We start from the raw sequence: 144,179 nt of genomic DNA on the forward strand, positions 1-144,179 counted from the left end.
AGGGGGTGAAATAGGGGAGAGAGAGGTGCGAGCAAGAGAGACAGGTGAGAGAGGGGGCAAGCGAGAGGGAGAGAGGTGCACGTGTGAGTGAGAGAGGGGACGGAAATGAGAGAGACGGTCTATAGGTGCGAGAGAGAGAGTGTGAGAAGGGGACGAGGGAGACAGAGAGAGAAATATAGATAGAGAGGGGGGAGAGCGAGATAGGTAGAGATAGATGGCGAGTTGAAAATGTGTTCATGGAAAAGCGCAGCAGGTCAGGCAGCATCCAAGGAACAGGAGATTCGACGTTTCGGGCATAAGCTCATGCCCAAAACATCGAATCTCCTGTTCCTTTGATGCTGCCTGACCTGCTGCGCTTTTCCAGCAACACATTTTTCAGCTCTGATCTCCAGCATCTGCAGACTTCACTTTCTCCTCAGAGATAGATGGCGAGGCAGAGAGAGAGGGACACGAGGGTGAGGCACACGAGAGAGAGAGAGAGAGTCAGGTGAGAGAGAGGGATGAGGTGGAGAGTGTGTGAGGGGTTTGGGGCGAGAGTGAATGAGGGGAATAGAGATCGAGAAAGAGGGTGGGGGTGATAGAGAGAGAGAGAGAGAGAAGGGTTGAAAGAGGGGATAGAGAAAAAGAGACAGAGCCTCAGAGAGAGACTGAGAGTTAGAGAGACGGATAGAGAGACAGAGAAAGAGAGAGAGAGATGTCTCAGTGAGGACCAGTGCAGCGGAGATGAGAGCACAAGATGGTGGGAATGAAGCCTAGAATGTTGCTGTTCATTGCCCAGCTCAGTGTCTATGTCCTGTCTTCTGGGTCTGAATACAGAAGGCCACTAACTCCTCCCTGTGCTGTTTACTGTGAGTGATCTTACCAGCTGCAGGATTTACTGAAGGCTCCAGATGTCCCTCTCCATCTCTCTATGGCTGACCAACTGTCTTTGATGCGGTTATGGACGAGACAGGAGTTAGGAATTCGGCTGAGACAGGAAATTCCTGAGTACTTACAGGAGACAGAGAAATAGACAGAATGGAAAACTAGACTGATGTAGTGAGGGTTACACATGGAGGATGGCACTGAGTCTCACAGAGATCTCGAAAATCCCAGTCTCCATTCCTGGCCTGTGCTGTTGCTCCTCACCGGAGTGGAGGATGCTGTTGTCTCAGGATCTGGAGTAACTGCAAGAGTGAGAGACACTGACAGAGGCAGCAATTAGACCCACACAGTGAGGGATACCACATGGAGAGAGACTGAGTGATATCAGCAGAGTGCAGGAAGGTATCAGGATCACCCAATGGTCATGGTGAAAGGGGTTTGATTCATGGTGCACTGGGATCAGTACTCACTGACCGGTGAGCTATGAGTGGGACAGCTGATGGCCTCGTGCTATTCTCACCCGACTGTTCATCCAGAAGTTATTGCCGGTGTCCAGTACACCCATCTAACTGCCTCATATCCTTTCAGGAAGGAAATCTGTTATAGGCAGCGGGTCTGGCCTACATATAATCCAGACCCAGAGCAATGGGGTTGACTCTCAATTGTCCCCGAAACGATCCAGGAAGCCACTCAGCTCAAGGGCAGCTCGGGGTGGGGAATACACACTGGCCAGTAGGAGACAGCAATATCTCACGAGAGAATTAGAAACAACCCTGCTGGGAGCAGTGTCCTGGCCAGTCACGGCTTATGTACAGGGCTGTATACTGACAGAGAGGATGCAGAGAGTTCAGGTGAAAGGAGCTTTCCAAATCCAAACAGAAAATGACGATGTAGCTGAAGACAGGCAGAAAGGAACAGGAAGACACAGAGTTTAACTGAAACTGTACATCAGTGAATTGGACTGTGACAATAAATTGTGGAAAGAATCAATTGTGATGTTTTTTTTGGAATGGACAAAGTCTCTGCAATAAGGTGGCTGGACTGTGGCTTAGAGATAAATGAGATTTAGTGGTGACAGGGTGAACAAAAGGTGGAACATGAATATTCTACTGTACACCTCCTTGAGGAGTCTCAGGGAGTGCAGGATGGGTAACCCTGACAGTACTGGGTAATAAAGGCATTACAGAGAAAGTATTTGGCCTCAGATAATGAAGCTGAATCAGCCTGAACGCAGAATCTGGGGAACATGTCACAAAACCACAACCAGGAGAACAGTTTTGATGCTGCCGAACAGCATTTCATTGTTCAACACTGTTACACATTCCAATGAATTCCTGTGTAATGCAAAGGCACTGCGATAATTTTGGGAGAGTTCAGTCTTTGTATAATCTGGGACAGTCACATCGGCAACAGCGATGTTCTCCAAACTCCTCTTTGTTTGTGTCGGTGTTTCTTTAAATAACACATTGTGCAATTGGCCAGGGACGTGACTATCTCAGATCGACCGTTGGGTGATGACGCTGAGTGAAGGAGGAATGTCACACTGAGATATCCTCTGGGAAATTGTAGTATTGTGGAATTCTGTGAGATGATGCATTGTTAAAGTGACCCTAAAGCACACCCTACAATCACAACCAAAGCAATTGACATGTGCTGAGGGGAGAACTGACCAAGGTAAAGAGGGGAAACAGTGAAGTGTATGGCTGGTAATGGATAGTGGTAAACATTTACAGTCATAGAGATGCACAGCACAGAAACAGAGCCTTACGTTCCAACCCATCCACACCACCCAGATATCCTAACATAATCTCGTCACATCTGCCAGTGATTGTTCTATACCCATCCAGATGCCTTTTAAATGCAGTAATTGTACCAGATTCCACCACTTCCTCTGGCAGGTCATTCCATACACGCAACACCCTCTACATCAAAACGTTGTCCCTTACATTCCTTTTATCTCTTTCCCTCTCACCCTAAGCCCTCCAGTTCTGGACTACCCCACCCCAGGGAAAGAGACCATGTCTGTTAATCCTAACTATGCCTCTCATGGTTTTATAAGCCTCCTTATGGGTTCCCCCTCAGCCTCAGACATTCCAGGGAAAACAGGCCCAACCCATTTAACCTCTCCCTGTAGCTCAAATCCTCCAATCCTGGCAGCATCTTTGTAAATCTTTTCTGAACCCTTTCAATTTACACAATATCCTTTCGATAGGGAGGAGACAACAATTGCACGCAATATTCCAAAAGTGGCTTATCCAATGTGCTGTACAGCCAGACAATGACCTCCCAACTCCTCTACTCAATGCTCTGATCAGTAAACACAAGCATACCAAACACCTTCTACACTATCCTATCGAGCCACAATTCTGCTTTCAAGGAATAATGACCCTGCAATCTCAGGTCTCTTTATTCAGAAACACTCCTTGGGACCTTAACATTAAGTATATTAGTCCCACGAAGCGTTGCTTTTCCAAACTTCAGCACATCCCATTTGTCTAAATTAAACTCCATCTGCCACTCTTCAGCCCATTGGCCCAACTGATCTAGTTCCAGTTATAATGTGAAGTAACATATTTTACTGTCCACTGTACCTCCAATTTTGGTGTCATCTGCAAACTTACTAACTATACCTGCTATGTTCACATCCAAATCATTTATATCATTAATGGAAAGTAGTGGATGCCGCACAGATCCTTGCGGCACACCACTGCTCACAAGCCTCCAGTCTGAAATGCAACCCTCCACCACCACCCTCGGTCTTCTCCCTTTAAGCCAGTTTTGTATCCAAATGGCTGGTTTTCCCTGTTTTCCATGAGATCTATCCTTGCTAACCAAGCTCCCGTGTGCAAACATTTCGTCTACCTTACTGAAGTCCATATCACTCACATCCACCCCTCTGCCCTCATCAATCTTTTTGTTCCTTCTTCAAAAAAAACTCAATATCTTGAGACATGATTTCCCACACACAAAGAAATGCTGATTATACCCAATTAGACAGTGCATTTCTAAACACATGTAACTCCTGTCCCTCATGTATCTGGCCTTCAACGTGCCCACGACTGACGTCAGGTGAACCGGTCTGTAGTTCCCTGGCTTTTCCTTACCCCCCTTCTTAAATAGTGGCACCACGTTTGCCAACCTCCAGTCTTCCGCCACCTCACCCGTGACTATCGATGATACAAATATCTCAGCAAGAGGCCCAGCAATCACTTCTCTCGCTTCCCACAGAGTTCTCAGGTACACCTGACCAGGTCCTCAGGGTTTATCCACCTTTAACCTTTCCAAGACATCCAGCGCCTCCTCCTCTGTAATATCGACATTTTGCAAGGAGACATCATCTATTTCCCAATGCAGTTTCCCAAACCATCATCCTGTTCTATATCTTCCATGTCCTTCTCTACAGGAACTACTTGTTCAGTATCTCCCCCATCACCTGCAGCTCCACGTGCAGACTGTCTTGATCTTTGAGGGGCCCTATTCACTCCCCAGTGAATCTTTTGTCCTTTTTGCATTTGTAAAAACACTCGGGATTCTCCCTAAACCTATTTGCCAAAGCAACCTCATGTCCACTTTATGGCGTCATCATTTCCCTCTGTCCCTGCACAACAAAAAAATCTCCCCCTCCCTGACTGATCCCTACACAACACTACAATCACCTCCTCCCTGACTGATCCCTACCCAACACTGCAGTCTCCCCCTCCCTGACTGATCCCTACACAACACTGTAATCTCCCCCTCCCTGACTGATATCTACCCAACACTGCACTCTCCCCCTCCCTGACTGATCCCTACCCAACACTGCACACACCCTCTCCCGGACTGATCCCTACCCAACACTACAATCTCCCCCTCCCTGACTGATCCCTACCCAACATTACAATCACCCCTCCCTGAATGATCCCTCCCCAACACAGCAATCTCCCCCTCCCTGACTGATCCCTACCCAACACTACAATCACCCCCTCCCTGACTGATCCGTACCCAACACTGTAATCACCCCCTCCCTGACTGATCCCTACCCAACACTACACTTATCCCCTCCCTGACTGATCCCAACCCAAGACTACAATCACCCCCTCCCTGACTGATCCCTACCCAACACTGCAATCTCCCCCACCCTGACTGATCCCTACCCAACATTGTAATCACCCCCTCCCTGACTGATACTTACCAAAAACAGCAATATCCCCCTCCCTGACAGATCCCTACACAACACTGCACTCACCCCCTCCCTGACTGATCCCTACCCAACACTGTAATCTCCCCCTCCCTGACTGATCCCTACCCAACACTGCACTCACCCTCTCCCTGACTGATCCCTAACCAACACTGCACTCATCCCCTCCCTGACTGATCCCTACCCAACACTGTAATCTCCCCCTCCCTGACTGATCCCTACCCAACACTGCACTCACCCTCTCCCTGACTGATCCCTACCCAACACTGCACTCACCCCCTCCCTGACTGATACCTACCCAACACTGTAATCTCCCCCTCCCTGACTGATCCCTACCCAATACTGTAATCTCCCCCTCCCTGACTGATCCCTACTCAACACTGCACTCACCCCCTGCCTGACTGATCCCTACCCAAAACTGCAATCTCCCCCTCCCTGACTGATCCCTACCCAACACTGCACTCACCCTCGCCCTGACTGATCCCTACCCAACACTGCAATCTCCCCCTCCCTGACTGATCCCCACCCAACACTGCACTCACCCCATCCCTGACTGATCCCTACCCAAAACTGCAATCTCCCCCTCCCTGACTGATTCCTACCCAACACTGCACAAACCCTCTCCCTGACTGATCCCTAGCCAACACTACAATCACCCCCTCCCTGAATGATCCCTACCCAACACAGCAATCTCCCCCTCCCTGACTGATCCCTACCCAACACTGCAACCACCCCCTCCCTGACTGATCCCTACCCAACACTACAATCACCCCCTCCCTGACTGATCCCTACCCAACACTGCAATCTCCCCCACCCTGACTGATCCCTACCCAACACAGCAATCACCCCCTCCCTGACTGATACTTACCAAAAACAGCAATATTCCCCTACCTGACTGATCCCTACACAACACTGCACTCACCCCCTCCCTGACTGATCCCTACCCAACACTGTAATCTCCCCCTCCCTGACTGATCCCTACCCAACACTGCACTCACCCCGTCCCTGACTGATCCCTACCCAACACTGCAATCTCCCCCTCCCTGACTGATCCCTACCCAACACTGCAATCTCCCCCTCCCTGACTGATCCCTACCCAACACTGCACTCACGCTCTCCCTGACTGATCCCTACCCAACACTGCATTCACCCCCTCCCTGACTGATCCCTACCCAACACTGTAATCTCCCCCTCCCTGACTGAACCCTACCCAACACTGTAATCTCCCCCTCCCTGACTGTTTCATACCCAACACTACAATCTCCCCTCTTTGACTGATCCCTACCCAACACTGCAATCTCCCCCTCCCTGACTGATCCCTACCCAACACTGCAATCACCCCCTCCCTGATTGATCCCTACCCAACACTTCAATCTCCACCTCCCTGACTGATCTCTACCCAACACAGCAATCTTCCCCTCCCTGACTGATCTCAACCCAACACTGCACTCACACCCTCCCTGACTGATCCCTACCCAACACTGCACTCACCCCCTCCCTGACTGATCCCTACTCAACACTGTAATCTAACCCACCCTGACTGATCCCTACCCAACACTACAATCACCCCCTCCCTGACTGATCCCTACCCAACACTGCACTCACCCCCTCCCTGACTGATCCCTACTCAACACTGTAATCTAACCCACCCTGACTGATCCCTACCCAACACTACAATCTCCCCCTCCCTGACTGATCCCTACCCAACACTGCAATCTCCCCCTCCCTGACTGATCCCTAACCAACACTACAATCACCCCCTCCCTGACTGATCCCTACCCAACACTGCAATCGCCCCCACCCTGACTGATCCCTACCCAACACTGCAATCACCCCCTCCCTGACTGATACTTACCAAAAGCAGCAATATCCCCCTCCCTGACTGACCCCTACACAACACTGCACTCACCCCCTCCCTGACTGATCCCTACCCAACACTGTAAGCTCCCCCTCCCTGACTGATCCCTACCCAACACTGCACTCACCCCGTCCCTGACTGATCCCTACCCAACACTGCAATCTCCCCCTCCCTGACTGATCCCTTCCCAACACTGCACTCACCCTCTCCCTGACTGATCCCTACCCAACACTGCACTCACCCCCTCCCTGACTGATCCCTACCCAACACTGTAATCTCCCCCTCCCTGACTGATCCCTACTCAACACTGCACTCACCCCCTCCCTGACTGATCCCTACCCAACACTGTAATCTCCCCCTCCCTGACTGATCCCTACCCAACACTGTAATCACCCCCTCATTGACTGATCCCTACCCAACACTGCACTCACCCCCTCCCTGACTGATCCCTACCCAAAACTGCAATCTCCCCCTCCCTGACTGATCCCTACCCAACACTGCACCCTCCCTCTCCCTGACTGATCCCTACCCAACACTGTAATCTCCCCCTCCCTGACTGATCCCTACCCAACACTGCACTCACCCCGTCCCTGACTGATCCCTACCCAACACTGTAATCTCCCCCTCCCTGACTGATCCCTACCCAACACTGCACTCACCCCCTCCCTGACTGATCCCTACCCAACACTGCAATCTCCCCCACCCTGACTGATCCGTACCCAACACTGCACTCACCCCCTCCCTGACTGATACTTACCAAAAACAGCAATATCCCCCTCCCTGACTGATCCCTACCCAACACTGCAATCACCCCCTCCCTGACTGATACCTACCCAATACTTTAATCTCCCCCTCCCTGACTGATCCCTACACAACACTTCAATCTCCCCCTCCCTGACTGATACCTACCTAACACTGCACTCACCCCCTCCCTGACTGATCCCTACTGAACACTGTAATCACCCCCTCCCTGACTGATCCCTACCCAACATTGCAATCTCCCCCTCCCTGACTGATTCCTACCCAACACTACAATCTCCCCTCTTTGACTGATCCCCACCCAACACTGCAATCTCCCCCTCCCTGACTGATCCCTACCCAACACTGCACTCACCCCCTCCCTGACTGATCCCTACCCAACACTTCAATCTCCACCTCCCTGACTGATCTCTACCCAACACAGCAATCTTCCCCTCCCTGACTGATCTCAACCCAACACTGCACTCACCCCCTCCCTGACTGATCCCTACCCAACACTGCAATCTCCCCCTCCCTGACTGATCCCTACCCAACACTGCACTCACCCTCTCCCTGACTGATCCCTACTCAACACTGTAATCTACCCCACCCTGACTGATCCCGACCCAACACTACAATCTCCCCCTCCCTGACTGATCCCTACCCAACACTGCACTCACCCCCTCCCTGACTGATCCCTACCCAACACTGCAATCTCCCCCTCCCTGACTGATCCCTACCTAACACTGCACTCACCCCCTCCCTGACTGATCCCTACTCAACACTGTAATCACCCCCTCCCTGACTGATCCCTGCTCAACACTGTGTCCTCCCCCACCCTGACTGATCCCTACCCAACACTACAATCTCCCCCTCCCTGACTGATACCTACCCAACACTGCACTCACCCCCTCCCTGACTTATCCCTACCCAACAATGTAACCTCCCCTCCCTGACTGATCCCTACCCAACACTGCACTCACCCCCTCCCTGACTGATCCCTACCCAACACTGCTATCTCCCCCTCCCTGACTGATTCCTACCCAACACTGCACTCAGCCCCTCCCTGACTGATTCCTACACAACACTGCAAACTCCCACTCCCGGACTGATCCCTACCCAACACTGCAATCTCTCCCTCCCTGTCTGATCTCTACCCAACACTGCAATCTCCCCCTCCCTGACTGATTCCTACACAACACTGCAATCTCCCCCTCCCTGACTGATCCCTACCCAAAACTGCAATCTCCCCCTCCCTGACTGATCCCTACCCAACACTGCACTCAGCCCATCCCTGACTGATTCCTCCACAACACTGCAATCACCCCCTCCCTGACTGATACCTACCCAACACTGCAATCTCCCCCTCCCTGACTGATCCCTACACAACACTGCACTCACCCCCTCCCTGACTGATCCCTACCCAACACTGCAATCTCCCCCCCTGACTGATCCCTATCCAACACTGCAATCTCCCACTCCCTGACTGATCCCTTCCCAACACTGCAATCACCCCCTCCCTGACTGATACTTACCAAAAACAGCAATATCCCCCTCCCTGACTGATCCCTACAAAACACTGCACTCACCCCCTCCCTGACTGATCCCTACCCAACACTGTAATCTCCCCCTCCCTGACTGATCCCTACCCAACACTGCAATCTCCCCCTCCCTGACTGATCCCTACCCAACACTGCACTCACCCTCTCCCTGACTGATCCCTACCCAACACTGCACTCACCCCCTCCCTGACTGATCCCTACCCAACACTGTAATCTCCCACTCCCTGACTGATCCCTACCCAACACTGCACTCACCCCTCTCCCTGGCTGATCCCTACCCAACACTGCACTCACCCCCTCCCTGACTGATCCCTACCCAACACTGTAATCTCCCCCTCCCTGACTGATACCTACCCAACACTGCACTCACCCCCTCCCTGACCGATCCCTACCCAACACTGTAATCTCCCCCTCCCTGACTGATCCCTACCCAACACTGTAATCTCCCCCTCCCTGACTGATCCCTACCCAACACTGCACTCACCCCTCCCTGACTGATCCCTACCCAACACTGCAATCTCCACCTCACTGACTAATCCCTACCAAAACACTGCAATCTCCCCCTCTCTGACTGATCCCTACCCAACACTGTAATCACCCCCTCCCTGTCTGATCCCTAACTAAAACTGCAGTCTCCCCCTCCCTGAATGATCCCTACGCAACACTGCAGTTTTCTCCTCCCTGACTGATCCCTACCCAACACTGTAAACTCCCCTCCCTGACTGATCCCTACACAACACTGCACTCACCCCCTCCCTGACTGATCCTCCCCAACACTGCGCTCACCCCCGTCCTGACTGATCCCAACCCAACAGTGCCCCCCCTCTCTGACTGATCCTAACCCAACACTGCAATCTCCCCCTCCCTGAATGATCCCTGCACAACAATAAATCACCCCCTCCCTGACTAATCTCCATCCAACTCTTCAATCTGCCTCTCCTTAGCTAGTCCCCCACCCTGGCTCATCTCTTTCCAACACTCTCCCTCCCTGACTGATCCCCACCCAACAAAGCAATCTCCCCCTCACTGACCCACCTCTCCCAGATCAGGTCAGTGAGATGGAAATATGAATATTTAAGCCTTTCCTTTGTGTATTTGACTGTGACAACATTGAGAGAACACGATGTGCTGTAAATCTCCAAACGGTTAGATGGAGACACTTCGAGGAAGCTTTCTTCCAGATCTAAGTCCTTTCTCAAACTAATCTGTGATATTTACTTGAGAACCGAATTAGTGAAATTCACTTTGAACCCTTTCTGTGCCTTGCTTCAGTTAACTGGGAACACTGATAATCTGGGCCGTACTGTTCCTGGGAATTTTGATGGGAGCCAGATTAAATGGAGATTGCTGGGTCCCATTCCTTCACATGGTAGAGATAAAGTGTCACAAGTGAACATTGAGATGCTGGTGGTGTTGTCCAGTTACTTCCATAAACAAGGTAAACAACCCAACCAGAGTGTTTGGAGTTGAGGAGACACTGGGGGAGCACTTTGGAACCAGTGGCCATAGTTCTATTAATATTGTAACCATTGTGGAGTAAGACAACATGGTCCCCAGGTGCTAGATCTACATTGGGGCACGGCACATTCTGACGGAATTAGACAACAGCTTGCAGGGGTTGGTTTGAGAAGTTCTTTGCAGGCAAAGGGACCTCTGGCAAATGGAAGTTCTTTAACTGTGGGATAGCTCCAGTTCAAGATCTGTCCGTTCCTGTGAGTGTGAAGAGTAAGGTTGGCAGGAATAAGGAACCCTTGATGGCAACAGACATTGCGGCTTGAAACAGAAAAAAAACAAGCATGGGTCAGATACAGGCAGCTGGGGTCAAGGGAATCCCTGGGGATACAGGAGTTTACTGAATAAGGGAATCAGGAGGGCAGATGACTTTGGCTGAGAAGATTTGGGTGAATCCAAAGAGATTCTTGCAGTATATTAATGGAAAAAGAATAACTAGACAGTGACTCGGACCCTTCAAGGACCAAAGCGGCCATGTATGTGCAGAATCGCAGGAGTTATTTCACCTCTGTGTTGACCTTGGGGAAGGACACAAAGGTTTGGGAACTTGGGGAAGTTAGTGATGATCTCTTGTGAACAATCCATATCACAGGAGAGGAAGTGTTGAATGCATTAGAATGTATGAAGGTGGATTAATATCCTGGTCCTGACCAAATATATCCAACAACACTGCAAGGGACGAGGGAAGAAATTGTGGGGACCCTGGCTGATCTTTTTGCATCACCGTTAGGCACGGGTGAGGTCCCGGAAGATTGGAGGGAAGCAACAATTGCGCCCTTATTCGAGAAGGGCTGCAAAGCAAAACCTGGGAAATACAAATCAGTAAGGCGAACATCCATGGTAAGTTAGTTACTTGAGAAGATTCTGAGATATTAGATATATATGCATTTGGAAATATAGCTTTTGATTGGTAGTAGTCAGCATAGCCTTGTGTGTGGGAGACCATGCCTTACAAATTTGTTAGCGTTCTTTGATGAAGTGATCAGGAAGTTTGATGAGGGGAGGCCAGTACATGTAGACTCTACAGATTTCAGGAAGGCCTTTGATAAGGTTCCACATGGTACATTGCTCTGGAAGGTTAGATCACATGGAATCCAGGGGGCGTTGGCTCTGTAGGGATTCTATGATATCACTTATCAGCCATATGACAATCGGTTTGACCAATATGCAAAGTGGCTTTCGCTCAAACAGCAGGCTACTCTGACAAGAAACATAACCAGCTTTTAAAATGAGGTTTGTAATTCATTGTATAAGCTTCTTGCCATTCAAAAGACTGGGAGGGGGAGGGGGAATGGGGGAAATGTTGCAGCCTCCTTGCTAAAACACAAATAGACAGCCAAGTGATGCTGGGTATATTGGACAAGTTATACACCCAACTCACAAAAGCCAGACAGCAGCCAGATGGTTATCCCATCAGCATAATGTCAAAGGCAACAGTTCCCCTGGGCAGACATATCCCTAACAACGTCAGCACCAAACCAAGGAGGGCCCAGACAGGAAGGCACCGGGGCCTGCGACACAAACAAACTAACAGGAACAAGCCATCCAAATGATTAGCAAAGCTTCAAACTATTAACGGATTCTCCGAATTGGCCAGAACGATAGAAAGTTCTGGGAAACCATACAGAAATGAACAAAACCAGGGATCACCTGCAGACTGATCTCTTGAATTTTCTGGAGGCTTTCTGAGGTGACCAACATGGCAAGGAACAGAGACCGGCTGACTATCCAGAGAGAGGGAGAGAGAGAGGGAGAGAAACAAGCTGAAGCAAACCCCAGGAGCATGGGAGAGAGGGAGTGTGAAAAACCATTGAGAGAGAGAGATAGCTGGAACAAACTGGAATACTGAGTGTCCCCCCTTCGGTCTGTCCATGCTTCAACGCCTGTTTGTCTCAGTCTGATTTCCCCTTCTCTCTTTGTTCTTCTCTCTCCCTGTCTGTCTCTTTCTCTCAATCTGCCTTTCTCTCACACCCTCCCTCTCACTGTCTGTCTCTGCCCCATCTTTCTCTCATCTCCCTTCTCCATCCCCACTCTCTCTACCTATCTCTCTCTTTTTCTCACCCTCCCTTTCTCTTTTACTTTATTTCAGACCTGAAACAATTTTGAAGCCCCTAAAAACATTTGCCCCTCATTTTCACTGTCCTCCTAAATTTATCCCCTTCCCCAAATACCTTCCCTCCCAAATACCTACCTCACCAAATGGGCCCCCCTCAAACATTTCACTGCCCCCAACATTGCTGTGAGCCCCACTCCCTGGGGCAGAGGGAAATGGGTGGAAAAGTGTGGTGCTGGAAAAGCCCAGCAGGTCAGGCCTGACCCATCGACTCTCCACACTTTGTAACTCTGACTCTCCAACAGCTGCAGTCCTCAATTTCTCACACCGGTAAATGAGTCTGGGTTGACTGTCTGGCCTGTGACTATTTTAATGTACAACAAGATCCCAGTCGCAGAATTACAGAAGGCTTGGAGTCCTTTCTGCCAATCATCCCCCGCTCCCCCATTAAATGATCCTGGTCCTGTTCAGGATCCTCAGGATTGGCCCCTGAATGGCCTCATTGACTATCCTTCGTGTGGAGACCTCTTCTCCACCCTGTCTCAGACTTTGCATCACGTGCTATCCCTCCCTCCATCTCTCTCTGACAACAGCCCCTCCTTTCTTCACCAACCCCAAAACCCCACCAAACACTCCCCCTGTCTCTGGCTGGCCCACTCCCCCCGTGTCTCCCACTCTCCCCCTTCCCATGCAGACTCACAGCCCCTGGGCTGGAGGACATAGTGTAGAGACTAACTCGCCTTTTGACTGACTGCTGTAATGAACAGCAAGATCGCACTCTAAACCCATCGCCAGTCGTACACACTGTCCTTCTCCCTCAATATATATACTTCTCACTCTCTCTCTCTATCTCCCTGTCTTCTCACTCTATCCTTTTCTCACTCTACCTCCTTGACTCTTCCTGCTGATCTCTACCTCTCCACTTTCTCCATCTCCACTCTCTCCATGTCTCTCTCTCTTTTTGTCACTCTCCCTTTCTCTTTCTCTGTTTCTCTATTTCAGACGCACTCAGAGTGGTACTTCATGTTCCTCCCCTACTGTGGGGGTAAAACCTGAGAGAGATCAGGCACTAAGGGAAAGTCTTCCCAATGCCCCTTCCCCCCAGTCACTGGGACAGAGCAGAGGGGTCCAGGGAGAAAGAGGGAGAGAAACTACAGGAGAGAAAGAAAGATGGACGGGCAGACAGTGAGAGAGAGGGAGAGAACAAGAGAAAGACAGGCAGGCAGTGGGTGGGGGGAGGGTAGGGGAGAGGAAGTGAGAAGAACTGAGAGAGAGCAGAAGAGAGAACGACAGAGAGAGAGAGAGGGATAGAAACCCCAGGAAGAGAAATACAATGTCAGACAGATACAAGGTAAAAATGGGGAGAGAAAGACAGGGAGAGACGTTCAGGCAGACAGCAAGACAGAAATCCCAGGGAGAGAGAGAGGACAGGCAGAGAGAGGAGTTGCAACAGCAGAGAGATAGAGCTGAGAGAGTGGGGTGTTGATGGGGGCTTATGTGATGTGGCTAGAGTGATGTACAGACAGGAATAGCAAGATCCCACAGAGCTGAGAGACAGATGCAGAGAGAGATGAGCAAGGTGTTAGTTTTGTGAAAGACTGAATGATTAAGCATTCCTGAAAAATCTAGTGAGGTGACAAAGGGTGAAGGGAATCTACTGGGAAATGGAAACAGGACAGAGATGTGAAGGATGTTGAGAGATAGGGATTGAAGGAAAGATGTGGGAGAGAGATCTGGGAACACAGAAATAGACATGAGAGCAGCAGAGAGAGAGAGGGAAGCAGTGAGATCTGTGGGATCAGACCCCTCTCTAGCATTTTGCTCCTTTTTCTCTCCCCGTTCCCACAGACAGCCTGAATCCCAAAATTCATGTGTGTGTGTGTGTGTGTGTATGTGTATGTGTATGTGTATGTGTCTGTGTGTGTGTGTATATATATATGTGTGTGTGTGTGTGTGTGTGTGTGTGTGTGTGTGTGTGTGTGTGTGTGTATGTGTGCGCGCGCGCTCTGATGATTCCTCATGGCAGAATTCTCTGTCTCTGTACTGTCCGGGTTGCAGCTCCCGAATCAAATGTTGAATCATCCACGATCCTATTGAATAGCAGAGCAGGCTCGTGGAGCTGAATGGTCTCCTTCTGTTCCTATTTCGGATGGTCTTATGTTCTGAGTGCTATCTCCCAGCTCTTGGCCCCCACACTGGAGGTTATGACTATACAAGGGTCTGATCTGTAGAGTGCTGCACTGTTCTGTGAGTCACGGAGGGAACTAGCCAGGTTTGGATTGGAGTTGCAGCCTCTCAGTGAGAAGTGAAATCTCCTCGAGGTTCCCCTCAGTCTCTCACTATAAAGTGGAGCAGGCCAATCCCGGGGAAGCAAACAACAGGCCAGGTCTGCTATGTCCTCCAGATCCATTTCAGAAGGCACATGGGAGGGGCTTGTTTCCTTCATCAACTTCCCGTGCTCTCCCTTCTGAGTTTAGGGTGGGGGCCGAATGGCCTTGCTCCTGGCTCCTATTGAGGTGCAGGCTGGCAATGATTGGGTTATACAGGGCATGCCCCTGGAGTGAGGTCCGTTAGCTCAGTTGGCTGGGCGGTTAGCTTACCACACTAGCTAGAGTTACTGTGAAGGACTCTCCTTCCCTCCCTCCCCCCTCAGCTGGGGTATGGTGACCTTCTGAATAAAACACCACCAGACACCGCTCTGTAATGAGGAGCTGTCCCATGGTCTGGTAAGACTACGGTGACATTACATTGGTTTGTACCTGGAGCACTGTGTGCAGGACTAGTCACTGCATTGCCAGAGGGATGTTAGTGGGTGGGGAAGGTTTACTGGATGAATCCCCACTGGAATGAACAGCACTCTCTTTCCCCCAGTTAAGTCACTCTTGCAGCCTTTGTGTCTTTGGAGACACACGGACCAATTCACCTGAAACAGCAGCTGGGTTTTATATTCATGGGCACCTGATAAGATTGGTTAGTTTACACACACACACACACACACACACACACACACACACACACACACACTCACACACACATACACTCTCTCTCTCACACACACATACACTCTGTCTCTCACACACTCACAGACACTCTCTCTCACACGCACACATACTATCTGTCTCTCACACACAGACATTCTCTCTCACACACATACACACAGACAGACTCACAGATACACGATCCCTCAAACAAACACACACACTCTCACACGCACACACACTGACACACACTCGCTCACACACTCAGACGCTCTCTGTCACACACACACATAAATGCACAGTTACTCTCTCTCATACACACATACACACGCAGACACACGCTCCCTCAAACACATATAGACACACTCTCTCACACACACACATGGACACACTCTCTCTCACACACACACATAAAAACACAGTTACACTCTCTCTCACACATACGTACACACGTAGACACGCTCCCTCAAATACACATAGACACACTCTCTCACACACACACATGGACACACACATTCTCTCTCTCACACATATACACTGACACACAATCTCTCTCACACACAGACGCTCTCTCACACACACACATAAACACACAGTTACACTCTCTCTCTCACACATACACACGCAGACACATGCTCCCTCAAATACACATAGACACACTCTCTCTCACACACACTGGCACACACACTCTCCCACACACACAGACACACTCACTCTCTCACACACATGCACACACACTCTCTCACACACATACGCACTCTTTCTCACACAAGATACACTCTCATACACACACATAGACACACAGACACATACACACATAGACACACAGACACATAGACACACAGACACATTCTCTCTCACATACACAGACACACTCTCACACACACATACACACAGATACACTCTCCCTCATACACATAAACACTCTCTCATACACACTCTCACTCACACACATGCACACAGAGACACACACACCCTCAAAAACACACACAGCCACACACTCTCACATGAACATGCACTTTCTCTCTCACGCAAACATATACAGACACACAGAAATACACATGCTTCCACTCTTTCACACACACAACCACGGGCAATCTCTCTCTCTCTCTCTCTCTCTGTTTCTCTGTCATACACACAGCTGTAAAGGCATGGTTGAGGTATTGATAAAGAAATGATTTCTCTGAGGACTGAACCCTGATCTCACATGGTGACTGCTCCACGGAGACAGACAGCAGCTACAGAGACTTGTTGGATCTTGCCCCACCTCTTGCATCGGCAGCATTAGTCTGTTTGGGTGCCTGCATTTCTTAAAAGTCTCCAAGCAACAAGTAACAATAGATTGATGAACGTTTTCCTCCAAACCATGTTTCAGACACATCCTGCTGTTATTTTTCACTGATTGTTTAAAATGATCTGAATCTTCTGAAATGGGGAGTGGCTTCCATTTCAAGTTACAGCACCAGAGTGCCTCGGGGCCCCTGAGGAAATGATCAGGGAATTGCATCTGTTCCTTTCTATCCTCGGCACTCTGTACCTCAGAAAGTGCTCCCTCAGTACCACAGATAGTTCTCCCTCTATACCTCAGAGAGTGCTCCCCAATACCTCAGAAAGTGCTCCCTCAGTACATCAAAAAGTGCTCCCCAATACCTCAAAAAGTGCTCCCTCAATACCTCAGACAGTGCTCCCTCAATACTTCAGATAGTGGTCCCTCTATACCTCTGAAATTGCTCCCTCAGTACCTCAGAAAGTGCTCCCTCAGTACCTCAGAAAGTGCTCCCACCATGTCTAAGAAAGTTCTCCCTCAATATCTCAGACAGTGCTCCAGCAGTACCTCAGAAATTGCTCCCTCAATACCTCAGATTGTTCTCCCTCAATAACTCAGATAGTTTTCCCTCAATACCTCAGATAATGCTCCCTCAATACCTCAGAACGTGCTTCCTCAATACCCACGTAGTTCTCCCTCAATACCTCACATAGTGCTCCCTCAAAACCACAGACAGTGCTCCCTCAATACCACAGATAGTTCTCCCTCAGTACCTCAGGATGTGCTCCCTCAATACCTGAGGTAGTTCTCCCTCAATAACTCAGATATTACTCCCTTAATACCTCAGACAGTGCTCCCTCAATATCTCAGAAAGTGCTCCCTCAGTACCTCAGAAAGTGCTCCCTCAGTACCTCAGACAGTGCTCCCTCAGTACCTCAGAAAGTGCTCCCTCAGTACCTCAGACAGTGCTCCCTCAGTACCTCAGAAAATACCCCCCCAATATCTAAGAAAGCACCACTTTGTTGGGTTTAACCCCCAAAGTCCCTCAGACAGTAGCTCCACAAAACATTCACACCCTCAACACTTCAGGGCTCAGCCCAGCTCCCCCCTCAGACTGTGTTCAAACCCCTTCAGACGATAAGGACCCACATCCACCCCTGTCCAAGATTGGAGCCCATGTTCCCAGAAGATGACTTGTCTCTCTGGATTAATTTTAGAATTCCTACAGTGTAGAAGCAAGCCATTCCGTCCATTGGCCCCACACTGACTGTCTGAACAGCATCCCACCCAGACTCACATCCTCTACTCTATCCCTGTAATGCTGCATTTCCCATGGCATCTTTGGACTGTGAGAGGAAAGTGGAGCACCCGGAGGAAACCCGCACAGGTACAGAGAGAATGTGTAAACTCTACACAGACAGTCACCGGGAGTTAGAATCAAACCACTGAGGCACCGTGCTGTCCTCTCTCCCTGATTGTCATCTCATCTAACCTTTTACTAATCAGTCTCCCATGTGAAACCTTCTCATCTGTCTCCTTGGTCATCCCTTCAAAAGCTCCATCAAGTTGGACACATCATTTCCACAAACAAAGCCAAGCTGACCATCCCTAATCAATTCTTGCTTTTCCAAATGTATGTAAGTTGTCTCTCAGAATGCCCTCCAACAGCTGACCCACCACTGCCATCAGGCTCACAGCTCCATAGTACAATGGCTGTTCCTTGCAGCCTTACTTCAATAATGGCCCATCATTAACCACCCTCCAGTCTTCAGGCACCTCACCCGTTGTCACTGATCGGTCCATCTGACAAGGCCATCTCCATCCTTCTGTAACCTAAGGCTATCCTCCTCAGTATTTATCACCCAACCAATCTTCATATCATTCATGAACCCAATGATTAACCCTCCACCATTCAAACCTACATCTTTTCTATCAGCCACATCAGCAAGACCCCAACAGTGAGACATGAACGGACAGAGATTTCTCATTGGGCCATCACTGTCTGCTTCCTGCCACTCAGCATTCTGCGCCAAATTCCTTGGATCTTGAGTTTTTATGTTCACTATCAGTTTCCGGTATGGATCCTGATAAAAGCCTCACTGACCTCCAAGCAGGCGACAGGAAAGTATTGCCCTTATTTACACACCTGGTCACCTCCTTAAACAGTGCAATCCCATTGGTCAGACCTGACCTCCCCTTAACAGAACCATTCTGACTGTTCTTCCTGAACCTCCAGTCTCTTTAAATGCTGATTAATTTATCTCCCAAAATTGCTTCCAACAGACGTCCCACCCACGATATTAGCCTGACCGGCCTGGAGCTGCCTGGTATATCCCATGCTCCCTCTTGAATAACAGTACCACATGGTCAGTCTGCAGACACCCCTCCTGTGGCCAGAGAGGATTTGGAAATGTTTGCTCGTGTACCTGCTACTTCCTCCATCACCTCATTCGGTAAACTGAGACACATTTCCACCGTCTTTGGAGATTTATTGGGTTGTAAGAAGGCCAGACCACTCAGAACCATCTCTCTCTATATATATGTTTACTCATTTAATTATATCACAGAGCATCTCCACGATTTATTATCAACCCTGTCCCAGTGAGCACTGACAAAATGCATCCATTCACTACACCCTCTGGGTCCATGCACAGACTCTCGCTGTCTTCCACAGCCTACTCTTTCTCTCATTATCAATTCATCCTTAATGTCACTGTAAGGAACTTTCAGGTTTTTATTTCCACTCTTAGCCCTCCTCTCTCCCAGGCAATTACCCTGCGATACGGTTTGGAGGAGTGTGGGATGTCATTCTGGAAGTGGATGAACATTGGGAAGCTCAGAGATAAGGAACACACGCCTGTGCTGAGTGTGGGGCAGTGGGATCCATTTGGGATGAGCAGACGGAAGCTGAGCAATAAACCTCAGCCCTGCAGCATGAAAATATCCCTTTGAGCTGGCAGGTCAGTCACGTGAAACGAACCCTCCAACCCTGGGAAAAGAGGATGTAACCTCTTCAAGTTCAAAAACCAAATGAAGACGGTCTGTTTGAACACAGTCTCTGGAATCTGGACACGGGAATCATTGCTGAGCAGGGTCTGTAGGACGCAGAAGCAGAAATGTACTGAACAATTCCCGATATTGCTCGTAGACCACAAGACATGGGAGCAGAAATTAGGCCATTCAGCCCATCTGACAGTGTGGCACTCACTCAGTACTGACTCTCTTACAATGCAGGTATCCCCCAGCCTGATGCGCTGACAGTGCAGCACTCCCTCAGTACTGACCCTCTGACAGTGCAGCACGCCCTCAGTACTGACCCTCTGACTGTGCTGCACTCCGTCCACACTGACCCTCTGACAATGCTGCACTCCCTCCACAGTGACCCTCTGACAATGGTGCAATCCCTCCATATTGACCCACTGACAGTGCAGCTCTCCCTCAGAACTGACTCTGACAGTGCAGCTCTCCTTCCGTACTGACCCTCTGACAGTGCAGCACTCCCTCAGTACTGAACTTTGGATAGTGCATGCTCCCTCAGTGTTGAGCCTCCGACAGTACAGCACTCCCTCAGTGTTGACCCTCCGACAGTGCAGCACTACCTCATTGTTGACCCTCCGACAGTGCAGCACTCCCTCAGTACTGACCCTCCGACAGTGCAGCACTCCCTCAGTACTGACCCTCCGACAGTGCAGCACTCCCTCAGTACTGACCCTCCAACAGTGCAGTACTCCCTCAGCACTGACCCTCTTTTTTCTATTTCATGTAGTGTTGTGGAAATTTAGAGTCATAGGGTTTGCAGATTCTGAGGAAGCATGAGCGAGACACACAGTCCAAGCCCTGTCTGAAATTCTCTGTAATAGACTATTCAGAGGCACAGAGTCACAGAGATACACAGCATGGAAACAGTCCCTCCTGTCCAACGCGACCATACCAACCAGATATTCTCATCTCATTTCATTCCATTTGCTAGCACTTGGCTGATATCCCTCTAAACCCTTCCTATTCACATACTCATCCTGATGGCTTTCAAATGTTACAATTGTACCAGCCCCCATCACTTCCTCTGGCAGCTACCTGCATGCCCTTGAATAAGTGCTCAAACATTCATACTGTCGATACAAACTCCAATAAACACCAACCTACGAAAGGCTATCATTGTCATCTTCAACCCACCCTTTGCTTCATCGTTATGCTGATTGCAGCACAGGTACAGAAACAGTCTTAGTGACCATCCACCGTCACCCGGTAATAAACTTATTTTCAAATGGGGCTTGCATGTGATTCCCACCCCCTCTAATAGTTACCTGGAAGGTGGGGGTGAGCTGTACTCTCCTTACTGCAGTCCTTGGGTGTCCCACAGTGATGTCAGGGAGGGAGCTCCAGGATTTTGACCTGAACCATGTAAAGAGCTCTCTTCCTGGAGTGCCTTTTTAAAGTTGGGAAGTTAGTATAGACCAGGAGGACCCGAGAGCTGCTGTCCTGTCAGAGAGAGAGGCCTGGTGGGTCACACACCTCAGGTGAGGGGCGAGGTTGAGAAGCTGGGGCCTTCATGGTAATTTCAGACATGATAGAGATTGAGCCAACAGTGTTGGCATCACGAGCCTGTTAGCTGAGATAACTGACCCCCCTTTGTAGCCGAGGAGTTCAATCCCTTGAACAGAGCAAGCTTGAGAATTCAACACTAAAACCAATCTGTACGGACCCGCTGGAGACCTGAAACATCAATACAGAGATTGCTGAAGAAGCTAAGCATGTCCGGCAGCATCTCTGATGGGAGAGGGAAAAAGAGACAGAGAGAGAGTTCACCTTTCAATCCAGTGATTTCTGCGGGAAAGTTCCTTCAGAACAGACCGTTTTGAGGAAGGGTCCCTTGAAATGTGAATTGTTCCTCTCTCTCCTCACCGTTGTTACTGAATATCCCCAGCCATCTGTTTGCTTGAGAATTTGATCTGAGCTGATCCAAGCGTCACTGAGTCATTCAGTCTGTGCTCAATGCCCTGAGGCTGCTTCTGCTGAAAGTTGACAAACAGGTTTACGAGGTGTTTTGGGGATAAACATACTGGGGGATGGTTTCTAAGGTATTGAGGGAGCACTATCTGTCAGTACAGGGTGCAGATGGTCGAAAGGTACAGATACACTTCATAGAACATAGAACAGTCCAGCACAGAACAGGCCCTTCAGCCCACGATGTTGTGCCGACCATTGATCTTATTGGAACATAAACCTAATGTACAAACCCTCAAAATGTCTGTGACCATATGCATGCCCAGCAGTCTCTTAAATGTCCCCAATGACCTCGCTTCCACAACTGCTGCTGGCAACGCATTCCATGCTCTCACAACTCTCTGTGTAAAGAACCCGCCTCTGACATCCCCTCTATACTTTCCGCCAACCAGCTTAAAATTACGACCCCTCGTGTTAACAATTTCTGCCCCGGGAAAAAGTCTCTGTGTGGGTGGTAGTGAGGGTCAGGCTGGGGGCGGTGTGTGGACAGCAGTGAGGGTCAGGCTGGGTGCGGTGTGTAGGTGGGAGTGAGGGTCAGGCTGGGGGCGGTGTGTGGGTCGTAGTGAGGGTCAGGCTGGGGGTGGTGTGTGGTTGGTAGAGAGGGTCAGGCTGGGGGCGGTGTGTGGGTGGTAGTGAGGGTCAGGGTGGGGGCGGTGTGTGGGTGGCAGTGAGGGTCAGGCTGGGTGCGGTGTGTGGGTGGTAGTGAGGGTCAGGCTGGGGGCGGTGAGTGGACGGCAGTGAGGGTCAGGCTGGGGGCGTGTGTGGGTGGTAGTGAGGGTCAGGCTGGGTGCGCTGTGTGGGTGGTAGTGAGGGTCAGGCTGGGGACGGTGTGTGGGAGGCAGTGAGGGTCAGGCTGGGGGCGGTGTGTGGGTGGTAGAGTGGGTCAGGCTGGGGGCGGTGTGTGGGTGGTAGTGAGGGTCAGGCTGGGTGCGGTGTGTGGGTGGCAGTGAGAGTCAGGCTGGGTGCGGTGTGTGGGTGGTAGTGAGGGTCAGGTTGGGTGCGATGTGTGGGTGGTAGTGAGGGTCAGGTTGGGTTCGGTGTGTGGGTGGTAGTGAGGGTCAGGCTCGGGACGGTGTGTGGGAGGCAGTGAGGGTCAGGCTGGGTGCGGTGTGTGGGTGGTAGTGAGGGTCAGGCTGGGTGCGGTGTGTGGGTGGCAGTGAGGGTCAGGCTGGGTGCGGTGTGTGGGTGGCAGTGAGGGTCAGGCTGGGGGCGGTGTGTGGGTGGTAGTGAGGGTCAGGCTGGGTGCGCTGTGTGAGTGGTAGTGAGGGTCAGGCTGGGGACGCTGTGTGAGTGGTAGTGAGGGTCAGGCTGGGGGCGGTGTGTGGCTGGTAGTGAGGGTCAGGCTGAGTGCGGTGAGTGGGTGGTAGTGAGGGTCAGGCTGGGTGCGCTGTGTGAGTGGTAGTGAGGGTCAGGCTGGGGACGCTGTGTGAGTGGTAGTGAGGGTCAGGCTGGGTGCGGTGTGTGAGTGGTAGTGAGGGTCAGGCTGGGGACGGTGTGTGGGTGACGGTGAGGGTCAGGCTGGTTGCGGTGTGTGGCTGGTAGTGAGGGTCAGGCTGGGTGCGGTGTGTGGGTGGTGGTGAGGGTCAGGCTTGGGGCGGTGTGTGGGTGGTGGTGAGGGTCAGGCTGGGGGCGGTGTGTGGGTGGTGGTGAGGGTCAGGCTGGGGGCGGTGTGTGGGTGGTAGTGAGGGTCAGGCTGGGTGCGGTGTGTGGGTGGTAGTGAGTGCTAGGCTGGGGGCAGTGTGTGGGAGGCAGTGAGGGTCAGGTTGGGTGCGGTGTGTGGGTGGCATTGAGGGTCAGGTTGGGGGCGGTGTGTGGACGGCAGTGAGGGTCAGACTGGGTGCGGTGTGTGGATGGCAGTGAGGGTCAGGCTGGGGGCGGTGTGTGGATGGCAATGAGGGTCAGGCTGGGTGCGGTGAGTGGGTGGTAGTGAGGGTCAGGCTGGGTGCGGTGAGTGGGTGGTAGTGAGGGTCAGGCTGGGGGCGGTGAGTGAACGGTAGTGAGTGTCAGTCTGGGTGCGATGTGTAGATGGCAGTGTGGGTCAGGTTGGGTGCGGTGTGTGGGTGGTAGTTAGCGTCAGGCTGGGGACGGTGTGCTGGAGGCAGTGAGGGTCAGGCTGGGGGCTGTGTGTGGGTGGTAGAGAGGGTCAGGCTGGGGGCGGTGTGTGGGTGGTAGTGAGGGTCAGGCTGGGGGCGGTGTATGGACGGCGGTGAGGGTCAGGCTGGGGACGGTGTGTGGGAGGCAGTGAGGGTCAGGCTGGGGGCGGTGTGTGGGACGCAGTGAGGGTCAGGCTGGGTGCGGTGTATGGACGGTAGTGAGGGTCAGGCTGGGGACGGTGTGTGGGAGGCAGTGAGGGTCAGGCTGGGGGCGGTGTGTGGGAGGCAGTGAGGGTCAGGCTGGGGGCTGTGTGTGGGTGGTAGAGTGGGTCAGGCTGGGGGCGGTGTGTGGGTCGTAGTGAGGGTCAGGCTGGGGGCGGTGTGTGGGTCGTAGTGAGGGTCAGGCTGGGGGCGGTGTGTGGGGGTAGTGAGAGTCAGGCTCGGGACGGTGTGTGGGAGGCAGTGAGGGTCAGGCTCGGGACGGTGTGTGGGAGGCAGTGAGGGTCAGGCTCGGGACGGTGTGTGGGTGGTAGTGAGGGGCAGGCTGGGGGGCGGTGTGTGAGTGGCAGTGAGGGTCAGGCTGGGTGCGGTGTGTGGGTGGCAGTGAGGGTCAGGCTGGGTGCGGTGTGTGGGTGGCAGTGAGGGTCAGGCTGGGTGCGGTGTGTGGCTGGTAGTGAGGGTCAGGCTGGGTGCGGTGAGTGGGTGGTAGTGTGGGTCAGGCTGGGTGCGGTGAGTGGGTGGTAGTGAGGGTCAGGCTGGGTGCGGTGAGTGGGTGGTAGTGAGGGTCAGGCTGGGGGCGCTGTGTGAGTGGTAGTGAGCGTCAGGCTGGGGACGCTGTGTGAGTGGTAGTGAGGGTCAGGCTGTGTGCGGTGTGTGGGTGGTAGTGAGGGTCATGCTGGGGCGGTGAGTGGACGGCAGTGAGGGTCAGGCTGGGGGCGGTGTGTGGGTGGTAGTGAGGGTCAGGCTGGGCACTCCGTGGCAATGAATTCCACAGGCCCACCTCCGTCTGGCTGAAGAAATGTCTCCGCATTTCTGTTCTGAATTGACCCCCTCTAATTCTAAGGGTGTGTCCACGGGTCCTAGTCTCCTCACCTAACAGAAACAATTTCCTAGTATCCACCCTTTCCAAGCCATGTGGCCTGTCATATCCCGATATTAATTGTCTCGAGGTTTACAGCACAGAAAAAGGCTCTGTGGGCCGTTGAGTCTATTTCAGTTCAGAAAACTATCACCAAACTATCCTAATCCATTTTCCAATACACAGTCATTCGCATCATCTATCATGGCATCGCAAGCGTGCACCTAAATACATCCCAAATATTTTCGGGATTTCTGTGTCTCCCACCCTGACAGACAGTGAGGTTTAGTGCAACTGGTGCTCGATGATGCCATCACCCACAGGAACACAGAGCAGCTGGGTCTGTGCAAACCAGAGATTGCCCCCACATTGGGAAGGATGGCAGGGTCCCCGAGAGGGGGCATAAGAGATTTACCAGGATGGTTCAAGGAATGGGAGATTTTAGTAGTGTGTTTTGGATTTTTTTTACACTATTCATTTTTATGATATTGGTGATTTTAATACTTAGAGAATATCCATCTACAATAGATGGACTCTCCTTTCTAACCTCTCCCCTTGCCTGGGCTGTGGTAACCTTCAGGTTAAACCCACCACCAGCCATCTCGCCCTAATGAGAGAGCAGCCCTATGGTCTGGGAGGACAATGCTGCCTTTCCCTTTTACACAGTGATGCCACTGTACCCCGGGGGTGGGGAGAGGGAATGCTGAAGGTGGGGGATGGGACACCACTCAGGCACAGTGCTTTGTGCTGGAGGATGGTCACTTTCTTTAATATTGTTGGGGGCTGCACTGATGCAGGCAAGTGGAGAATGTTCCAACACAATCCTGATGTGTACCTTATAGACAGCAAACAGACATTGGGGGAATCCGGGGTTTGGGGAAACTGAGCAGAGGAAATTGTGGCTGCGCTGTGAAAGAGGGGTTTAGAAATGATACAGGTTATAATAATAAACCTTTCACCCATCGGCTCATTATACAAGGATTACAGGACACATTGAATGTTTGGGCAAATCTATTGAGAGAATGGGATGATTCAAAGGAGAACTTTTATGCAGTAAATGGGATTGAGCTGGAACACAATCCTCACACACAATGTGAATATCCAGCTCCTGATGAATGCAGTAATTCTGTCAGGGTTTGGCATTACAGTGACTGAGATTCCCATCTGAATGTCCACCTGTAGTATCCTGTAACACAAGTTTATAAAATCCATCACTGTCAGTTCAGATTAGAAACTCGCACCACCCCCTCCTCCTGGCCCAGGATGACTGGACACATTACCCCTTGTGGAGGGCAGCAGTCAGTTCAGGGGGAAATCTATGTGAGTTTCTAGGAGTTTCCAACTTGGGACTTTATGTGACTGAACAGGGCAGATCTTTGACACATGGGAGAGAATGTTCCAAGAGTCAGTGAGATGTGGAGAGCAGGATTTGCTGCTTTTTTAAATTCTGTGCTGCCGCTGTGCCTCATCAATAAGACATGGGGGTTGAAAGGCTCATGCAGCTCGATGGGCAAGTGGCCTCCATTCTGACCAATGTGCAGCAAGCTCCTCTTCGTCCTCCCATAGAGCAACACTGCACGCTTCCCACTGCCCAGGACAACCAGTTAACGTTTAGAAGAATTGGGTGGAATCTGTCAGAAAAGGCATAACTGTAAAGTTCTAAGAGGATTGGTAAGTATGAGAGATGCACAGGAGAAGGGGGCAACAAGTTGCCAGATGGAGTATAATTTGGGAAAATGGGAAGTTGGTCATTTTGGAGGGGATGGTAAGAGAACAGAGTACTATTGACATGGTGGGAACTGTGGAAAGCTGCACCACAAAGGGACCAGGGGGGTCATTGTGCAGGAAACACAGAAAGCTAGCAGATTCTGGGTCAGTCAAGGAATCAAGGGCTCTGTTTCAGATTCATCAAGTTTAAGGCAACACCGACACGGGTGAGGGGTTTCAGTAGCAATGGGACTGGGGTGAGGTGGAGACAAGCAACATTTTAAAGATTGGAATTCCTGGTGTTTGTTATTGTGTAGAATCTGATCAGAAGGTCACCTTGGGGTTACAGATATAACAGCAATGTTGTAAAGAGTGTAGTTCTACCTCAGACTGCACCCAGCGAGAGGGAGGGGCTCAGCAGTAAGGGAAATTAATTTCTAATAGCATCTGAAGGCAACGGGTTTAACCATTACAATGTTTCATTGGAGAAAATGCAGCCAATCGAGTAGTGGGAATGTGGTCAGCAGTTTGATAACTGAATAACAGTGGAATAATGGAGAGGGATGATGGGGAGGGAGAGCTGGGCATTGTCAGTGTACATGTGAAACCTAACACGGTGCTTTTGGACGATATCACCTCCTGGCAGTGTGTAGGTGAGAAAAAGGAGGGGCCAAGGATAGATCCTTAGATTCCCTACAGTGTGGAAACAGTCCCTTCAGCCCCACATGTCCACACTGACCCTCCGAAGAGGAACCCACCCAGACACATTCCCCTACATTTACCCCTGATTAATGCACCTAACATGACAGGCAATTTAGCATGGCCATTTCACCTAACCTGCACATCTTTGGTCTGTGGGAAGAAACCGGAGCACCCGGAGGAAACCCACGCAGACACAGGGAGGATGTGCAAACTCCACACACACAGTTGCCGAGTCTGGAATCGAACCTTGGTCCCTGCTGTGAGGCAGCAGTGCTCACCACTGAGCCACCGTGCTGGCCAACCCTTGAGGGACACCACATACAGGGATTTCAGAAAGGAAATCAGAGAGGGTATCACAGCTACAGAAGTTACTATTGTCGAGGAGGGTCTGCCTACTGAGTCAGTATGGGTGGAAATTAGGAACGGTAAGGGAGCAGTTACCTCATTGGGCCCCCCCCAAACGGCAGCAGGGAGACTGAGGAAAGCATAGATCGGCAGATTTTGGAAAAGTGTGAATGGAGTAGGGTTGTTGTAATGGGTGACTTTAACTTGCCCAATATTGATTGGAACGTCCTTCGAGCAGATGGTTTGGAAGGAGCTCTTTTTGTAAGGTGTGTTCAGGAGGGTTTCCTAACTCAGTACATTAAAGCGGCCGACGCGGGGAGAGGCCATTGGTGGGCCGACGAGGGGAGAGGGGATTTGGTGCTCGGCAATGAGCCTGGGCAGGTGTCAGATCTTGTGGTGGGAGAGCATTTTGGTGATAGTGACCACAACTGCCTCGCATTGTACATAGCTATGGAGAAGGAGAGAAGCATGTACAATGGGAGGGTATTTAATTGGGGAAAAGGATACTATGATACTATCAGACGTGGGTTAGGAAGCATGGACTGGGAGCAATTTTTCCATAGAAAGGGCACTATAGACATGTGGAGACGGTTTAAGGAACAGTTGTTGCGACTGATGCATAAATATGTTCCTCTGAGATAGGCAAGAAGGGGTAAGATAAAGGAACCTTGGATGACGAGAGCGGAGGAGCTTCTCGTCAAAATAAAGAAGGCCACTTACGTAAGGTGGAGGAAGCTAAGGTCTTGCTCAGCTCTAGAGGATTACAGGCAGGCGGGTAAGGAGCTCAAAAATGGTCTGAGGAGAGCCAGGAGGGAGCACGAGAAAGGCTTGGCAGGAAGGATTAGGGAGAATCCAAAGGCATTTTACACGTATGTGAGGAATAAGAGAATGATCAAATAAGGAGGAGAACCGATCAGGGATAGCATAGGGAACTTGTGTGTAGAGGCTGAGGGGGTACGGGGAGCCCTAAATGGGTTTTTTGCTTCTGTCTTTACTAAAGAAAAGGACCTTGTAGTGAATGAAACCATTGAGGAGCAGGTAAGCATGCTGGATCAGATAGAGATTGAGGAAGCTGATGTGCTGAAATTTTTGACGAATGTTAAGATTGACAAGTCTCCAGGGGCAGACCAGATTTGTCCTCGGCTGCTTTAGGAAGAGAGAAATGTGACGGCTTCGCCGCTTGCGAAGATCTTTGCATCCTCGCTCTCCACTGGAGTCGTACCTGAGGACTGGAGGGAGGCAAATGTAATTCCTCTCTTCAACAAAGGAAATAGGGAAATCCCCAGCAATTACAGACCAGTCAGTCTCACGTCTGTCGTCTGCAAGGTGTTAGAAAGGATTCTGAGGGATAGGATATATGACCCACTGGAAGAGCGTGGTTTGATTAAATGCAGCCAACACGGCTTTGTGAGGGACAGGTCATGCCTCACAAATCTTATTGAGTTCTTTGAGGATGTTACTAGACAAGTTGATGAGGGTCGAGCGTTGGATGCTGTGTATCTGGACTTCAATAAGGCATTTGATAAGGTTCCCCATGGTAGGCTCATTCAGAAGGTCAGGAGGAATGGGATACAGGGAAATGTAACTGTCTGGATACAGAATTAGCCGGTCGACAGAAGACGGCGAGTGGTAGTGGAAGGAAAGTATTCTGCCTGGAAGTCAGTGGTGAGTGGTGGGCTCTGCCCTTGGGCCTCTACTCTTTTTTTTAACTTTGATTAATGACTTGGATGAGGGGATTGAAGGATGGGTCAGCAAGTTTGCAGACAACACAAAGGTTGGAGGTGTCGTTGACAGTGTAGAGGGCTGTTGTAAGCTGCAGCGGGACATTGACAGGATGCAGAGATGGGCTGAGAGGTGGCAGATGGTGTTCAACCTGGATAAATGCGAAGTGATGCATTTTGGAAAGTCGAATTTGAAAGCTGAGTACAGGATTAAGGCAGTGCGAAGGAACAGAGAGATCTTGGTGTGCACGTACATAGATCCCTTAAAATGGCCACCCAAGTAGACAGGGTTGTGAAGAAAGCATTTCGTGTTTTGGCTTTCATTAACAGGGGGATTGAGTTTAAGAGCCGTGAGATATTGTTGCAGCTCCACAAAACGTTGGTTCGAACGCACTTGGAATACTGTGTCCAGTTCTGGTCACCCTATTATAGGAAAGATGTGGATGCTTTGGAGAGGGTTCAGAGGAGGTTTACCAGGATGCTGCCTGGAATAGGTGGCTTATCTAACAAAGAGAGGTTGACTGAGCTTGGACTTTTTTCATTGGAAAAAAGAAGAAAGTGAGGGGACCTAATTGAGTTATACAAGATAATGAGAGGCATAGATAGAGTCGATAGCCAGGGACTATATCACAGTGCAGAAATGACTAACACAAGGGGTCACAGTTTTAAGCTGGTTGGAGGAAAGTCTAGAGGGGATGTCAGAGGTGGGTTCTTTACACAGAGAGTTCTGCGAGCATGGAATGCATTGCCAGCAGCAGTTGTGGAAGCGAAGTTGGGAACATTTAAGGGACTGCTGGATATGTATATGGTCACAGACATTTGAGGGTCCGTACATTAGGTTTACCTTACATGAGGATCAATGCTCAGCACAACATCCTGGGCTGAAGGGCCTGTTCTGTGCTGTACTGTTCTATGTTCTATGATCTATGAAGTGTATCTGTACCTTTGGACTATCTGCACCCTGTACTGACAGATAGTGCTCCCTCAATACCTTAGGAACCATCCCCTCAGTAAGTGTATCCCCAAAGCCCCTCGAGAAAACATCATACCCTCAACATCTCAGAAAGTAAACCTGTTGTCCCCTTGGACCGTGATCATTCCCAAACCTGTTCTCACTGCGATGACCCACAGCCTCCCCCCACGGCCCAGAACATTATTTGAGTCTCTGGATTGATCATTCGGCCCATCAGGTTCACACTGAACCTCGTCAGAGCATCCTATTCCCCCCTCCGCCCACCGCATCCCCCAACACCCCGCCCCATCCCAGGAACCCTTCATTCCTCTGGCTAATCCACCTAGCCTACACATCTTTGGACAGTGACACGGGGAGAATGTGCCAACTCCACACAGACAGTCGCCCGAGGCTGGAATCGAACCCGGGTGGGGTGAGGCAACACTGAGCTCCCCTGACAATCCCACCATCTCCTCCACATTGATGACCGTTTGATGTGTATACCCGGGGAGTATCTAACTTGTCTAGTGTTTATTTAAGAAAGATTATAGATAAGGGCAATGTCTCCACCAGCTCAAGGTGCTTGATCCCCCTCGAAAAAATATTTATATCAATTTCAAAAAGAGACTTTATTCACAAAAAGAACTCTCCGTACAAACACAGTCACTACAGTTCGGTTCTGTACAGTCTGTACAACAAGTCTTTGCCATGACATATACACTCCCCTTGGCTGATTAACTGAAATGTTAGGTCTGTGCTGTTCCTTCTGAATTAACATCACAAAGTTACATTGATAAGGATCTTTGTGAAGTGCCTGTGTTCTGTATCTGTTCTCCCATGTAGCCCGCCCTCCGAATACAACACCTTATAAAGCTTTAAACCTGTTTGTCAACTTTCAGCAGAAGCAGCCTCAGGGCATTGAGCACAGACTGAATGACTCAGTGACGCTTGGATCAGCTCAGATCAAATTCTCAAGCAAACAGATGGCTGGGGATATTCAGCAGCAACGGTGAGGAGAGAGAGGAACAATTCACATTTCAAGTGACCCTTCCTCAAAACGGTCTGTTCTGAAGGAGCTTTCCCGCAGAAATCACTGGATTGAAAGGTGAACTCTGTCTGTCTCTTTCTCCCTCTCCCATCAGAGATGCTGCCGGACATGCTTAGCTTCTTCAGCAATCTCTGTATTGATGCTTCAGGTCTCCAGTGCATCCGTACAGATTGGTTTTAGTGTTGAATTCTCAAGCTTGCTCTGTTCAAGGGATTGAACCCCTCTGCTACAAAGGGGGGTCAGTTATCTCAGCTAACTGGTTCGTGATGCCAACACTGTTGGTTCAATCTCTATCATGTCTGAAATTACCATGAAGGCCCCAACTTCTCAACTTCGCCCCTCACCTGAGGTGTGTGACCCACCAGGCCTCTCTCTCTGACAGGACAGCAGCTCTCGGGTCCTCCTGGTCTATACTAACTTCCCAACTTTAAAAAGGTACTCCAGGAAGAGAGCTCTTTACAGTGTATAGGTCAAAATCCTGGAGCTCCCTCCCTGACATCACTGTGGGACACCCAGGGACTGCAGTAAGGAGAGTACAGCTCACCCCCACCTTCCAGGTAACTATTAGAGGGTGTGGGAATCACATGCAAGCCCCATTTGAAAATAAGTTTATTACAGGGTGACGGTGGATGGTGACTAAGACTGTTTCTGTACCTGTGCTGAAATCAGCATAACGATGAAGCAAAGGGTGGGTTGAAGATGTCATTCATAGCCTTTCGTAGGTTGGTGTTTATTGGAGTTTGTATCGACAGTATGAATGTTTGAGCACTTATTCAAGGGCATGCAGGTAGCTGCCAGAGAAAATGATGGGGGCTGGTACAATTGTGACATTTAAAAGGCATCAGGATGAGTATGTGAATAGGAAGGGTTTAGAGGGATATCAGCCAAGTGCTAGCAAATGGAACGAAATGAGATGAGAATATCTGGTTGGTATGGTCACGTTGGACAGGAAGGACTGTTTCCAAGCTGTGTATCTCTGTGACTCTGTGCCTCTGAATAGTCTATTACAGAGAGTTTCAGACAGGGCTTGGACTGTGTGTCTCGCTCATGCTTCCTCAGAATCTGCAAACCCTATGACTCTAAATTTCCACAACACTACATGAAATAGAAAAAAGAGGGTCAGTGCTGAGGGAGTGCTGCACTGTCGGAGGGTCAGTACTGAGGGAGTGCTGCACTGTCGGAGGGTCAGTACTGAGGGAGTGCTGCACTGTTGGAGGGTCAACAATGAGGTAGTGCTGCACTGTCGGAGGGTCAACACTGAGGGAGTGCTGTACTGTCAGAGGGTCAGTACTGAGGGAGCATGCACTATCCAAAGTTCAGTACTGAGGGAGTGCTGCACTGTCAGAGGGTCAGTACGGAAGGAGAGCTGCACTGTCAGAGTCAGTTCTGAGGGAGAGCTGCACTGTCAGAGGTATTTTCATGAGATTGGGCCACACTGTCGGAGGGTCAGTACAGGGTCACTTCCACACTGTCAGAGAGTCAGTACTGAGGGAGTGCATCACTATCAGAGGATCAGTGTGGAGGGAGTGCAGCATTGTCAGAGGGTCAGTGTGGAGGGAGTGCAGCATTGTCAGAGGGTCAGAGTGGAGGAAGCGCAGCATTGACAGGGGGTCAGTGTGGAGAGAGTGCAGCATTGTCAGAGGGTCAGTGTGGAGGGAGTGCTGCATTGTCAGAGGATCTGTGTGGAGGCAGTGCAGCATTGTCAGAGGGTCAGAGTGGAGGGAGCGCAGCATTGACAGGGGGTCAGTGTGGAGAGAGTGCAGCATTGTCAGAGGGTCAATGTGGAGGGAGTGCTGCATTGTCAGAGGATCTGTGTGGAGGCAGTGCAGCATTGTCAGAAGTTCAGTGTGGGGGGAGTGCAGAATTGTCAGAGGAGCAGTGTGGGGGAGTGCAGCATTGTCAGAGGGTCAGTGTGGGGGAGTGCAGCATTGTCAGAGGATCTGTGTGGAGGCAGTGCAGCATTGTCAGAAGGTCAGTGTGGGGGGAGTGCAGCATTGTCAGAGGGTCAGTGTGGAGGGAGTGCAGCACTGTCAGGGGGTCAGTGTGGAGGGAGTGCAGCACTGTCAGGGTGTCAGTGTGGAGGGAGTGCAGCACTGTCAGGGGGTCAGAGTGGAGGGAGTGCAGCACTGTCAGGGGGTCAGTGTGGAGGGAGTGCAGCACTGTCAGGGGGTCAGTGTGGAGGGAGTGCAGCACTGTCAGGGGGTCAGTGTGGAGGGAGTGCAGCACTGTCAGGGGGTCAGTGTGGAGGGAGCGCAGCACTGTCAGGGGGTCAGTGTGGAGGGAGTGCAGCACTGTCAGGGGGTCAGTGTGGAGGGAGTGCAGCACTGTCAGGGGGTCAGTGTGGAGGGAGTGCAGCATTGTCAGACGGTCAGTGTGGAGGGAGTGCAGCATTGTCAGTGTATCAGTACTGAGGGAGTGCAGCATTGTCAGTGTATCAGTACTGAGGGAGTGCAGCATTGTCAGAGAGTCAGGACGGGGGATTGTTATGCAGTGAGAGAGTCAGTAATGATGAAGTGCGCACTCTCTGAGGGTCAGTGCTAATGGATGGCCATGCTGTCAGAGTGTCGCACTGTGAGAGGGTTACTCCTGATGGAGCGCCACACTCTGAGGTGGTTAGTACTGAGGGATCACTGAGCTGTGAGGGGGTCAGTACTGATGGAGCGCCACACTATGTGTCGGACAGTCAGTACTGAGTAATTGCCGCATTGCCAGAGGGTCAGTACTGAGGGGGTGATGGACTGTCAAAGGGTCATTACTGAGGGAGCACTACACGGTCAGTGTGTCAGATCTGAGGGAGTGTTGTTTCAGAGGGTCAGTACTGAGGCAGTGCTGCACTGTCAGAGGGTCAGTGTGGAGGGAGTGCTGCACTGTCAGAGGGTCAGTGTGGAGGGAGTGCTGCACTGTTAGAAGGTCAGTGTGGAGGGAGTGCAGTAGTGTCAGAAGGTCAGTGTGGAGGGAGTGCAGCACTGTCAGAAGGTCAGTGTGGAGGGAGTGCAGCACTGTCAGAGCGTCAGTGTGGAGGGAGTGCTGCACTGTCAAAGGGTCTGAACTTGGGAGAGCTGCACTGAGAGAGGGTCAGTACTGAGGGACTGCTGCAATGTCAGAGGGTCAGTGTGGAGGGAGTGCAGCATTGTCAGAGGGTCAGTGTGGAGGGAGTGCAGCATTGTCAGAGGAGCAGTGTGGGGGAGTGCAGCATTGTCAGAGGGTCAGTGTGGGGGAGTGCAGCATTGTCAGAGGATCTGTGTGGAGGCAGTGCAGCATTGTCAGAAGGTCAGTGTGGGGGGAGTGCAGCATTGTCAGAGGGTCAGTGTGGAGGGAGTGCAGCACTGTCAGGGGGTCAGTGTGGAGGGAGTGCAGCACTGTCAGGGTGTCAGTGTGGAGGGAGTGCAGCACTGTCAGGGGGTCAGAGTGGAGGGAGTGCAGCACTGTCAGGGGGTCAGTGTGGAGGGAGTGCAGCACTGTCAGGGGGTCAGTGTGGAGGGAGTGCAGCACTGTCAGGGGGTCAGTGTGGAGGGAGTGCAGCACTGTCAGGGGGTCAGTGTGGAGGGAGCGCAGCACTGTCAGGGGGTCAGTGTGGAGGGAGTGCAGCACTGTCAGGGGGTCAGTGTGGAGGGAGTGCAGCACTGTCAGGGGGTCAGTGTGGAGGAGTGCAGCATTGTCATTGTATCAGTACTGAGGGAGTGCACCATTGTCAGAGGGTCAGTGTGGAGGGAGTGCAGCATTGTCAGAGGGTCAGTACTGAGGGAGTGCTGCACTGTCAGAGGGTCAGTACTGAGGGAGTGCTGCACTGTGAGAGGGTCAGTATTGAGGGAATGCTGCACTGTAAGAGGGTCAGTCCAGAGAGAGTGCTACACTCAGGTTCAGTACTGATGCAGTGCTGCACTGTCAGATGATCTGTACTGTGGGAGAGCTGCACTGTCGAAGGGTCAGTACTGAGGGAGAGCTGCAATGTTGGAGGGTAAATACTGAGGGAGAGCTGCACTGTCGAAGGGTCAGTACTGAGGGAGAGCGGCGCTGTTAGAGGGTCAGTACTGGGGGAGAGCTGCACTGTCGGAGGGTCAGTACTGAGGGGTTGCTGGATTGTCAGAGTGTCAATTCTGATCGACCGCTGCACTGTCTAAGGTATTGTCCTGAGACTGGGCCACACTGTCGGAGGGTCAGTACAGGGTCACTTCCACACTGTCAGAGAGTCAGTACTGAGGGAGTGCATCACTATCAGAGGATCAGTGTGGAGGAAGTGCAGCATTGTCAGACGGTCAGTGTGGAGGGAGTGCAGCATTGTCAGAGGATCAGTGTGGAGGGAGTGCAGCACTGTCAGGGGGTCAGTGTGGAGGGAGTCCAGCATTGTCAGAGGGTCAGTGTGGAGGGAGTGCAGCATTATCAGAGGGTCAGGGTGGAGGGAGTGGGGCATTGTCAGAGGATCAGTGTGGAGGGAGTGCAGCATTGTCAGTGTATCAGTACTGAGGGAGTGCAGCATTGTCAGAGAGTCAGGGCGGGGGATTGTTATGCAGTGAGAGAGTCAGTAAAGATGAAGTGCGCACTCTCTGAGGGTCAGTGCGAATGGATGGCCATGCTGTCAGAGTGTCGCACTGTGAGAGGGTTACTACTGAGGGAGCGCCACCCTCTGAGGTGGTTAGTACTGAGTGATCACCGCGCTGTGAGGGTGTCAGTACTGATGGAGCGCCACACTGTGTCGGACAGTCAGTACTGAGTGATTGCCGCATTGCCAGAGGGTCAGTACTGAGAGGGTGATGGACAGTCAAAGGGTCATTACTGAGGGAGCGCTACACGGTCAGTGTGTCAGTTCTGAGGGAGTGTTGTTTCAGAGGGTCAGTACTGAGGGAGTGCTGCACTGTCAGAGGGTCAGTGTGGAGGGAGTGCTGCACTGTCAGAGGGTCAGTACTGAGGGAGGGCTGCACTGTCAGAGAGTCAGTATGGAGGGAGTGCACCATTGTCAGAGGATCAGTGTAGAGGGAGTGCAGCATTGTCAGAGGATCAGTACTGAGGCATTGCTGCACTGTCAGAGGGTCAGTGTGGAGGGAGTGCAGCATTTTCAGAGGTTCAGTGTGGAGGGAGTGCAGCAGTGTCAGAGGATCAGTACTGAGGGAGTGCTGCAGTGTCAGAGGATCAGTACAGAGAAAGTGCTACACTATCAAACGGTCAGTACTGAGGGAGTGCCGCACTGTCAGTGGGTCAGTACTGAGGGAGTGCAGCATTGTCAGTGGGTCAGTACTGAGGGAGTGCTGCACTGTCAGAGGGTCAATACTGAGGAAGTGCTGCACTGTCAGCGCATCAGGCTGGGGGATACCTGCATTGTAAGAGAGTCAGTACTGAGTGAGTGCCACACTATCAGATGCCCTGAATGGCCTAATTTCTGCTCCCATGTCTTGTGGTCTACGAGGAATATCTGGAATTGTTCAGTACATTTCTGCTTCTGCGTCCTACAGACCCTGCTCAGCAATGATTCCCGTGTCCAGATTCCAGAGACTGTGTTCAAACAGACCATCTTCATTTGGTTTTTGAACTTGAAGAGGTTACATCCTCTTTTCCCAGGGTTGGAGGGTTCGTTTCACGTGACTGACCTGCCAGCTCAAAGGGATATTTTCATGCTGCAGGGCTGAGGTTCAATCCTCAGCTTCCGTCTGCTCATCCCAAATGGATCCCACTGCCCCACATTCAGCACAGTCGTGTGTTCCTTATTTCTGAGCTTCCCAATGTTCATCCACTTCCAGAATGATATCCCACACTCCTCCAAACCGTATCGCAGGGTAATTGCCTGGGAGAGAGGAGGGCTAAGAGTGGAAATAAAAATCTGAAAGGACTTTACCGTGACATTAAGGATGAATTGATAATGAGAGAAAGAGTAGGTTGTGGAAGACAGTGAGAGTTTGTGCATGGACCCAGAGGGTGTAGTGAATGGATGCACTTTGTCAGTGCTCACTGGGACAGGGTTGATAATAAATCGTGGAGATGCTCTGTGATATAATTAAATGAATAAGCATATATATAGAGAGAGAGATGGTTCTGAGTGGTCTGGCCTTCTTACAACCCAATAAATCTCCAAAGACGGGGGAAATGTGTCTCAGTTTACCGAATGAGGTGATGGAGGAAGTAGCAGGTACACGAGCAAACATTTTCAAATCCCCTCTGGCCACAGGAGAGTTGTCTGCAGACTGACCATGTGTTACTGTTATTCAAGAAGGAGCATGAGATATACCAGGCAGCTCCAGGCCGGTCAGGCTAATATCGTGGGTGGGACGTCTGTTGGAAGCAATTTTGGGAGATAGAATTAATCAGCATTTAAAGAGACTGGAGTTCAGGAAGAACAGTCAGAATGGTTCTGTTAAGGGGAGGTCAGGTCTGACCAATGGGATTGCACTGTTTAAGGAGGTGACCAGGTGTGTAAATAAGGGCAATACTTTCCTGTCGCCTGCTTGGAGGTCAGTCAGGCTTTTATCAGGATCCATACCGGAATCTGATAGTGAACATAAAAACTCAAGATCCAAGGAATTTGGCGCAGAATGCTGAGTGGCAGGAAGCAGACAGTGACGGCCCAATGAGAAATCTCTGTCCGTTCATGTCTCACTGTTGGGGTCTTGCTGATGTGGTTGATAGAAAAGATTTAGGTTTGAATGGTGGATGGTTAATCATTGGGTTCATGAATGATGGGAAGATTGGTTGGGTGATAAATACTGAGGAGGATAGCCTTAGGTTACAGAAGGATGGAGATGGCCTTGTCAGATGGACTGGTCAGTGACAACGGGTGAGGTGCCTGAAGACTGGAGGGTGGTTAATGATGGGCCATTATTGAAGTAAGGCTGCAAGGTACAGCCATTGTACTATGGAGCTGTGAGCCTGATGGCAGTGGTGGGTCAGCTGTTGGAGGGCATTCTGAGAGACAACTTACATACATTTGGAAAAGCAAGAATTGATTAGGGATGGTCAGCTTGGCTTTGTTTGTGGAAATCATGTGTCCAACTGTTTTAATGTACAGCAAGATCCCAGTCCCAGAATTACAGAATTCTGTGTCCGGATGACTCTCTGTATGGAGTTTACACATTCTCTCTCTATCTGTGTGCGTTTACACCGGGTGCTCCACTTTCCTCCCACAGCCTAAAGATGCCATGGGAAATGCAGCATTACAGGGATACAGTAGAGGATGTGAGTCTGGGTGAGATGCTGTTCAGACAGTCAGTGTGGGGTCAATGGACAGAATGGCTTGCTTCTACACTGTAGGAATTCTAAAATTAATCCACAGAGACAAGTCATGTTCTGGGAACCTGGGCACCAATCTTGGACAGGGGTGGATGTCGGTCCTTACAGTCTGAAGGGGTTTGAACACAGTCTGAGGCGGGAGCTGGGCTGAGCCCTGAAGTGTTGAGGATGTGAATGTTTTGTGGAGCTACTGTCTGAGGGGCTTTGGGGGTTAAACACAACAAAGTGGTGCTTTCTTAGATATTGAGGGAGCACTTTCTGAGGTATTGAGGGAGCACTTTCTGAGGTATTGAGGGAGCACTTTCTGAGGTATTGAGGGAGCACTTTCTGAGGTATTGAGGGAGCACTGTCTGAGGTATTAAGGGAGTAATATCTGAGTTATTGAGGGAGAACTATCTCAGGTATTGAGGGAGCACATCCTGAGGTACTGAGGGAGAACTAAGCAAGGTATTGAGGGAGAAAAATCTGAGGTATTGAGCGAACACTTTCTCAGGTACTGAGGGAGTACTATCTGATGTATTGAGGGAGCACTTTCTGAGGTACTGAGGGAGCACATTCTGAGGTATTGAGGGAGCAATTTCTGAGGTATTGAGGGAGCACATTCTGAGGTATTGAGGGAGCACATTCTGAGGTATTGAGGGAGCACATTCTGTGGTATTGAGGGAGCACTATCTGTGGTATTGAGGGAGCACTATCTGAGGTATTGAGGGAGCACTGTGAGGTATTGAGGGAGAACTACGTGTGTATTGAGGGAGCATTATCTGAGGTATTGAGGGAGAACTATCTGAGATATTGAGGGAATACTGTCTGAGGTATTGAGGGAGCACTATCTGAGGTATTGAGGGAGCACTATGTGAGGTATTGAGGGAGAACTACGTGGGTATTGAGGGAGCATTATCTGAGGTATTGAGGGAGAACTATCTGAGATATTGAGGGAATACTGTCTGAGGTATTGAGGGAGAAATATCTGAGGTATTGAGGGAGCAATGTCTGAGGTATTGAGGGAGCACTTTCTGAGGTATTGAGGGAGCACTTACTTAGATATTGAGGGAGCACTTTCTGAGATATTGAGGGAGAACTTTCTTAGACATGGAGGGAGCACTTTCTGAGGTACTGAGAGAGCACTTACTTAGATATTGATGGAGCACTTTCTGAGATATTGGGGGAGAACTTTCTTAGATAGTGAGGGAGCACTTACTGAGGTACTGAGGGAGCACTTACTGAGGTACTGAGGGAGCACTTACTGAGGTACTGAGGGAGCAATTTCAGAGGTATACAGGGAGCACTATCTGAGGTATTGAGGGAGCACTTTTGGAAGTACTGAGGGAGAACTATTTGAGGTATTGAGGGAGATCTATTTGAGGTATTGAGGGAGCACTTTCAGAGGTATTGAGGGAGCACTTTCAGAGGTATTGAGGGAGCACTTTCTGATGTACTGAGGGAGCACTTTCTGAGGTATTGGGGAGCACTGTCTGAGGTATAGAGGGAGAACAATCTGAAGTACTGAGGTCGCACTATCTTGTGGTACAGAGTGCAGAGGATAGAAAGGAACAGATGCAATTCCCTGATCATTTCCTCAGGGTCCCCGAGGCACTCTGGTGTTGTAATTTGAAATGGAAGCCACTCCCCATTTCAGAAGATTCAGATCATTTTAAACATTCAATGAAAAATAACAGCAGGATGTGTCTGAAACATGGTTTGGAGGAAAACGTTCATCAATCTATTGTTACTTGTTGCTTGGAGACGTTTTAGAAAAGCAGGCACCTAAACAAACTAATGCTGTCGATGCAAGAGGTGGGGCACAGGAAGATCCAACAAGTCTCTGTAGCTGCTGTCTGTCTCCCTGGAGCAGTCACCATGTGAGATCAGGGTTCAGTCCTCAGAGAGATCATTTCTCCAGCAATACCTCAACCATGTCTTTACAGCCGTGTGTGTGTTTGTGAGAGAGAGAGAGAGAGAGAGAGAGACTGCCCGTGTTTGTGTGTGAAAGAGTGGAAGCATGTGTATCTCTGTGTGTCTGTATATGTGTGCGTGAGAGAGAAAGTGCATGTTCATGTGAGTGTGTGTGGCTGTGTGTGTGTTTGAGGGGGTGTGTGTCTCTGTGTGCATGTGTGTGAGGGAGAGTGTATCTGTGTGAGAGAGAGAATGTGTCTGTGTGTCTGTGTCTGTGTGTCTATGTCTGTGTATGAGAGTGTGTATGTGTGTGAGAGAGTGTGTGTGCATGTGTGTGTGAGAGTGAGTGTGTCTGTGTGTGAGAGAGTGTGTGTGTGTCAGTGTGTGTGTGAGAGAGTGTGTCTATATGTATTTGAGGGAGCATGTGTCTGCGTGTGTATGTGTGAGAGAGAGAGTGTAACTGTGTGTTTATGTGTGTGTGTGTGAGAGAGAGCGTCTGTGTGTGAGAGAGATTGTGTGTCAGTGTATATGTGTGAGAGAGCGAATGTGTGTGTCCATGTGTGTGAGAGAGAGTGTGTGTCTATATGTGTTTGAGGGAGCGTGTGTCTGCGTGCGTATGTGTGTATGAGAGAGAGTAACTGTGCGTTTACGTGTGTGTGTGACAGAGAGCGTCTGAGTGTGTGAGCGAGTGTGTGTCAGTGTGTGTGTGTTTGAGGGATCGTGTGTCTGTGAGTCTGTCTGTGTGTATGTGTGTGAGAGAGAATGTCTGTGTGAGAGAGACAGAGAGTATGTGTGCGTGTGAGAGAGATTGTCTCTCACACACTCACAGACAGAGTGTATGTGTGTGTGTGAGAGAGAGTGTCTGCGTAAGGGTAAGTGGGTGTGTGAGAGAATGGGAGTGTGACTGTGTGAGAGAGTGTGTGTGTCTGTGTGAGAGAGAGTGTGTGTCTGTGTGTGCGTGAGAGAGTGTGTATGTGTGTGTGAGAGTGTGTGTGTGTGTGTGTGTGTCTGTGTGTGTGTGCATGTAAACTAACCAATCTTATCAGGTGCCCATGAATATAAAACCCAGCTGCTGTTTCAGGTGAATTGGTCCGTGTGTCTCCAAAAACACAAAGGCTGCAAGAGTGAATTAACTGGGGGAAAGAGAGTGCTGTTCATTCCAGTGGGGATTCATCCAGTAAACCTTCCCCACACACTAACATCCCTCTGGCAATGCAGTGACTAGTCCTGCACACAGTACTCCAGGTACAAACCAATGTAATGTCACCGTAGTCTTACCAGACCATGGGACAGCTCCTCATTACAGAGCGGTGTCTGGTGGTGTTTTATTCAGAGGGTCACCATATCCCAGCTGAGGGGGGAGGGAGGGAAGGAGAGTCCTTCACAGTAACTCTAGCTAGTGTGGTAAGCTAACCGCCCAGCCAACTGAGCTAACGGACCTCACTCCAGGGGCATGCCCTGTATAACCCAATCATTGCCAGCCTGCACTTCAATAGGAGCCAGGAGCAAGGCCATTCGGCCCCCACCCTAACCCAGAAGGGAGAGTACGGGAAGCTGATGAAGGAAACAAGCCCCTCCCATGTGGCCTTCTGAAATGGAGCTGGAGGACATGGCAGACCTGGCCTGCTGTTTGCTTCCCCGGGATTGGCCTGCTCCACTTTATAGTGAGAGACTGAGGGGAACCTCGAGGAGATTTCACTTCTCACTGAGAGGCTGCAACTCCAATCCAAACCAGGCTGGTTCCCTCCGAGACTCACAGAAGAGTGCAGCACTCTACAGATCAGGCCCTTGTATAGGCATAACCTCCAGTGAGGGGGCCAAGAGCTGGGAGATAGCGCTAAGAACATAAGACCATCCGAAATAGGAACAGGAGGAGACCATCAGCCCCACGAGCCTGCTCTGCTATTCAATAGGATCGTGGATGATTCAACATTTGTTTCGGGAGCTGCAACCCGGACAGTACAGAGACAGAGAATTCTGCCATGAGGAATCATCAGACGAAAGCGTGCGAGCGCGCGCACACACACACACACACACACACACACACACACACACACACACACACACACACACACATGAATTGTGGGATTCAAGCTGTCTGTGGGAACGGGGAGAGACAAAGGAGCAAAATGCTAGAGAGGGGTCTGATCCCACAGATTTCACTGCTTCCCTCTCTCTCTCTGCAGCTCTCATGTCTATTTCTGTGTTCCCAGTTCTCTCTCCCACATCTTTCCTTCAATCCCGATCTCTCAACATCTCTTCACACGAAGGATAATCAATGAGGCCATTCTGGGGCCAATCCTGAGGATCCTGAACAGGACCAGGATCATTTAATGGGGGAGCGGGGGATGATGGGCAGAAAGGACTCCAAGCCTTCTGTAATTCTGGGACTGGGATCTTGCTGTACATTAAAACAGTCACAGGCCAGACAGTCAACCCAGACTCATTTACCAGTGTGAGAAAGTGAGGACTGCAGCTGTTGGAGAGTCAGAGTTACAAAGTGTGGAGAGTCGATGGTTCAGGCCTGACCTGCTGGGCTTTTCCAGCACCACACTTTTCCACCCATTTCCCTCTGCCCCAGGGAGTGGGGCTCACAGCAATGTTGGGGACAGTGAAATGTTTGAGGGTGGCACATTTGCTGAGGTAGGTATTTGGGAGGGAAGGTATTTGGGGAAGGGGATAAATTTAGGAGGACAGTGAAAAGGAGGGGCAAATGTTTTTAGGGGGTTCAAAATTATTTCAGGTCTGAAATAAAGAAAAAGAGAAAGGGAGGGTGAGAAAAAGAGAGAGACAGGTAGAGAGAGTGGGGATGGAGAAGGGGGATGAGAGAAAGATGGCGCAGAGACAGACAGTGAGAGGGACGGTGTGAGAGAAAGGCAGATTGAGAGAAAGAGACAGACAGGGAGAGAGAAGAACAAAGAGAGAAAGGGAAATCAGACTGAGACAAACAGGTGTTGAAGCATGGACAGACTGAAAGGGGTGACACTCAGTATTCCAGTTGGTTCCAGCTATCTCTCTCTCAATGGTTTTTCACACTCCCTCTCTCCCATGCTCCTGGGGTTTGCTTCAGCTTGTTTCTCTCCCTCTCTCTCTGGATGGTCAGCCGGTCTCTGTCCCTTGCCATGTTGGTCACCTCAGAAAGCCTCCAGAAAATTCAAGAGATCAGTCTGCAGGTGATCCCTGGTGTTGTTCATTTCTGGATGGTTTCCCAGAACTTTCTATTGTTCTGGCCAATTCGGAGAATCCGTTAATAGTTTGAAGCATTGCTGATCATTAGGATGGCTTGTTGTTGTTAGTTTCTTTGTGTCGCAGGCCCCGGTGCCTTCCTGTCTGGGCCCTCCTTGGTTTGGTGCTGACGTTGTTAGGGATATGTCTGCCCAGGGGAACTGTTGCCTTTGACATTATGCTGATGGGATAACCATCTGGCTGCTGTCTGGCTTTTGTGAGTTGGGTGTATAACTTGTCCAATATACCCAGCATCTCTTGGCTGTCTATTTGTGTTTTAGTAAGGAGGCCGCAACATTTCACCCATTCCCCCTCCCCCACCCAGTCTTTTGAATGGAAAGAAGCTTATACAATGAATTACAAACCTAATTTTAAAAGCTGGTTATGTTTGTTGTCAGAGTAGCCTGCTGTTTGAGCGAAAGCCGTTTTGTATATTGGTCAAACCGATTGTCATATGGCTGATAAGTGATATCATAGAATCCCTACAGAGCAGAAACAGGCCCTTCAGCCCATCGAATCCACAATGACCCTCTGAATAGAATCCAACTCCGATCCATCCCCTGATGATATCCCTGAAACCCTGCATTTCCCATGGCTATTCCAGCTAACCTGAATATCCATCGATACTATGGGCAAACTGTCAAAAATGTACACCATTGAACAGTGGGAGAAAACCGATGCAGATGCAGGGAGAATGTACAAACTTCACACAGACAGTTGCTCAAGAGTGGAATCAAACCCAGGTCTCTGGCGCTGTGAGGTAACAGTGCTCACCACTGAGTAACTGTGGCACTCCTAACTGTTTTGACCATTGAGCCACCATGCCACCCCAACTGAGTTTGTACGTTCTCCCTGTGTCTGCGTGGGTTCCTCTGGGTGCTCCGGTTTTCTCCCACAACCCAAAGATGTGCAGGTTAGGTAAATTGGCCATGCTCAATTGCCTATATTGTTCATGGATGTGTAAGTGCGTTCCATTAGTCAGGGGTAAATGTAGAGTAATAGGGTAAGGGAATGAGTTTGGTTAGAATAATCTTCAGAGGGCCAGTGGGCTTGTTGGGCCGAAGGGCCTGTTTCCACAGAGGAGGGATTCTATGATTCTATGACCGCTGAGACCCACCACTAGTCACAGGCCTTCAGTCAGACTGTTACCCTCTGCTTCCTCCCATCAAGCCTATTGTGTACCCAGTTTGCCAACGCCCCCTGGATTCCATGTGATCTAACCTTCCAGAGCAAGGTACCATGTGGAACCTTATCAAAGGCCTTCCTGAAATCTGTAGAGTCTACATGTACTGGCCTCCCCTCATCAAACTTCCTGATCACTTCATCAAACAACGCTAACAAATTTGTAAGGCATGGTCTCCCACACACAAGGCTATGCTGACTACTCCCAATCAAAAGCTATATTTCCAAATGCATATATATCTAATATCTCAGAATCTTCTCAAGTAACTAACTTACCATGGATGTTCGCCTTACTGATTTGTATTTCCCAGGTTTTTCTTTGCAGCCCTTCTCGAATAAGGGCGCAATTGTTGCTTCCCTCCAATCTTCCGGGACCTCACCCGTGCCTAACGGTGATGCAAAAAGATCAGCCAGGGACCCCACAATTTCTTCCCTCGTCCCTTGCAGTGTTGTTGGATATATTTGGTCCGGACCAGGAGATTTATCCACCTTCATACATTCTAATGCATTCAACACTTCCTCTCCTGTGATATGGATTGTTCGCAAGAGATCATCATTAACTTCCCCAAGTTCCCAAGCCTTTGTGTCCTTCCCCAAGGTCAACACAGAGGTGAAATAACTCCTGCGATTCTGCACATACATGTCCACTTTGGTCCTTGAAGGGTCCGAGTCTCTGTCTAGTTATTCTTTTTCCATTAATATACTGCAAGAATCTCTTTGGATTCACCCACATCTTCTCAGCCAAAGTCATCTGCCCTCCTGATTCCCTTATTCAGTAAACTCCTGTATCCCCAGGGATTCCCTTGACCCCAGCTGCCTGTATCTGACCCATGCTTGTTTTTTTTTCTGTTTCAAGCCGCAATGTCTGTTGCCATCAAGGGTTCCTTATTCCTGCCAACCTTACTCTTCACACTCACAGGAACGGACTGGTCTTGAACTGGAGCTATCCCACAGTTAAAGAACTTCCACTTGCCAGAGGTCCCTTTGCCTGCAAAGAACTTCTCAAACCAATCCCTGCAAGCTGCTGTCTAATTCCGTCAGAATATGCTGTGCCCCAATGTAGATCTAGCACCTGGGGAACATGTTGTCTTACTCCACAGTGGTTACAATATTAATAGAATTATGGCCACTGGTTCCAAAGTGCTCCCCCAGTGTCTCCTCAACTCCAAACACTCTGGTTGGGTTGTTTACCTTGTTTATGGAAGTAACTGGACAACACCACCAGCATCTCAATGTGCACTTGTGACACTTTATCTCTTCCATGTGAAGGAATGGGACCCAGCAATCTCCATTTAATCTGGCTCCCATCAAAATTCCCAGGAACAGTACGGCCCAGATTATCAGTGTTCCCAGTTAACTGAAGCAAGGCACAGAAAGGGTTCAAAGTGAATTTCACTGAAACGGTTCTCAAGTAAATATCACAGATTAGTTTGAGAAAGGACTTAGATCTGGAAGAAAGCTTCCTCCAAGTGTCTCCATCTAACCGTTTGGAGATTTACAGCACATCGTGTTCTCTCAATGTTGTCACAGTCAAATACACAAAGGATAGGCTTAAATATTCATATTTCCATCTCACTGACCTGATCTGGGAGAGGTGGGTCAGTGAGGGGGAGATTGCTTTGTTGGGTGGGGATCAGTCAGGGAGGGAGAGTGTTGGAAAGAGATGAGCCAGGGTGGGGGACTAGCTAAGGAGGGGCAGATTGAAGAGTTGGATGGAGATTAGTCAGGGAGGGGGTGATTTATTGTTGTGCAGGGATCATTCAGGGAGGGGGAGATTGCAGTGTTGGGTTAGGATCAGTCAGAGAGGGGGGCACTGTTGGGTTGGGATCAGTCAGGACGGGGGTGAGCGCAGTGTTGGGGAGGATCAGTCAGGGAGGGGGTGAGTGCAGTGTTGTGTAGGGATCAGTCAGGGAGGGGGTGAGTGCAGTGTTGTGTAGGGATCAGTCAGGGAGGGGGAGTTTACAGTGTTGGGTAGGGATCAGTCAGGGAGGGGGAGATTACAGTGTTGCGTAGGGATCAGTCAGGGAGGGGGAGACTGCAGTTTTAGTTAGGGATCAGTCAGGGAGGGGGTGATTACAGTGTTGGGTAGGGATCAGTCAGAGAGGGGGAGATTGCAGTGTTGGGTAGGGATCAGTCAGAGAGGGGGAGATTGCAGTGTTTTGGTAGGGATTAGTCAGTGAGGTGGAGATTGCAGTGTTGGGTAGGGATGAGTCAGGGAGGGGGAGATTACATTGTTGGGTAGGCATCAGTCAGGGAGGGGGAGATTGTAGTGTTGGTTTGGGATCATTCGGGGAGGGAGAGATTGTAGTGTTGGGTAGGAATCAGTCAGGGAGGGGGATATTGCAGTGTTGGGTAGGAATCAGTCAGGGAGGGGGAGATTGCAATGTTGGGTAGGGATCAGTCAGGGAGGGGGTGAGTGCAGTGTTGGGTAGGTATCAGTCAGGGAGGGGGAGATTGCAGTGTGGGGTAGGGATCAGTCAGGGAGGGGGAGATTACAGTGTTGGGTAGGGATCAGTCAGGGAGGGGGTGATTGTAGTGTTGGGTAGGTATCAGTCAGGGAGGGGGATATTGCAGTGTTGGGTAGGTATCAGTCAGGGAGGGGGTGAGTGCAGTGTAGGGTAGGGATCAGTCAGGGAGGGGGAGATTGTAGTGTTGGGTAGGTATCAGTCAGGGAGGGGGATATTGCAGTGTTGGGTAGGGATCAGTCAGGGAGGGGGTGAGTGCAGTGTTGGGTAGGGATCAGTCAGGGAGGGGGAGATTGTAGTGTTGGGTAGGGATCAGTCACGGAGGGGGAGATTGCAGTGTTGGGTAGGTATCAGTCAGGGAGGGGGAGATTGCAGTGTTGGGTAGGGATCAGTCAGGGAGGGGGTGAGTGCAGTGTTGGGTAGGTATCAGTCACGGAGGGGGAGATTGTAGTGTTGGGTCGGGATCATTCGGGGAGGGAGAGATTGTCGTGTTGGGTACGGATCAGTCAGGGAGGGGGAGATTGTAGTGTTGGGTAGGAATCAGTCAGGGAGGGGGAGATTGCAATGTTGGGTAGGAATCAGTCAGGGAGGGGGAGGTTACAGTGTTGGGTAGGGATCAGTCAGGGAGGGGGTGAGTGCAGTGTTGGGTAGGTATCAGTCAGGGAGGGGAGATTGTAGTGTTGGGTTGGGATCAGTCAAGGAGGGGGAGATTGCAGTGTTGGGTAGGTATCAGTCAGGGAGGGGGAGATTGTAGTGTTGCGTAGGGATCAGTCAGGGAGGGGGTGAGTGCAGTTTTGGGTAGGCATCAGTCAGGGAGGGGGAGATTGCAGTGTTGGGTAGGGATCAGTCAGGGAGGGGGAGATTACAGTGTTGGGTAGGGATCAGTCAGGGAGGGGGTGATTGTAGTGTTGGGTAGGCATCAGTCAGGGAGGGGGAGATTGCAGTGTTGGGTTGGGATCAGTCAGGGAGGGGGAGATTACAGTGTTGGGTAGGGATCAGTCAGGGAGGGGGAGATTGCAGTGTTGGGTTGGGATCAGTCAGGGAGGGGGAGATTACAGTGTTGGGTAGGGATCAGTCAGGGAGGGGGAGATTGCAGTGTTGGGTAGGGATCAGTCAGGGAGGGGGAGATTGTAGTGTTGGGTAGGGATCAGTCAGGGAGGGGGTGAGTGTAGTGTTGGGTAGGGATCAGTCAGGTTGGGGGAGATTGTAGTGTTGGGTAGGGATCAGTCAGGGAGGGGGAGATTGTAGTGTTGGGTAAGGATCAGTCAGGGAGGGGGTGAGTGTAGTGTTGGGTAGATATCAGTCGGGAGGGGGTGATTTTTCTTGTGCAGGGACAGAGGGAAATGATGAGGGCAAAAAGTGGACATGAGATTGCTTTGGCAAATAGGTTTAGGGAGAATCCAGAGTGTTTTTACAAATGCAAAAAGGACAAAAGGTTCACTGGGGAGTGAATAGGGCCCCTCAAAGATCAAGACAGTCTGCACGTGGAGCTGCAGGTGATGGGGGAGATACTGAACGAGTATTTCCTGTAGAGAAGGACATGGAAGATATAGAACAGGATGATGGTTTGGGAAAATGCATTGGGAAATAGATTATGTCTCCTTGCAAAATGTCGATATTACAGAGGAGGAGGTGCTGGATGTCTTGGAAAGGTTAAAGGTGGATAAACCCTGAGGACCTGATCAGGTGTACCTGAGAACTCTGTGGGAAGCGAGAGAAGTGATTGCTGGGCCTCTTGTTGAGATATTTGTATCATCGATAGTCACGGGTGAGGTGGCGGAAGACTGGAGGTTGGCAAACGTGGTGCCACTATTTAAGAAGGGGGGTAAGGAAAAGGCAGGGAACTACAGACCTGTTCACCTGACGTCAGTCGTGGGCACGTTGAAGGCCAGATACATGAGGGACAGGAGTTACATGTGTTTAGAAATGCACTGTCTAATTGGGGATAATCAGCATTTCTTTCTGTGTGGGAAATCATGTCTCAAGATATTGAGTTTTTTTTTGAAGAAGGAACAAAAAGATTGATGAGGGCAGAGCGGTGGATGTGAGTGATATGGACTTCAGTGAGGTAGACGAAATGTTTGCACACGGGAGCTTGGTTAGCAAGGATAGATCTCATGGAAAACAGGGAAAACCAGCCATTTGGATACAAAACTGGCTCTAAGGGAGAAGACCGAGGGTGGTTGCATTTCAGACTGGAGGCTTGTGAGCAGTGGTGTGCCGCAAGGATCTGTGCGGCATCCACTACTTTCCATTAATGATATAAATGATTTGGATGTGAACATAGCAGGTATAGTTAGTAAGTTTGCAGATGACACCAAAATTGGAGGTACAGTGGACAGTAAAATATGTTACTTCACATTACAACGGGAACTAGATCAGTTGGGCCAATGGGCTGAAGAGTGGCAGATGGAGTTTAATTTAGACAAATGGGATGTGCTGAATTTTGGAAAAGCAACGCTTCGTGGGACTAATACACTTAATGTTAAGGTCCCAAGGAGTGTTTCTGAATAAAGAGACCTGAGATTGCAGGTTCATTATTCCTTGAAAGCAGAATTGTGAGTCGATAGGATAGTGAAGAAGGTGTTTGGTATGCTTGTGTTTACTGATCAGAGCATTGAGGAGAGGAGTTGGGAGGTCATTGTCTGGCTGTACAGGACATTGGATAAGCCACTTTTGGAATATTGCGTGCAATTGTTGTCTCCTCCCTATCGAAAGGATATTGTGTAAATTGAAAGGGTTCAGAAAAGATTTACAAAGATGCTGCCAGGATTGGAGGATTTGAGCTACAGGGAGAGGTTAAATGGGTTGGGCCTGTTTTCCCTGGAATGTCTGAGGCTGAGGGGGAACCCATAAGGAGGCTTATAAAACCATGAGAGGCATAGTTAGGATTAACAAACATGGTCTCTTTCCCTGGGGTGGGGTAGTCCAGAACTGGAGGGCTTAGGATGAGAGGGGAAAGAGATAAAAGGAATGTAAGGGACAATGTTTTGATGTAGAGGGTGTTGCGTGTATGGAATGAGCTGCCAGAGGAAGTGGTGGAGTCTGGTACAACTACTGCATTTAAAAGGCACCTGGATGGGTATACGAACAGGAAGGGTTGAGGGGGATTTGAGCCAAGTACTGGCAGATGTGACGAGATTATGTTAGGATATGTGGGTGGTGTGGATGAGTTGGAAGGTAAGGCTCTGTTTCTGTGCTGTACATCTCTATGACTGTAAATGTTTACCACTATCCATTACCAGCCATACACTTCACTGTTTCCCTCTTTACCTTGGTCAGTTCTCCCCTCAGCACATGTCAATGGCTTTGGTTGTGATTGTAGGGTGTGCTTTAGGGTCACTTTAAAAATCCATCATCTCACAGAATTCCACTACACTACAATTTCCCAGAGGATATCTCAGTGTGGCATTCCTCCTTCACTCAGCGTCATCACCCAACGGTCGATCTGAGACAGTTACGTCCCTGGCCATTTACACAATGTGTTATTTAAAGAAACACCAACACAAACAAAGAGGAGTTTGGAGAACATCACTGTTGCTGATGTGACTGTCCGAGATTATACAAAGACTGAACTCTCCCAAAATTATCGCAGTGCCTTTGCATTACACAGGAATTCATTGGAATGTGTAACAGTGTTGAACAATGAAATGCTGTTCGGCAGCATCCAAACTGTTCTCCTGGTTGTGGTTTTGTGACACGTTACCCAGAATTTGTATTCAGGCTGATTCGGCTGCATTATCTGAGGCCAAATACTTTCTCTGTAATGTCTTTATTACCCAGTACTGTCAGGGTTACCCATCCTGCACTCCCTGAGACTCCTCAAGGAGGTGGACAGTAGAATATTCATGTTCCACCTTTTGTTCACCCTGTCACCACTAAATCTCATTTATCTCTGTGCCACAGTCCAGCCACCTTATTGCAGAGACTTTGTCCGTTCCAAAAAAAGAACATTACAATTGATTCTTTCCACAATTTCTTGTCACAGTCCAATTCACTGATGGACAGTTTCAGTTAAACTCGGCATCTTCCTGTTCCTTTCTGCTTGTCTTCAGCTACATCGCCATTTTCTGTTTGGATTTGGAAAGCCCCTATCACCTGAACTCTCTGCATCCTCTCTGTCAGTATACAGCCCTGTACATAAGCCGTGACTGGCCAGGACGCTGCTCCCAGCAGGGTTGTTTCTAATTCTCTTGTGAGGTATTGCTGCCTCCTACTGGCCAGTGTGTATTTCCCACCCCGAGCTGCCCTTGAGCTGAGTGGCTTCCTGGATCGTTTCGGGGGCAATTGAGAGTCAACCCCATTGCTCTGGGTCTGGATCATATGTAGGCCAGACCCGCTGCCTATAACAGATTTCCTTCCTGAAAGGATATGAGGCAGTTAGATGGGTATACTGGACACCGGCAATAATTTCTGGATGAACAGTCGGGTGAGAATAGCACGAGGCCATCAGCTGTCCCACTCATAGCTCACCCGTCAGTGAGTACTGATCCCAGTGTAGCATCAATCAAACCCCTTTTACCATGACCATTGTGTGATCCTGATACCTTCCTGCACGCTGGTGATATCACTCAGTCTCTCTCCACGTGGTATCCCTCACTGTGTGGGTCTAATTGCTGCCTCTGTCAGTGTCTCTCACTCTTGCAGTTACTCCAGATCCTGAGCCAACTGCATCCTCCACTCCAGAGAGACGCAACAGCACAGGCCATGGATGGAGACTGGGGTTTTCCAGTGCGACTCTGTGGGACTCAGTGCCATCCTCCATGTGTAACCCTCACTACATCAGTCTAATTTCCCATTCTGTCTATTTCTCTGTCTCCCGTAGGTACTCAGGAAGTTCCTGTCTCAGCCGAATTCCTAAGTCCTGTCTCGTCCATAACCGCATCAAAGCCAGTTGGTCAGCCAGAGAGAGATGGAGAGGGAGATCTGGAGCCTTCAGTAAATCCTGCAGCCGGTAAGATCACTCACAGTAAACAGCACAGGGAGGAGTTAGTGGCCTTCTGTAGTCATACCCGGAAGACAGGATATAGACACAGAGCTGGGCAAGGAACAGCAACATTCTAGGCTTCATTCCCACCATCTTGTGCTCTCATCTCCGCTGTACTGGTCCTCACTGAGACATCTCTCTCTCTCTCTCTCTCTCTCTTTCTCTGTCTCTCTATCCGTCTCTCTCTCTCTCTCTCTCTCTCTCTCTCTCTCTCTGACTCTCAGTCTCTCTCTGAGACTCTGTCTCTTTTTCTCTATCCCCTCTTTCAACCCTTCTCTCTCTCTATCTCAACCCCTCACCCTCTTTCTCTATCTCTCTTCCCCTCATTCACTCTCGCTCCCACCCCCTCACACACTCTCCACCTCATCCCTCTCTCTCACCTGACTCTCTCTCACTCTCTCTCTCTCGTGTGCCTCACCCTCGTGTCCCTCTCTCTCTGGCTCGCCATTTATCTCTGAGGAGAAAGTGAAGTCTGCAGATGCTGGAGATCAGAGCTGAAAATGTGTTGCTGGAAAAGCGCAGCAGGTCAGGCAGCATCAAAGGAACAGGATATTCGATGTTTTGGGCATGAGCTTATGCCCGAAACGTCGAATCTCCTGCTCCTTGGATGCTGCCTGACCTGCTGCGCTTTTCCATGAACACATTTTCAGCTCGCCATCTATCTCTCACTATCTCGCTCTCGCCCCTCTCTATCTATATTTCTCTCTGTCTCCCTCGTCCCCTTCTCACACTCTCTGTCTCGCACTCTCAGACCCTCTCTCTCATTTCCGTCCCCTCTCTCACTCACACGTGCACCCCTCTCTCCCTCTCGCTAGCCCCCTCTCTCGTCTGTCTCTCTTGCTCGCACCCCTCTCTCCCCCTCTTTCACCCCACATTCCCTCTCTCCTCTCTCTCATCTTGTCCCGCATCTCTCTACCCCTCTCTCTACCTCCTCTCTCTGCCCCCTCACTCTGTCCTCTCTCTCTGCCCTCTCTCTCTGCCCTCTCTCTCTGCCCCCTCTCTCTGCCCCCTCTCTCTGCCCCCCCTCTCTGCCCCTCCTCTCTGCCCCCTCTCTCTGCCCCCTCTCTCTGCCCCCTCTCTCTGCCCCCTCTCTCTGCCCCCTCTGTCTGCCCCCTCTCTCTCTGCCCCCTCTCTCTCTGCCCCCTCTCTCTCTGCCCCCTCTCTCTCTGCCCCCTCTGTCTGCCCCCTCTGTCTGCCCCCTCTGTCTGCCCCCTCTGTCTGCCCCCTCTCTCTGCCCTCTCTCTCTGCCACCAATCTCTGCCCTCTCTCTCTCTGTCCCACCTCTCTCTGTCCCACCTCTCTCTGCCCCCTCTCTCTGCCCGTTCTCTCTGTCCCCTCTCTCTGCCACCTATCTCTGCCCCGTCTCTCTGCCCCCTCTCTCTGCCCCCTCTCTCTGCCCCCCTCTCTGCCCCATCTCTCTGCCCTCTCTCTCTGCCCACTCTCTCTGCCCTCTCTCTCTGCCCTCTCTCCCGACACCCTTCTCTTGACACCTTTCTCTCCACTCTCCTCTCTCCACCCTCCTCTCTCCACCCTCCTCTCTTCACCCTACTCTCTTCACCCTCCTCTCTCCATCTCCTCTCTCCACCCTCCTCTCTCCACCCTCCTCTCTCCACCCTCCTCTCTCCACCCTCCTCTCTCCACCCCCCTCTCTACACCCTCCTCACTCCACTCTCCTCTCTCCACCCTCTCTCTCCATCTCCTCTCTCTCCATCTCCTCTCTCCCCTCTCCTCTCTCCCCCTCCTCTCTCCACCCCCTCTCTCCACACACCTCCCTCCAACACCCTCTCTTTCCACCCGCTCTCTCCACCACGTCTCTACCCCTCCTCTCTCCATTCACCTCTCACCACCCTCTCTCTCCTCTACTCTCTCCATTCTCCTCTCTCTCCCTCCTCTCTCCACCCCCCTCTCTCTAACCTTCCACTCTCCACCGCTCTCTCACCACTCTCCGCTCTCCACCCGCTCTCTCCACCCTCATCTCTCCACCCTATTCTCCAACTCCCCGCTCTCCACCATCCTCTCTCCACCCCTCTCTCTCCACCCCCCTCTACCCTCCACTCTCCACCCCTCTCTCCACCTCCCTCTCTCCACCTCCCTCTCTCCACCCCTCTCTCTCCACCCCCCTCTACCCTCCACTCTCCACCCCTCTCTCCACCTCCCTCTCTCCACCCCCCTCTCTCCACCCCCCTCTCTCCACCCCCCTCTCTCCACCCCCCTCTCTCCACCCCCTCTCTCCACCCCCCTCTCTCCACCCCCGTCTCTCTAACCTCCACTCTCCACCCTTCTCTCTCCACTCCCCTCTCTCTCCACCCTCCTCTCTCCACCCTCCTCTCTTCACCCTCCTCTCACCACCCCTCTCTCCCCTCTCCAACCCCCTCTCTCCACCCCCCTCTCTCCACCCCCCTCTCTCCACCCCCCTCTCTCCACCCCCCCTCTCTCCACCCTCCTCTCTCCACTCCCTCTCTCTCCACCCTCTCTCTCCATCCTCTCTCTCCACTCCCTCTCTCCACCCTCCTCTGTCCAACCCCCTCTCTCCAAACCCTCTCTCTGTCCCCTTCACTCTGTTCCCCTCTCTCTGTCTCCTTCTCTCTCTCTCCCCCTCCCTCTATCCCCTCTCTTTGTCCCCTCCCTCTGTCCTACTGTCTCTGTCCCCTTCACTCTATCCCCCATCTCTCTTTCCCCGTCTTTCTGTTTCCCTCTCTCTGTCCCCTTTTCAATGTCCCCTTCTCTCTGTCTCCTTCACTCTATCCCCCTCTCTCTGTCCCTCTCTCTCTGTCCCTCTCTCTCTGTGCCCCCCTCTCTGTGCCCCCCTCTCTGTGCCCCCCTCTCTGTGCCCCCCTCTCTGTGTCCCCCCTCTCTGTGTCCCCCGCTCCACTCCCCCCCGTCTCTCCCCCTCTCTCTGTCCCCCCTCTCTCTGTCCCCCCTCTCTCTGTCCCCCCTCTCTCTGCCCCCCCTCTTTCTTTCCGCCCTGTCTCTGGCACTATCACTCTCTTCCCCTCTCTCTAACACCCTCTCTCTGTCGCCCACTCTCTGTCCCCCTCTTTCTGCCCCCCCTCTTTCTGCCCCCCTCTCTCTGTCCACCCTCTCTCTGTCCCCGCCTCTCTGTCTCTCCCCTCTCTCTGTCCCCCTCTCTCTGTCCCCCCTCTCTATATCATCCCCTGTCTCTCCCCTTCTCTCCGTCCCCCTCTCTCTGAATCCCCCTCTCTCTGTCCCCCTCTCCACGTCCCCTCCCCTCTATGTCCCCCCTCTCTCTATCGCCCCTCTGTCTCTCCCCTTCTCTCCGTCCCCTTCTCTCCGTCCCCCTCTCTCTGCCCCCTCTCTCTGCCCCCTCTCTCTGCCCCCTCTCTCTGCCCCCCTCTCTCTGCCCCCCTCTCTCTGCCCCCTCTCTCTGCCCCCTCTCTCTGTCCCCCTCTCTCTGTCGCACCCTCTCTGTCGCACCCTCTCTGTCGCACCCTCTCTGTCGCACCCTCTCTGTCCCCCTCTGCCTCCCTCTCTCTGTCCCCTCTCTCTGTCCACCCTCACTCTGTCCCACTCTCTCTGTGCCCCCTCTCTATCCCACCCTCTCTGTCCCCCTCCATCTGTACCCGTCTCTCTGTCCCCGCTCTCTCTGTCCCCCCCTCTCTCTGCCACCCTCTCACTGTTCCCCTTTCTCTGTCCCGTCTCTTTATACCACCCTCCCTGTCCTCCCTTTCTCTGTCCTCCCTTTCTCTGTCCCCACTCTCTCTGTTCCCCTCTATCTGTTCACCTCTCTCTGTTCTCTTCTCTCTATCCCCATCCCTCTGTTCCCCCTATCTCTGAATCCATCTCTCAGTCCTCTTCTCTCTGTCTGCCTCTCTCTGCCCCCCTTTCTCAGTCCACCTCTCTCTCTGCCCCCCTCTTTCTGTTTTCCTTCTCACTGTCCCCTTCTCTCTTTTCCCCTCTCTCTGTCCCCGCTTTCTCAATCCCCCTGTTTCTGGTCCCTCTCTCTGTCCCCCCGTCTCTCTGTCCCCCCGTCTCTCTGTCCCCCTAAGTCTTTCCTCCTCTCTCTGTTCCCCCCTCTCTGTCACCCCCCTTCTCTGTACCCCCTCTCTCGATCCCACCCTCGCTCTGTCCACCCTCCCTGTCCCTCTCTCTCTGTTCCCCTCTCTCTCTGTTCCCCCGTCTCTCTGTCCCCCGTCTCTCTGTCCCCCGTCTCTCTGTCCCCCGTCTCTCTGTCCTCTCTCTCTCTGTCCCCCCGTCCCCCCTCTCTCTGTCATCCCCTCTGTCCCTCGTCTCTCTCTTCCCCTCTCTGTCCCCTCTCTCTGTTCCCCTCTCCATGTTCCCCTCTCTCTATTCCCCCCGTCCCTTCTCTTTCTGTTCCAGTCTCTCTGTCCCCCTCTCTTTATCCCCCTCTCTCTCCCCACTCTCTCTATTCCCCTGCTCTGTCCCCCCTCTTTCTTTCCGCCCTCTCTCTGACACCCTCACTCTGTCGCCCACTCTCTCGTCCCCCACTTTTCTGTCCACCCTCTCTGTCCCCGTATTTCTGTCCCCCCTCTCTCTGTCCCCCTCTCTCTGTCCCCCCTCTCTCTGTCCCCCCTCTCTCTGTCCCCCCTCTCTCTGCCCACCTCTCCACGTACCCCCTTCTCTGTCCCCTCTCTCTCTGTCCCCTCTCTCCCTATCGCCCCTCTGTCTCTTCCCTTCTCTCCGTCCCCCGCTCTCTGTCCCCCCGCTCTCTGTCCCCCCTCTCTCTGTCCCCCCCTCTCTCTGTACCCCCTCTCTCTGTCCCCCCCTCTCTCTGTCCCCCCCTCTCTCTGTCCCCCTCTCTCTCTGTCCCCCGTCTCTCTATACCCCCCTCTCTGTCCCCCTCTCTCTGTCCCATTCTCTCTATCCCCCTCTCTCTGTCCCCCTCTCTCCCTATCGCCCCTCTGTCTCTTCCCTTCTCTCCGTCCCCCGCTCTCTGTCCCCCCGCTCTCTGTCCCCCCTCTCTCTGTCCCCCCCTCTCTCTGTACCCCCTCTCTCTGTCCCCCCCTCTCTCTGTCCCCCCCTCTCTCTGTCCCCCTCTCTCTCTGTCCCCCGTCTCTCTATACCCCCCTCTCTGTCCCCCTCTCTCTCTGTCCCCTTCACTCTGTTCCCCTCTCTCTGTCTCCTTCTCTCTCTCTCCCACTCCCTCTATCCCCTCTCTTTGTCCCCTCCCTCTGTCCTACTCTCTCTGTCCCCTTCACTCTATCCCCCCCTCTCTGTCTCCCTCTCTCTGTCTCCCTCTCTCTGTCTCCCTCTCTCTGTCCCCCTCTCTCTGTCCCCCCTCTCTCTGTCCCCCCTCTCTCTGTCCCCCCTCTCTCTGTCCCCCCTCTCTCTGTCCCCACTCTCTCTTTCCCCCTCTCTCTGTCCCCCTCTCTCTGTCCCCCTCTCTCTGTCCCCCTCTCTCTGTTCCCCCTCTCCACGCCCCCCTTTCTGTCCCCCACTCTCTATCGCCCCTCTGTCTCTCCCCTTCTCTCTGTCTCCGTCTCTCTGTCCGCCTCTCTGTCCCCCCCTCTCTGTCCCCCCCCTCTGTCCCCCCCCTCTGTCCCCCCCTCTCTGTCCCCCCCTCTCTGTCCCCCCTCTCTCTGTCCCCCCTCTCTCTGACCCCCCTCTCTGTCCCGCCACTCTCTATCGCCCCCTCTCTCTGTTCCCCCTCTCTCTGTTCCCCCTCTCTCTGTTCCCCCTCTCTCTGTTCCCCTCTCCACGCCCCCCTCTCTCTATCGCCCCTCTGTCTCTCCCCTTCTCTCCGTCTCCCTCTCTCTGTCCCCCCCTCTCTGTCCCCCCTCTCTGTCCCCCCCTCTCTGTCCCCCCTCTCTGTCCCCCACTCTCTGTCCCGCCACTCTCTGTCCCGCCACTCTCTATCGCCCCCTGTCTCTCCCCCTCTCTCTGTTCCCCCTCTCTCTGCCACCAATCTCTGCCCTCTCTCTCTCTGTCCCCATCTCTCTGTCCCCATCTCTCTGTCCCCCCTTTCTCTGTCCCCACTCTCTCTGTTCCCCTCTATCTGTCCCCCTCTCTCTGTTCTCTTCTCTCTATCCCCATCCCTCTGTTCCCCCTATCTATGACTCCATCTGTCAGTCCTCTTCTCTCTGTCCGCCTCTCTCTGCCCCCCTTTCTCAGTCCACCTCTCTCTCTACCCATCTCTCTGACCCCCTCCATCTGTCCCCATCTCTCTGTCCCCGCTCTCTCTGTCCCCAATCTCTCTGTCCCCCTCTCTCTGTCCCCCTCTCTCTGTCCCCCTCTCTCTGTCCCCCTCTCTCTGTCCCCAATCTCTCTGTCCCCCTCTCTCTGTTCCCCTTTCTCTGTCCCCCTCTCTCTTTCCCCCCTTCTCTGTCCCCCTCTCTCTATCATCCCCTGTCTCTCCCCTTCTCTCCGTCCCCCTCTCTCTGACCGCCCTCTCTCTGACCGCCCTCTCTCTGACCGCCCTCTCTCTGACCCCCCTCTCTCTGTCCCCCTCTCTCTGTCCCCCTCTCTCTGTCCCCCTCCTCTGTCCCTCCCTCTCTGTCTCTCCCCCATCTCTCTGTCCCCACTCTCTCTGTCCCCCCTCTCTGTCCCCCTCTCTCTATCATCCCCTCTCTCTATCATCCCCTCTCTGTCTCTCCCCCCTCTCTCTGTCCCCCCCTCTCTGTCCCACTCTCTCTGTCCCCCTCTCTCTGTCCCCCCTCTCTCTATCCCCCTCACTCTATTTCCTTCTCTTTGTCCCTTTCTCTCTGGCCCCCTCCCTCTGTAGCCCTCTCTCTGTTCCCCTCTCTCTGTCCCCCCTCTCTCTGTCCCCCCTCTCTCTGTCCCCCCTCTCTCTGTCCCCCCTCTCTCTGTTCCCCCCTCTCTCTGTTCCCCTCTGTCTGCCCCCATCTCTTTGTCCCCCTCTCTCTGCCCCATCTCTCTGCCCCATCTCTCTGCCCCATCTCTCTGCCCCCATCTCTCTGCCCCCCTCTCGCTGTCCCCTCTCGCTGTCCCCCTCTCGCTGTCCCCCTCTCGCTGTCCCCCTTTTTCTGTTTCCCTCTCTCTGTCCCCCCTCTCTCTGCCCCCCTCTCTCTGTCCCCTTCTCTCTGTCCCCTCCCTCTGTCCTACTCTCTGTCCCCTTCACTCTATCCCTCCTCTCTCTCTGTCCCCGTTTTTCTGTTTCCCTCTCAATGTCCCCTTTTCACTGTCCCCTTCTCTCTGTCTCCTTCACTCTATCCCCCCTCTCTCTGTTCCCCTCTCTCTGTCCCCCTCTCCACTCCCCCCTCTCTCTGTCTGCCCTCTCTGATTTCCCCTCTCGTTGTGCTCCCCTCTCTGTCCCCCTCCATCTGTACCCGTCTCACTGTCCCCCTCTCTCTGTCCCCCTCTCTCTGTCCCCCCTCTCTCTGTCCCCTCTCTCTGTTCCCCCTCTCTCTGTTCTCCTTTCTCTGTCCCATCTCTTTGTCCCGCTCACTCTGTACACCCTCGCTCTCTCCCCCCTCTCTCTGTCCCTCTCTCTCTGTTGCCCCCTCTGTGTCCCCTTCTCTCTGGCCCCTTTTCTCTGTTCCCCCTTCTCATCCTCCCCTCTCTCAACCTCTCCCTCTCTCCTTCCCCTCCCTCTCCCCGTCTCTTGCCCTCCCCCTCACTCGTGCTTCCCCCCTCTCCCATCACCCTCTTTCTTCCTCTCAGCCTCCCCTCCCTCCTTCCCCTCTCTCGCCCGCCCTGTCTCCTTCCCCTCACTCTCCCTCCTCTCTAGCCTCCTCGCTTCTCTCCCCTCTCTCGCCCTCCCCTATCTCACTCCCTTCTCTCGCCCTCCCCTACCTCTCTCCCTTGTCTCGCCCTCCCCTCTCTCGCATTTACCCTCTCTCGCCCTCAATTTCCTCCCCTTCGCTCGTCCTCCTCTCTCTCACTTTCACCCTTCTGTCGCCCTCCCCTCCCTCCCTACCCTCTCTCTGCCCTCCCGCCCTCTTGCCCTCCCCTCTTACACCCTCCCCGCTTTCTTGCCCTCCCCTCTCTCGCCCTCTCCTTCCCTCTCACCATCACCTCCTTCACTCCCCTCTTTCGCCCTCCCCTTTATCGCAATCCCCCTCTCACACTCCCCTCACTCACCATCACCCCTCTCTCGCCCTCCCCTCCCTCCCTTCCCTCTCACACCCTCACCCTCCCTCACGCCCTCCCCTCCCTCCTTCCCCTCTCTCGCCCTCTCCCTTCCTCCCTCCCCTCTCTCGCGCTCCTCTCTCTCCCTCCCTTCTCTCGTCCCCTCCCCTCTCTCGTCAACCCCTCCCTCCCCTCTCTCGCCGTCCCCTCTCTCGCCATCCCCTCTCTCGCACTCCACTCTCTCACCCTCCCCCTCTCTCGCACTCCCTTATCTCGCTGTCGTCCTCCCTCTCGCCCGCTCCCTCCCTCTCGCCCACACCTCCCTCCCCTCTCTCGCCGTCTCATCTCTTGCCCTCTCCTCTCTCGCTCTCTCCCTCTCTCTCGCACTCCCCTCTGTCCCCCTCCCCCTCTCTCGCACTCCCCTCTCTCGCACTCCCCTCTCTCGCACTCCCCTCTCTCGCACTCCCCTCTCTCGCACTCCCCTATCTCGCTGTCTCCCTCCCTCTCGACCTCTCCCTCCCTCTTGCACACCGCCCTCTCCCTCTCTCTCGCCTTCACCTCCCTCTCCCCTCACTCGCACTCCCCTCTCTCCCCTCCCCCTCTCTCGCCTTCCCTACTTTCTCGCCCTCCCCCCGTCTCGCCCTCACCCCGTCTCGCCCTCCCCTCCCTTCCCTCTCCTCACTCGGTCACCCCTTTCTCGCCATCTCCTCTCTCGCCCTCCTCTCTCTCGCCCTCCTCCTCTCTCGCACTCCAGTCTCTCGCCCTCACCCCTCTCTCCCCTCCCCTCTCTCACTCTCTCTCCCTCTCGTGCTCCTCTCTCTTGTCCCCCCCTCACTTCCCTGTCTCATCCTCCCATCTCTCAACCTCTCCCCTCTCTCTCTCCCTCCCCTACCTCCGTCCCCTCTCTTGTCCTCTCCCTCTCCCTTTTCCTCCATCTGCCTCGCGCTCCCTCTCTCTCCCATCCCCTCTTTCGCCCTCTCCCTCACTCATGACATTCCCTCCCCTCCCTCCGTCCCATCTCTCGCCCTCCCCTATCTCACCCTATCTCTCCCTTGCCCCCTCTCTCCCCCCCGGTCCTTCACTTTCCCTCCACCATCTCTCACTTTTGACCCTCCTCAATCAGTGTCTCTCTCTCTCCCCACCTTCCTCCGTTTCTCTCTGACTGAATCGCTCTCCCTCCTGTCCCTCTCTCCCTGTCTCTCTGACATACTCTGTCTCCCTGGTCCTTCCCTCTCCCTCTGACCCAGAGACTGGGTGTGTTTGGGGGTGAGGCTGCATGTGGGGGGTGGGGGTGAGATGTTGGAGGTGGGGAAAATGGGGTAGAGATGGAATTGTGGGAGGGAGACAGCGACGGCACGAGAGAGAGGGGGAGAGGGAAAGTGGAGGCAGGTGGAGAAACCGGGGTTGGGGGCGGTGTGTGTGAGAGAGAGGGGGATGAAGAGAGGGTTGAGAAATAGAGTGTGTGCTAAAAGAGAAAGAGAGAGAATTCAGGAGCAAGAGGAGGGGAGAGGTAATGAGGAGGCTGGGTTGGAGTTTTGGGGTAACAGAGGGAGTTAAACCCAGCTCCTGAGCTCAGTGCGCGGTGCCCTCCCCTTCCCTGAGGACCAGGACTTGGGGCTGAGTCTGTCTCTCTCCAGCTCAGCTTCTCCAACACAAAGACACACAACAACATCGGTCCCTCTGCTGCTCGGCACGCATTCATCAGCATTTTTATTGGTTACAAATGGAAGTGATGGATACAGTCAGTGGGATGGTGCCTTTTCTCACTGGCCCCTGAGTTGTGAGAAACATTGAAATGTTTCCCTGTAACCCCCCTGTGGGATAAGGATGGACAAACCAGCGGTCCCCTCAGTCTGTTACCATAGCGACAGGCTGCTCCATCGCTGAAACACTGAACTGAAATGAGAAAATCCCGGATGGTGTGATTAATGAGGGAATTTGATGGATGGATGGATTTGGGTGAAGGGATATTTCAGCACATTCTTCAGCTGCTGCCTGAACTTAGTCTGGGTCACGGCGTAAATCGCGGTGTTTGTGCAGCAACTGAGGAGCTGCAGCATGAAGCCCAATTCCTGCACAAAGTCATGGAGATACACAGACTCATACCCAATATTCCACATCCGTCTCCATATTGAATACAGCATTAACGTTGACCATAACAGGATGAAATTGGCCGAGATCACAAACAGTAAAATGATGGATTTTTTTCGGTTTCTCATTTCTGTGTCAGACTGAGCGTCCCCATTGGTGTGAGCGCGGAGTCTCCTGCGGGCTCTGCTGGTCACTAAAATGTGTCTGACGGTGAGAACATTGAGCAGCAGAATCAGGAGAAATGGGACACCCGGGGTTAGAATGTGGTGGAGGGACTCGATTGTGATCCGGACACTGGAGAATAGAACAGCGTCTGTTACATCACAAAACCAGGGGGCGTTCCCCAGCCAATACCGAGCCGTGAGCATAAAATACCAGGAAATGTTCTTTAAACAGCTCAGCACAGTCACTGCTCCCAGAACCACAGCCGCTGTTTTCTCACTGCAATATATACTTTTCAGCTTCTGGCAACAAATGGCCACAAACCGATCAAAGGTGAAAGTGACGGTGAACCAGACAGAGCAGTCAGTGGCTGCATAAAGCAGGACGGCGTGGATATTACACACGGGGACGGAGTCCTTCAGGAAATAAAACTGTTCCCGATAAACAATGGGAATGTGTCTCAGGATCAGGTCGAGGATAATGACCAGGAGATCCGCCGCTGCCATGGCCCCCAGGTAACGTCTGACACATGGAGACAATCCACAATCTTTATAAAGCAGGACGTAGATGGTCACTACGTTAACTGTGAGGAAGGAAAACAAACCCATTATCCAACAGTCCGGAGGCAAAGAGACCCGTTTGATCGTGGACCCAGTGAGATTTTCAAATGTGTCCCTGTATTCAGGGATTTATTAAAATAATTGGAGCTGGAATAACAAATGGGAAGGTCGGAATTACTGACAAAAATGTGACATAAACCACAAGAAACCCTCCCTCCCCAAACACACAGAGACACATCCATAAGGACAGATGGTTTCTAGAACATTCCCACACACTCGATCACTCGAGAGCAGACACAGATCACTCCTTCCCAGTTCCTAATACGGAGGGTGGGAACGTTGCTGTCCTGAAGGATTCTCTCCCAGTTTCCTGAAGACAAACGGAGTTTGGGAATTTTCTGTATTTTGGTCTAAATTGTGGTCGATCCTGTGTCGTGGAGAAATGTAAACGCAGAGAAAACGTATTCATCCCTTTAACTGCCTGAGGGGCCTTCGGAACAGTGTCTCCTTCTCCCTGGAACGGGATCTCTTCCCTCGGGATCTTATCGTTTGTTCAATTCACTGACGTCCGGCCGTTCACAAACAAACAACGTCAGGGACAGAACGTTCCGGGGAATGTCAGTTATAGAATGTCAGGGACAGAACGTTCCGGGGAATGTCAGTTATAGAATGTCAGGGACAGAACGTTCCGGGGAATGGCAGTTATAGAATGTCGGGGACAGAACGTTCCGGGGAATGTCAGTTATAGAATGTCAGGGACAGAACGTTCCGGGGAATGTCAGTTATAGAATGTCGGGGACAGAACGTTCCGGGGAGTGTCAGTTATAGAATGTCGGGGTCAGAATATTCCGTGGAGTTTCGTGACCTGTCCATCACCTTTCTCCCCGACCTACCTCACCACCATGATGTACTGTGCACAGGCTACATACCTGTCCAGCACGGGGAGCTGTGCAGGCCACATCATTGCATTATCTATAAACCTCAGCCAGACAGTCTGATCAGCACAGCGACCTGTGCAGTGATCACCCGTGAATTAATCTGTAACTCAGGAGCAGTTACCCTCCCAGCATGTAGGACTGTGTACCCCACCCCAGTGCATTGATCTGTAACCCAGGAGCAGTTACCCTCCCAGCATGTAGGACTGGGTACCCCACCCCAGTGCATTGATCTGTAACCCAGGAGCAGTTACCCTCCCAGCATGTAGGGCTGTGTACCCCACCCCAGTGCATTGATCTGTAACCCAGGAGCAGTTACCCTCCCAGAATGTAGGGCTGTGTACCCCACCCCAGTGCATTGATCCGTAACCCAGGAGCAGTTACCCTCCCAGCATGTAGGACTGTGTACACCACCCCAGTGCATTGCCCAGTAGCACTATGTTAGATCCCTGCCCAGTGAGGGGAAACTTGCAGCCCATGCTGGAAGTGACAGGACGTACAGCTCCCACCCATTTCCAGCTCCATATCTCCATTGTGCCATGACAAGGGGGTGCTGTGGGTGTGAACATCACTGTCAGAGAGAGATGGCGGGGGAATCAGTTTAAATATCACCACATGGGAGGGGTTTGGGGTATAGACAGAGAGGGGGAGACTGAGAGACAGTGTCATGGAAGGATGTGCTCCCAGGTTTCAGAATGCTGAAATGTAGACACTTGGATAGCATCCTGTAACATGAGCCAGTCTTCCCAGGAAAGATGGGAAAAGGGACATTGGTGTGAGGTCAGATGAAACAACAGCTGCTGTGTGGTTTTGAAATTACGTTTATGTAATTTTAATAACTGTCTTATTGAAACAGTATATTGCTGTAGAGTTGGAGTAGGGTAATAAGCAGTTAGGAGAAAGAGGGTCCCAGAGTTGTGAATAGTTGATGTAAAATGTTCACTTTCAGAGTTAAAAAAATACATTGATATTTTTTGTTTAAACACTGGAATTTGGGAGTTCTCTATCACTCATATTTCAACAGTTTACAAGGTAAATTGAGCATTTCTTTATGTTTAGTTTAAGTTATCAGATGAGCTTCACACTGTGCCCTAACAATTGCTGTGTGTGTATCTGTGTCTCTGTGTGGGGCAGGTCTGGCTGTCTCTGTGGTGCTGAAAGTGATGCAATGCCTCCCTCTGCTGGCCTCCACACGCCACTGCACAGGCATTGGGAGAGGGTGAAAACCAACAGGGATTCACTCAGAGAGGGGGAGGGAGAGGGCAGCTACTCACAGCACCATCCAAACTGATGTCTTATCCATGTACTGATCTAAATGTCCTTTAAAAATTGTAACTGTCCCTATTTTCACCAGTTCCTCTGGAAGTTCATTCCACACACAAGCCAGCTTCTGTCCAAAATAATTACCTCTCCTGACTTTTGTAAATCTTTTTCCTCACGCCTCAAAATATCCCTCAGTTTTAAATCCCCAACTCTCTGACTGGACACAGTATTCCAGAAGAAGTCTCACCAATGTCCTGTACAGCCACATCATGACATCCCAATTCCAATACTCAAAGGTCTGACCTATGAAGACAAGTGTGTTAAACACCTTCTTAGCCACTTTCTATATCAGATGCAATTTTTAAAGAATTAAACCTGACAGCCTAGGTTTCTGTACTACAACACCACCAAAAGACCCTACTTTTAATTGTATAGGTCCTGTTCTTGTTTGATTTACCAAATCCAATGCCTGGCATTAATCCAGACTATCCTCCATCTGCCACCCCTCAGCCCAGTGTGTGATATGACTGCCACGTCCCCCTCCCCCATCAATTTTAAAATGCCCACCCCCTCTCCAGGAGGCCTGCACACTCTGGCCTTGATTTTCACAAAGACCCTGACCTTGGTTTGCCTTATGTGGTTAGAGGGAGGAGGGACGGATTGCAGACACAGTCAGTGGGGAGGAGAGGCTGGACAGTAATCAGCGGCCTGGTGTCATTTCATGGTTTTAGGAAGAGGGCAGACACACGTTAGAGTGGGTAAGATTGATTGGTGTTTTGGGGTCAGAAATTAATCCCTTCCTTCGCCTCTGGTGTTCAGTAATAAACATCTATTTGAGACCCTTCATTGGGCAGAGTGTTTCTGCAGGATTTCTTTCCCTAATATTGCAGACTACAGATAATAGCGATTAAAGATGTTCATAGTTAATTTCAATATTCAGCAAGTACACTCAATATCCTACAGTTGAGACAAATATCTTGCATTTGTTTAATAATACAAAGTGTTTTTTGTAATTCAGTAATAGTAACCTGATTATAATCAATCCACACTGAGCTGGAAGCGGGCACTAAAATATGACCCAAAATCTGGGTATGGTAGTATAGTGGGCAGTGTCCGTGTCTCTGAGCCAGAGCTCTGGGTTTGATTCCAATTCCTGAACTTGTGTGGTAGTGTTCCTAGCTCTGGATGAGAAGGTCTGGATTGAAGTCCTGCCTGTTGCAGAGGTATGTCACAACATGTCATAATAGGCTGATGGACAAACACACAGGAGAATAATGTTACAGCTTTATGGGTATTGCCGAGTGGTGCTCGTGTCCCTACCTCTGGGCACAAAGGTCCAGGTGTAAATCCCACAGAAGTGTCTCCTAATATAGCTGAACAAACTGATTAAACTGGTTTAGAATTGTAGCTTGATGGAGAAGGAAGAGGTGTCGGTGTTGCATTTCAGAATTTAGCCCCGGGATGACTGAAAGTACAGCCATTCGTGTTGATTGAAGTCACATTTCGCAGCAGGAAAGGTTCATAAAATCTGAATGGTCATGGATAGGTTGAGTAGTCAGGGTTTTTCCCCTGGTTAGGGGCGTCCAAAACTCGGCGGCATTGGTGGAAAGTGAGAGGGGAAAGGTTTTGATGGGGCCTAAAGGACATCTTTTCACACAGAGGGTGGTGTGCGTATGGAATGAGCTGCCAGAGGAAGTGGTGGAGGCTGGGTACAACTACAGCATGTAAAAGGCATCTGGATGCTGACAGACCTGCCGAGCTTTTCCAGCAATTTCTGTATTTCTTTTAAAAATGCATTCATTTTAACACACGTATTCTGAATAAATTAGACACTTTTATTTTTTAATGAAGCAGGAACATAAAAATATATCTTCAAATCGACCAAGGCCATTTTCTGCTCAGGGTATGGCTCTGTGTATGACAGCAGCAATGATGCACCGACATGGAACAGGGAATGTGATGGAGACATAGTTTGGACAATGTACAAGGGATAATATCTGGACAAAGTTCTTTCAAGTAAAAATTGGCGAGTTTGTGTGAGTGTGTGTGTTTTATAGAAAGGGAAATATTGATTATATATTTGTAATACAAAAATAGTTTGCCATTCATCTTTCCACCATAGTTGGAGTGACATTGCTCTGGATCATAAACGTGCTATTTGAGCAGATTAAAGATACTAGCCTGACTTGTTCCTAAAACTGACCCTGACCCAGCCTGAGACCGATATCATCGGCTATATCACCGACCTGGTAACATTTAACATTTGTTGTGAGCAGTGAGGGAGTCGGACTAGAAAAGGAAACAGTGACCCAAAAAGCCAGGGAACTATAGATCGGTGAGCCTGATGTCAGTGGTGGGTGAATTGTTGGAGGGGATTCTGGGGGATAGCATTTACATACATTTGGGAAGGTAAGGGCTGATCAGGGTAGACAACGTGGCTTTCTGCATGGGAAATCATGTCTCACTAATTTGTTTGAGTTTATTGAAGAGATGACAAAGAAGATTGATGAAGGCAGTTTGGTTGACATTGTCTATATGGACTTCAGCAAGGTGTTCTTTTAAAGAACAAAGAGCAAAGAAAATCTTACAGCCCAGGAACAGGCCCTTCGCCCTCCAATCCTGAGCCGATTCAAATGTCCTGTCTAAATCTGTCGGTCAATTCCTAAGCATCTGTATCCCTCTGCTCCCCACCTACTCCTCTGCTCCCCACCTACTCATGCATCTGTCTAGACGCACCTTAAATGAATCTGTCGTGCCTGCCTCTATCACCTCTGCTAGCAAACCGTTCCAAACGCCCACCGCCCTCTGTGTAAAGTACTTACCGCGTGTATCCCCCTTAAACTGTCTACCTCTCACTTTGAAAGCACAACCTCTCGTTATTGAATCCTTCACCCTGGGAAAAAGCTTGTCTCTGTCCACCCTGTCTATAACCTTCATGATTTTTCAAACCTCAATAAGTTCCCCCCCAATCTTCTTTTTACTAGTGAAAATAAACCTAACCTACTCAGCCTCTCTTCATAGCTAGTATTTCATTCTGATTGGTAGACAGATTAGTAAGGTTCGGTCACATGGGACACAGAGGAAGCTAATCACAATTGGCTTGAAGGAAGAGGGGTATTTTTCAGACTGGAGGCTTGTGAGCAGCAGTGTGCTGTAAGAATCAGGACTGAGTTCACAACATTTCATCATTTATGTCAAGGATTTAGATGTGGATATTGGGGCCATAGTTAGTAAGTTTACAGACGACATCAGAATGGTGATGTAGTAGATTATCTCAGAGTACAACAAGACCACAAATAGATGGGACAAAGGGGCAAGGAGTGACAGATGAAGTTTTATTTAGATAAAGACGAGGGTTTGTATTTTGGGAAGGCAAATCAGGGCAGAAGTTATACACTTAATGGTCAGGTCCTGGGGAGTGTTGTGGAACAAAGGGACATAGGGCTGCAGGTACATTGTTCCTTGAAAGTGGAGTCGAATGCAGACAGTGCGGTACAGAACACATTTGGCACATTTGCCTTAATCAGTCAGAGCATTGAGTATCGGGGTTGTGATGGCATGTTGTATCTGTACAGGATGTTGGTGAGGCCACTTTAAGAATACCACGTACAACTTGGTTGTCTGCAGAAATGACTTACACAGATGTCCCAGGACTGGAGGTTTGAGCTTTAGGGAGAGGTTGATTAGGTTGGGGTGTTTCCCCTGGAGTGTCAGAGGTTTAGGGGTCACATTATAGAGGTTTATAAAACCAGCAGGGGCATGGATATTCTGAACAGCCATGCTCTGCTCCCCAGGATAGGGGAGTCCAGAACAGGAGAGTATAGGATGGAGGGAAGAGGGGGAATGATTTAGAAGGGACTGAAGATAAATGTTTCACATATAGAGTGGTGTGTGTACATAAAGTGCTGTCAGAGGAAGTGGTGAAGGAGGTTACAATCGCACATTTAAAAAGTATCTGAAAGACGAGGGATATCGGCCAAATGCTGGCAAATGGAATGGGATCAGATTTGATATCTGATCGGAGTGAACAGATTGGACGAACGGGTCTGTTTCCATTCTGCATGACACTTTGATTCTATCAGAGGAATGACGAATAACTCTGAATGGACTTTCAAGTGGGAATCCTCTTCACTGGAAGTTTATCGTGCCTCTATGTTCACATTGATTGAAAGCTGCATTAGGTAAATATTTGACAGAGAACTGAGTCATGGATAATGGGACACAGACAGGAAAGTGGGGCTGAGACCACAACCTGATCAGCCACCATCTTAGTGCCTGCTGGAGAAGGTTCAACGTATCTAATGTCTCACTCCTGTCCCTCAATTCCGTGGTCCTGTGTTCCATTCAGGCCATTAAACCTGTTAGGCAGGAGCATTTAGAGACGACTTACTCCTATAACCTGGTGCACAGAAACAGAGGAGATCATTTGGACCTTCAAGATTGTCCCACACGCTTTGATGTGATTTGAGAAATATAATTGTAAAACCCAGGCTGGGTATGAAAGAGGCCCCTCATCTCTCTTTACAGAGCTTCCCCTCTCTGAAACTTGTGCTCTATTTGTGGCTCATGTTGTAGACCCAAGTTCACTATGAATACAGCCTCCATACCTCACCCAGAGATGGCTCACAAAATCCTCTGGTCTCCCTGACGGCAACATTCAAAAACAGAACATTCATGAAAATAAAACCCACTAACTTTCCAATAACAGAATGTGAGAACATCAGACACAGGGACAGGTTGTTCACTCCCCAAGCCTGCCTTGCCCTTCACTAAGATCATGACTGATCTGTTCTCGGTCTGAAATCCTCTTTCATACCCAATTCCTCATCGCCCTCAACTCTCGGACAGGTCAATATCCATCTACCTCCTCTTCAAATACTTTCAGTCATCTGGCTCCCTGAACACTCTTGAGAAGAGAAATCTTGATATTCAATACCACCTGTTTGAAGAAACCCCTTGCTGCTCCTATACCATGGCCTATTGATATGAACAAAAGGGGTTGACACAAGGGGTCAGGTAAAAATGACTGGCCCTGATATCAAGGCAATGGCTAACTTTTGTTGACATCAAAGAGCTTAACAAAACTGGACTTAATGGGAATCAGAGTAAACTCTCCAGTGTTTGGAATCAAACATGGCACAAAGGAAGGTGTTCATCATCTCAGTCCTGGGTCACCTCTGTGAGAGATCCTCAGGGTAGCTTCCTCTTCACAAACATCTTCAGCTGCTTCATCAATGTCTCCTCGCCCCCACCCTCCCCACCATAAGATCAGAAGTGGGGATGGTCACTGAGGATTCCACAATGTTCAGGACATTTTATCCCCCGTCAGCTCCTGAACTGGTCTGTGTCCATGTGCAGGAAGACCAGACTCCATTGAGGTGTGTGCTGTTAACGTGTCTGTAACATTCATGTAACAGCACTGCCTGACACTGCACATTGCCACAGTAAAACAAGAGTTCATTCCGCACCTCACACTGGTTTCACAGGGATATGAGGAAATCATTCAGCCCATTGACACTATTGGAGAAAAATAGGGACAGCCTATTCAGTGCCTCCAGCCTATTACTCAGGAAGAGAAGGATTCCAGTGTGATGGGCCATACCAGTTCCCTTGAAAATATTTGAAGGCAGTAGCCTCGATTCTTATGTTTTCTTATTTTAAAGGAAATGTAAAGTGTCTGTTCCAGATGCAATGTGACAGGTCAAACTACTCGGTGGTGAGCAAAGTACATTTATTTAAACATAAAAGATGAAATAAAACCAAAGAAAGAGAAATTTAGAATAACATAATTCTATTGGACAGCTTAACAGAATAATAGAACTAGGAGCTATTACTAATGAACTAGTCCAACATAGAAAATTCCAATAACCACAAAAGGAAAATGCAGGAATAGAAAACAGCATCTAGAGAAAATTCAGAGAGTGTAGCAGCCAGGAGACATTCTGTGAAACTTCCAACTCTGTGGAGACCCCTATGTTACTGAGAAACCAAAACCCAGTGATCCTAATCTGTGAGAGCTGGCCACACCCATTCACTGCATTAAAATAAACCTAAGGCCTCCCTCGCTGTTTACTCAAGTGGTCTTAACTAGCCAGCTTCGTAACGATCGTTCAATATCCCTCTTGAAAGAAACCAGGATAAAAAAGCCTCTTAAAGCTACAGCATCATCACACTTGTCAACACATCGAGCTGTCATACAGGAACCAGGGGCAACCCAATCAGGCCCTTGGCCTTGTCCAGTCGAACGAGGAAGAAGCCAGTCAGTCCCTTGAGTCACTTACACAGGATCAATAGGAGGCCATTCCCACCTCAATGCACTTACACAGGGACAGAATGAGGTAATTGATGCTGATTCCTGATGAATGTCTTATGCCCAAAACGTCGGTTCTCCTGCTTCTCGGATGCTGCCTGACCTGCTGTACATTTCCAACAATCGACTCTCTACTCTGATCTCCAGTATCGGCAGTCTGAGATGTCTCCTAATTGATGCTCCAACATGATAAACAATTGAAGCAGAGGCTGCATAGACAGACTGCTCCACGTTGTTCCTCATGGCTCTGTTGCTCATGATACACATGTGGGACTTTAATTTGGTTTTCTCGCGGTGAGGAGGGAAGCCATATGTGTGAAGTCTAAAGAAGGCACCTTCCATCTCCGAGGTGACAGCCTGGTGTTCTCTGTGTAGAGCGGAAGCTGATGGGAATGGCTACCTGTTTCAGATGGAAGGTATTGTGGCTGCTGTTGGGGATTGTGAGTAACCTGACGTTCAGTACAGGTTCACACGCCGACTACACAATAACGTGGGGAGAGTTAATGTAGGTATATAAACTATTAGGAAAGACACGTTGGACTGATGAATGGACTCTCTAAGTTCAAATAATGCTGATCTTGTTCATGTTGATCTTGTCCAGTGCATGTCCTGTTCAGTGTAACCGTTATGCCTTACTCTGTCCAAGTCTATTTCCACCCTATGATCTGTCTGGCCATGTTTACTATAATCTGCCTCCACTGCTCATAAATAAAGTGTTTCCTTGTACTGAGGTACACGTGGCAATAAATCAAACCAATCAATCCTGGGTAAAGTATGAATTTCTCTCCCTGTCAATGTCTGTTTGAAAATAAGTGATCTCTGCCATTCTTCGTGTTTCAGCATCACTATGTTTTAATCTCTCACAGTTCTACAGATTAAACACTCAGCCTCTTCACTCTATTCTCATGATACCATCACCCGTGTCTGTGGTAAGGAGATCATTCCTTACAAAGGTGACCAATTCTGTAGAGAGTGCCCCAAATACTCTCTCAGCAAGGGTCTACAACAGCAGGAAGATGGCTTTACTTATGTACTCGAATCATCTTACAATAAAGGACAGCGCACCATTGACTGCACCCATTACTTACACAGGGTTTGATTCGGAGCAGTCAGCATAGACTTGTGACTGGGAGATCATGCTTCCCAAATTTGTTAGAGTCCTTTGATGAAGTGACCAGGAAGGTTGATGAGGACCGAGCGGTAACCATAGTCTCTATGGATTTCAGTCAGGCCTTTGATAAGGTCCCACATGGCAGGCTGCCCTGGAAGGTTATATCACATGGAATGCTGGGGGAACAGGCCAATTGGATGCACAGTTGGCTTGATGGTAGGAAGCAGAGGGTTTAGTGGAAGGATGATGGTCAGACTGGAGGCTGGGTCCATTGCTGTGTGTTATCTATGATTTGGTTGAGAATGTACATGGCATGATTCGTAAGTTTGCAGATGACACTAAAATAAGTAGTATCGTGATCAGTGAGGAAGTTATCAGAAATTGCAGCAGGATTTTAATCAGGTGGGGAAGTGGGCCGAGAAATGGAAAATGGAATGTAGTGTAGATGTGTGAGGTCTTGCCTTTTGGAAACTTAAATCAAGGTAGGAGTTTCATGTTGAATGGGAGGTGTGTCGTGGGAAGAAAGACCATTGGGTTCAGGTGCACGGTTCTCTGCGAGTGGAGTCACAGGTAGACTGGGCAGCGAGGAAGTCTTTTGGCACACTGGCCTTCATCAGGCAGGACATTGAGTATAAAAGTTGGGAATTTATGTTGCAATTACACAGGACTTTGGTAAGGCCGCACTTGGAGTATTGTGATCAGTTTTGTCACCTTGTTATGGGGAGGATATTATCAAATGAGAAAGAGTGCATAAGAAGTTTATAAGGATGTTGTCAGGGCCCAGTGGTCTGAGTTATAGGGAGAGGTTGAACAAACTAGGACATTTTGTTTAGAGTGTAGGAGACTGAGGGGGGACCTTATAGAGCTGTATAAGATCATGAGGGATATGGATAGGGTGAAACCTTTTTCCAAGGTTTAGAGAATCGAGAATAGAGGGGATGAGTTTAAGGTTAGAGGGGAAGGAATAAAAGAGAACCTGAGGGGCCGCTTCTTTCCACAGAGGCTGGTACGTGGATGAGCTGCCAGCAGATGTGGCTGATGGGGTACATTAACAACATTTCAAAAGCATTTGGATAAATATGTGGATAGGAAAGGACTGGAAGGATATGGGCCAACTGCAGGGAAATGGGGTTAGCGTGGATGGACATTTACAAGGTAGAGTCAAACCCCTCTGTTAATTAAAACCAAACTCCCAGAACAGCTCACCTCACCTCGTAATCTGTTACAATATGAGCGACACAGATCTCCTACATTCCACTATTTTTTTTAAAAGAGCAAGTCAGTTTCTTAACTTTAATAGCGAATACTAAACAACCACTATTCACAAATACAAGCCCCTCTGTTTCTTAACTACTTACTATCTGACTCCAACTCTGTAAAAGTATGTTATTCCAACAACCCACATGTTAAACATTACAATCTGAAGACCACACAGTCTCTATCTTCCCCGCTGTCTTCACTCTTCCAGCTGCTGATCTCCCTGGGTCATTTTTTTTTAACTGCAAGTAGGTTTTACATGAACATGTACCTTTGATAGAGAATATTTGAGTTGGCCAGTTAGCATTCCTTCTCTACAGCATTTACTCTGCTGTTGGATTGCAGTGGCTCTCCCTCTAGTGTTCAAATGCTGGGTTTACATATTCTCCATGATACAATAATTCTCATAATTTGATTGCTTTCAAGGTGTCCAAAAAATAATATTCACATTCTGCTGGCTTCGGGTATCCTGAATCTTATTTAAACTCTTTGGTTGTATTTGAATTGTTGTCAAAGTAGCAACCAAAACTCAGGTATCCATTTCCCAGCTAATTGTTACATTTGGAACAGTCTGACCTTTAGCTGGCATCTATGGCTATACTTTCTATTCAGCAAAACCCCGTTCTCTCTTAAAGTGACCAGACATGCTTTCGGCTTCAAAACACTTCACATGTTTAGAAAAAGAAAATGAAGCTTTTTCCTCTGATTCTTAACCGCATTATTCTGAAATACGGAGTATTAATCTCAGTTATACCATTCATACTAATTCCACCCACGTATATAGCACTGGAATAAGTCAAATCTTATCTGCACTTTTTCCTTTAAATCCACGATAACACATCTGCTATCACATTTTTAGGATCCACAGCATGTGTATTTTAAGTTCAAAGTTTGGTAACATGAGACTTCAATGAAATATTCTCATATTCTGGTCTTTAAATATTTCAAAAATACGAAAGGATTGTCGTTGTTGTCTACAACCATCTGCGACAATTTGTCATGTAACCATTCAAATGTTGTCAGGCCAGTACGAAATTCAATCATTCTTTTTCTAGAATTGAAATTTTGTATTTTTTTTCTGGTGGATATTGAGTTTTTTGGACAAGTAGCCAATTGGCCACTCAATTCCATCATCAACTTTCTGTGTCAACACATCTCCGACCCCTATATCCCAAGCATCATGCACAATTTTCAAAGGGTTTCAAAATATTTGGTGTAGCTAAATCTGGTGCGGGGTGATTAAACCTGTTTTAACATTCTCAAATACCTCCTGGCATTGTTCTGTCCACCACATTCTGTGACCTTCTTTCATAAATCCATCAGTGGTGCCAATACGCTGCTGAAGTTTGCAACAAACTTCCGATAGAATCCACTCAGTTCCAAAAATCGAACACCTCTTTCTTCGAGGATGGTCGTGGAAATTCCTCAAAGCCCTTTATCTTTGTGTTGCATTGGATCAACCTTCCATGTCCAATGTAATGTCCCAAGAACATCACCTCTGCCTTCGCGAATTCTGTTTTCTTTAAGTTTATTACCAGGTTTGCTTCTTGTAATCCTTCAACATGCTCTGGCAACTGTAACATGTGGGCTTTCAATCACTTGCTGAAGATCACTACATCATACAGATAAGTTGCACAATTTGTTCATCTGGACCCAACTCTGTTCCTGAGTCTTAAATGTGGCTGGAGCATTATTCATTCACATGACATTCTGTAACATTTTTGTCATATTCGGTATCTTTACCAGATAGTTTAACTGACTCAACATTTTTTAATTTGAAAGGGGCCACTAAACCTGGCTTTGAAGGGATTTCCTACCACTGGTGGCAATACTGATACGTCATCCCCACGGGAAATCGTTAAAGTTTCAGTGTTTTTATCTGCCACTTGCTTCACTCTACACTGTGCCCTTTTCAGGGGCTGTTTAGCTGACTCACCTACAATCTCTCCCTCACCTCAGATACATAATCCAAGTGTGAGATCTCCGACTTTGGTCCTGTCAATTTATATTTCATTCATTTCAAAGGGCCTCTCACTTCATGTACGAATATTAACTCAAAGGAAGGAAAATGAGTAGATATATTTGGGGCATCTCTATGGCAAGCAATATAACGAGACGCCTTTATTCCAATAATTCCGGTAATTCTAACAGTACGCTGTTAATATTGTCTTCAGCATCTGATGCCAACTTTCCAAGGCTCCCTGGGATTCGGGATTGGACGCACTTGATTCAAACTGCTGTATGCCAAAACTATCCATGACGTCATCAAACAGCTGAGCGGTAAAATGAGACCCTTGGTCTGACTGAATCACACAGCGTAGCCCACAGTGAGTAAAGATAGCTCCCAACTCCTCTGCCTCCCTTTTTGCCTTCACACCCCAAAATGGAATTATCCCTGGAAATCGGGTAGACACGTCCATTATGATCAGCGGATGTTGGTTTCCACTTTTATTTCGGAAAGGGGAGCTCCACAATTAATCATCAACAACATGAAAGGTGTATTCGAATACAGGGTTTGGCAATAAAGGTGCTGGTTTATCCTGCCTGTGACTTACCTACCATTGGCATGTATGACATGTACAACAAAACATAACCACGTCCTTGTGCATTCCAGACACCAGAGATGCTTTAGCCTGAGTCTTCCGTGCATCAACTCCTTTGGCTTTTATCTTTCGGTTTTCCTTCCTGTTGTAACGTATGACAGTGGGATCTTGTTACTACACAGTCTGGAAAAATCCCTGGGTATTTTTCTTTTAATTCCCCAGTTCCCTAGTCTTACTTTGGCTTCTCCACCACAAGGGCTGCCTCTCCCACCTTGGATCCTGCTAAATCATTCCCATGAACAAACTGTATTCCCGGAACTGACACTCTATCACTCACTCTCGCTGTTACTTCCCCAACCTTGATTTGGCATTCCAACCTGATGTTACACAGGGAATGCTTAATTTCTGTCCCTATTCCACAAGTTATCACGCTGTTGAGTAACATGCCAGAAAGAGTGAAAATACTTTCATCTCTTACTATTAGAGGCGGAGGGAAAGTTAGGACTGCAGATGCTGGAGATCAGAGTTGAAAAGTGTGGGGCTGGAAAAGCACAGCAAGCCGGCAGCATCCGAGAGGTAGGGGAGTTGACATTTCAGGCATACGTCCTTCATCAGGAAAGTGGGGGGTAAGGGAGAGGGAAAGCGGCTGAGAATTACATAAGAGGGTAGGGGTGGAGCTGGGTGGAAGGGAGCTTGGAAGGCGATCAGTTATTGCAGGTGATGACTGATGGTGAAAGGTCGGAGAGGAGGGTGAAGTGGATAGGTGGTAGGACAGCTGGAACCCTCAAACTATACAGCATCAACGTTGACTTCACCAATTTCCAAATCTCCCCTCCCCCAGCCTCAACCCAGATTCACCGTTCAACTTAGCACTGCCCTCTTGAACTGTGCTAACTGTCCATCTTCCTTTCCACCTACCCACTCCACCCTCCCCTCCGACATATCACAATAATTCCCATTTATATCTTCCTATCACCCTCCCAATGACCCTCACACCAGTCAATCTCCTACCCTCCGATTTCTCTTTCAGCCCCCTGATCGCCCCGCCACATTCCTGATGATGGGTTCATTCCTGATGTGTCGATTGTCCTGCTCTTCGAATGCTGCCTGATCTGTTGTGCCTTTCCGGCCCCTCAGTTCTCAACTATTAGAGACTGAGCAGCTCCCGTATCTTGGAAAATTATAACTACTTGTCCTCCCCCCACACCCCGTTTTTCCTTAGTAAGGTTTATCTACGGAGGCAAATTCTTTATACAGACCAGGCACTGACTCCATACCCAGCCCCTGCCTGGGCAGTGCACTCTCCTGCAGCTCCTCGGCTCCACTTCGGGTCTCCTTTACCAGGTTCACTAATACCATTGGCTTAAACTCTTTTACAACATCTTTTACCAAAGTGTCTTCCTTCAATGCCCAGCACCGTGTGTCCCAGCTTACTGCAGTGAAAACACCTTTTCACAGTGCCCTTCTTAAACCATCGGCACTGTAATTTTTATGTGTTCCACTACATGATTGTAAGAACAACTGAGGCCTTTCACTTCCTTTCAACCCCTTGGACCTGTTTTTTCATCTGTGGTAAACTATTGCCAGTGTGCCTTTCTCTATGTTTTGCAGTGCAGGATCTCCCCTTCTCCCAATTTTTATCACCCACAAGATGAAATCCTCCCAGAAGCTAAATTTCATCACATGCACCAAAGCATCTCATCTGCCCTTTCTGCTACGCTTCTCACTTCTTGAACTTTCTGTTCATTCACATGAATTCTTACCATCTCTGGAAGTGAGTCTTTAAACTCCTCCCTTCGAGCCTCACAGGTCTTATCCATTTTTAAGGCCTGCATCCTTCTATCAAAATGACTGTGTTTAATTCTTTCAAACTCAATATAAGTCTGACCTGGTTCTGTCTCTACATTTCTGAACTGCTGTCTATATTCTTCTTGTATGAATTCATAAGCACTCAAAATAACCTGTTTGACATCTGCATAATCTCTTGCTCCCTCATGAGACAGCACGGCACATACCTTTCAAGCTGTACCCACCAGCTTAGTCTGAACTAGCATTAGCTACAGGTTCACGGGACATGCCATCTGCCGAGCCAGTTTTGCAAATGAAATAGAAGTAGTTTTCGCATTTTCTCGCACCGAAATATGGCAATGTATTAACATAGTTGTATACATCCCTACATTATCCCTTCATCTTTATCCTGCTAATTTAACTTTCTTATCTAATTCCAAACTTCTGAATTTCAAATTCTCCTTCTCTTCCTTTTTCCTCTGTTTCTCTTTCTCTATCTTCTCTCTCTTTCTGTTTCTGTCTTTACCTTCTAACTCCAGTTGTCATATTTGCAATTTAAGTTTCTCGAACTCGACTGCAGTTTCCTGCTTCTCTGATAGACCAAAGAGCTTGACCAACTCCATTCTGATGACAGCTTTCCTTTTGTCTCTGGTGAAACCTAATTCTAACCTACATGTTAATTCTAGAAGTATGCCCTTCCTTTGTCTTTCTACACTTTCTTGGCAAATTTGGGAACCACCTTCAAACCTCAGAACCTCTTTAGTAATATTAAAAACCATTTCTTTTAATTTAACCAACAACAAGGAAACAAAATTAAATGAATTTTCTCACCTGTTTTATTTGAAGATCTACGTCACTAACTGCCAAGTGATGGAATCTGCTGGGACCTTTTGTACGCCAAAGCTGTTCAAATCTGTCTAAATCCTATACGACAAGCCCTCAAACTGTTATGATGTCGCTGTTGAACTCCTTGTTAATTAAAACCACACACCCAGAAAAGCTCACCTCACCTCGTAATCTGTTAAAACACGAGTGACAAAGTAGTCGCAAATTCCACTATTAAGAGAAAAAGAACAATTAATAAGTATGTATTTTAACTCGCTGAGCTTGATGGTTTGTTTTCAGATGTTTTGTCACCATGACTAGGTGATATCATTAGTGAGAGTCTCTGGTGACGCACTGGTGGTAAGTCTCGTCTTTGTATTTCTAGGTCTTGGTTTCTTAAGGTGCATGATGTCATTTCCAGTTTTTTGTTCAAGGCAAGGTAGATAGGATCTAAATTGATGCGTTTGTTGATGTACTTCTCGCTAGAATGTCATGTTTCTAAGAACTTTCGTGCGTGGCTTTGTCCTAGGAAGTGCGTGTTGTCACAGTCAACGTGGTGTCCTTTTTCTGAATGAATGGAAACTAATGATAGTGGGTCGTGTCTTTTGGTGGCCAGTTGGTGTTCATATATCCTGCTAGCACGACAACAGGACAGTCGGAAATGGAAAAAAAAGATTTTATATACACTGTTTAATCAGTGTGTGTTCAGATAAGTAACACTCTTCATATGTGTATAACGCATTCTGAATGAACAACTGAGACACAGTTAACAAAAAATGATGCACATGATGAATAAATTTTTTTAAGCATTAAAACATTATTTGATCCTCATCTGAAGTGATACCTTCCCTTTCTCTCAATGTTCCCCCTTTTCTGGGATTCCCAACTCTAGTCTCTCATTTTTATCAGAATGTGTGTTAGAAATTCTTGTTTCTGGTTTCCAACCTATTTCAGTTAATCCCCTTTCTACCAGGAATTAAATATATTGGTCTGTTGGGTTCTTTCCAAAACTAGTGTCTGTCATATTATTGGAGAGGAAAGTTATGGCATCTGACCCAGCGTTTGAACATATTGCTCTGCTGTACGTGCACTGTACAAAGGACCACAGCACACAGGAATTGCCAAAAGATTGAGGGAAGTACATCTACTTCTTTCGATAATATAGTTTTCTCATTTTCCACATCTCCATATCTATATCCTCTCTCTCGTTCTCCCTTTGTATCTAGTTAAGAAATCCACCAATCTTCGTGGCCCATCTCTCAAACTCATTCTTTCATTTTATACGTAATGCTTTCTTCAAGATGTAATGTTGTTATAATGAAGCAATGTAACTACAAAGACAGGCGGGAGGAGCTGGCCAGAGTTAATTGGAAGGGGAGCTGAGCAGGAAAGACCATGGAGCAGCAATAGCAGGAGTTTCTGGGGATAATTCGGAAGATAATACCAGAAATGCAACCCCAAGCTGATGAAACATACTCATGGGAGGACAAGGCAGCCAAGAGTGACAAGGCATCAAACCAAAAGAGGAAACATACAATGTGGTGAAGATGATTGGGAATCCAGAGAATTAACTGGCTCTGAAACTACATAACTCTGGTATCACTGACACTACAGAGCTCTTAATCATTGTCAGGGAGAGAAACAGAGGAAACACATTCACTTTAAACACAGAAGATGGCATTTCTCAAGGAAAAAGATTCAGGTGAATTAAACATTTGAATTAACATCAGTTAAATGCTTTTGCAGAATGTGTCAGATTGGAGGCAAGACCCGGGGAGCGAGATCCTCAGCAGAATGAGAGTTTGAAATTGAAGTATTACCACATCAGAAACCAGGTGAGGTCACTGAGTACAGGACTGATGGGTGAATGGCCTCAGTGAGAATTGGGGAACAGACAGCAGAATTGAATTGCAGATATTGCAGCTGGAAACTGTGTATTCATGTAGTGCTGTAGACCACAGCAGCAGGAGAAGCAGACCTGCATTCAGACACAACCTGTAACTTTTTGCCAGGATAACACCTCAGTCTGTCATTACAATAAACACCATCTATGGCTCAGTGACGAGTGTGGGTGAACATGTCAGAGTCAGAATCACATGAACCTTAACCTGATGCTAACTCATTAAAGCTACCTGACTTGACCAACAGATCAGAACGAAGCCCTGTAGTCCTGCCACATTCAGTTATAAATGGTGATGGACGATTAAACAAATGACTGGAGGAGAGGGCTCCACAAACATCCCCATCCTAAATAATGGAACAGACCTGCACATCAGTGTAAAAGAGAAGGATGTTCTATCTGCACCATCCTCTGCCAGAAGTGTTGAGTCGATGATACAGCTCACCCTCATCATGATGCCCACAAAATCACAGACGCCAGTCTTCAAATATTTCGATTTGCTGCATGTGAGATGAAGAAACAGCTGAACACAGTAGATACGACAAAGGCAATGGGTCCTGACCCCATTCCTGCAATAGGACTGAAGACTTGTGCTGCACAACAAGCCGTGTCCCTGGGGAAGCTGTTTCATTCCAGCTCCAACTCTGACATCTCCCTGGCAATGTGGAAAATTACTCAGCTGTGTCCCGTCCCCTAAGAGGGGAATAATTACAATCTGACCAATTATCACTCCCTCATTCCCATCACGACCGTCAAATTGTTGGGAGTTCTTTTTGACAGAACTGTCAAGCAGCATAGAAATACCCTGCTCAGTGTGGTTTTCGACAGGTCCCCATGTGGAGATGGTGCTGTTGTGGAAATATCACTGGATTACTAATCCAGACCAGGATAATGCTCTGGCAGCGGTTGGAAGTTAAAAACAATTAATAAAATATCGAGATCTAAAACCTGGGGTCAGTAACAGTGACCTTGAAGCCAATATCGATTGTAAACAGAATTTCCTTCTCCAATGTACTTTTAGGAAGTGAATCTCCCGTGATTTCCTGGGCTGGGCTAAAACAGACTCCAAAGACCCTGACATGTGATAAACATTTCAATGGTCTCTGAAACTGCCAAGCAAGACCACTCACTTGTATCAAACTGCACCGAGGTCTGAAAGGATGAAACCGGACAGAACATCCGGCCTCAGCATCAGTGTCGGAAAAGGGAATGGGAACACAGTCCTGTCGACCCTGCAGAGACCTCCTTCCTAACATCTGAGAGCTTGTGACAACATTTACAGAGCTTTCCCACAGACTGCACGGAAACAGCGGAAAAGGAGTAGGTCATACAACACATTGAGCCTCCCCCATTCTATTTCATGTAAAAAAATCTCCTCGATGCACTTACCCCACATGATGTACATATCCGTTAATGTGAGTAACCTTGGGAAGTTATAAAATAGGAAATGCAGTAGTACGTTTGGTCCACCGAGTTTGCTACCCAATTCAATGTAATGATGGTCCGTCCTTCATTTCCATTCCGTACTCCTGCTCTCCCACCATCCCTTTACTGTCTCTAAATCCTTACTTATATTCAGTGTCTTGGTTTCCAGGTGCGAGAGAATTCCCCAGGGTCACCAATGTCTGAATGCAGCCAGTTATTCTCAGCTCAATACAGTGTGACCTGCCTGTACCTAATACTGTGGTCCCTTGATTTAGACATCTCAGAAAGGGGAATAATCATGTCTGCTTCCAATCTGTCTCACCCTGTCAGAGTTTTGTATATTTCACTGCGATCTCCACTCATTTTCCTAAACACCATTGAATACTGGCCCAGTCGCCCCAAACTCTGTTCCCATAACAAGCCTGTCATCCCAGAGACCAGCCTGGTCATCCTTCACTGCTCTCCCTCAATGTCAGGTTTGTCCTTTATTAGGTGAGGAGACCAAAACTGCACATAATGCTGCACAATGTTCGAGATGGGGTCTCACGAAGGCCCTGTACAGCTTCAGTAAGACACTCTTACTCCTCGACTCAAATCCTCCTGAAATGAAGGTCAACACACCATTTATCTTCCTCACTGCTTTCTGTTTCTGCAATATTGCTTTCAGCGATTGGTGTACAAGGAGATGCAGATCGTTTTCCGTGTTATAGCTCCCACTTGCTGGTTGTATATACACTGGTCAGCGTGTCAATGCCATTCCCAGTATTGACATCTGGTTACAGAACTCACTGCGCTGCAGGGACCTCAGAGGTTTATGCAGAAGGAAACAACAAAAAGGAGCATAAGTCCCTTTGTAGATCAACATGTTTCAACCAATCCTTTTCAAATTGTAGGATGCCAGTTTATCATTTCCACCAAAGGGCACACTGTCACCTCTATCCACATTGTTCTCCATCTGTCACGTATTTACCCATTCACTCCACTTGTCTTAGTCTTCTTGGTGCGTTTTTACATCCTCCTCACCCACTCACAATCCCAAAAAAAAACCCAAGAGAAAATCACCTTTTTACAGTGATAGTATACTCACAACTCCACCATCAATAAAATGATCCATCAAAATATTTAGAATATTTCTAAATAGACGTGGTCGTGAGTTGGAAAGATGGTCTCTGAGGATCTTTGGTGAATCATTTCATTGCAGCATGTAGATAGTGAAGCACTGCTGCTGCTGCTGAGGGTTGATGGTGGAGCATTGTGGGTGAAGGGACAGTCAAACTGGTTGCTTTGTCCTGATAGTATAAAGATTCTTGAGTGTTGTTGGGGCTGCACTCATCCAGGCAAATTGGGAGTCTTCTATCGCACTTCTGACTTAGATAATGGACAGACTTTTGGAAGTCAGGATGTGAGTTACTCGCCGCAGTATTCCTAGCTTCTGACCTGCTCTTGTAGTTACTGTGTTTATGTGGCGAGTCCAGTGAGTTTCTGAGCAATGATTACCCACCAGGACTTTGATACTGGGGGATTCACTGATAGTAACACCATTGAATACCAAGGGGCAGGTTAGATTGTATTTTATTGGTGATGGTCATGGTCTGGCATTTGTGAGGCCTGAACATTACTTGCCACTTGTCAGCCTGGATACTGTCCATATCTTGTCGCATTTGGACATGGACTGCTTCAGTATCTGAGGAGCCACAAATGTTGCAGAACATTGTACAATCATTGGCGAACATCCCCACTCCTGACCTTAACATGGAGGGAAGGTCATTGATGAAGCAGCCCTGAAGATGTTTTCGGTCACTGCTCGAGGGACTCCTACAGACATGGAGCTGAGTTGACTGACCTTTTTCAACCATGACCATCTTCCTACGTGTCAGGTATGATTCTAACCAGCGGGGAGTTTGCCTCTGATACCCATTGATTCCAGTGTTGCTAAAGCCCCTTGATACCACACTTGGTCGAAGACTGCCTTGATTTAAAGGGCTGTCACTCTCAAACCATCTCTGGAATTCAGCTCTCTTGTCCATGTTTGATCTAAGGTAATGAGATCAGGAGCTGAGTGACCGTTGGGGGGGGGGGGGGGGGAGCCCTAACTGGGCGTCATTGACCATGGTATTGCAGAACAAGTGCTGCTTAAAAGCACTGACACCTTCCACTACTTTACTGATGATCAAGAGTAGACTGATGGGGTGGTAATTGGCCCGAATAGATTTGTTCTACTTTTTATGTGCAGGAGATCCTTGGGGTAATTTTCATGTAATCTGGGAAAGCCATTGTTGTGACTGTATTGAAACAGTTTGGCTAGGGGAGTAGCAAGTTATGGAGCACAAGTTTTCAGTACTATTGCCAGAATGTTGTCAGGGTATGTACCCTTTGTAGTATCCAGTATCTCCACCCGTTTCTGGATATCGCGTGGACTGAATCGAATTAGTTGATGACTGGTAACTGAATTGCTGAGGACCACTGAAGGAGGCTGAAATGGGTCATCCACTCAGCACTTCTGACTGAAGATTGTTGCGAATGCATCAGCCTTATCTTATACACTGAAGTGCTGGGCTCTTCCATCATGGAGGAAGGCGTTATTTGTGGAATCTCTTCCTTTAGTGAATTGTTTAATTGTCCCCAACGTTTCTCGACAAGGTGTGGAAGGACTGCAGAACTTAGATCTGATCAGTATGTATTTTCCTCTTGATGGTTCCTTCACCACTTGCCACTCTCACAGTTATATCCTTTAGTACCAGGCCAGCGCGATCAGTAATGCTGTCGCTGAGATACTCTTGGAGGTGGATATTGAAATCCTCCACCCAGAGTACATCTTGCATCCCTGCGACCCTGAGTGCTTCCTCCAAGTGTTGTTCAGCATGGAGGAGTACTGACTCATCAGTTGAAAGAGGCTGGTACATGGTAAGCAGCAGGAGGTTTCCTTTCCCATGTGTAAACTAATGCCATGAGACTTCATGGGATACGGAGTCATTGTTGAGGACTCCAAGAGCAATTCCATTCCAACTGTATCCCAATGTGCCGCCACTTCTGCTGTATCCATCCTGCTGATGAGACAGGAGATGTCTGGGGAAGGTGATGGGGAGTATGGGACATAGTCTGAAATGGATCATCCACTTAGTATTTCTGACTGAGGATTGTTACGAATGAATCAGTCTTATCTTATACACTAAAGTGCTGGGCTCTTACATCATGGAGGAAGGGGTTATTTGTGGAATCTCTTCCTCCAGTGAATTGTGTAATTGACCCCAACGTTTCTTGACTAGATGTGGAAGGACTTATACCTTACAGAATCATACCTTACAGACAATGTCAGGCTGTTGCTTGACGAGTCTGGTTATTTCTATTCATTGTTTCCTGCCAGCTGTCCCATTCCAGAAACATGTCCATACGTTAGCCCCAATCCACTCAGATTTGAATATGCAAACTGGGCTTGGAGCTGTACCAAAATTTATCTAAAAATCAAAATGTTTAACATATATTGCTTCTCTTTCATTTGTCTCCCATTCTGTATCTCAAACATAATTCCCATTTCATAAATCTATGTTAGTGTTGTCTATGACCATTACTTTCAACCCCAATAATTTCTCCTAAACTATTTGCTGACTATGTTCTATGTTCCATGTACTCTATCATTTTCCCACACCAGACTTGGTTTTCCTTGTATTGTTAGAAAGTTCTGTGAAGTCAGAACTGAAGTAGTGGCTTCATAGTTCTGCCATTTCCCTGCTCCCCATTCTCCACTCTATGGTTTAAAACTGTAAGGAAACTGTACATGTTACCCATATTTTTCACATTGACATGATTTATCAAGTTATTACAGTTCACTCTTATAACCCTTGTGAATATACTCTTCAGAAACTCATCTTTTCTCACCTTAAACTGCTCAATAACTTCCACACCATACACTCACAGGAGCATAGACTCTGTGCCAACACAAGTACAGCACGATCTTTATTAGTCCCACTTTCCTACAGCAGGCCCTTAGCCGGGAATGATATGACACTTCCAAGTGCTCGTCCAAGTACGTTTTAATGATTGTGAGGTTATCTGTGATAATTCCCCTCTCAGGAAGTAATCCCAGAACACAGCGTCCTCGAGCTGAAAAAAATGTTTAAATCGTCTCTGAAACTCAAACGCTTCACTTTAAAAGTGTGCTCCTTTGTTCTCGACACACTGACTAAAAGGAACAGCTGCTGTCTATCCACCCTGTCCGTGTCGCTCATAATCTTATCCTTCTGAATCATGGACCCCTCAGCTTTCTCTGCTCCAAAGTAAACAACCCGAGCTTATCCAGCCTCTCTCCATAGCTGATATGCTCCATCCCAGGGAACATCCTGGTTAATCACCTCTGCACCCTCTCCAGTACAATCACATCCTTCCTGGAATGTGACTCCCAGAACTACATACAGTATTCCATTTTGGCCGAACCAAAGTCCTGTATTGCTCTTATAATCTACACCCTGATTAGGAAACACAACACCCAAGGTCCAATTCTTAACTACTCCATTACCCTGTCCAGCCACATTCTGGGATGTGTGGAGAAGCACACTCTGAGGTTCCCAGTGTGCTGCTATTCATTGAGTCCTCCCCTGCCTGTTTCCTTCTCCCAAAGTGCATCACCTCATATTTATCAGGGTTACATTCAATCTGCCATTGATCTGCCCATCTCACAATTCCATTTGCATCTTCCTGTAACTTAAGGCCTTCCTCCTCACTGCTAACCACTCAGCCATTCATTATGTCAAACATACACTTACTTGGTACGCCAGGGGACACTGGTCTCCAGTCACACAAACAGCCTTCTCCCACCACCCTCTGTCTCCTGCCACTAAGACAGTTTTCGTTGTAACTCGTCAAGTTTTGCTTCATATTGTGAGATTTTACTTTATTTCTCAGTGTCCCAGGTGGAAATTTGTCAAAGACCTTCCTACAAAACTAAACAATCGACCTCCTCAAACTAATTCAATCAAACCCATTAGATGTGACTTCCTTCTGATAAAGTCATGATGATTATCCCTGATCAAACCTTGCGACTCTGATTGGAGTTCGATTTTTTCCTTCCCTTTTTTCTCCAGTAGTTTCCTTAATAGTGATCTAATACTCGCTCGTCTATAGTTCCCTGGTCTACCTCTCCCATCCTTACTGTGAAGTGGAATCGTATTAGCAGTTCTCCAGTTCTCTGGCACCTCCCCTATGGTCAGATTCTAATTAAAATGTTCAGTCCGCAATGCAATCAACGTGTGTATTGCTGCTTCCTCTGAAATACATGTATGAAGTACATCTAGTCTGTCAGATTTATAAATACTCAATCCAGCTTTCTTTTCAAAGATGATCCCAACACTGATAAGAAGATCTCAGATTTTACTTACACAAGTCATATGGTCACTTGGTATTTCTGGAAGAATTTGCGGACATTCTTCCATGAAGGTAGACACCAAAGAAACTGTTTGCTTTCCCTGCAATTTCTCTGTTCTCTGCAATAAATTATCGTGAACGTACACCAACTGCACCACATTTGACCTTATTTTTTTTCATACATTGATAGATGCTTTTTAGCAGTTTTTATGTTTTCTTTCATTTGCACGCTTTTTCTCTTTTTGATTTTCTTCTCAGTTTCTTGGTCATCCTTTGCTGGGTCCTACATTTCTCTGAATCCACTGGCTTACTACAACACTTGGCATTTTTCTAAGCTGCCTCCTTTCATCTAATAGGTAGACGAGGGTGGGGTTGAAAGTGATAGTCGGAGAGGAGGGTGGACCAGATTGATAGGAAGGAAGGTGGATACATCAGACCATTCAAAAGGGCGGTGCTGACTTGGAAGGTTGGAGTGGGATAGGTGGGATTAGGGGAAATGGGGAAATCCACTATGATCCCCTGTAGTTGGATGGTCCCAAGGCAGAAGAGGAGGGTTTCTTCCTCCTGGCTTCTGGTGGCTCGGATTTGGCGATGGAGCAGGCCCAGGACCCTCATGTCCTTGGCAGAGTGGGAAGGGGAGTTAAAGTGCTCAGCCACAAGGCGATGGAGTTGTTCAATGTGGCTGTCCCAGAGATGTTCTCTGAAATGATCCACAAGTTGACCTCCTGCCTCGCCAATGTAGAGAAGACCACATTGGGTTTAATGGATGCAGTAGATGAGGCGTTTTGTCTCCCTTTATCATCTTTCACTTTCAACCCCACCTTCATCTACCTATCGCAATCCCAGCTACCTCCCCCCTGTCACACCCCCTTCCCATTTATGTCTCAGCCCCCTTGGCCCATAAGCTTCATTCCTGATGAAGGGCTTATGCCCGAAACATCGATTTATCTGCTCTTAGTATGCTGCCTGACTGTGCTTTTCCATCACCACACTCTTCGCCTCTGATCTCCAGCATCTGTAGTCCCGACTTTCTCCTCACACCTTGATGGCTTGCATGACTCAGATTTGTAACGGTTACTTCAAATACAACAAAAACTGTCGTGTACTCAAACAGCATAAAAGAAAACCAATACATTGTGGTCACTGTTCCCAAATGTCCTTTCCCGCAAAATTTTCAATTAGCTCTTCTGATCACTCAACACCAATTCCTAAATAACCTGATCTCGAGCTCAATGATCAACATAATGTTCATGTAAACCATCTCACACGTGGTCATGAAATCCATTTTTCCCAGCATTAGCATTCAATTGGGTTAACACAGTTTAGACATAATTTAAACATATATCATTACTGCAGTACCCACAAATGTGCATATCTCATTTCCTGTTTTATAACATGTCCAATATTTGTATTGCAGCTTTCACTTTCATAATAGACAATAGACAATAGACAATAGGTGCAGGAGTAGGCCATTCAGCCCTTCGAGACTGCACCACCATTCAATATGATCATGGCTGATCATCCTTAATCAGTATCCGCTCCCTGCCTTATCTCCATAACCCTTGATTCCACTATCTTTGAGAGCTCTATCCAACTCTTTCTTAAATGAATCCAGAGACTGGGCCTCCACTGTCCTCTGGGGCAGAGCATTCCACACAGACACCACTCTCTGGGTGAAGACGTTTCTCCTCATCTCTGTCCTAAATGGTCTACCCCGTATTTTTAAGCTGTGTCCTCTGGTTCGGCACTCACCCATCAGCGGAAACATGTTTCCTGCTGCCAGAGTGTCCAATCCTTTCATAATCTTATACGTCTCAATCATATCCCCTCTCAGTCTTCTAAACTCAAGGGTATACAAGCCCAGTCGCTTCAGGCTTTCAGTGTAAGGTAATCCCGCCATTCCAGGAATTGACCTCGTGAACCAACGCTGCATTCCCTCAATAGCCAGAATGTCTTTCCTCAAATTTGGGGACCAGAACTGCACACAGTACTCCAGGTGTGGTCTCACCAGGGCCCTGTACAGCTGCAGAAGCACCTCTTTGCTTCTATACTCAATTCCTCTTGTTATGAAGGCCAGCATGCTATTAGCCTTCTTCACTACCTGTTGTACCTGCATGCTTGCCTTCATGGACTGGTGTACAAGAACACCCAGATATCTCTGTGCTGCCCCTTTACCTAAATTAATCCATTGAGGTAGTCATCTGCCTTCCTGTTCTTGCCACCAAAGTGGATAACTATACATTTATCCACATTAAATTGCATCTGCCATGCATCTGCCTACTCACCTAACTTGTCCAGGTCACCCTGTAATCTCCTAACATCCTCATCACATTTCACCCTGCCACCCAGCTTTGTATCATCAGCAAATTTGCTAATGTTATTGCTGATACCATCTTCTATATCATTAACATATATAACTCCCATCAATGTTTGCTCCTCCTTGCTGTTTTTCCGCTCCACTTTACTAGATTCTGTGGAATCTGAGCGATGTGGGCTCTGGGGAGATTAATGGTAGGAATCATCTCGCCACATCATTTCTGATCTTCGCAAACTTTCATTTCTCCAGATCTCCCGTTATGCTGATGGAGTAGAGAAGGACAATGATCTTCCAACAATGCTCTGTATTCTCCCAGAGAGCTGAGACTGCTCTAACCTGGGTGGGAACATTACAGCAGGCTGGTAAAGTGTTGCTGCTGCTGTACAGGGAGATCACATCTGGAGTAGTGTGTACAGATTTAGCCTCTTCTATGAAGAAAGGATGTTGTTATATTGGAAGTAGTTCAGAGATGGTTCCCTCAACTGATTCCTGCAATGAAGGTGCTAGATTATAACGAAAAGATGATCAGGTTGACCCAGTAGTCATTGGAGTTTACAAAAAAAAAAGATCTTATTTGAACATAGGTGACAGAAGGAGTTAACAATTGAAGTGAATTACACAGATAGTAGAGGAATCCATTCCGTTCTCCAGCCTGTTACAAGGAATAACAGGAGGATATTCAGGACTTCGACCCTGTTACACCAAAACAGGATGAGACCATTCAGTCCCTGGAGCCTGACATACATTTACAGAAGGAGGCCAATCAGCCCCTCGAGCCTATAACACTGGACCCCGAGTAGGCCATGCTGCACCAGTATTCTGTTAAACAACAATAGGATCAGTCCATTCAGCCTCCTCAAGTCTGTAACACAGGAACTCCAACCAGTTTTAGGATGGAGAGATGGCAGGAAAGTGGAACAGAGGCCGTGTTGACATCAGCCTCACCGAGGGGTTGGATTCCTCACAGATGCTCCTTGTTCTTTTTCAACCCTTCGACTGTGTTGGACAGGAATGGGGGAATACTGGGTATCATACAGGAAGCAGGGACTCAGGATAAATCAGTCTCAATCAATTAGACAAAACGTAACCAGTAGGATCACAGAGTAACCAGTACTTGGTTCTCAACTATTTACAGTCTATATTAATGATCAGGAGGATGGAACAGATATACAGATGCTGAGTTTAGTGATGTCGCTGTGGTAAGCAAGAGATTAAATTACCAAGAGAAGGTGGGGAGTCTGCAAATAGATTCAGAGAGGTAAAGGCAATAGATAATAGTTTGGCAGGTGGAATTTAACATGATATAACCTGTCATTTCATTTACAGGAATAATGGAAAGCAATATGTTACTGAAATGGAGAGTGATTACAGGACTTAATGATACTGTGTACTGGGGGGTTCACTCAGACCCGTTCAGACATGGGAGGGTTTGCTCCATCCCTGATCATCTGCTCCTTGACACTCCAAGTGTCCCTCTTGCTCTCCGTACACATGGAATCCTTTAATATGGTTGATTGGTGGTGGGGATGGTGTTTTGAAACGTGCATCAAGGGGACGGCCTTTATCCAAGATATATTCATTTCTTTCTACGTGGAGACCCGATGACGATGGGAATGGCTGACTGCCTCTGAATGAGGAGGCCGTGACTGCTGCCAGGACAGTGAGTATTCACCAACATGATGTACTGTGCATGGGTACACTGTAACATTAATAGAGAGAGAGAGAGCTCCTTCAGTTCCTCTAACTCTCCCCATTGACATGGGTACTCTGCAGATGCCATGTACGCCATCGGGAATCCCACTATACCACTGGATACACCCAGCAGCTCCCTGCTGTGGGAAAACAATGTATTTACCTCATCCACCATATACATCCTCCATCACCGAATGGTGACATTGATGTAGAGATATTGGGAAATGACGGATATGTCACCTAGTTCTGCCTGGAAAGTTGTGGATCATAGAAGGTGAATGAAACTGTGACCCTAACAGCCACTGACAGCACCGTCCTCCCCCTGGTGTGATGCGGCAGGACGTGTTGAAGGAGATGACACCGCTTTGTGCCCAGCTCCTTGTTCAGTCAGGGTCCCCTCACTATCTGCTCCTGGGTTAAGTGTAGCTTGAGAAGTTGTTCCTGGAATATCTGGGAAGGTTACAGCAGATCCTTTTCCCCACACACACTCACTCCGCAGTTTCAGAGCTTCCCCTCTCTGCAGCCTCTGCTTCATGTATTGTTTATGTTGCAGGCTCAGATGCTGTAAATACAGTCCCCATGCTCCATCCAGAGTTGAGTCACCAAATCCTCAGGTCTCCCTGAATGTCTGAGGCAGCTTACAGCACAACTTCCAGCAAACAATCCTCAGCCACTCCACTAAATGTTTAATAACAGGAGTCAGTCTGAAAACCCTTGGCTACAAGTGTTGTGGACCAGACCAGATCCCCACAATATATTTTAAGAAGGCCGCTTAGCCCTAAACCTTTCCTTATTTTGAATATAGATGTGAAGCGTGCTTTCTAGATATATTGTGACTGGTCAAACCACTCGACATTCAGCAAAATATAACCTATTCAAATACTTTAGTTAAAATACACTCAAAGAAAAGAAAAATTTGGGATGGCTTATATGTTGGAACACTTACACAAACAATAGATACCATACCATCTTGGTTTACACCGCTTGGCACAAAGATATATTCAAATGTATTCAGATACTTACAGCAATTTTCCAATCCAGGAGGAAACAACATCAACAGAGATCTCAGAGAGAAAAGCAGCTGGGGATCATGTATTGAAACTTCCAACTCTTCTGGGATCCCCAGCAGCTTCTTAATGCTGCAGCTAAAAACAAAACGAGGAAACCAGGTCTGGGAGAGCTGGCCACTGCCCTTCCATTGTTACCAACGTTTTAATGAAACCTAAAGGCTTTCTCAGTTAGTTACTTAACCTGCTTTCAGACAGCAGTTCCGCACTCTGCCTTTTAAACCTCTCTTTAAAAAAATAACCCAAGAGAAAGTCACCTTTTTACAGTGATAGTATACTCACAACTCCACCATCAATAAAATGATCCATCAATATACAAAATGGATTAATTTTAGACCTCCTAACCTTCATCTATTAGCAGACTGAAATGCATATATATTGCGTTGACTCTGAGCATACAAATGTTCACAACTAGATTCGATTTCAGTCATTTTACTCCTGCCACAGAATGCCTTTGTCTTTCTTCATCCAAGTCTCCACAGTGCGTCAAAATGTAGGTTTCCTCACCCTGTCAACTGTATAATTTCACATTGAATGGCAGCAATAATAAGCTCAATCGAACCAGACTGGTATTATTCTCTCCAAACCTCTCCAAAAACTTTAAGGGATCACGATCAGTGATAAAAAAAATTGTCTCAGGTATGTTATTCACAATTTAAATGCTGAAATGTTGTAATGCCAACGTCAAGCTCAAGGCCTCCTTCCCCATTGTGGAATAAACCTGTTGATGTTTCCACTGGACGCTTCAACCACACGTTACAGAATGGAGCACTTCTCATCTCTCCAATAGTCCCTCTGAATGACATAGCTCCTCATATTTCAGCATTAAAGAATTACATGCTGCTATGCCTCTCAATGCTGTAACCTCTTTCCCGGCTTCTCCTGGCCTATGCCAATAAACCTTACTCTCACAGGGATATGTTTTAAGAAGATCTTGCACATTCTTCTCAATCCCTCATGGAAACCAAACTTTGATTTCTGAACTAAATCATCATCAGCTGCCATTTCAGCTTCTAACCTTGGCATTGTAACTCTCTGCTCTTCCCCACGAGTTCTCACGGCTGCAGGAAGTGAATTGTTGAGCTTCTCCAAAATAAGAATCTCTCTAAGAGTGTCATTGGTTTGCTCAGTTTTTAATACCCTTACCCACCTTTCAAAATTATTATTTTTTGATTCTTTCAAACTCAATGTGCGTTTAACCAGGGACGCTATTTTAGATTCCTGAAACGCTGTCTGTTGGCTTCTGGCACGAGCTCACATGCACTTCCGATGGCTTTCTACATCTCCTCATACTCCCAGATACCTCCTCCGATAGGATGCAAATACCAGCAGCTTTGTTTGGATCAACTAATTCCACATGGTCACTGGGCACTGCATTTGTTTAGCCACTTTCTCAAATGAAATTAAAAAGGCTTCCCCGTCCTTCTCATCAAATTTAGATAATGCCTGAATGTATCTAAACAGATCCCCATCAGACCTTTGGCTATTATAGGGTTGCTCATCCTCACTAACCTCCTCATCCAGCCTACAGTCTACCTTCATCACCGCCTTCCATGTCCACTTTCCTCTCTAATTGCTAACTTTTGAAGTTGAAACTCTCTGCTTTTCTTCTCTTTTTCTCTTTCTCTTCTTAATGTCCTTTTCTTTTATTTCTACTTTTCATCATAATTCAAACTGTTTCAGTTCTTTCTCATGTTCACAGTGCCTCATTTGAAATTGAATTCGAGCCAAAGACTCTGATGACAGATCCTCCAAATGTAATTGCTGAGCTATAGCTGTAATTATCTCTCATTTTCTCACAGACAAACACAACCCCAACTCCAGCCTGTCTGTCAATTCCTAAAGCTTGGCCTTCATTACCTTTTGTAAAACTTTACTTCTTCCACACACAGAAAACTCTTAGTGACTGAAAGAATCTTAATACACAAAACACTGTTTAAACTAACCGAATTCAACATCTTGAACAAAAGACACTGACAGCTACCATATACGACCTTTGAATCCAATAGCCTCCTGGTGCGTACTGTCCAGTGTCTGCATGAGCTTATTCGGGATTCTCTGGTTTCCCCCTACAACCCAAAGATGTGCATGTCAGGTGAATTGGCCATGCTTAGTTGTTCATAGTTTTCAGGGATGTGTGGGTTAGGTGCCTTAGTCGAAGTAAATGTGTCATAATAGGGTAGAGGAATGGGCCTGGGTAGGTTACTCCTCGGAGGGTCGGGTGTAGATGTGTTGGGTCAAATAACCTGTTTGCACGCTGTAGGGATTGTATTCTAAACCCAATTACCGATTTAGAACCAGACAAGCTATAGACCAACCAGACTGTCTCAAACTATTTTAAGAAGGTAGCTTGGATGCCAACTTTTCCTTCATAACAAAATAGATGGGAATTGGATGTCCCAGATGTGATTCCGCTCATCAAACCACTCACCATTATGCAAAACACACTATATTTAAACACTTTAATGAAAATCCATACAAAATGAAGAGGAATTTAGAATAACTTAGCAATTGGAAACCTTAACTGAATGATGGACACAGACCCTGCTACAAATGAACTGTTCTAATATACTAACATCACCTTAACACACCCTATGAGCATACAGTTATGAGCATACAGTTCTCCAGTCCAGGAGGAAACAGCATCAAGTGAGGTTTCAGAGAGAATAGCAGCTAGGGATAATTTATGAAAACTTCCAACCCTTCTGGTACCCAAGCACCTGGTAACTGTTACATCTGCAAGGAAAAGAAAACTATTTCTTGCATACAGTTCTCCAGTCCAGGAGGAAACAGTATCAAGTGAGGTTTCAGAGAGAATAGCAGCTAGGGATAATTTATTAAAACTTCCAACCCTTCTGGGACCCAAGCACCTGGTAACTGTTACAACTGCAAGGAAAATAAAACTATAAAGCCTGGTCTGTGCCAGCTGGCCATTGTTACTACTTTGGCCTTTAAGACCTCTTACTAAAAAAAGGAAAAAATAACCTTTTCTTTAAAAAAAAGTGACAGCATTGCTACATAATTTAAATGACTGTTCCTTTATTCAAGGGGCTTCCTCGTGTTACTGACAGCAAGATCACCTGAGAGGGACAAACACAGGCACAGACCAAGTTACAAGGATGTGTCTCATAACTTCGGAAACACACCTGTCCATGGACCATCACATGGAACACACTGGGAAGTGAACAACAGCCTGACACACACCATTTCACTGTTTCTGAGCGACACAATGCCAGCAATCGATATACTACAGAGCCAAAACCCGAGGCCAGGGAAAGATACAGAGGGACAGAGAGACTCACATTAAAGACAGAAACAGACAGTTAATTAATTGAAAAGATGTTGTGAAAATATGGGGAAAAAGACATGGCCGTGGGACTAACTCGAGCAGTGAGATCTTCGAAAGCAAAATTACAAGAATGAGAACATTGAATAAAGGCATTGTCAGATCAGCGGAAATAGTTTGTTACAACAAATTCTGAATCTGCTTCACAGAACACCACAAGCAACATAAACTGGGACAAGATGACAGCCCCGTATGGAGGGCTGTGCAGACCATGCTAGTGTGTTGCTCAGTAAACTGCACTATCTGCACAGCATGGAGAGTATTGCAAACTTTACGATCATATGCTAACTATACTCGCAACAGATTACTGCCTACAATGGGAAGGTTTGCTGCTTGTATGTGTTCATCAGAAACTGAGGGACAGTGCGTGTGTGTGTGTGTGTGCGATTGGCGTGGTTGAATGTGAAACTCATTGTTTGAGAAGGAACGCACATGGAAGAAATTATTTTAAATACGAACTACTGGCAGGCTTTTTGTTAATCAACAGAAAGAGAACGAGAGAAGTTTCATGGACAGATGAGATGAAGTGTTTGAGAATGTTAAAATAAAGTCATCGCCAGACACAATAGCAATATACATCGGCGTGCACATGAATGACAGATGGATGGGAGTTTGGTGTGAGTTCGAATCAGATTTGCTTCAACAGGTTTGAAGCCGGGAGCGTCAGCAGCAGATTATTAACTTCATTAAGACGGTATTTCATAGCTCAAGGTTCAAACAGCAGATGGAATACACTAGTGAGATATATTCTGGGGTGGTGAGTTTTTCAAGTTAGAAATGGTCAGGGTATGGTGTCAGGAATCAGCTCATGGTCAAAAGGATCTCCCACAGTTGTGACTTGTTTGCTGCAGCCACAGTTATTAGCCAGGGATGGGATGGAAGTGGAGTTTGTAACCAGAACAGTAGAGAGTGACCTCCATGCTGTTAATATTTAAATAACAAAGGCAATGATACAATACATTGTAGTTCTCTGCTGAAACTGAGTAGGTCAACATAGAGACCCATGAGTAACACTGCCAGAGCAGAGAAGGAGACAGTAATTGAACACATTCCTTCATGTAGTTAGTAGTGGTCTGTAGAGTGAATATCTGGATTGAGAGTTTCAACAGGAACAGTAATAGTGACAAGAAGTGTAGACTATATGAAGGAACAGTAATACAGTCATAACCGGTTTATAGAAAAACAAATCTGGACAGTGACACTTACCAGGAACACCAACGATAGCCAGGAAAGGATAATAAAAATATTGAATAATGAGAAGAGCATAATAAATCCGCGATGACCACCAATAAAATACAGAAAGATACCAAACATAATTGGATAAACGCCTGTCTATTTTTGGAATGTGCCAGTCTAATGTTCCCAGATTCGGATACATTTTTGGAACATTCCAATCTAATGTTCTCAGATTTGGATCTCTCCGCGCCCTCTCTCTAAATCTGCCGATCCCTGTCAGTGCTGTCGATGATGCTCCCGCTCATGTTATGGGATAACACATTGAACGGCGCCCATTTATCATTAAAAGATGGAATCCCTCCACGGGGATAATTAGAATCCATGGAGATTGGCATTAATCACAGTCACTGAACAAACACTGGGAAACTGAGCAAAGGCTATGACAACGGATGAATGGGGCACCGCACAACAATCAACAGACAGGAGTGTTCCCTTCCAGTTGGGGAACACTTCAGTGGTCCAGGACATTAAACCTCGGACCTTCTGGTGACCATCCTTCAAGGTGGACTTTGGGACAGGCAGCAGCGAACAGTGGCCGAGCAGAGGCTGATAACTAATTTCGGGACCAAAAGGGAGGGCCTCATCCGGGACATTGGGTTCACGTACATTACAGGTGACCACCATTGCACTGTATACACACACACACACACACACACACACACAAACACACACAGGCATTCCTATACACACACATGCATACGGACACACATGTACACAGACACACACACAGACACACACACACACTCTTACAGACACCCACACTCAGGCAGGCATCCGATCAGAGATTTAGACCACTCTGCACTCATGCACACACATATACACTCTCTCTCTCACTGATACTCAACCCACCCCCCACCCCAGCCACGCACACACACTCCCACATTCACACATGCACCCCCTCACAGACCTAAGAATCTCTACATCACTCACGCACATATACACTCCCTCTCACACTCACAACCCCTAAACCAGACAAACACACACACACAAACAGACGAAGACCCAATGCACACATATATTTTGTGGGGTGAATTTGTACTTGCAGAGTTACATTGTACTTTGCTCAAAAAACTGCATGAATTCATGTAAAACTCTATTATCTAATTTTTCAGATTAGAATCAATCTAAACATCATGGTATAGACAGAGAACACAGGGGGCGAACACCTTCAACATATTGTCTAGCTACCACTCATTGTTACAGCTAAGCTGAGAATGCAACTTTAAAAGAAAAATGTTTTGTGATTTACACATGAAAGAAATGAAACTATCATGGTATTCAAACAGATGAAAGACTCAACAGACAATCAAGGTATTTTCCAATGTATAATTTCAGTTACATCACACTGTAAATTTTTGCTATAAATTCTGTGCCTTAGAAGTGTGTCCTCCACTATCACCTGATGAAGGAGCGTCGCTCCGAAAGCTAATGTGCTTCCACTTAAACCTATTGGACTATAACCTGGTGCTGTGTGATTTTTAACTTTGTACACCCCAGTCCAACACTGGCATCTCCAATTCATGACTAAACAAACATCAGTTAACCAGTTCCACACATCACTTTTCATATCACTATAAAACAGAACATTTACTGGGATTGGATGGAATGGATGAAGGTTGCTGAGGGATGGACCAAAAATCTTTAAACCTTTTAAATCTTTTTTTTAACTTGTATATGAGAGTATTAACAGGGCACTGCAGGGGTCTATATATGTTCCACTCTGTTTATGAAAGGAGGCAATTATAAAATAACAGATCGGTTGCATAAAAAAAACTCGGGTGGTTAAGTTTCTGGATACCACAACACAAAGTGCGGTACTTATTGACCAGTGTGAGGCTACTCCTGGTTTTAATGCCGTTATCAAATCCTTTCATAACCGTGAGACAGAGCACTGAGACTGCTGCTCATTGACAGTCCGAAGCAATTCTGTCCCAATGGGCCTCTTACAGAGGGATAAGAGAAGGCCATTCAGCCCATATTAGCCTGTTGCTACTTGAAAAGGTGGAATTCTGGAATATTGGCACATTTTGCCAACAGAATCATTCAGAACGAAGACATGTGTCACTGCAGCTGTATGAGGTGTTACTGAGAGGCACCTGGAGTACATTGTGTTGTTTGTGTTTCTGTAACTGAGAAGGGATGGACCTACATCTGATACAGTTTACCGGCTGCTCGTAATCCACGGGTTGCTGTGTCATTTAATGTCTCAGGTCTGTTACACAAGGACAGGAGGAGGCCATTCAGCCTTTCCAGTCTATTACAGAGGGCCAAGAGGAGCCTCTCGAGCCTGTTCAGATGGGAAGGAAGTGTTTATTTAACTTTCCAGTCTGATACACATAAATATTAGTTTTAAATTAGTTTTGGAATAGGAAAGACCTGATGTAAACATTAAAGTTCGAACTTGGAACAAGGCCAATTTTGAAAGTGTGAGGTGAGCCCTGTGAAAGGCTGATTGGAATACCCTATTCACAGGTAAAGGGATGGTTGGAAAATGCAAGGCCATCAAAACTTTGTTTCAGAGAGTCCAGAGCCAACGTGTTCCCATTAGTGAGAGGGGCAAAGCTGGTGGGTGCAGGGAGTGCTGGATGGCTAGATATATTGATGCTCTGGTCAAGGTAAGGAAGGAGGCATATGTCAGGTAAACAGAGCTGAGATCAAGTGAATCCTGAGAGGTGTATAAGGGCAGAAAATGTATCGTCAATGGGGAAATCGGGCCTGAAAAATGTGGACAAGTGATGGCTTTAGAAATAGGGTTAATGAGGCATTGAGGAAATTCTACAAATCCTTTTATGGGAAAAGACTAACTAGGGAGAGAATAGGGCACGTTAAAGGTCAGTAAGGCTACCTATGTGTGGAACCACATATACATAGGTTGGAGGGATACTAAACAAGTATTTCTCCTCAGAGTTTAATGTGGAGAATGTTACAAGAGTGAGAGAATGAAGAAATATGTAATGATAAGTTGAAAAGAGTCTATATTACAAGGACGTGTTGGACATTTTAAAGGTGAACAAATCCCTGAAACCTGAGCAGTTGTATCCCAGATATTTGTGGGAAGTTAGGACATCGATTGCTCAGCATTTTGCTGATATATTTGTGACATTGATTTCAAAAGGTGAGGTGTCAAAAGCCTGGAGGGCTGCTAACATAGTGTCATTATTTAAGAAAGTAAGGAAAAAACAGGTAACTATAGATCGATGAGCCTAACGTTAATGGTGACTAAATTGTTGGAGGGGATTTCGAGGAAAAGGATCGCTATGCATTTGGAAGGACAAGGACTGAAGAGGGTTTTGTACATTGGAGATCACGTCTCAATGACTCGGTGGAATTTTTTGAGGAAGTGATGAAGATGGTCGATGAAGGCAGGAGAGTGGATGTTGTCTTCATGGAATTCAGTAAGAAAACCAAAATGTTCTACATGGTAGATTGGTTAGCAAGGTCAGACTGCCTGGGATCCAGGAAGAGCTCACCATTTAGATCCAACATTTTCTGAATATCGGAGACAGGGCGTGACAGTGGACATCTAGAACATAGAACATAGAACAATACAGCACAGAACAGGCCCTTCGGCCCACGATGTTGTGCCGAACATCTATCCTAGATTAAGCACCCATCCATGTACCTATCCAATTGCCGCTTAAAGGTCGCCAATGATTCTGACTCTACCACTCCCACGGGCAGCGCATTCCATGCCCCCACCACTCTCTGGGTAAAGAACCCACCCCTGACATCTCCCCTATACCTTCCACCCTTCACCTTAAATTTATGTCCCCTTGTAACACTCTGTTGTACCCGGGGAAAAAGTTTCTGACTGTCTACTCTATCTATTCCTCTGATCATCTTATAAACCTCTATCAAGTCACTTCTCATCCATCGCCGTTCCAACGAGAAAAGGCCGAGAACTCTCAACCTATCCTCGTACGACCTATTCTCCATTCCAGGCAACATCCTGGTAAGTCTTCTCTGCACCCTCTCCAAAGCTTCCACATCTTTCCTAAAGTGAGGCGACCAGAACTGCACACAGTACTCCAAATGTGGCCTAACCAAAGTCCTGTACAGCTGCAACATCACTTCACGACTCTTGAATTCAATCCTTCTGCTAATGAACGCTAATACACCATAGGACTTCTTACAAGCTCTATCCACCTGAGTGGCAACTTTCAAAGATCTATGTACATAGACCCCAAGATCCCTCTGTTCCTCCACCTGACTAAGAACCCTACCGTTAACGCTGTATTCCGCATTCTTATTTGTTCTTCCAAAATGGACAACCTCACACTTGGCAGGGTTGAACTCCATCTGCCACTCCTCAGCCCAGCTCTGCATCATATCTAAGTCCCTTTGCAGCCGACAACAGCCCTCCTCACTGTCCACAACTCCACCAATCTTCTTATCATCTGCAAATTTACCGACCCACTCTTCGACTCCCTCATCCAAGTCATTAATAAAAATTACAAACAGCAGAGGACCCAGAACTGATCCCTGCGGAGCTCCACTTGTAACTGGGCTCCAGGCTGAATATTTACCATCTACCACCACTCTCTGACTTCGACCGGTTAGCCAGTTTTCTATCCAATTGGCCAAATTTCCCTCTATCCCATGCCTCCTGACTTTCCGCATAAGCCTACCATGGGGAACCTTATCAAATGCCTTACTAAAATCCATGTACACAACATCCACTGCTCTACCCTCATCCACATGCTTGGTCACCTCCTCAAATAATTCAATAAGACTTGTAAGGCAAGACCTACCCTTCACAAATCCGTGCTGGCTGTCCCTAATCAAGCATTGTCTTTCCAGATACTCATAAATCCTATCCCTCAGTACCCTTTCCATTACCTTGCCTACCACAGAAGTAAGACTAACTGGCCTGTAATTCCCGGGGTTATCCCTATTCACTTTTTTGAACAGGGGCACAACATTCGCTACTCTCCAGTCCCCTTGTACCACCCCCGTTGACAGTGAAGACGAAAAGATCATTGCCAACGGTACTGCAATTTCCTCTCTTGCTTCCCACATAATCCTAGGATATATCCCGTCAGGCCCGGGGGACTTGTCTATCCTCAAGTTGTTCAAAATGTCCAACACATCTTCCTTCCTAACAAGTATCTCTTCTAGCTTACCAGTCCGTTTCACACTCTCCTCTTCAACAATACGGTCCCTCTCGTTCGTAAATACTGAAGAAAAGTACTCATTCAAGACCTCTCCTATCTCTTCCGACTCAATACACAATCTCCCACTACTGTCCTTGATCGGACCTACCCTCGTTCTCGTCATTCTCATGTTTCTCACATATGCATAAAATGCCTTGGGGTTATCCTTGATCCTATCCGCCAAGGATTTTTCATGCCCTCTCTTAGCTCTCCTAATCCCTTTCTTCAGGTCCCTTCTGGCTATCCTGTATACCTCCACTGCTCTGTCTGAACCCTGTTTCCTCAACCTTATATAAGCCTCCTTCTTCCTCTTTACTAGACATTCAACCTCCCTCGTCAACCAAGGCTCCCTCACACGACCATTTCTTTCCTGCCTGATAGGTACATACATATCAAGGACACGTCGTATCTGTTCCTTGAAAAAGTTCCACATTTCCACCACAACCTTCCCTGACAGCCTATGCTCCCAACTTATGCTCCTCAAATCCTGTCTTTCAGCATCGTAATTTCCCTTCCCCCAATTGTAAAATCTACCCTGTTGTGCGCACCTATCTCTCTCCATAACCAAGGTGAAAGTCACAGAATTGTGGTCACCATCACCAAAATGTTCACCCATTAACAAGCCCATCACTTGTCCCGGTTCATTACCGAGTACCAAATCCAATATGCCTCCCCTCTGGTTGGACAATCTATATACTGAGTTAGAAAAGCTTCCTGGACACTAGTCATTAAACATGGAGACCTGTGACCAGTGGCGTGCCGCAAAGATCAATAGGGGGTACATTGCCTTTTGTCACTTATGCAAATCATTTGCATTTGTGTACATGAAGTATGATCAGTAAGTTTGTAGATAATACCAAATTTGGTGGTGTAGTCGTCAGTGGAGAATGATTTCTCAGACTATAATGGGACTTTGTTGAGGTGAACCGAGGAGTGGCAGATGGAGTTTATTTTAGATAAATGTAAGATGTTGCATTTTGGCAAGACAAATCAGGGCAAGTCATGTAGGCAGGGTCCTGTCGAAATCTGCCAATCAGGGAGAACTCCATCGAAATTATCGAATCCCTACAGTGAGGAAACAGCCTATTTGGCCCATCGAGGCCACACCGAACCTCTAAACAGTATCCCACTGGACAAACCCCTACCCTAAACCTCCGAGCCTGCATTTCCCATGGCTAATCCACCTCGCCTACACATCCCTGGGTACTTTACGCAATTTAGCATAGCCAATCTACTCTTATCTGTATATCTTTATACTGTCAGAGGAAAACATGGCATCCGGAGGAAACTCATGCAGACACGGGGAGAATGTGCAAACTCCACACAGGCAGTCATTCAAGGATGGAGTTAAACCCAGATCACTGTGCTTTGAGGTAGCAATGCTAGCCACTGAGCTACTGTGTCACCTTGTGGTGCAGGTTCTCCGTTCCTTGAAAGTGCCGTCACTGGTAGATAGTGTAGTGAAGAAGGCAATTCGTGATCTTTCCTTTGCTGGTGCGTGCTTTGACTCTAAACATTTTCAAGACATGTTGCCCCATTCCAAGACTTTGTTTTGGCCACTTTTGTAATACTGCCTTTAATTATGGTCTCCCTGCTGTCGGAAAGATGTTGTCAAACTTGAAAGGGTACAGAAGAGATTTAAAAGAATGTTGCAGGGGTTGGAGGGTTAGAGTTAACGGGAGAGTTTGAATAGGCTGGGACTATTTTCAAGTGTTGAGGCTGAGGGGTGACGTTAAAGAGATTTATAAAATCATGAGGGGCATAGATAAGGTAAACAGTCAACGTCTTTTACCCAGGATTGGTGAGTCCAAAATTAGAAGACAAAGATTTAAGGTGAGAGAGGAAAGATTTAAAAAGGGAGATGAGGGACAACATTTTCACACAGAGACTGCTGTGTGTATGGATCGATCAGCCAGAAGAGGTGGTGGAGGCAGGTATAGTTACACCATCTAAAGCATTTGGATGCATATATGCATGGGAAGTGTGTAGAGGGAGATGGGCCAAGTGCTGGCAAGGGGGACGAGATTTATTTAAGATATTTGGTTGATATGGATGATCAGACCAAAAGGTTTTTTTTCCGTGCTGTACATCTCTGAGACTCTATTGTCTCTTGAGTGTATAACACCAGGAGGAGTCTATTCAGCTTCTGAATTCTGTCAGCTTGTTTGCTCAATTACTGAGAGTAAAATACAAAAATACATCATTCAGATTTTTTACAGAAACAGGAGAAAGGCTTTTAGTCTTTGTAAGGAATGTGAAGAGTCCATTAAGACCCTCAACTCCAATGCAACACCCTGGAGCAGCAGGTGAGCACAGAGCTATTGGAGCCTGTTACTCAGTAGCAGGAGGGGTCATCTACTATCACAAACCTTGGATCAGGAGGCAGACACTCAACAGTTCGAGACTGGGACACAGGAACAGGACGCAGTCATTCACCTGCTTGAGACTGGGGCACAGGGAAAGGAGGGAGTCACTCAGAGCTCGAGACTGGGACTCAGAAACAGGAGGCAGTCATTCAACTGCTTGAGGCTGGGACACAGGGACAGGAGGGAGTCACTCAGAGCTCGAAACTGGGGCACAGTGAAATCTGGAGATTAGTGAGGCCCCAGCATACTGTTATGCAAGAACAGCAGGAGGTGACTCACTCCCCACTCCACGCTGCTTGGAACAAACAGAAACATGTGAATAAGTTGCATTGGTGGTCCATTCAATCCTGCCCCACCATTCACAAAGACCACGTCTGATCTGATGGTGATTCCCTTATTCCATTTTACTGATACTCCCCTCTCTGCAGCCTCTGCTCCATTTGTTGGTCATTTTGCAGACTCAGATGCTGTAACAACACTCACCATCACTCATCCAGAAGGATGGGTCTAACAGGATGAGTCATGATTTGAAGGGTCCAATCACAAGAATGAAAACACAAAATAAAGGTATTGTCAGATGTTTCATACTTTCACATTCGCAATCCAACTCACATTACATATTCAGGATGGAGCACTGTATAGGTCCGGCTAGTGTACTGCTGTATGCAACCCAGCAATGTCCAGAGTGAAACTCTGTGCAGCCCACACCAATACTTGATCTATAAACATGGGCCAAATGTTCAGTGCGTGGAGTTGTGCAGTCCGCACTGGTTCATTCATATATAACCCCAGGCTGTTACATTGTTCAGTAACACTACGTTAGATCACTGCCCAGTGTGGGGGAAAATGTAACCAATGATGGAAGTGACAGGATGTGCAGTTCCCAACCATTTACAGCTCCATATCTCCACTGTACCTTAACAAGGGGTGCTGCGACTGTGAAAATCACTGCGAGGAAGAGATATAAATGGAGACAATTTAAATACCAATAGTTCTGATAAAGGTGCATATCACTCTAGTATTTAATGATGAAATAACTGAGATAATATCCAATGATGTTTTGTGAACTGGGCAAAGAAGTAAGAGCAGGATGGTGATGTTATCGTGGTTACATTATAAGCCTCTTAATAATCAATGGGAATTAGAGGAACAAACATGCAGGGAGACTGGCTGGACTTGCAGGAGCAATAAAGTTGTCATAATAGTTGATTTTAATTTTTCTAACATAGACTGGGACTTCCAGATGGTTAAGAACTTTGATAGAACGTAATTTGTTAAGTGTGTTCAGCATAGCTTCCTGAACTATAAGCAATATATAGAGGGTCCTACTGGGGAAGGGACAATCTAAACCTACTGTTGGGAAATAGGGGTAGGATAGGTGACGGAGGTAAAGTGGGGGAGAATTTTGGGAAAAGTGACTAGGACGGTATTAATTTTAAAATAGTTATGGTTGGGACAAAATTATTCCACGGATTCAAGTTCTAAGTTGGGGCAAGGCGTATGTTGTTGGAATTAGACAGGGGGTTGCAAGGGATGATTGGAGTAGTTTGTTTCCTGGTAAAATGATCCTGGGCAACGGTGCGGGCTTCAAAAGTGAGACAATTCGAGTTCGTTGTCTACATGTTCCTGTGAGGGTGAAGGGAAAGTGAGGCTGGAAGAGAGAATCCTGGATGACAAGAGATATTGAGTCTCTGACCAGCAAAAAAAGAAGGCGTGGCTCTGGTACAGGCAACTGGGACAAGGGGAATCTCTGGAGGTACACAGGGGATACAGGAGTTTACTGAAGAAAGAAATCAGCAAGGTGGAAAGGGGGATTGAGATAGCCTGAGCTGAGCAGATTGGTGTGAATCCAAATTCAGTATAGTAAAGAAAAAGAACAACCAGAGAGAGAATAGGACGTCTTAGAATCCAAAATGGGCATGCATGTGTAAAACCTCAAGAGATGGTTGAGTTCCTCAATTCCCCCTCTGTGTTTATATGAAGAAAGACATGAAGACCTGTGACCTTTGGGATGTTAATTGTCATATATCGGTACAGTCCATGTCATTAATGGTACTAATGGACATATTAGAATGCTTAAAGTCAAATAAATCTCTTGGTCCTGACCAGACATATGCAAGAGGCGAGAGAAGACTGTTCAGGGGCCAAGGACCCAGAAGACTGGGCCGTAAAAATATGCCCTTAGTCAAGAAGTGCTGCAAAGAAAAGCAGTTGAGGTGGGCACAATAACAACATTGGAAAGGTATTTGGACAAATACACAAATAGGAAAGGATTAGATGGATGCAGAAAAAGGGCAGGGAAATGGGGTGAGTGTGGATACAGAGCAAGGGCAGGGAAATGGGGTGAGTGTGGATACAGAGCAAGGGCAGGGAAATGGGGTGAGTGTGGATACAGAGCAAGGGTAGGTAAATGGGGTGAGCGTGGATTCAGAGCAAGGGGAGGGAAATGGGGTGAGTGTGGATACAGAGCAGGGGCATGGAAATGGGGTGAATGTGGATGGAGACTTTGGTTGACATGGACCAGCTGTGCTAAATTGTCAGCCATACTGGCATTCTCGTGCAGTATGACTGTAAGTGAGTGTGTTTTGGAGTGGAGGCAGAATGGGGGAGACTGAGAAAATATGTCATGGAAGGATATGTTCACAGGTTTCAGAATGCTGAAATGAAGCCATTTCGATAGTATCATGCAACACGGGTCAATATTATGAAGAATTATGAGTGAAGGGATATTGCTGTGAGTTCAGGTGACGGAGAGTTTTGGATGAACATTTGTTCTGCAGCTTTGTAACTGGGAGTGAGGACAGCAGAGTCATCGCCTCACTGGGCTGAATCTAACAAAAAAACTCTCTCAGTGTCAATTTCATTGAGTGTGACAGAGGGGTTGTATGCACGAGGTCGAGCTAGTTTCCTGGTGCCATCTTACCAAATTCATCTCATTAACTACCCACCCCACTCCATAGTGTCCCTCTCATAAAATGCCAGCCCGGTTCTCCCACCCAACATGACTGGAGGGACTCACAGTCGCCTGGATGCCCCTGGATATTCTGTGATTCCTGGCAATGATGTCATCTCTAAAAGGCCAATTGTCACACGTTTGACCTTTCTCAGTTTGGAGCTGCCCTGCACAGTTTACCCCGGGCATGGCAGCTAAGGGGAAATTACACCACGGTTTGTCGACAGCAGCACGAAGGTCCTGGTGGATGGGCTAGTACAGAGGGGGACCATTCTTTTCCCAGAGGGAGCCACACCACCAGACCCACTGAGCATGGTCTGAGCTCCCCACCCAGCTTAGCGCAGTATCTGCGGTCTGAAGAAATGTCCAGCAATACAGGACAAGCAGCAATAACCTTCCCCGTTCTGTCAGGATAAGGGTCATTGTATTCTCTCTGCTCCTTCACACTCACTGTCTATCTGTTATAGCACCGACCCACGAACAAGGCTCATGCTCCACCACTCTCACTACTGCATGCATCATCTTCCCTCTCTTTCTCTCTTGCATTTCTAATGCCCCCCACACAGTTATAGAATATGCTGGAGAAAGCCAATTATGGAATGTACCAGATAATGTTCCAACTTATTCCCAGTTTCAGAAAAATGGCTGTGCCCCAGTGTGTAACACATAAGAGGGTGGAGTAGAGATGTACGTTTTTCAAATCACACACAATTAAAATCCATCATGAGGCCATTCAGTGCTTCAAATATGCACCAACATTCATTACGTTCAGTGGTGATCTGATGGTTTTCTCAGCTCCATGTCACAGGAGCTTTCATTCATTCAACCGCCAGCTTCCTGTTACCGAGCAGACGATTCTCAGAAGTTTTATTTTACCCCGGGTTTCTTCCAGCATGCATTCAGAAGGCATTTCGCATGGGGACGGAATCTCCAAACAACATATTTCATCTGCTTTATAAATTCATGCAGCAGTCAGCATGCTTGCCACAGACCAATCAAAAACATGCACTTATTTCATGGTTATCGATATCCAATCACAATCAGTCATTCTGGTTATTTCACTTGTCTCACCTTATTGTATTCAGCCAACGACAGCTTCCAAACACTTGTCTCAATATAAAATACAATTTCTAGCAGAGAACGTTTTGATCATCAGCCGTTATCATGACCGTTACATCAAATATACATTTTGCCTTGTCATGAATGTTTCTCTTGCCCTTTGACTGTGACTGATTCTGCGTGTAACAGTTACACAGTCTCCCACTCAGTTGGCTGGATGGTTGGTTTGTGATGCAGAGGGAGGACACCAGCGCAGGTTTAATTCCCCACACTGACAGAGGTTACCATGAAGGGGATGCTCTCTCAACCACACCCCATCACCCATCTGGTGAGTGGTCTGTCTAATAAAAGTTCTAGGGGACTCTATTCTATCAATGTTAGCATTTTGATTTTTTTAACAAAAAGTTTTATTAAAGAAGAGATTTTTATTATTATATTAAACCAATAACAAAGCAACTCAAATAACTGAACAAAATTACACCCTTGTGCATGTAGATCCAAAACAAGTTAAAGTCTATAAACGGACAGAAGAAAAACAAAATAAACAATAAATAATTCGGCTCAGCATAACACAATGATCGCTCTCATTCTTCGAGAGCATTAAACATTCATATGTTCATAATCCTTCATATTTGATTCAATAGACAATATCGTCATGGCTATATAAATGCCCTTTTTAAAGTTGCAGGTAAGCCTGTATCGCGGTAATCCAAAAAGGGTTGTCATATCTTATATAAATCTGCTTTTCGGTGCACCACACTGGTGAGAGAGTCCAAAGGGATATTCTCCATGACGAGCTTACAACGACCCAACAGACCCGGGGGTTTTCAGACATCCAACACAACCGAATATTCTTCCTCACACAGGAAGTATGGGGGAGATATTAAACGAGTATTTTGCATCAGTATTTACTGTGGAAAAGGATATGGAAGTCGTAAAATGTAGGGAAATAGATGATGACACCTTGCAAATTGTTCATATTACAGAGGAGAAAGTGTTGGATGTCTTGAAACGGGTCCCCAGGACCTGATCAGGCATACCCTAGAACACTGTGGGAAGCTAGAGAAGTGATTGCTGGGACTCTTGCTGAGATATTTGTAACATGGATAGTCACAGGTGAGGTGCTGGAAGACTGGAGGTTGGCTAACGTGGTGCCACTGTTTAAGAAGGGCGGTTAGGACAAACCAGTGAACTATAGACCAGTGAGCCTGATGTTGGTGGTGTGCAAGTTGTTGGAGGGAATCCTGAGGGATAGGATGTGCATGTATTTGGAAAGGCAAGGACTGATTAGGGATAATCAACAATGGTTTTGTGCGTGAGAAATCATGTCTTACAAACTAGATTGTGTTTTTTGAGGAAGTAACAAAGAGGGTTGATGAGGGCAGAGGGGTGGATGTGATCTATATGGTCTTCAGTAAGGGTTGTGATAAGGTTCCCCATGGGAGACTAATTAGCAAGGTTAGATCTCAGGGAATACAGGGAGAACTAGCCATTTGGATACAGAACTGGCTCAAAGGTAGAAGACAGAGGGTGGTGATGGACGGTTGTCTTTCAGAACGGAGGCCTGTGACCAGTAGAGTGCCAGAAGGATCGGTGCTGGGTTCACTACTTTTGTCATTGACATAAATGATTTAGATGCAAGCGTAAGAGGTACAGTTCGTAAGTTTGAAGATGACACAAAATTGGAGGTGTAGTGGGCAGCGAAGAGGGTCACCTCAGATTATGATGGGATCTTGACCAAATGGTCAAATGGGCTGAGAAATGGCAGATGGAGTTTAATTAAGATAAATATGAGGTGCTGCACTTTTGGAATTTCAGCAGGACTTATACACTAAATGGTAAGGTGGCAGGGAGTGTTGCTGAACAAAGAGACCTTGAAGTGCAGGTTCATAGCTCCTTGAAAGTGGAGTCGCAGGCAGATAGGATAGTGAAGAAAGCGTTTGGTATGCTTTCCTTTATTGGTCAGAGTATCGATTACAGGAGTTGGAAGATCATGTTGCAGCTGTACAGAACATTGGTTAGGCCACTGTTGGAATATTGCGTGCAATTCTGGTCTCCTTCCTATCGGAAACTTGAAAGGGTTCAGGAAAGACTTATAAGGATGTTGCCAGGGTTGGAGTATTTGAGCTATAGGGAGAGGCTGAACAGGCTGGGGCTGTTTTCCCTGGAGCGTCAGAGTGGTGACGCCATAGAGGTTTGCAAAATTATCAGTAGTATGGATAGGGTAAATAGGTAAAGTCTTTTCCCGGGGGTCGGGGAGTCCAGAACTAGAGGGCATAGTTTTAGGGTGAGAGGAGAAAGATATAAAAGAGACCTATGGGGCAACTATTTCACACAGAGGGTGGTGTGTGTATGAAATGAGCTGCCAGGTGTAGTGGGGGAGGCTAATGCAAGTGCAACATTTAAGAGGAATTTGGATTGGTAAATGAATAGGAAGGGTTTGGAGGGATATGGGCTGGGTGCTGGCAGGTGGGACTAGATTGGTTTGGGATATGTGATCGGCATGGATGGGTTTGACCGAAAGGCCTGTTTCCATGCTTTACATCTCTATGCCTCTATGGCTCTATGAATTATAATAATCTCTGTTTTTGGTGCACCATTCTGGTGAGAAAGTCCAAACGGATATTCTCCACGATGAGCTTACAAAGACCCAACAGCCCCGGGGAGTTTTCAGACAATCAACACAAAAGAACAGTTTTCCGAGCACAGAAAGTAAGGATGTATTTTATTTTCCAATGTGCATCTGCGTAAGATACTCTGGGCAGGCCCAGGAAAAGAGAACCGGGTCCATCTCCAATTCGGTCCCCAAGACCCACTCTACCACACCTGACACAGAGCTCCAATATATACGAAGCCTGCAGCAGGACCACATGCAATAAGTAAGAGTGTCTGTAGTCATTTTGCATTTAGGACATGCTGAAGATAATCCCACTTTGAATTTTGAGAGAAAATCTGGTGTCAGATAGACCCTATGAAGAATTTTCAACTGCATGGAATGGGGCCTATTACAGATCAAAATCCTTTGAGCATTTTCACAAATATCCTCCCATGTCTCCGAAGAGATCTAAACCCCCAACTCTCTCGCACAGACGTCACGAAGCTGCACAATCTTGTCTGAGGGGACACTATCCAACTAATGATAAAGGGTACTGACAGAGAGGGTATTCTTAACAATAAATACCCGCTTCTCTCTATCAGATCTGTAAGAGTCTGTTAAAAGTATATTTTTAATCAAATATCTAATCTGAAAAAAAAAGAAGTCTCCATTAGCAAGTCCATACTCACGAGTTATTTGATCAAATGATATCATTGTTTCTCCCTCAAGTAACACGTGGTGGCTCAGTGGTTTGCACTGCTGACTCACTGTACCAGGGTCACAGGTTTGGTTCCAGCCTTGTGTGACTGACTGTGTGGAGTTAGTATATTGTCAACTGTGTCTGCGTAGGTTTCCTTCCACAGTCACAATGATGTGCAGGTTAGCTGAATTGGCCATTGCTAAATCGCTCATAGTGTTCCAGGATCTCTAAGTTGGGACATTAATCAGGGTAAATATAGGATGGTAGGGGAATGGGTCTGGGTGGGTTACTCTTCAGAGGGTCGAAGTGGACTTGTGAGGCCCAAGGACCTGTTTCCACACTGTAGGGATTCTACTAATTCTAAATCACCCAAGCTAGGTACCCCCCTGCCTGCCCACAGTTTAAACCTGGAATCGATAACCCCCAGTTGACAATGCGGTATACCAATTATGGGGTAAGAAACATGGTAATGGCTGTATTGCCCTCAATCTGACGCATTGTCCTTCATTCTTTAACAGTATTGATCATCATTAGTTTATGACAGTATGCCATAAACGTTGTCATTTTACCTAATAACAACAGACTAATAAGGGTTCACTTTGTCTGGGAGAGCTCAATCTCTAGCCATATTGATGCCGAGACCTCAGCGGCCCAGGCACTCAAATATGATGAGGAAAATCTTAATTGATTGCTTTTGGTCGGGGAAATCAACTCCCCACAATCTGTGGGGCAGTTGCAATTTTGTTAGCTCGATAAAGAATCGCTTCTAGTGCCAAATAAAAGAGTTAAACCAGTCATTCTTTTCCTAAAAAAAAGTTAGATTAAATTACTTACAGTGTGGAAACAGGCCCTTTGGCTCAACAAGTCCACACCGACCCGCCATTCACCCAGACCCATTCCCCTACATTTACCCCTTCACCCAACACTATGGACAATTTAGCATGGCCAACTCACCTGACCTGTACATCCTTGGAGTGTGGGAGGAAACTCACGCAGGCACGGGGAAAATGTGCAAACTCCACGCAGTCAGTCGCCTGAGACAGGAAGTGAACTCGGGTCATTGGCGCTGTGAGGCAGCAGTGTTAACCACTGTGCCATCGTGCTGCCTACATGCGTCATCGGTTTGGGAAATATCAAAGAAAGCATTCACATGGGGTGTAGGAAATGAGGAAGGACATTCATTTTAATAACAGCTATCCAACCTAGCCAGGATATTGGAAATGCCTCCCGTCTTTGAAGGTCTTGTTTAATTTTGTCAAACAAATGGACATTGTTCACTTTAAATAAATGATCAAAGACAGATGTAATGAATATACTGAAATAGGGAAACCACCCCAGTGACCATTTAAAAGGAAACCAGGATTTGGCCTCAGTATCAGGTATTTCCATAAGACCTCCCACAGGCATGGCCTCCAACTTTGTAAAATTAATCTTATCGCCCGGAAAGGCAACAAGTGAATTATTGCATTGCATCACATGTACTATCATTAGTGAGAACCGCAGCCAGAGGATCATGGTAAATGACCCTCACCCCCTTAATAAAATCTTTGCAGAGGCCAAACCGTTCTAATGTACAGAAGAGATCCAGTCACTCAACTCAATCAAATGCTTGCTCTCATCTAAAGAGATCAATAATCCCTGAATAGATTGTTGTTGACACTCTAGATCATATTGATTAAACTCTTTACATGTCGGAAGATCTGCGGCCCTTTATTTAACCTGCTTGGTCCTCTTTGGCAACGGAAGGCAGCAAAGTTTCCAGCCTTAATGCACGGATCTCAGACAGGATTTTGAAACCAACATTTAAAAGTGAGATTGGCGTGTAAGAAACACAATCCTCCAGAGTCTTCCTTTCTTCAGCATCAGAGAGATATGAGACTCTCTTAAGGATGGAGGGAGGGGTTCGTGACTGTATGAGTGACGGAACATGTTAAACATCAGCCTTGACAATAGGTTTATAAATTATTTATAAAATTCACTCAGAAATCTGTCAGGAACGTATGCCTTTACTTTCTGAAGCTGCTTCACACCCTCCTGAACTGACAATGGTGCATTAAGGGACAACGCTTATTCAGGGGTTACTCCTGGAAGACCCAGGTTCTTGAAAAATGCCTCCATCTTAATCCATCTATCCTTATTATGGCAAGTCTGAAATACCTCGAACAGGAGAATTTTTTAATTGAAGGTAATTATCCCAGTCCCTTCCCTAATTGAGGTAATGGCTTGAGAGGGGCGGTCGTTTTCCTGGCTAAATACTTGCCTGGCTTATCACCATGTTCAAAAGTAAGTTCCTTCTTGGCTGTCTGTGTGAGCGTGGAATTCATTGCAGACCGAAGCGTTGTGATCCTCTGCAGCTTAGCCACTGAGGGTCTATCACAGTATGCCCTCTCGGTTGCCCTCAGCTGTGCCTCAAACCAACGTTCCTGCTCCCCCTTCTGCTGCATCCTCAGGAATAATTACTCCCTTGGCATAAGCCTTAGCAATTTCCCATAGAATGGATGGGTTACTGCTTGAATCTGAATTAACGGCTAAGAAAGATCTGAATTAATTACAGAAATACTCAATGAATTAACTCGCCTTCAGAATAAAGGGATACATTCGCCAGTGTCTCGAATCTGTTATATTGCCCTTAACCTTAATCAATAAGTATGGTCAGACATGGTAATATTCCCAATTGTGCAGTATGCCACCTAATCTAAGATTGTTGCAGGGATGGGGAAGATGTAAACCCTCGTGTGGCAGTTTAACGGGTTAAAGAAGAAAATAAAAGCCCTACTTGTGAGGTAGATGAGCCTCCAGACATCCACCACCTCTAGTTCTGCACACAAATCTTCCAATTACTAACAGTATAACGAGGATATTGAGGGACCTTTGGACATTCTGCCCAACGTGGAGTCCATAAGACAGTCGAAATCTCCTTCTACAATAACGTGGCATGTTGCAAGATAACTGCATTTGGAAAATACATCTACCAGGATTTTTAGAGTGTGCGACCGGGTGAGGGGTGGGTCGCAAATACCATTTAAAATATTGGATTATTTACCATAGTTCAAGGCGTGGGGTATTTATGATCCTCCCGTAAGTGTCAAATACAATCTAGTAATTTAAATGGAAGATTCTTCTTATCCAATATGGCTTCTCCCCTACACCTAGTATTAAAAGACGCAAAAAAAAATTCAAACCCGCCCTGCTGTAACGTCAAATGTGCCTTGTCATCAAGCTGCATTTCCTGCAATAGAAAACATCCACCCTCTCTATTTTTAAGACTAGAAAGTAAACTTTTCCTCTTGAGTGGCCAGTGGCTCCCCTTAATGTTCCAGGTACACCATTTAAGCATATCATTATCCACAACACATTGTAGCAACATTTGAACTCGAGAGAGGAATAACTCGAATTACTGATTAATAAACAAAGTCTCATCGAGCTTAAAAACTACACAATCTAAAACTACTACAACTGACAAGCTCTCAAAACTAAACATATAAAAAATACAAAAAACTGAACAAAATCGATCGGGGAATTTAAAATGTCCACAAAGTTTTCGCTTTCTCTGCACAGTCAGACGAGTTCATGGATCCATTAAATGCAATACGGAGAACCATTGGGTATCAGAGGGAATACTGATTCCCGAGTTCCCTTACTCTTCTCTTGATAGGTGTTAGTTTTGGAAGTAGGTGAGCACTTTGGTGATAGCGATCACAATTTCTGTTATGTTTTCTTTAGCGATAGCAAGGGATAGGTGTATAGCAATGGGCAAGAGTTACAGCTAGGGAAAGACAATTACGATGCGAATAGGCACGATTTAGGAAGCATAGGAGCGAGAAGGAAACTGAAGGGGATAGGCACATTAGAAATGTGAAGCTTATTCAAGGAAAAGCTACCGTGTGTCCTGGATAAGTATGTACCTGTCAGGCAGGGAGGAAGATGTAGAGTGTGGGAGCCATGGTTTGTGAAGCAAATGGAATCTCTGGTCAAGAGGAAGAAGAAGGCTTATGTTAGGATGAGATGTGAAGGCTCGGTTAGGGAGCTTGAGGGTTACAAGGTAGCCAGGTAAGACCTAAAGGGAGAGCACAGAAGAGCCAGGAGGAGACATGAGAAGTTGTTGGCGGATATAATCAGGGTAAACACTAAGACCCTAATAAGTATTTAAGGAAGAAAAGAATGACGAGAGTAAGAATAGGGCCATTCAAGGAGTGGAGTGGAAAGTGGTGTGTTGAGTCAGAGGAGATAGGGGAAGCACTAAATGAATATTTTTTCAACAATATTCACTCAAGAAAATGACAATGTTTTCGAGGAGAATACTGAGATACAGGCTACTAGACAAGGCGTGATTGAGGTTCACAAGGAGGAGATATTAGAAATACTGCAGAGTGTGAAAGTGGATAAGTCCCCTGGGCCGGATGGGATTTATCCTAGGTTCCTCTGGGAAGCCAGGGAGGAGATTGCCGAGCCTTTGGCATTGATCCTTAAATCGTCATTGTCCGCAGGAATATTGCCAGAAGACTGGAGAATGGGAAACGTGATTCCCCTCATCAAGAAGGGGAGTAGAGACAATCCTGGTACTTATAGACCAGTGAGCCTTACTTCAGTTGTTGGTAAAGTGTTGGGAAAGGTTGTAAGGAATAGGATTTATAATAATCTAGAAAAGAATAAATTGATTAGGGATAGTCAGCACGGTTTTGTGAAGGGTAGGTCGTGCCTCACAAACATTATTGCGTTCTTTGAGAAGGTGACCAAACAGGTAGATTAGAGTAAACCGGATTATGTGTTGTATATGGATTTCAGCACAGGCGTTCGATAAGGTTCCCCATAGTAGGCTATTGTACAAAATGTGGAGTAATGGGATGATGGGAGATATAGCAGTTTGGATCCGTAATTAGCTTGCTGAAAGAAGTCAGTTGGTCATGGTTGATGGGAAATGTTTATCCTGGAGTCCAGTTAGTAGTGGTTTACCACAAGGGTCGGTGTTGGGTCCACTGCTGTTCATAATTTTTATAAACGACCTGGATGAGGGCGTAGAACAGTGGGTTAGTAAATTTGCAGACAACACTAAGGTCGGAGGAGTTGTGGATAGTGAGGAAAAATGTTGGAGGTTACAGAGAGACATAGATAAGCTGCAGAGCTGGGCTGAGAGGTGGCAAATTGAGTTTAAGGCGGACAAGGGTGAGGTGATTCACGTTGGTTGGAGTAACTGGAATGCAAACTACTGGGCGAATGGTAAGATTCTTGGTCGTGAAGATGAGCAGAGGGATCCCGGTGTCCAGGTACACAGATCCTTGAAAGTTGCCACCGAGGTTGACAGGGTTGTTAAGAAGGCATACAGTATATTAGCTTTTATTAATAGAAGGATCAACTTCTGGAACCATGAAGTTATGCTACAGCTGTACAAATCTCTAGTGCGGCCGCACTTGGAGTATTGTGTACAGTTCTGGTCACCACATTATAAGAAGGATGTGGAAGCTTTGGAAAGGGTGCAGAGGAGATTTACTAGGATGTTGCCTGGTATGGAGGGAAGTCTTACGAGAAAAGGTTGAGGGACTTGAGGCTCTTCTCGTTAGAGAGCAGGAAGTTGAGAGGTGACTTAATAAAGACATATAAGATAATATAGGTAAGCCTTTATCCAAGAATGGTGACGGCGATCATGAGGGGCATAGCTTTAAATTGAGAGGTGATAGATATAGGACAGATGTCAGAGGTAGTTTCTTTACTCAGAGAGTAGTAAGGGTATGGAATGTTTTGCCTGCAAAGATAGTAGATTCGCTATCTTTAAGTGCATTTAAATCTTCATTGGACAGGCATATGGATGTACATGGAATGGTGTAGGTTAGATGGGCTCAGATTGGTATGACAGGTCGGTGCAACATCGAGGGCCGAAGGACCTGTACTGCGCTGTAATGTTCGATGTTTTATATCATCAAACGATTTTTTTTTTCAGAATCACCGCCGCTGAAAATCCCGAAAGGACATAATCCTGGAGCCCGTGAATTAAAGCCATTGGATCTTTCCGCTGGGTTCTGGAAGTTTCCATTAGTCTTTGTTTATCCCATAACTATGTAACCGCTCGAGGACAGGGCGAGAACGCTGGTCTGAGCCTGACCTGTGCACCATAACCCGATGACCTGTCTCAGTCTTCACCCGTCCCTCTTCAGTTTCGAAGTGAAGGAATCACTGCAGCCAGTTCTCAAAAAATACTGACTGGCTGACCACCTGCTGTCTGGGCCAGCAGACCGACGATGTGAACAATATTCATCCTGCCCCTATTCTCAAGGTCGTCATCATGTTCAGTAAAGATACGGACCTGTTTTTCAACGATGAGGATCCTCTCTTGTGAGGAATTGATCGCAGACTCTCTCATGCAGTTTGGCGCTTGACATCGTCCATTTTGTTTCCAGGGCTGTCAAGTTGCTTCTCAAGTTTTTGGAGCGCATCTGAGAGCGGTAGTATTTCTAGCCGCGGCTGAACTTTTCTTCAATCATGCCTTCAATCATTTTACGTAACTTGATGAACTCAGTGACCAAGACCTGGTGAGTAACTGGGTCCAGGGAACGAGCAGAGTGGGTTGCAGATATCGCCTCAGGTATGCTCGATGCTTCTGACGGGTGCACCGTGTTTTACGACTTACTCATCCTTTTCCAAATTCTGTCATTTCCACTTGATAAAACGGGATTAATAAAGATTCTATCACCCTTTTAGGGTTGAATATTAAGTGAATTGCTGGGATGGAATGGGTTAGGGAACCACTTTGCCCGTGCTGTGATGCAGAGCCCAACAAAGCAGACCTTCTGGATCGCTGCCATCTTGGATTTCCCTTTAACATTTTATCGATATTATCATTTCGGTTTGCATTATATTTCTGGATGTTCTGGAGCAGTGTGATTTTGTACCACTGTCTACATTTTCCCCTACACTGCAAATTGCTGCCCATTCCTCGATAATCCTTGACTCTGTTGTTACTTATGAACCTTCTGTCTGTCCCTCAAAAATATTCAACATCTCTGCCTCCAATGCTCTGCGGAGAAGAGATTCCAAATACTCTCACCATAATGAAAACAAAAATCAACCTCAGCTGTGTGTGAGATTATTTTTGTCTCCTTACCTGAGGAAGGATATAATTAATTTGGAAGCAGTTCGGAGATGCTTCACTTCATGTATTCTAGGGAAGAGGGTCTTATATTATGAAGGCTTTAACAGATTACTCTTGGAATGAGAGGTGATGTTATTGAAACATACAAAGCCTAGAGGAGAGTGGATCAGATAGATACCCACTGGGTGTTTGTATAATCCAAACTTCTCGTCATTTTTATAGAATCTCTACAGTGTGGAAGCAAGACATTCCACCTATCATGTCCACATTGACCCTCGGAACTGTATCCCTCCTGGACTGCCCCACGTACTCTATCCATGTAACCCTGCATTTCCCATCACTAACCTGTCTAACGTACACATCCCTGGGCACTATGGGCAATTTAGCATGGATAATCCGCTCTAAGCTGCATATCTTTGGACTGTGGGAGGAAACTGGATCTCTGGGAGGAAACCCACACAGACATGGGGAGAATATTCAAAATCCACATAGAGGGTTGTCCGAGGTTGGAATTGAACGCAGCTCCATAGCGATGGGAGGTAACAGTGCTAACCACAGATCCCCATGTGGTGCATCCGTTAGTTCTATTAGTTACGTGTGGCTGACTAAAGAAATATGCCTGACTTGTTCCTGTCACTGAACCTCCCCCAGTCTGAGAACTTTATCATCAGCCAAATCACCAACCTGGTTACATTTAAAATTTGTTGTGAGCAGTGGCGGAGTGGGACGAGAAAAGGAAACAGTGACACCCTCCAACACCATTCAGAGCATGGATTAGGAGAAATTCATAAAGTGGTATTTCATTCCAGTGGGAATTCTCTTTCCCAGAAGTTTTGGATGGCCAGATATTTATATTATACCGAGGCTGGCTTTGTCTGATTGTCTACAGACAGGTGACTCAGGGATAATGGTGCATGGAGAGCAAAGTGCAGCTGGGACCACAATGAGATGAGCCACGACCTTATTTACTGGTGGAGTAGTGCCAAAGGGCTGAATGGCCCTCTCGTGTCCCTCAGCCCTGTGTTCTGATGTTCCATTCAGCCCTTCGGACCTGCTACACAGGGGCAGATCGAGGCCACTCCCATGGTTAGGTGCAGTTGTGGAAATGTACTTGGAAAATGTAGGCTGGGCCAGAAAGTGCCCCCACCACCCCCCAATCCCTGTTTCCAGGCTACCCCTCTCTGTAACGTCTGCTCCAAATGTGGGACATATTGCAGCCCCAGATACGCTGGGAATACAGCCCCATACTCCACCCAGGGTTAAAACAACAAATCCTCTGCTCTCCCTGAATGCAACTTTTTACAACACGATTTCCAGGAAAATAACCCATTACTTTCCAATAGCACAGCACGTGAAATTAATAAATAGGAACAGGAGTAGGTCATTCGGCCTCTCAAGCTAGCCCTGTCATTTAATACAAACATGGCTGATCTAATCCAGGGCTCAGCTCCACTTTCTTGCCGACGCCTTGTATCCCTCCACACCTCTCTGGGTCAGGAAATTCCAGCCATTCACTACCTTCGGAGAGAAGACATCGGTTTGCATCTCAGATTGAAATCAATACTCCTGATTCAGTATCTATATCCTCGAGTGCGACAGTCTGCCCAGGAATGGAAACAACGTCTCAACACCTACCTTCTCAAACCTATTCTGTGTCTTGTATCCTTCAGCAGTATCATTCATCATTCAGTTAAACGCCAATGGATGATCGCCTCACCATTTTAGAGATTCTCAATAACTAAACCCTTCCATCCCAGGAAGCTGCCTCATGCACCCACCTAGTTACTTGCTGTATCAGCATGCTGACTTTATGTTTCATATACAGGAAGATTCCAATCCCTTTCTACTGCTCCTTTTCTGGAAGTCCTCGCCATTAAATAGCAACCTGCCTTTTGGTTCTCAGTGTCCTCCACAAACTCGGATGTATATTGCACTCAGCTCCCTCCTTCAGGCTATCAGTATAGATTGTCAATAACTGATGCCATCGGACTGATATCTGTGGTCCTCCAGCAGATTCCCTTATCATAAAGATCCATTAATCCTGACTCTTCGATTTCTGTGTTAACCAGTCAACATCCCATGTTAATACAACATCCGACGTCCTAAGGCTTCTGTTTTGTGTAAGAACTTTTATTTTGCAATACCTTGTGAAAAATCTCTGGAAAGCCTCGTGCCTACCAGATCCCCTTTATCAAGTCCACTTGTTACATTCTCAGGCATTCCAGAAATACTTTGCATGATTTTACAGGGCAAAGTATAATTTCCCATTCACAAACCCACACTGACTCTGCGTGAAGCTTTTCTAAATGTCCATGCTGGGCAAGTTTTCCAAACTATACTAGTCCCATCTGATTTCATTTGGCCCATATGCCTCCAAGTTTTTCCCAGTCGTATGTTTGTCCAAATGAGTTTTAAATGTTGCAGTTGTACTTGCACCTCCCACTCTTACCCTGGCAGCCCATTCCATACCCACACCACACTCTGTGTAGAAACGTTGTCCCTTCGTCCCTTTTAAATCTTCCCTCTTACACCTTAAACCCATTCCCTCTATGCTTGAACTCCCCCAGCCCGTGGAAAAGATCTTGGCTATTCACCCTATCCATCCCTCTCATGATTTTATAAATTTCTACAATGTCAGCCCGCAATCTTCTACACTCCATCTGATACTAACTTCAAGAACAAGCATTTAAAGATAAGCACTGCAAATTTGGAACTATCTTCAACATGACAGGTAACCAACACTCAGCCCAAACTTCATACTGTGATTTGTTTTTCTCCATGTTACAATACTAAGGCGGCATGAAACGCTTACTAGTGCCAGTAAGAAGTCAAGCATCTGAATTTCTTTGTCTGAAGGGTGTGATGATCACTATAGTGAAAACGTATCTGTGGCCAGACCTATATAATACCTCACAGTCAACATTCTCCCTCCTGGCCTCCCTATGACCGGGTGTGGTTGTGACTTCTTTGTCTTGCAATCAATAGAGAGAACACCTTTCCCCCATTCACAACTTAATTTAAACCCGTTTTTCAGTAGCTTCTCATTCACCACTGCTAAAAGCCCGTTTATCGTTTGTTACACCCTCTTTTCCCTGCAACTCATCCCCCTCTTCTGGCAAGGGATTTTGCAATTATATTCAGTTTTAAAGAAGTGTCACACTGGACTGGAAGCGCTAACTCTGTTTCTCTGTCTCTGCGGATGCTGACAGACCTGCTGAGTTTCTCCAGAAATGAATAAGCACAGAACAAATTTTCAATTAAACAAATGACTATGGATACTGGAAATAAGACTGTTAAAAATGTTGGAGATACTGGGAGATTTATAGAAGGTTCACTGGACCTGAAAGTTCAACTCTTTTGAACAATTTCCAATGATGTATGTCAAAGATTCCCAAACATCTTGTCCACCACGGAGCGCCGTACACTGGGAACTGAAGGCATGGTGCAGAAGTTCATTGATTCTGAAATTGCATAAGGTTGGCATCACTGACACTACAGAGCTCTGAATCATGGTCAGGGAGAAAGCAGTGGGAAACAAGTTCACTTCGAACACAGAACATGGCACTTTGGAAAGGAGAAGATTCGGATTAGTACCTTAAATGGATTGAGTTTATGCAACAATTTGGAGGCTTGGCACCAAGGAAAGACTTCCAGCAGAATGAGAACATGAAAATGGAAGTATTTCCGCATCAGAAACCAGAGTAGGTCACTGAATACAGGGCTGATGGGTGAATGGGTCTCGGTGTGAAATGGGGAACAGTCAGTAGAATTGAATTTTAAATATTGAGGCTTAAACTGGGTTATCATCTGATGATGTAGATCACAGCAGCAGAAGAAGCAGAATTGTTTTCAATGACAATCTGTGACTTTTTTCCTCAGGATAATCCATCAGTCTACCATTACCATCCATGGTTCAGTGACGAGTGTGTGTGAACATGCCAGGGTCGGAATCACGTGCACCTAAACCTGATGACATCCCATTAATGCGAACAGACTTGACTGGTTACACTACGAACAGCACAGCTAACATCTGATACAGAGGGAGAAATGATCCCAAGATTAACAAATCAAATTTAAGCTCTGTCAGCCTGTCAAATCCATGCATAAAAGCCGATGGACCATTAAATAACTTACTAGAAGAGATGACTCCACAAATATCCGCATCCTAAATAAAGGAACAGCCCTGTACGTCAGTGTAAAAGATGCAGTATCTGCACCATCCTCAGCCAGAAGCGTTGAGTCGATTATCCACCTCACCCTCGTCATGATGCCCTCTGAATCACAGATGGCAGTCACAAACCAATTCGATTCACTGCACTTGAGATGAAAAAAAAACAGCTGAACACAGTAGATACGACATAGTCAATGGGCCCTGACCCCATTCCTACAATAGGACTGAAGACTTGTGCTGCACAACAAGCCGTGTCCCTGGGGAAGCCGTTTCATTCCAGCTCCAACTCTGACATCTCCCTGGCAATGTGGAAAATTACTCAACTATGTCCAATCCGCTAAGAGGAGGATTACTGCAATCTGACTATTTACTATCCTTCAGTCCCATCACGACAGTTAAATTAGTCTGAGTTCTCTTTGACAGAGCTGTCAAGCAGCACAGAAATAACCTGTTCAGTTTGGTTTCCAATAGGTCTTCATGTGGAGATGGTGTTGTTGTGGAAATGCCATTAGATTACTAATCCAGACCAGGCTAATGCTCTGGCAGCTGGTGCAAAGTAAAAACAATAAAAAAAAATCAAGATCTAAACTCTGGTGTCAGTAATAGTGATCTTGGGTGCAATATCACTTGTAAATATCGATCTCCTTCCCCAAATGTACTTTCAGGAAACGAATCTCCCATGCTTTCCTGGTCTGGCCTAAAAGTGACTCCAGACGCAAAGACATGTGATAAACTCTTCAATGGTCTCTCAATCGGCCAAGCAAGACACTTAATTATATCATACTGCACTAAGGTCTTAAAGGATGAACCTATAATGAACACCAGGCCCCAGCCTCGTTATTAGAAAAGGGAATGGGAAACACAATCCTGTCGACCCTGCAGAGGTCTCCTTCCTAACAGCTGAGAGCTTGTGACAATATTTGCAGAGCATTGCAACAGACTGCACAGAAACATTGTGACAGGAGTAGGTCATGCAACATATTGAGCTTTCCTTGTGCTCGTTAATGGCCGAACATCTCCTCAGTGAAGTTCTCCCCATAAAATATTCATATCCCTTAATATGTTTAAACATTGTGAAATATTTAAAAGAGAACTTCTGTAGTGCCTTCAGCCCATCAGTTTTGCTCCTCCATTCAATATACAGGCAGTTCTCCGATAACACGTGTTGATTCAATACAATTTGGCTGCAATGTGATTCGTGTATCCTTTTCTATAAAGTGAACTCTCATTCACTGTGACGCGATTCCTTGCCGGGAACCAGCTGAACAGCAAAACCCTGCCTCAGGATCCTCTCGCTGCAAAATGTACAAACAATGTGTTCAGTTAAAACAGGAATGCAATGTGCTCACGAAGCCTTGAAACTGAGCCTGAAACTGGAAATTGTAGACTACATTTAGAAAGACCTTTATTCCAAACTGTGGAGAGAATCTTGAGGAGACCTGGAATTCCCCATTGGCATCACGTGGTCAGTCAACCCCCACGTGCTTTCTGGTGAAAGGTACAGTGCTCCAGTGAGTGACTGTAGTGTGAAAGTGTTACATTTACAGCACTGTTCCATTACAACATGTGATTTAAAGATTTATTTAGACTGTCCTAGACCAAATTTAATTTTTAGTTTTTACTGATATTTTTGGGGGTTCGCCCCTTACTCTCTTTTTTCCTTACACCCCATTATTAATATTGCACGATTTTCGACAACACAGTGTTGCACAGAAACAGACCTACCGCGTTATTGGAGAACAACCTGGACTGATAGCTGATCTTCTATCTTCACACCGTACTCCTGCTCTCTCCCTATCCCTTTAGTTTCCAGAAGTCTTTATTTATATTCAGCGTCATGACTTCCACAGCCTGATCTGGGAGAGAGTACCCCTGGTTCGCCAGTTTCAGAGTGCAGACATTTATTCTCACCTCAATGCAAAGCGGCCTGTCTGTACCTGATACTGTGGCCCCTTGCTTTAGACATCCGAGCCAGGGGAATTACCATCCCTGCTTCCAATCTGTCTCGCCCAATCAGAGTGTTATATACTTCACTGAGAGCTCCACTCATTTTCCTAAACAGCATGGAACTCAAGTCCAGACCCCCAAACTCAGATCCTACAACAAGTCTGTCATCCCAGAGATCAGTCTGCTCATCCTTTACTGCTCTTCCTCGATGTCAGGTTTGTCATCTGTTAGGAACAGAGACCAAAACTGCTCACAATGCTGCACAATGTTTGAGATGGTGTCTCACCAAGGCTCTGTACAGCTGCAGTAAGATACTCTTACTCCTGTACTCAAATCCCCCTGAAATGAAGGTGAATACAACATTTGTCTTCCTACCTGCTTACTGCTCCTGCAACATTGTTTCAGTGACTGGTGTACAAGGAGATGCAGATTCCTTTCAATAGTACAGCTCCCCATTTGCTGGGTCGATATACACTGGTCAGCGTGCCAATGCCATTCCCAGTATTGACTCCTGGATTCAGAACTCTCTGCCCTACATGGACTCGGAGGGCTGCACAGAAATAAACAAACATGCAGCCTAAGTTCCTTTATAGAGCAACATTTTTCAACCACTCCCTTTTCAAATGATAGGCTGCCATTCTATTGTTCCCATCAAAGTACACAAAATCTCATCTCTCCCATTGGTCTCCATCTGCCACGTATTTTCCCAGTAATTTCACTTGTCTCAGTCACCTTGGAGCTTTTCTACATCCTCCTCACCCACTCACAAGCTGACATTGTTTCGTGCTGTCAGCAAACTTGGGAATATTACATTTGAGACACTCAACCAAATATATGATGTGTATTGGCAATAGCTGGCGCCCAAGCCACGATCCTTGCTGTATACTCCTAACCTTCCATTTTAAAAAAAACGTTGTTTTATTCCTACTCACTGTTTCCTGCCAGCTCTGTCCTTCGAGAACCATGTCCATGTATTAGCCCCAGTCCCAAACGGTTCGAATTTGCACAATAGGCTTGGGGCTTTATCAAAACTCTTTCTGAAATTCCACTCTTATTGCACTGATAGCTTCTACATAATTTTGCGAAAAGCCACTTTCTCAAATATGATTCCCATTTCATAAATCTCTGCTGACTTTGTCTATGACCATTAATTTCACTGATACTTCCTCTGAACTGTTTAGTTGATAATTTAAGTCTATTCCTTTTTTTCTCAACAGACTAAAGTTCCCTAGTATTGCTAGGATGTTTTCTTTTTTGTTGTTTTTCTTCTGTGAAGGCATAACTGAAGCATTTGGTCCATAGTTCTGGTATTTCTCGGTCCTCAATTATCTGGTATCAAACTGTAGGAAAGCGGCAAATTTTCTTCCCTAAATTTTGTCATTAGCATATTTTCAGAAAATATTACAAGTTCTGTCTTATAAACTTTGTTAAGATATTCTTCAGAATCCTATCAATTCCTATTTTAAGGTACTCAGTGATTGGCCTTCCACAGCCATACAATCACAGAAGCAAAGACTCTGTACTGTCAGAAATCCAGCACGGTCTCCATTAGACCCACTTTCCGACACAATAGCCGTAGCAGTGAATATTAAGGCATTTCAAGTGCACTACCGTGTATTTTCTAATGGTTTTGAGGTTATCATGACAACTCGTCTCTCAAGAAATGCATTTCAGACCCCAACACCCTCTGGGTGAAAAGCAATCCTCACTAAACCGCAAACCCTTCATTTTATAAGTGTGGCCCTTTGACTGAAAGAAACAGCTGCTGTCCATCCACGCTGTCCATGCTCCTCGTAATCCTATCCGTCAGAATCACGTCCCCCTCAGCCTTCTCTCCTCCAAACTAAATAACCCAAGTTTATCCAGCCTCTCTCCATAGCTGATATGCTCCATCCCAGGGAACATCCTGGTGAATCTCCTTTGCACCTCCTCCAGTGCAGGCAAATACGTCCTATAATGTGATTCCCAGAACTACACACAGAATTCCATCTTGGCATCACAAAGTTCCGCATAGCTCTTATAATCTGTGCCTCAGTGAATCAAGGTTATGTTTACAGTCCCCTATGCTTTCCCAAGTTGTGTATTAACCTGGCAATCACATTCAGGGATGTGTGGAGAAGCACCCTCTAACCTTCCTAGTGTGCTGCCATTCATTGAGCCCTCCCCTGTCTGGTTCATTCTTCCAAAGTGCATCACTTCATATTTATCAGGGTTGCATTCCATCTGCCATTGATCTTCCCAGCTAACCATTCCATCTGTATCTTCCCGAAACTTAAGGCCTTCCTCCTCACTGCCAACCAACCGGCCAATCTGTGTATCAAACACAAAGTTACTTATCACCCTCCCCACCCCTCACCCATATTCACAGCTACATCATTTATGAATACCGTAAACATTAAAGTTGAAAATCATACAACATCAGCTTACAGTCCAACAGGTCTATTCGGAGGCACTGACTTTCGAAACGCTACCTCTTGTGATTGTGCGCTTTGATGAAGAAGCAACACTTCGAAAGGTAGTGCCGCCGAATAAACCTGTTAGACTGTAATGTGGTGTTATGCAATTTTTAACTTTGTCCACCCGGTCCAACACCAGCACCTCCGAATCACAAATAATAAGGGACACAGCACTGATCCCTGTGGTATACCATTGGACACTGGCCTCCAGTCACACAAGCAGCCATCTACCACCAGCTTCTGTGTCCTACCACTAAACGTCATTTGGATGCAACTTGGCAAGTCACGAATGAGTCCTACCTGTTCCCTGGTTATTCTGCTCCGCTGGACACACATGTAAAATATCTGGGAATTCTCCCTAATCTTGCCCTGCCAGCAGGTTTCCATGCCCTTGTGTTAGATAGTCCCCTAAGAATGCAGACTTTCCTCATTATTGCAGATTTAAATGGTCTTTCCTTTATCCTGCCATTATTTGCCTTGAATGTGGATTAGACAGGCGGAGAAATATTCTGTTAATTTCCAACTTGTCACATGTTTTGTGAATGTTATAAATTTCACAGTGACCCATCTCTCATTCTTTGAAACTCAAGAGAACACAGGCCGAGATTCCTCATCACACAATCTCGCCAAATGAGGGATTAATCTGGAGGATGTCCTTTGAACTTCCTCTGTCGTCAGTATATTCTTTCTCAGATTCGGTCACCAAAAATGTACTCAATGTTCCAGGTACAGTACTCACCAACACGCTGTTAAACTGCTTCAACATGTCTTTACATCTATATTCTGACTCCCTCAAAGCAAGGCAATCCAAACTTTAACTTACCACTTGCATATATCCCTCCAAATACCCTTTACATTCATTGCATTTATGAACTCATTGTGTGAGTTCTTATAGAAAGCCTTCTGACAATCTAAAATATGCAAATTGTACTGGTTCCCCATTATCTAAGCTGTAAGAATCAACTTCAAACAATTCCAAAGCCTGTCAAGTATGATTTGCCTTTCAGAAATGCATACTGATTCTCTCCAATGTTGCTGTTAATTATTAAATAACGAAAATCACATCCTATATAATATATTCCAACAGTTTCCCCACAGATGTCACGTTAATTGGTCTGCAGTTCTCCACACTATCTCTTCTTCCCTTTGTAGATGCTTGTATCCCTATTGTTCATCTATAGTGCTTGGATCACGTTTACTAATGTCCATTTACCTACAAGAGCTTCCAGACTGTGCAGAATGCACTGGAAAATAGACTACAGTCATCGACATTGCAATTAATACTTCTATTCGTGGTTTATTTCTGAAGATTTTGGTATGAAGGAGATCTGGTTTGTCAAGGTTACCAATGCTCAATCCAGCTGCATGTTCACGTAAAGCCTTGGTACTGATATAAATTGACTTTATGTCTTTCGATCCACCTGTCCTACATGATGATGTCGTATTTCTGGATGATTTTCTGGATCTTCCTCCATGAAAACAGATGAAAAGTAACTGGTTATTTACTTGGCTATTTCCCAGTTATCCACAATAAACTCATCTCTCCTGATTGCAGATTTCCACATTTGACTATGCTTTTTTTTTTCCTTTGAAATGTAAATCATAGATTTATGCAGTCTTTGTGTTCCTGGTCGTTTGCATGCATGTTCGCTTTTTGATTTCCTTATCAGTTTCATGGCCTTCCTTTTCTGGATCGTCAATTTCTGAGAATTCTCAGGATTCCACAATGTCTGGAATTCTTCTGAAGTCACTTACTGTGATTAATATAATCTTTAATTTATTATGCAAATCATTGCTAACTCACATTCTCACTCTTGGGTGTTTTACCTGAAATAAATAGGCATATTTTTCAGACTTTGTAGTATCTCTATAAATCTCATGGTCCTGACCAGATATATTCAGGAACACTGCAGGAGGACAGAAAAGAAATAACGGGCGCCCTGGTTGGTACTTTTGCATCATTGGTAGCCAACAGGTGAGGTCCTGGAGGGGAGTGAATGCTGTGCTCTTATTCAAGAAGGGCTACAAAGAAAAACCGTGGAACTATAGACCAGTGAACCTAAAATCTGTAGCAGGTAAGTTACTTGAGAAGATTCTGCGAGGGTCGATGTACATGCATTTGGAAATACAGGGCTTTGTGAGTGGAGGATCATGGCACACAAATTTGTTAGAGTGCTTTGATGAAGTAACCAGTAACTTTGAAAAGGGCATGGTTGTATATATAGTCTATATGGATTTCAGTAAGGCCTTCAATAAGGTTCCACATGGTACGCTGCTCTGGAAGGTTAGATCAGATGGAATTGAGGGGGAGCTGGAAAATTAGGTCCAAAACTGGCTTGATGATAAGAAGAAGAGGGTAATCGTGGAAGGATGCTTGTCAGACCGGAGGCCTTGAAATTCAGTTGCTCGGTTTTCTGTAAGTGGAGTCCTAGGTAGACAAAGCAGTGAAAAAGACATTTGGCTCACTGTTCTCCATCAGTTAAAGCATTGAGTATCGGAATTAGGGAGTCATGTTGCAGTTGTACAAGATGTTGGCGAGTCCATACTTGTAGCGTCATGTTCAGTTTTGTTCACTTTGCTCGAGGAAGGATGTTATTTAACTGGAAAGAGTGCAGAAGAAATTTACAAAGATGTTATAGGAGTTTGTACTTTAGCATGTATGAGGCTGAGGGGTATCTGATGGTAATGTATAAGATCATGGGAGGCATGGATAGAATCGAAGCACTCAGTTTATTTTTTCGCCAGGATTGGGTAATCACGGACTAGAGGGCATCAAGTTAAGGTCAGAGGGGAAAGAGTAAAAGGGAACCTGAGGGACAATTTCTTTTACACACAGGGTGGTATGCATATGGGATGAGCTACCAGCAGAAGTGGGTGAGGCGGGTACATTCACAAAATTTAAAATACATTTGGTCAAATACACAGATAGGAAAGGATTAGAAGGATACTGGGCAATGGCAGAGAAATGGGATTAGTGTGAATGGACGTTTTGTTCGGAATGAACCAGTTTGGGCCGAATGGCCTGTCTTCGTGCTGTAAATCACTATGAGTCTAACAACTATTGTTCTCCGACTGAAGGTTGTATTGTACTTTCCCAATTCACTGGAGCGAACTTGAGAGTCTAGCCTTGGGGCTTCCATGATGTTTAACCAGAATGATCAAAACTTCCATATTGTAGGCAAACACCATGTAAAATACAACATATTAATGTCATTATTCCTTCAAAGCTGCTTCCGAGCAAGGTTAGGATTAGTCCTTCCGACCACACAACACCAAATTCGAAATAATCTGCTCTCCAGTTTGGTTCAGAACACACTCTTCAACCTACCTGATATACACTTATGGAATATATTTTTCACAACATTAGCGGTCACTCTGTTAACTCAGTTTCGATGCAACTTGACACCATCCATTATTCCTGAAGAATCCACGAGTATTTGTTACTCATTCACAGGATGGGGGCTTCGTTGGATGACCAGCATTTACAAGCATGCCAGATGGCAGTTCATAGTCAACAGCGTTGCCTTGAATCTGGAGTGACATGCAGGCTAGACCAGGTAAGAATAGCCGTCTCCGTCCCGAAAGGACATCAGTGAACCAGATGACTTTTTCCAACAATCAACAATGGATTCCTGATCATCATAAACCCTCGATTCCAGATACTTATAGAACATAGAACATAGAAAAATACAGCACAGTACAGGCCTGTTGGCCCTGGATGTTGCGCTGATCCAAGCCCACCTAACCTACACTAGCCCACTATCCTCCATATGCCAATCCAATGCCCGTTTAAATGCCCATAAAGAGGGAGAGTCCACCACTGCTACTGGCAGGGCATGCTATGAACTCACGACTCGCTGAGTAAAGAATCTACCCCTAACATCTGTCCTACACCTACCACCCCTTAATTTAAAGCTATGCCCCCTCTAATAGGTGACTCCATATGTGGAAAAAGGTTCTCATGCTCAACCCTATCGAAACCCCTAATCATCTTGTACACCTCTGTCAAGTCACCCCTAAACCTTCTTTTCCCCAATGAAAACAGCCCCAAGTGCCTCAGCCTTTCCTCATACGATCTTCCTACCATACCAGGCAAATCCTGGTAAATCTCCTCTGCACCCGTTCCAATGCCTCCACATCCTTCCTATAATATGGCGACCAAGACTGCACACAATACTCCAGATGAGGCCGCACCAGAGTCTTAAAGAACTGCAACATGACCTCAGGACTCCGGAACTCAATTCCTCTACCAATAAAAGCCAGTACGCTATATGCCTTCTTCACTGCACTATTTATCTGGGTTGCAATTTTCAGAGATCTGTATACATGGACACCAAGATCCCTCTGCTCATCCACACTACGAAGTATTCGACCATTAGCCCAGTACCCCATCTTGTTGTTACTCTTACCAAAGTGAATCACGTCACGCTTACCTACATTGAACTCCATTTGCCACCTTTCTGCCCAGCTCTGCAGCTTATCTATATCCCGCTGTAACCTGCCACATCCTTCCTCACTGTCAATAACTCCACCGACTTTCGTATCATCCGCAAATTTGCTCACCCAACCTTTTAGCCCCTCCTCCAGGTCATTTACAAAAATGACAAACAGCAATGGTCCCAAAACAGATCCTTGCGGAACACAGCTAGTAACTGCACTCCAAGATGAACCTTTACCATCAACTACTACCCTCTGTCTTCTTCCAGCCAGCCAATGCCATACCTCCGTATTTTTTTGCAATAGCCTACATGGGGAACCTTATCAAACGCCTTACTAAAATCCACATGCACCACATCTACCTCTTTACCCTCGTCCACCTCCTTAGTCACCTTCTCAAAGAATTCAATAAGGTTTGTGAGGCACGACCTGCCCTTCACAAAACTATGCTGACTATCCGTGATCAAATTATTCCTATCCAGATATTCATAAATCCTATCCACTACAATTCTCTCCAAGTCTTTGCCCACAACAGAGGTAAGACTCACCGGCCTATAGTTACTAGGGTTATCCCTACTCCCCTTCTTGAACAAGGGAACCACATTTGCTATCCTCCAGTCTTCTGGCACTATTCATGTAGACGACGAGGACATAAAAATCAAGGCCAATGGCTCTGCAATCTCCTCCCTAGCTTCCCAGAGAATCCTAGGATAAATGCCATCAGGCCCACGGGGACTTATCTATTTTCAGCCTTTCCAGAATTTCCAACACCTCGTCCCAACATACCTTAAATCCATACATTCTAATTAATTGTGACTCAATATTCACATCGGCAAAAATGTCCTGTTCCTGAGTGAATACCGATGAAAAGTATTCATTCAGTGTCTCCCCAATCTCTTCAGCCTCCACACGCAACTTCCCACTACTATCCTTTAAATTTCACAATCTGCCATGGCAGGATTTGAATCCAGGTCCCCAGAACATTATCTGGTTCTCTGGGTTAAGAACCCAGCGATAATATCAGTATGTCATGGCTTCCTTTTGTACACAGTTGCATAATAATTTCCAGAACATATGATGCAAAACATTTGCGTGACAGTTTTGGTTCAGATATATAACACATCAAGTTTGCTTCTCCACCCAAACTGATTTTGTGGAATCTGAGGGACAGGGCCTGAATCGTTACTAGTGATAGACTTGGATAAGGCATTCGGGGAGTCTCACCTCGATGCTGAGATGGTCTGAAGAAATGTCCAGCAATACAGGACAGGCATCGATATCTACCCAGCTCTGTCAGAAGAAGTGTCACTGTATATTCTCACTGCTCCCTCACACTCACTGTGTATCTGTTATAGCACCAACCCTCAACCAAGGCTCACGCTCTATCTCCAAATGAGGCGCAAGTACGACCACTCTCACTATTGAATTCAGCACCTTCCCTCGCCCACATTTTCTGTCCCTGACGCAATAGCCCCGCACATTAATAACACTACATGGATACAACACGTGGACGGACTCCCTCTGGCTACCTCACAATGTCACACCTTACCTACCTCAGCAATAACAGCAGGGCCATCCACTCCCACACTCACTCATTCCCTCCCTTTCTCCCATTCCAGGAGAGACAGCCTGGAATAGGACAGAAAGGGCCAAGTCGGGTGGTGGAGTGCCGGATATCCGTTTCCTCATCCCCCTACCCTGATATGTGGGGAGGACCCTGGAGAGCTCTGGAGAGGACCAGGAGGCCTTGTGTGTAGATTCAGAAACATCCACATCCCACCAACCGAATAACGCGCAGTGTTCAGTAAAGAACAATTCTCAATTCAAACCTACTGTCAGTTCCAAACTCATCTCTCTCACTCGCAGAACAGATATCCCATTGCACAGAGATGTGGGCAGTGAAATACACAGACGTATTGGTAAACACCACAATAAACTAACATGCATAATGCATACAAGGAGATAAGCATGCACACACGGAGAAGCACACAAAGACATATACCGTCACACACAAATAGACACAAACACAGAAAGAAACGCAGAGGCTGATACAAAGACAGGCAGACATAGTCACACAAATACACAGAAGACAAGCATATGAACATACACATACACGCACGCACACACTCACTCACGCACACGCACACACACACATAAATACACAATAAGCCACAGACACGAGTGCCATTAAGACACAAATAAATAATGTATAAGGAGATCAAGGATTCTAGATAGAAATTATGAGAATGATGTTGAGGAACATATTAGAAATGACTGAATGGTATATCAGATTCGATAGGCCAAATGGTCTAATTCTGCTCCTTTTTAAAATTCTCGTGTCGTGTTATGCTCTCCGGTATTCTCTTCCTGAGACAGCAGCAGCAGCATATTTGATTGGAAAGTGTCAGTGGTAATGTGGGAAAAGATTGGAGGGCAAAATGGTTAATGTCAATTCCTAGTTATTGTACCACTATATCCGAAAAGGGGCAGTGATTTGATGTGAGGTTAACACAGTTTTTATTAAAAAATGTATCCCACAACGAAAGAAGGATGCCCCTTTCCCTTTACAGTTGTTCTATCTGTGGTGAACTCATCCTCAGGGAGCAATGAAGGTCAATGAAGATATTCTAGGTTGAGCTTGACTGATCTTTGCCGGACAGGAGAGTCAATGTTTATTGGGAACAGAGCGGAGACAGAATGTCAGAACATTCGGATCAGTCATGAGCATTCTGAATGTTGCTGCCAAATGGCTAACTGCTGCTCCTAGTCCATGTGCTGTTCCCTCAATCCATGCTGCCGGCCGTTACAGAGATATACTGCTGTCCCTACCCCCTGTGTTGTTCCCTCAATCCACCCCTGGATGCTGTTACAGAGATATACTGCTGTCCATAACCCATGCGTTGTTCCCTAAATTCAGCCCTCAAGTCTGTTACAGAGGTATACTGCTGTCCCTAACCCATGTGTTGTTCCCTCAATCCACCATCGATGCAGTTACAGAGATATACTGCTGTCCCTACACCATGAATTGTTCCCTCAATGCGATTACAGGGTATAGGACCATCCCATTCAGCCAGACTGGATCGTTACAATGAGACGGGAGGAGACCATTCTTCCCTTCTAACGAATTATGCATGAATGTAGAATGAAGTAATTCAGCTCGTTGAGAACATTACACAGCCCAGGAGGAGGTCATCCAACCCGCCTGAACTGCTGCACAGGAACAAGGATGCTGTCACTGACAGTAAATAGACAGTAGAGATATATGATATTTTTACACAAAACTGTAACTAGTTTTGCCTCAGAAATCACTGTGGGGTCAGCAATGATCAGTAGTCTATGTCAAATATCTGGATGAAGGGACTGAATGGATCAAAGCCGAACTACCTTGTACACCAAAATGATCATTCAATATATCTTCAAATGGAGGTAGTGAATCTGCATTATGATGTAGATAGGGAAGGTTAGTGAGGATACCTTCAGCAGAAATAATATAGTATGAATTGTCTATTGCAGTTGGGAAAAATTTAAATGGAGAGAGATCGCAGAACTCTGTGATGCAGATGTTTTTCATATTCTTGGTACATGAATCATATGAAGTCTGTCTGCAGATGCAGCAAGCGATTCGGAAGGTAAGTGGAATGATGCTGTTTGTGGCAACGGGTATTGGGTTTAATCAGTAATGTTTCACTGTATCAGTACAGGGCATTGCTGAGACCACATCAGATCCACTGGGTGCAATTTTGATCCTCTAAACTATAAAGCTCCTTTCAAAGATGTTCAAAGATGCTTCCCTTAACTCATTCCTGAAATGAAGGCCTTTTGTTATCTGGGATTATCTGTTTCGAACTTAGATTGAAAATCTTATTGAACCACGATTTTCAGAGACATGTTTCGGCTGGCTAAACATTTTCTCTTGTTAAGGAGACTAAAGCTATATAATATTTTTTTTGAATGAGATGCATTGGTATTAACGCAAATATTATGAAGATATCAAGCTATTTTTAAAAATTATGCAGACGCATATAAAGATTTCATCAAATTATAAAGCGGGCAGATTTTTTTTCTTTTGCTGATGAAAGGCACTGTGCATAACAGCAGCAATGATGCTGCATACAGCACACAGTCTATTATCATCCATTCAGAGAATGTACATAAAAAGTGCACATGGTCCAGTTTGGTGTTCAGTTGACAATATTGTATTTTTCCACACAGAAAGGGAGAAAAATATTACCTGCCTCAGGAGCAACAGCCAATTGGTCTCTCTCTCTGACTGTGTTCTGCCTGACAACAAGATGTGCGAGCAGAAAATCCCTGGGTAATCTTAACAACTCGTGGAGTATTCCTGATGAGGATTCATAGGAATCTATGCACAGCTCGAAGAAAAGAGAATTCAGCCAAATCCAACTGTTCTGGGAAGAAATCCGCATTCCCAGACATTTATGTGAGCAGAATAACTTCAAAGGCAGAAAAAAACATTTGAGACACTATCATTTTAACATTTGTTCAGAATTCAACTTTCTGTGTCTCAGATTTTTCTAGAAAATTACCGTCTGATACTTATATCATTGGACACAGCACTCAACTGGTTACATTTAAAATTGGCTTTCACCAATAGAGGAGTGGGAAAAGACATGAGTGACCCTCCAACATTGGTCAGAACACGAACTAGAGATTCTCAAATTGTTGTTAACGTGTGAATTCCTTCCCCAGAAGTTTGTGATGCCTGGATATTGTTAGACATTTGAAAGACAAATGAATGTAGGAAAATGGTACACTGACAGAAAAGTGCTGCTGAGACCTTAATCAGATCATCGTGCATGGTAAGGAGTGACAAAGTGCCTGATGACCCACTCTTGCTGCATAATCCAGTGTTACTGTGGTGCATTCAGCCTCTCACAGCTCCTGTAAGGTGCAGATGGGGGCCACTTGCTCCAAATACCTGGTCCACAGTAACACAAGATCTCAACCAATGCTTCACAACTGTCACACACAGATTGATACGGATTGGAAAATGTTATTTCGAAATCCAGGCTGGGTTCGAAAGACGCCTCTGGTCTCTTCACAGATTGTCTCCTCTCTGCAAGTTGTGCTTCATTTGTTGGTCTTGGTCTAGACCAGGATTCATTATGAATAAAGCTCTATACCTCACTCAGAGATGACTCAAAAGTGCTTTGCTCTCTCTGATTATAACAGTCAATAACAGAACATCCAGGAAAATTACAGCCATTTACTTTGAAATTACAGAAAATGAAAACATAAGGAACAGAAATAGGTAATTCGTACGGTCAAGACATTGTATACGATCATGGCGGATCTACTGTTTGCATTAACTCCTCCTTAATGTCTAATTCTTCACAACCCTCAGCTCTCTGACAGGTCTAAAATCCATGTACCACCTCTTTAAATACTTTCAGTGATGTAGCTCCCCTAACTCTCCAGTCCAGATAATTCCTGACATTGATTACCGTCTTTGAGCGGAAAACACTCTCTACACATACGTCGTCACCTATTGATATGAACAAAAGGTGAACACGGGTGCTCAGGAAAGAGTGAATGCCTTGATATCAAGGCAGTAGTTGACTGAGGATGTTACTGGGACCACCTACTTATTTGAGCTTCATGGGAATCAGGTATAACCTCCCCCACTGGTTGGGATCCTTCAGAGCACAAAGGAAGATGTTTGTTGTCGGTGGTCGACAATCCTCTCAGTCCCGGGACATCCGTTCAGGTGATCCTCAGATTAACTTCCTCAGCACAAAAATCTTGAGCTTTTTCGTCAACGTCAATATGCCCCCACTCCCGGCGCCCCCCATCTATCACAAGATCAGAAGCAGGTTGATCACTGAAGATCACACAATATTCAGAACTATTTGTCCCCATTCAGCTCCTAAACCAGTCTGTGTCTATACTCAGCAAGACCCAAACAACATTCACGTTAGTGCTGTTAAAGTGTCGGTAACATTCATGTAACAGTGCTGCGAGGCACTGCACATTTCTACAGTTAAAAGAGGAGCTCATTCAGCATCTCAAGCTGGTTACACACGGATATGTGGAAACCATTCAGCCCATCGAAATGACTGAACAAGAAGAGGGACAGCCCATTCAATCCTCCTGCCTGTTCCACAGGAAGAGGATGCGTCTGGTCAGTACATTGAGCTGTTAAGCAGGAACAGGCAGAATTCAGTAAGACCCCTAAACCTGTTCTATAAAACCAGGAGGAGACCATTCACCCATCGAGACACTTACACAGGAAGAGGAGAGTGTAACTGATGCTCCATCCTAGAAAACGAATGGAGCAGAGAATGCATTCATCGATTGCTCACAGTGTTCCTCGTGGCTCTATTGCCTGTGGAACAAATGATACTTTAATATGTTTTGCCGGCAGTGAGGAAGGAAGCCAAATGTTTTGTACCACGCCTTAAGGAGGCATCTTCCATCTCCAAGAAGACAGACCCATGTTCTCCGTGGGGGTCAGAAGCTGGTGAGGATAGTTAACTGTTTTAGAGTGAAAGTATTGTGGCTCCTGTCGGGATGGTGGATAACGTGAAGTTCTATGTATGATCACACACCAAATGCACTGTATTAATGTTGGAAGAGTTTAGTTAAAGACTGGCCCTCTCTATCTCTCAATCGAAATGGCAAGGGGCGTGGAGTGAGAAGAACGTTCTCAGAGTCTTTTAAGCCATCGAGAATCATGTAAACCAAGTAAAACAAAACATGGAATTTATCACCGTATTATAGTGTCTGTTTGGAATATAATGAGTGACTGTCCATCACCTTAAGGTTCAATGCAATCATCTCTTATTCTTCAAAGCACTACAGATTAATCCTCATGCACACCCGATGGTACAATCATCCCAAAAACGAGTCTGGTGAAACTCCTTTACACTCTTTCTGCCAAGAGGATTATTCCTTATAAAGGAGAGAAAATCTGTGCACAATACCCCAAATACTATCTCAACAACACTCTCATGGTTGATCACAATAATTCTGTTCCCTCACTTAGCTGTCTCAGCTTCTTTCCTGTGGTATAAAAAGCCATTCCTTCTCACTACACTGCGAATGATGTGGAATTTTGAAGTTTCTTACATCTTTGCGTCAGTCATCACCAGAGGTGACGATGGAAATGTATATCATGTTCAGAGGGATACTCAATCAGAAAGAATTCACTTGAAACAGGGAATGGTCACCTACCTGAATGGAACTTACTTGCAGGAACTTGGAAATCAGGCAGAGGAAGGGAGCTATCTTTCCTTTTGTTCTGCTCTCACGGGATGTGTGCAGCCCTGGTCAGGCCAACATGTTACGCTGATCTTGAACTGAGTGGCTGATTCAGCTGTTTCACAGGATAATAAAGAGTAAACCACATTGCTGTGGGTTTGCAGTCACACAGAGACCTGAATATGGAAGGATGACCCATGAACTTCTCTACAGGACATTAGGCAAACAGATAGGCTTCTGTTTAAAACAAATAGTGATGATTTCATTTGCATTCCATCAACTTCGTTCATGAGACACCAAAAGATTATTATTCTGTGCCGCTTGATGATGAGTCAATGACTTGACCACCATGCACTGTCTGCTCATCTGACAGATTCTGAGGAGAGGACAAAGTAACTATCTCAAGTGCTAATATGTTGTGACGTAAGCATAGTTAGAAGGGACTTGAAACGGTTATAGCTGGATTTTCCAAAGGCACAAACGATGGATTATTCAGTAGTTGCATTGAGGCTGAGAATGTGCCTGAAATATCCTGATAGTGGTCCTGGGCAGGATTGGTGAGTGGGGAGAATATGTAGAAATGTAAATCTGAATGGAGAAAAAAGATCATGGAGTTTAAGAACAGTCTGGTTTCTCCTCGCGTATTGTTGAGTAAGTTGTGGATAGTACTTTGCTAGTTATAATGATTCCTGAAGAAGAACTTATGCCCGAAACGTCGAATTTTCTGTTCCCTGGATGCTGCCTGACCTGCTGCGTTTTTTTCAGCAACACATTTTCAGCTAGTTATAATCAGTAAGGAATAAAATCTTTGACTGGATCTGAAAATGATGACCTCCAAATTTTAAAATTTTAATATGAACAGCAACTCAGTTTAACTCAGTTTAATGGGCAGATGGATTGACTTACCAGGAACACCAACTATAGCGAGGATGGGATAGTAACCACCTTGAATAATCCAAAGGAAATCTTCGATCCGTGATGCTAATGATATCCAAGGCCGAGAAAGGTAGGAAAGACCCGAGGATAAACTCCTGTCTGTTGTAATATTCCAGTCTAATGTTCTCAGATTCTGATCTCTCCCCCTCCGTCTCTCGAGCTGCTGATCCCTGTTAGTCCAGTCGATGATGCTCCCGCCCATACTGTGATAACACATTGAACTGAGTCCTTAAATAATAGAAGAGCCAAGCCCTCCAGTGACACATCTCGGATCCACAGAGACTGACATCAATCAGAGTCACTGAACAAATAGCTCCAGCCAACGCCTTTCAATTCAATGTTGTTTTATTAAAATTCAAAGCAATGATTCAAACTGACATTTTCTGGATAGGTGATGTGAGGGTGACTGATGGAACAAATCTTGAGGCTGGTAGATCCATTGAAAGTAACCATTCAATCTGTCTTGGATGCAGGAGAAATGCCTTCAGTTTATCAGAACGTAAACGTGCGTCTCTGATTATAAATAGAAACATACATCCTGAAACTATTGATCAAGCATCATAATTTCAATTAGACATTGAGACAATTTTGATAGTTCATGATCTGAGGGGAATGTGTGTCTCAGAAACGTGGGGTTGTAACAGACAAATGGCATAGTTATGTTAACAGAGAATTGAACTTGACAAATGCAATTCAGATTGTTATTCCAGGTTAAGAGAGAGTCAGATGATGCCTGTGTTATTGATGTGATCGATGTTAGTGAACTGTGATGAAATGTCATTTACTGGACTTCAATTACAGTGTGGTTATGGCATTGTGGAGGAGAGAGAAAACCGAGAGAATTGGGGGACATGGCAGCTCAGACTGGAGGGCGGGACAATAATATTCCTCAGTCAACAATATTGAAATGTTACTCTTTGTAACTCATATGAAGAACCGATTCAAGGATACGTCTAAAGTGAGGAATGAGGAGTAAAAAGTTGTTTATTGAACACAAAATACGGGACAAAATTTTCTGTCCGTACTAAACTATGGGAAGTATAAAAAAAAAAAGATACACTCATGATATTGAGCTACATAAATTGAAATGTGTATTACAAAATCACGGAAGTGGTGCGCAATCTTTCTCAATCATTATTTGGCCCACAGCTGAGATGCTGATTTCCCCTCTGTCAGTGATCCACCTCATAGAAATTCTCTGGCACAGTATCTCAGTACTGAGGGGGTACTCAGTTCCTGCTGTTGTTCACCCAGTCTATTTAAATTAAATCACCTTCTCACTGTAGAAAAAAAAAATCACTTGGTCTTTTAGACTCTGTTTAACTATCAGCAAATCAGCTGTATGATATTGTTGGCGATAAATGATCTGGGACCACAGCCAGTATCTGCACAGTGGTCAAACCGTGTGGCACTCGATAAAGGCCTTACAGTCCGTGAGAATTTCTAAATAAAACTTCCATTTTCTGTTTGTTCCTGTCTATTTCCCCTCATGCTGTCTTCTGATCTATCCTACTCACCCTCATTTAACATCCCTCCAATCACTCCCGTTTCCAAATTGTTCAGTTATACAGCTTGATGTTGTGACCATTTGGAGAAATGGATAGAGCAGGGACAGGACTGACCGTTGGAGGTTCTGGGGTTAAGTGCTTCATTAAGAACAAGGAAGGTACTAAAAGTGGGGCAGGGATGGGTTTTGGGGTGGCGGAGGGTGGGGTGGCATTGAAAATCAAAGACAGCATTACGTTGGTAGAAAGAATGCCCGATAAGGACTCGTCTACTGAGTAGTATGGGAAGAGGTTAGAAACAAAAACGGAGAGACTACCCTGTTGACAGTTTCTATTGCCCTCTGAAAAGTTCCAGAGATATAGAGGAAAAGATTACAAAGATGATACTGATAGGAGCGAAAGTAACAGAGTAGTTGTTATGGAAGAATTTATCTTTCCACCTATTGACTGGAAATGCTACAGTTCAATTACTTTATATGGGCCAGTTTTTGTCCAATGTGTGCAGAATGGTTCCTAACACAGTATGTAGATAGGCCAACAAGGATGAGGCCAAATTGGATCTTGTCCTTGGTAATGAATCAGACCAGGTGTTATATTTGGAGGTAGGTGATCACTTGCTGATAGTGACATAATTCAGTTATGTTTACCTTAGCAATGGAAAGGGACAGGTGTATACCGCAGGGCAAGAGTTATAGCTGGGAAAGGCAATTATGATGCGATTAGGAACGGTTTTAGGATGCATAGGATAGGGAAGGAAACTGCAGAGGATGGGCACAATTTAAGTGTGGAGCTTTTTCAAGCAATAGCTACTGTGTGTCCTTGATAAGTTTATACGTGTCAGGAAAGGAGGAAGTGGCCGAGTGAGGCTGCTGTGGCCGAGTGAGCATGAGAAGTCTTTGTCAAGTCGGATCGAGGTAAACCCTCAAGCTTTCTATCAGTATGTCATGAATAAAAGAATGACCAAGTGAAGATTAATGGCAATCAAGGACAGTAGTGTTAAGTTGTGTGTGGAGTCTGAGGAGATGGGACAGGCTGCAAATTAATATTTGAATCAGTATTCACAATGGAAAAAGAAAATGCTGTCGAGGCCAATACTGAGATACAGGCCATTAGACAAGACGGGATTGAAGTTCGTAACGCGGAGATGTTAGCAGTTCTGGAGAGTGTGAAAAAGATAGGTCCCCTGGCCAGATGGAATTTATCCTACGATTCTCTGAGAAGCTAGGGAGGAGTTTACACAACCATCTGTTGATTTTTAAATGGCCATTGTCTACAGAAATAGTACCAGAAGACTGGTGGACAGCAAACGTTGTCCCATTGCTCAAGAAATGGAGAAGAGACAACCCTGGTAATTGTATATCTGTCTTACTTTGGTTTGGGTAAAGTGTTGGAAAGGATAATAAGAGATAGGATTTACTATCATCTAGAAAAGAATCATTTGATTAGGAATAGTCAACAAGGTTTTGTGAAGGCATGTCATGCCTCAAAAATCTTACAGAGTTCATTGAGAAGGTGACCAAACAGGTGGATGAGGATAAAGTGTGGTATATGGATTTCAGTGAAGCGTTTGATCACGTCCCCCATGGCAGGCTATTGATGAAATTATGGAGAGTGTGGTGTTGGAAAAGCAGAACAGATGAGACTGCGTCCAAGGTGCATGCAAGTTAATGTTTCTCTTGTTAGCCCTTCATCGGGAATCAGTTTTCTGGTCCGCAGCATCTGCAGTCTTCATTTTATCTCGCTCCTCGGATGTTGCCTGACCTGTTATGCATTTAC

General features: G+C 47.0%; 1 long non-coding RNA gene across 1 annotated transcript; it reads left to right on the forward strand.

Moving 5' to 3' along the window:
• Positions 1-31,524: 31,524 nt before the first annotated feature.
• LOC132814224 (uncharacterized) lies at positions 31,525-96,694 on the forward strand. The gene is made up of 4 exons (XR_009644341.1): positions 31,525-31,716; positions 52,465-52,593; positions 63,186-63,401; positions 96,286-96,694. It is a non-coding gene; the product is annotated as an uncharacterized LOC132814224 (long non-coding RNA).
• Positions 96,695-144,179: the final 47,485 nt, after the last annotated feature.

This window comes from Hemiscyllium ocellatum, unplaced genomic scaffold (genome assembly GCF_020745735.1).
Source record: "Hemiscyllium ocellatum isolate sHemOce1 unplaced genomic scaffold, sHemOce1.pat.X.cur. scaffold_754_pat_ctg1, whole genome shotgun sequence".
Taxonomy (NCBI): Eukaryota; Metazoa; Chordata; class Chondrichthyes; order Orectolobiformes; family Hemiscylliidae; genus Hemiscyllium; species Hemiscyllium ocellatum.